The following is a 102,351-nucleotide window of genomic DNA, read 5'->3' as shown; positions in this document are numbered from 1 at the left end:
TGTAATAAAGAACTATTAACCCATAAGAAACCAGACCATTTTTTCTTTAAGGGAAAATTATGCTGGTTATCACACAGACTGAATGGATAGAACACATTTCTGATGTTATTTTGTGGAAACAACTCCTAAATCAAAATAACTTCTTAATAAGGCTAAGCAACAAAAAAATCCAGGCATTCATGCTCCTTTACCTGCTTTTGACACAGATTTGTCGGACTACACTGCATTCAATTTGTTGTACAGCTTGCCTAAGGCCAAGAGATATCAGGTTAGGCTTATCTGAAAGTTTGGAAAGAGTAGATCCCAAACCAAATGTAAGATGTTTGTATCACATGTGTTACACTGGGTTTTTGGGTGAAAAACTAGACATGCCAGGACCCACAGAGGTGTGATCAGTCCCTGGAGGGCAATGTAGATTATTTCTTGTTTGTTAGGCAGACAAAAATTAGTAGATTCCATAACAAAAACAGTAAGTGTCTATCACGTTCTGCTCTGGAGTAATGGGCACAAGAAAAATACAAAATATGTACAGCGGGTGGTGTACGAACTCATGACCAAATGTCAACTCAATGTTACTCTGCCCACATGGGGCCTCGGGACTTGGGAGAGGGCTCATTTTAAAGCACCGGCTGAGCTCTTTCCAGTGCAAACCCTCCCAGGTCTCTATCACTTCAGTTTGTGATTTAGTGCCCCATGAGGCCTACAAAGTTGGGAGAGATCTCATTTTACAGCTCTGACCCTGCTCTTTGCTATGAAAAAACAAAACAAAACAAAACAAAACAACAAAAAAACAAGTCTCTATCACTCTGGGTTTTGATTTTTTGCCGGGACGTTGTCACGACCCCTTCCTCTAAAGTCATTTGTGACCTCACTGATCCACAAAAGACATTGTTTTGTGCTTTCAAATGAACCACAGAAGAAAACATTAATGAAAAATAACTAATTGAGCTTCATTATTTTATCAACTCACTGTATTTTTCTTATTGTCTTATAGGTGTCACATGACATTTTCTGTAACACTTTTTGGCCTTTGTTTACACTTTTTATTTCATTTGTGTCGATGAATGTGCTCAGAACAGTTTAAAGTGATGTTTGACATGTTATTTAATGATCACCATTGTTTTGTAGGTTTAACATACTATTGTAGTAAGTAAAACAAAAAAGAGCTTTGTGAAATGAGCTAGTTTGCTAGGACTCATTTGGCAAAACACCATTTTGCAAGTGATGTTATGGGGACAAGAATTCGCTTGCGGTCATGACTTCTCCAATATGTTAAGTGGATCACTTAGGCTACTAGGACTTCAATGGTTCAATTGAAGATTAATGTTCTATTAGGAACTTTCCAGAGTATTTAGCTTGTGCGTAACACCTGCGTCACCGTGGGTCCTTATGGGTTTTAAACCAGATACTTTTTCATTCATTGGATAGGCTACTTTTGTTGATTACTTTTATCCAGTAGGTTTAGTAGATGCGCTAAAGCTCGAATTCACTCCCTCACTTTATTCTAAATGTTTGGCACAAATTTGGTCGAAGTGTTATGACCACGCACCCATAAAATTACACTCCTCTGAGTCACGGCAGAAAAGCGCGTCCTCCTCCCTCTCTGTTTGTCTCTCACTCCCAAACTCCACAACAACCATAAAAGCAGAGCGTGCGTGGCTCCGCTCAGACTGACAGCGCGGTTTGGACCAATAACATCCCGAGGGAAAGCTCCGGGGGACGGCCTCTTCAGTTTGCCCCGGTGATCCGAGAGTGGACGGGACCTCTTGTCAGCAGCAGCGGAATCACTGCGCCAACAACTCCACCATGACCGCTCCGGTTTGGGCTTTCGTCTGCTCCACCGCCGTGACTCTGGTTTGCCTCGGATCTGCGTCTAGCGGTAAATACAGTGATTTAATTTAACCCTGCGAGGAGATTTGCTTTCTTGACAAATTTGGCCCAAAGCCAAATCAACTAGTTTTAGCCTACTTGTATCTGAGGTTTTTTGTAACCTAGATTAGACAGATTTGAAGTCTATGTCTCATTTATAGGCTCTGAAAAGAATTACTAGACTTTTTCATACTTTTCAGGTTCATACTGTCTTAGTTTAAACTATTGAAGGTTGTTCTTTTAGTAAGACAGTGTTACCTTTAATATATTAGGCTACACCTCATGGTCCTATAGAGTGGACTCTTCCATTATTTCTTCTGTATGCGTACTTGTGTTTATCTACTACACTTCAAGTACATTTAAAGGACTACATTTACCTAATATCAACCTTTTTGTTAGTGTTATGTATTGTCTACCACAGCCTCAGCAAGGTTAGTGTATGTCCATAAAAAAAAAGACGTGTATTACATGTTGGAGTGTTTTTGTTATGGATGATTCTGAACTTCTTCCTTCACTCCATGCATTTCTGATTTGTAAGGCTGAAAAAGTGCACGGTTATATAACCATGTTCATGTTTTCCTCTGCCTCTCTCCTGTGCACATTTTTCCAGATGATCGCATTGTTGAACAGCGTGAAGTCACCTTTGACATCGGCCACATCATGCAAGGTGCATGTCTGGGAAACACATAAGCCATTATGCGCGTACATCCGTGCGGAACTGTTTGTGTTAATATCTTATCCTTTGTCTGATAGACTTGCAAACAGATTCACACTTCATGCAAAAAGAGAAGGACGTATCAGATCTCTTAGCTTTTTTTAAAGGTGAGTTATTGCACTTATTAGCATGTAGAAGCTGATGGACAGAATTTGGCATCCACACAGCAGTGGCTTGACGTCAGAGGTCAAGCCACAATTAATCAGCCATCAGTACAATTGATTCCAATCAAATTGTTTAAAATGTACCACTTATCTGTTGTTATCTGCCTATTAACAATCACACAGTGTCGAAGTGGCTAACACTCTCTTATCACTGCTGGATTGTCCCAGGATTAACTTCCAGCCCAGGGTCTCTCTGTGTATGAATGTGTTTCTTCCGGGCGGTCTGGTTTCACCAATCAACCTACAACGATTTAAGCAGATTAAAATCTTAGGCAGTTGTGACCAAATCCTAGTTTAAGATTAAGACACAGTTTGAAGAAGTGTACTTTAACATAAACAGGATTAATATATTTATTATAATGGGCTTTTCAATGTTTCTCGTTACTTACCAGAACAACCCAGTCCAGGATTTTCCCCGAGAGCCAGTGAGTACTAGTGAGTTTCTTCTCTGTTATCTTCTTTATACTCTGAAATCATTTTCCATGTAAACCTGTTTCTGCAGGTCGCCCCCGTTCCTCTGTCCCTGTGGCCTATGTGGAAAGGTATTCTGTGCAGTTCCCTCTCGCTCGTCCCTCTTCTGAAAACATGCAGGCCATCTGTCTCCATGGGAACCGTCGTCCGCGGTATCCTGCGTCTTATTTCCCTGCCTCTGGTTACGGGGTGAACAAACGAGAGGCCGATGCTGTGAACACACTCGAGGCCTGGTTTGGAAACTGCTGCAGAAGCAATCAGACGGAGGAAGTGACTCTTTGCTGCGCCACACAGGCTGTAAGTAAAATAACTAATCATGCAACAACCGCAAACTTACACTTAGTACTTTTTACAGTTCTGTTGTCCCTTTTTACAACAAAGAGCTCTAAATTCAATTACTGCAATATAGTATATAGTAAGTATAGAGTAAAAAGGTTTACTGACGCCTGAAATACCCATCTTTTCACCTCGTTATTAAAGAATATCTGCTGAGCTGTCGGTGAAACATTGGTGGTGTTAGCCAATACATACTGGGCTTGATCATGTTTTTGGGCCAGATTAAAGGATTTTGTGGGACATTTTTGGTCCCCGGGCCTTAATTTGTCCTCCTCTGACATTTACAGAATATTTCTCCCCACTCTTTACCTTATGCTGTAGTAGTCTACTGAAAATACATATTTTCTGTGTGAAAGGTATAAGGTATATTGGTTTATAAAAAAGGTTAAAAAAACAACAACATTTAGACACTGGCAAATTAGATGCAAATTATTTCCTGTACATAAAGGCTTGGGGCTTTTTTGTTGTTGTTACAAATTCTGTATAATTCCCAGTAAATTAACTATTTACAGGGTTTACATGCTGTACATTTTTTTTCTTTATGCAAGCCGACAACACGATAAGAGAGTCCACACCACATTCTTCACATTGCAGAGATGATGGCGCTCACATATTTGAATGCTTTGGAGCGTGTTTTCTCGATAAGCCCATTATAAACAGAGCAGGCAGACATAACAGACAGGCCTTGGCTGGAGCCTCGTTTACCTGCCCTGGGGCATGAACCGTCCCAAAAGATAAAATCTTTACCAAAAAAGGATGGATATTTCGGTTTAATGTAATGCCATGTTATTTTTTTTTTCTGCAGTGGGAAAAGTCTGTCAGTCATTTCTGTAAAGTGGGCTCTAGTATCAAGGCTCCTTATTTTCACTGCTGTAAGATTAGCGGCAGTGAGAGACTTTCATGCTTTGACAACTCGGCAAAAAACCCAAGCTACAACCCTACTGAAGAGGAGCCGGTGCAGCCTGTGCCCCCTAAAGCCAAGTTCAGCTTTGACCCTCAATCCTGCCCCGGGTAAGAGGAAACAAAACATTTGCTGCCAATCTCACACACCACATTAACACTGATAATTAGGAGGAAGTTGAGCTCAGATCAAACTTTCTGTAATTGGGGATCCTAATCTTTTGTTAGCACCTTTTTTAGAAACTTAATACATGTTTACTCTCTAGAGTATTTACCATAGGACTTAGTACCGTTCAAATTTTCCCCGATATCGGTACTTTAAAGGGATACGGATTTTAAAAATGTTTAAGCTATGTATTTTCAACCCCCTACATGTTCCAGCCATGTCCTAATATGTAGAATGAGCACCACAACTGCCTCTAAAATCCCGCACTCAAAAAGTTGTTACTTCGGGTCCGAAGTGCCGTCATGCACCAGCTTAATATAGAAGGTGCAGTTACACGTATGACCTGAGGTGGCAGTAGTGAGTATAAAATGGCCAACTTGAATCTAGTCCCTTTAATGATACTTGGTTTACGATACTGATACCTGAATACCTGAAACATAACAATAATGGGATATATTCAAATTTACATCATCATTTCCAATGTCGATAAAGTGGGGAATAATTTGGAAAAAGGTTGAGGTAAACTGTGGCAAAAAGCAAGAAAAAAATGTGTAAAATAAAGAAAAAGAAAAATGGGGTAAACATAGAGAAAATACTGATGAAAAATTGGCAAAAATTAGGAAAAAATTGGGACAAAAATATGGAAACATTTTTTTTTGGGGGGGGGGGGGGGGCAAAAAATGTGGGGGAGATTGGGGGAAAAAAATGAAGAATAAAGTGGGCCAAAAATAAGGAAAAAATAGGGAGGGGGGGGGGGGCAAAAAATCATTTATTTGAGCTGAGACGTCATTTGTCATTTCCGTTAATGCCTGTCCCTGGACCAACAGCATCAAAACTGTATTTTTCGACAGTTTATTTTTTAGATGCCTGTAGTAACTCAACTTTTTTTTCCGATAACATACTGTACATAGCTCTAACCATACAGCACCACTGAAAACACTTGACCTTTTGCTGATACGAGTTGACCATCACAAATGCCTCATTTTAACAGGGCAGCGATGATTCCTCACAACATCAGAGGAAAAAGCAGACAGAAGGAAGCAAAAACCCCAACTACATCCCTAGAAGTCAACCTGACCTTCCCTCCCGCTCCACCTATACATTCCAATATTGAATCTATTTGTCGCAATCAGAGGCTGCGGCCGCTTTACAACATCAAGTGTCTGGCAGGTTTGGGCTACGACCTCGTGGCTCGTCAGGCAAAGACCACAAACCGCCTGGAAAAAGCCTTCAAACGGTGCTGCAAAAACAAACAAAATGCTCTTCCCTGTGCACAGAAATCAGTAGGTTATGTATTCCTATAATACAGTGGATTCATAACATTGTCATAACCCTCCAGTATTACATAGTTTGTGACTATTTTAATGTTTTTCATGACAGTGGGAGGAGCAGATGAAAAAGTTCTGCGTCGGCTCCAAGGGCAAACCGATTGATTTCCCGTGCTGTGATGTAGAAGCTCTGCCTCTGTGCTTCAGAAACATTTCAACAGATCCTGAATACACGAAGACTGTCCTCACTGAGAGCCTGTCACTGGACAATTTATGTGACACCCACAAAGTCATCATGAAGAAGTACATTATTATCACTCCATTTGAATACTGTATAGTTTATGTAAGACTCACTAAAGGAAAACTGTTCTTTTACAGATTCCCAGTTGGATTTTCTCTCAAGAGCGTAGTGAACAAATGCTGTCACCAGTCGGCAACAGAGAGAAGCACTTGTGTTCCTCAAGCGGTGAGAACAACATGTATTTATTATTTGAAATGGACAGCGCACATTAATAAAGAGGGCATGATATTTTAAACCTATATTCAACTGCTGATCGATCAAACATACATACTGTTCACTGACACAGACCATAGGAGGGACAAGTTAATTGTTTATAGGCCACTCCGGCTAGTCCTTTTAAAACAGCTATTCAATATTGATATATGGTACAAAAAAAATGACACAAGTAGGATCCTATTGAAAATCTAATCTTCAGACCCAACTTCCCTTTTTTGTCACTTTAATAAAGCAAACATATTCATATTTTCACAGCTGAAGGAGGAGTTTGAATCTATATGTTATATCCAATAACGTGGCCAGAATCTATGCATCCCTTAGAATATGTTCCATGTGGTTGGTTTTTATTGTTAATTCTTTGTCTTTTCTTTTTTTATGACTTGATCTTTATTAATAAACAAAAAAAACAAAACAAAATACAATAGATATAAAAGTGTGCCTGCAAAGCTGTGACAATTTCAAGTGGAAACGCCAGCATTGCAGTCATTTCAAAAAGTCAAGCTGATTACGTGAGCTGGAGATGCCATTGAATGTGCGTTTCCGATGACATCACACATAGTCCCGGTGGCCATTTTGAGTCCCGAGGTAGCATTATGCAGTACTACAACCATAGAAATATATACACTACAACCTGTAACAATATCTCTACTCAGGATGAAAATGAAAGACAACTGATTGACAGTGGCATTTTTATGTACTCGTAATCATTGCTCAAGAAGATAACAGTCAAAACACAACCCCAGAGAGCGCACCTTTATGTGATATAAGCAGCAAATGTGGCACAGACGTAGCAGCTCTGTCTGTTGAGCTACAGCAGGATTTACTAAAGATCTGCTTCACTCTGAAGACAAATTAACACATCAAAGAGGAAACAGAAAACCTTTCTCTATGATTTTTACAGTTTGTCATGTCAACAGAGTCTCAGTGTGAGTCAGTGTTTAAGATGCTCAAGACGTTAGCATGCTACCGGTTAGCAACTGTCATCAAGCAACTGTCAATGACTTCAACACGAACATCTATGAACCCTGAGGAAATACTACAGTAACAGCTCAGCTCTGACCTCTGTCACATGTTATATCCAAGGTTAGATGTTTGGAGTGTGGTTTCCAGGCTTTCTCTTGGAGAGGTTGGAGCTGAACTGTTGAAGCTAAATGCTAACACTGACTCACTGTTTTCTTCATGTAAATGTGTGCCTCTGGGGCTGTGTTTTTACTCTTTTCTTCTTGAGCAATGATTATGAGTACATAAAAATGTCACTGTCAATCAATTGTCTTTCTTTTATATCCTGAGTAGAGATATTGTTACATGTTGTAGTACTGCATAAATCTACTCTGATATTCAAAATGGCCGCCATAACAACAAAAGTCACATGACTGAAAAGCATGTGTATATGAGAAGTTCTGTTACAATCATCTACCCTATTTAACAATCTATAAGATAATCTAACTGTTGACTCAGAGAGCGATGCCAATGAGTAAGAGAAGGAACAGATGGACCCTTCCACTCCTTTATTAGTAACTTCCTCCCCATCATGATAGAGGCCACTGTGGGAGGGAGGAGGACAAGTTGCTCCGTATTGAAGGGTCCCCAAGAGCATACAGCCTGCTACTGAAGGGTATATTCTGACCTTTGGACCTTTTTGGTTATTTCTATTTTACTTTATGGGGATTTTTAGATGATGACAAAACTGCAGTTAAAACAGGTGTAGGACCTATGCATCAAATCCCTCTGGTGAAAGTGTTTAGTGAGAGTAAAAGTGTTACTTGACAAGAGAGGTATGTTCCATAATTGGGTTTGCTGGCTAAAAAAGCAAAATTAGACTGATTTTCATGGGTATGCAGTCCCTTTTCCAGAGTGCATACTGATATACGGTACTAAACATTGACACATGTAGGATTTCATTGGACTGGATCCAACTTCACTTTGTTGTCATTTTAATAAAACATACATATTCATATTTTCACAGCTGAAGGAGGAGTTTGAAGCGATATGTTCATCAAGAAAGGCTGCACGTCCGTCTATGCGCCGCTGCTGCCGTGATTCCTCTGAACAGTGTTTCAATGAAATTATCATGGAGGCCATCACTAAGGCAACTGGCTTTTCTCTCCAGAGGAAGAAAAGATGCCCCGTCTCTTAAACTTTTGTACGACCCTTTGCGGACCCTACTGGCTGGGGCCTTTTAAATGAATTACTAAAATGTGATGATACTGCAAAACGTTTATCTTTTATTGAGAAGGTATATGACATAAAAATGTGTTACCTGTCTGCATGACTCTACCACTGTTTTATTTTATCATGTCAGTGATTATCCAATGCCTTTTTCTCAGATCAGATTTGTTTTTTCCTTGTTTTGTATTAAATGTTTGTAAAGAAATAAAATATTGATTTGGTATTGGATTTTGTTTATAATGATATATGATACTAGAGCGGGTCGTCTCATGATTGGAAGGTCGGGGCTTTGAATCCCATCTCCCACAGGTGCGCACTGTCGTTGTGTCCTTGGGCAACACACTTCACCCACCTTGCCTCCAGTGTCTGTGTACATTGGTGTAGTGAAGTGCTTTGAAGCAATGGTGCCCAAAACCGTAGCAGTAATTTTATACAATGTTGCTTTAAAAAATGTGATCGGTTTAAAAAGGTAATCAGGCCAATATTTAAGTTTGATTATCCAGGCCTAAAAATATGCATGAATTCATTTTGACTTATAAAATAGTCATATTTGATATTTGACACCAGTGTTAATTTCGTTGACTAAAATATTTAGTCTTAATTTTTGTCAAAGTGATATTTTTGACGACTAAAATTGGACTAAAACTAAATTAAAAGTTTAAAACTATGACTAAAATGTCTATATATTTTAGTCGACAATAAAAAGACTAAATAAAAATATAAAGGAGAGACTAAAATCATCTAAACTTCTATTGACAGTCTGAAAGAGCCTCATATCATGTAAATTCACTGCCAAAGGAGCAGCTCTGAGCTTTGTTCATGTGGGAGCAGCTCCATGAAGCAGAGGACCAGGATTAAATATGATTATAATGAGTATTATAAATGCAAAGTCGATTAAATTTACATGCAATTTTAGTCGACTAAAGTAGACAAAACATTTTTCATTGTTTTTTAACTAAATCTCGACTCTAATTGAATTACATTTGTTCATTACATCAAAATTAACACTGTTTGACACCAATCTCAAATTAAAATAAAATGTTGAGAAAACAGACGTATTCGAATGTTGGCCTAGACGTATGCTGTGTGCATGTACCATAGATATAATGTACTTTATTAAAACTTTAAAGTCTCAAGTTTGCCAAGTCGTGAACATTTTGCGGTGCAGTCCCAGCCTCTCCCTCCAGAGGCCGCTGTGGAGCCTTGAGCATCGGGAGCTAGCGCCGTTGATGTGAGCAGATCATAATGGCGACTGCTGGGACAGACTCGGGATCAACAGCCCCAGGTATTTAATCAAAACATCCCATCTTGTCGCATTTTCTTGTATTTTATCGGTCTGAAGATCATAGTCCGTTGAAGAGGCTCGTTTATATGTTGCGGTCGCGGCTTGGTCAGATCCGTCGGAGCCGGGTGGCTAGCGCGAGTAGCTAGCAGCGTAGCTTCTATCACAAATAAAGGAAATAATCAAAGCCTTAACTTTAACAAGGAGGGGAAAGGACATCACAGTGAATTAAACAGTGTTTTTCCGATCAGATACAAGTATTTAGCTATGTTTCCTTTCGACCGATATTGTGTTACAAGAAAAAAACCTCCAAACTAACGGTAACATGGATATAACTGTTCCCTGACCACGTTGAATAAAGCGATGAATCATAATTTGTGATATTTTAGGACACAGATGTAACACTGGGAGTTTATTTGGCATGGGATCGTTTTGAGGCTGATTGTAATTAGGCCCTCTAACCTAACCCAATTTCAGATAGCGGTCCGCAGTTATCTTTTCTCCCTCATGTGGTTACACCCCCACCGCTTCTGTGTCCTATAAGTTTGCCTACGACACAACACATCTCACATTATTGCATTCAGCTACTAAATCAGCAGTTTGTTAGCATCAACATACACACTGGTACAGTTTGTACATCTACAGACAGAACATAAATCTGGTCATTCAACAGTACACGGAATATGCACACACTGGCCTGTATTAGTTGCTCCAGAGATGGATTTTACGGAGTTTTACAGACATAGATGGACAGATGGTTTGCCTATTGTTTTGCTATGACAAGCTAATTGGGTTAATCCAATTCCTTGTAGAATCTGCTTTACTGTAGGTTCCAAGCCAAATCCTGATTATAGTTTGCTCATGTCTGTACCTCACACATTTGAGTTGTTGTTTTTTTATTACCATGTGATATCCACCAATATGCAAACACGGGACTTAATACTTTGCTGCGTGTGTACTGCTGTGTGCAGTGCTCATTTATTTGGTCACATGTCCACAGATATTAGGACTCAGTTCTGGAGGAGAGCTTTGCAGCGAGGTACTGGCATGGGCGTGTGTTTCTGTGTGTGATCAGAAACTGCATGAGACGATTACAGTCTTGCTTTATACAATTTTATGTATTTGGACATTTTACAATTCTAATAGAGTGAATGTGCATAAATCCTTGGCCATTGTGCCTTGCAGGCCACCGTTTGTCCTGATAATGACGTGCATGGCATTCCAAGATTCAGCCCATGTATTAATTCCCATAAGTCTTTTAACAGAACTTAAAAGTTCAGTCACTGTTCCAGCCGCAGTGCTGCTAAAGTTGACATTGCCTGTCAGGTGTTGGGCTGATGTTCGCCTGCGACTTTGACATAGGCTTGTTTTTATTACACCATAATAACTGTCAGTCACAAAGTAGGTTGATCAAACTGGAGTGTGTTTTTGAAGTGCTTGTGGCAGGGCCATATCTGCTGGGAGCCTGTGAATCTGGAACATCCAGCGCACAACCCATATTTATTCTGGGCCTCAAAGTAATCGGCCAGAGCTGGAAATAACCTCCAAAATGAAATAGTATATTTCTTGACTGTCTTTAACAAATATTGTTAAGGCAAGGCCATCAAATATATTTTACTCATTCTGTTTTACTGTTCCGCTGTTTTCAGGCACCAGCAGTTTTAGAAAAATGGCTCCTTCAGAGGTAAGAAATGTGCACCATGTTGTGAATCAACAAAACAAATTTAATTAAATGGTCATGACATAAGTTAACAAGTTCATCTCTGACATGACAGATGCCTGGCTCTTCAGGCACAACTCAGAGCATGAAGAAGACCATTGGTCATCGAGGGGTCGAGACCACCACAGGAGAGACCACTTATAAAAAGGTTTGGCTTTGACCTGTATTTTAAGTGTACCTCATTTAAGAAACACTATGTTAGGACAGTGTCATTTACAATGTGTCAGAATATGCTTTTTTCCCCAGACTACATCTTCAGCCCTTAAAGGAGCGATTCAGCTGGGCATCACTCACACAGTTGGCAGCTTAAGTCAAAAGGCTGAAAGAGACGTACTTATGCAGGACTTCGTGGTTGTAGAAAGCATTTTCTTTCCCGGGTTTGTCACTCTTTAGAGTTGACATAACGCTGTTGTTTTTCTTTATTTTACTGAATGTCTTTGTCTTTGGTTACAGCGAAGGCAGTAACCTGACGCCTGCTCATCACTACAGTGACTTTCGCTTCAAGACCTATGCTCCTATCGCCTTTCGATACTTCAGAGAACTGTTTGGAATTCGACCAGACGATTACCTGGTTAGTGCTTTTGGAAGCAGTTTTACTGCTGCTCAGTGCCTAATTTTTGTCTTTTTTATTTTATTTTTAAGTATTCCCTCTGCAATGAGCCACTTATTGAGCTGTCTAACCCTGGGGCTAGTGGATCACTCTTCTATGTTTCGAGTGACGATGAGTTCATTATTAAAACAGTTCAACACAAAGAGGCAGAGTTCCTTCAGAAGCTGCTGCCTGGATACTTCATGGTGAGAAATGTTGAGTATATGTTTGTGAGTTGAAGGACTGAAGAGACATCGCTTTTGTTAATGTTATTGTCTCTTTCAGAATATAAATCAAAACAAGCGCACCCTGCTTCCAAAGTTCTATGGGCTGTACTGCGTTCAGGCTGGAGGGAAGAACATTCGCATCGTGGTAATGAACAACCTGCTGCCTCGGATCATCCCCATGCACCTTAAGTACGACCTCAAGGGTTCCACCTACAAGAGACGAGCGTCCCCAAAAGAGCGAGAGAAGGCTGTTCCCATTTACAAAGATCTGGACTTTATTCAGGACTTGCCCGATGGGCTTCTTTTGGAGGCAGACAACTACAATGCTCTGAGCAAAACTATACAGAGAGACTGCTTGGTAAGATTTCTCTTTGTACTTACGTAGTGGCTTTACAAAGAAGAGAAGAGCTTTTTAATACAAACCAAGACTGTTCTTTAAACAAAGAGAGCACAAACTCAAATATGCTAAGAATTTATTGTGCAGAAACTCTTTTGCTGTAGTGCTGTAAAAAACACTGAAGAGTAACAATTATGAGACATTCAGCATCAACAAAAGATTTCTCTGCTCACCGCTGAGACATTGTTACGTGAACTGTGCTGTTGAGAAGGTGTCAGTTTCACCAGCGTGATTTGTTGTTCGCACTATTTGATTGACATGTCTGTGTGTAACTTAGCTCTTGCAGAGTTTTAAGATCATGGACTACAGTCTCCTGATGGGGATTCACAACATGGACCAGGCCAATCGGGAGAGAGACCGCGGAAACTCGGGAGACAGCGGTGGGTCAGAGGGAGCCGTGACCCCAGACCAGCGAAGACCCCAGGCCCAGAGGAGCCTCTACTGCACAGCCATGGAGTCCATCCAGGGAGAGGCCCGTGGGAAAGGGGCCCTAGACTCTGAAGACCAGTGAGTCCTGTCGTTTCTTATTGCTGTCACAAGGGCTTTTTATGACCTGATGAATTTGTAATCGATCAACTTTTGTAGTGTGCATTATTGGCAACGATCAACAAGGCAAATCACATACAGAAAAACATCAAGACATGGGAAATACACAGTACATGAGGTGCCTGTCGACTGGAGGACGGGGGCTGGGAGTTGAGAAAAAGTCATGAACGCAGACGCAGAAGGATTGCTCCGTGAAATGAATGTGTTTATAATGTAGTCGCACAGCCTTAGTCCTTATCCTTATCTTAGCTCCGTGACTTGGTATGAATGGGGAAAGTTGACTGCGTAGGAGAGATGGAGGTACAGCTGCTTGAAACCTCCTAGTTCATAAATGTATAATTGATTATATTAGCTTTTACTTGGTCTCAGAATTGGTTCAGTTCTCCAGAGCAGGTAGTTCCCTCCACAGTTCATCCCATTTTCCTGCCAAGATATAGTCCACCTTCATTTGTCCGTCTCCACAGCGAGCTGCCAGGTTGCATAACAGCTCATCGCTGTGCATTGCTTTCCGGTGTAAAATCCGTCACTCGGTCCAAAGTACTCTTTAATTTCAACCGGCAGCAGCGGGGTCTCTTTGCAAGCTGTCGACTTCCCAACTTTCCGATAAACCAGGGCAGCCCCTAATCCAATAAGCAAGTACCTTGTTATCAAGAGTCCAAATCAGTAAATATCTTTGCAGGACCGATAGGCAAATGCATCCATGGCAAACCCAGCAGTGAAAGTCCCGTCAGGGCAAACAACCTCCTCCATGGCCCCACTTATTTGTGAAAAACCCTTTGCGCTGAGAGACCAGTTAATCAGGTCCATTAAAAACAGCTCTTTTATTGTATAATGTTGGAGTGACATCAAGCTGGAGGTTCGCAGTTGTTTGTCAAAGCTAGCACTGAATCACTTAAAGAACTGTACAGACTGTCCACCCCTGCAGCTCACACATCACGTGTTTACCAGTGCTCAGGGCCTGCTTTGAGTGTGCAATAACAGTCGAATGATACAGAGTGCTGTCGCTCTGGACTTGTCTTTCCAGCATGGGGGGTATTCCTTCTCGTAACTCGAAAGGAGAGAGGCTGCTCATCTACATTGGCATCATTGACATCTTACAGTCCTACAGGTTAGTGACAAATGCTCCGTTTCCTGCCATTGGGCTCAAGGTCTGATTATGTCCTATTTAAGTGCGTTTTGTTTGATAGATTTATCAAGAAGCTGGAGCACTCCTGGAAAGCACTAGTTCACGATGGGGTAAGAGTACTTGTTTTCTTGGATGTTGTTTGAATGCAATTTTTGGTCAAAGGGTTTCTGCGGGTCATTGAAAGTCATAAAAAAAAAAGGCCTTAAATTGGATTCAAACTGGCTTTAAATATTGACATTTGTTAAACATTTTTTACTGAACAAGTTCATAAAAAATAACAAATTGTATGGTCTAAAACAAGTGGCAGTTTTGGCTGATATTGACCGCTTTTTTTGTTAAAATGTTGCCTGTTTTCTCCTCTGTCTGGTGAAATGTCTGCAAATCTTTTTCTGCGTTTGTGGCATTACAATATAGTATTTCAGCATTAAGAAGTACTACATTTGACTTGCCTCTGTCTGTAAACCCTGTGATAGTACCTCCTCTCTAGCTCTGCACACACATAATCTTGAGTGAAATTTGTGTAATGTCCTGGCGAAACACAATCTGTAAACCTATTGTAAGTATTAGATGAAACTAATCATTTGGAGACCCAAATTTGGAGATATATAGATGTATAGAATCTAGCTCACTTAACATGCTGAACATTTGGTGTAATTTTTAGATGAAGGTTTTTGAGTCATCATCTGTACTCTATAAGAAGTGTGGGACGTTTCGCCTCTCATCCAAGAGGCGGATGAATGAGAGGCAGAACATCCTACACTTCAACTACAGAGTACAGAAGATGACTCAAGAACCTTAATCAAAGATCGACTCCTCCTGTACGACTGAGAGCCTACACAGACATTTGGTGTAATTGTGTTAAAAATGTAACCACTTAATATTGATGCTATTGGTGTTTGTTTTGTTTTTCTTTGCAGGACACCGTGTCGGTCCACAGACCTGGCTTCTATGCTGAGCGGTTTCAACAGTTCATGTGCAATACAGCCTTTAGGAAAATACCTTGTAAGCACAATTTAAGCACTTTCGTCTTAAAAGTAATGATGATATTTGAGGTTGTTTTTGATGTTTGTTTCCAGTAAAAGCATCCCCGTCCAAGAAGAGTCGCGGTGGAGGACAGGGCGGGCTCAGGAGGGCTCAAACACTCGGGGGTCCCACTCCTCTTTCTCACACAGCCGGACAGCTGTCTATCGACTCCAGAATAGTCTACCACCCTAATTTCAAGAGCACTGAGTCTGAAGGGGATGCTGGTGAGTGCTACACATAGGTTTGTTATCGCAACCAAATTCAAAATGTTGCAATAACATTATTTGGAAGGTTATTTGGAGGCTGTACATTACTGTATGAAGGGGCAGTGAATGGAATTATGGAATTCATCACTGACCTTTTATGCTGGTTCAAAAACAGCACAGGAGAGCAAGGAATTGGCTGTTTTGGCTCTGAATACCAATTTCATACTTTCACATTTACCTTTACTATGTCTAATTGTAATGTTTTAATGAAGAAAAAAAGTGGCCAGTAGATCTCAGCCTGAATCATAGATTGTGATTACAAAGCTCGTTGTTTTGACCCTTGTGCTGCTCTTAAGCAGGAAATGGTGACTACAGACCTAATAATTAATACTAATAGGTTTTTAATTGTTGTAGTAGATTAACTATAACACTATAATGTCAAGCATAAGTTAGTCCTAAAGAAAAATAGCTTTAAATAGTTGAAATCTACACAAGGCCTAGTGAAGGTAGATCTTGCCCTCGGACTGAGCTGATGATGGTGCTGAAAAAGGCCGGTGACCGTGAAAACATGGAAGGGAAAGAGCATTGATTAGGGAAGGGAATCCCATATGTTTACTCTCACCGTTAGGGTTATGATTAATCATATGATCATGAAACCAGTGTGTGTCATGTTTCTACTTGAATACAAATGTCATGTTATTACACTTTCATACTGTGCTTTTGGACCTTTGTGCCATGTGATTACTGTGTTGTAAACAGTGTTGGTGGGATTTACTCCCAAAAAGTAATCCGATCACTGTTTACTCACTGTTGCTTCCTTGATTACTTTGTTTCAAACTAGGTCGTTTAGTTTAGTTGTTCTGGGTAAAAGTTTAAGCTACTATTTAAATATATATATACAAATAATTAAAATGTATTTGAAAAGTTCTTGAAGACACTGCGTACCTGTAAATAAGTGGTGATATCCTTCTGTTTTAGCTGTACAGTCTGGCCGGCCAGATCTGCTGCCCAGAACTCCTCCCCCGACCGACAACCCTGCTGACGCTGATGCCAATCTCTCCATGTCGTCAGTCGGCAGCACGGGAGTCACTGCCTCGTCTCCTCGGCTCCGGTATCTCACGCCGACCATAAACCTGGAACTTAGCGCATGATTTATTGTATGGTAATTTACTTTTGTTTTCTTTTAGATCTGTAGGGGTGGAAGTGCACAAATCTGATAACACAGAACAGGAACACGTTGGTTTCCACAGGTAAAGCTGCCACAAATTTAATGATGATTTTAATTGATCTAACGTCCACGTATTGATGTTCCAGTTTCGGCGTCGACGGGGCTGCAAATGTAACGGGCAACTCGTCAGGGAATGAGGATATAGTTTCACTTTCTGATATTCTCCCCGAGACGAACTGTTAATCCATTTCGTAAGTCAAAAAAAACACTTTTGAGCTCTGTATTTGTATGAAGTCCAATATAACATTTGTGATTATGTCTGTAGTAAAGACTAATGCAGTGCCATGCGACAACGGTCTTCGTCACGATGTGGTGGATGTGTGAAAGAAAAGACATTGTAAGCCACCTCTCCTTCCACTTGGATTTCATGTTTGATGCTGAGTGATGAGGCACAGTGCAAGAGATCGTTACAGTGAGCCGTTTCTGGACCTGATGGTGAAGACGCGTGGCAGGATTCCTCAGCCTTCACTCTCACTGTGCAAAACTCAAACAGCGCTCTCACAGATCTGAAGAGGCAGCTTTATAGTATTAACGAAATGAAGGTTTTTCTCTCACTTTGATGAAAATGGTTCATTCGACATTTCTGTGAAGGGAGGAGGGTAGAAGGAAGAAGAAATTGGCTCCTATTTAAGTCAGACTCAGTCCTCAGTGGACAGGCAGGCTGAGCAGAGGTGAACATATGAAGTAGGTTGACCTCATGAGCTGGAACAAATCCATTCAGTTTAAAGATGATTATCACGTATTCTCTGCTTTAGTGTTTAGAATAAGTTTGTAGTTATTCCGCTGAAGGGCATCCTTTTCCACTGCTGAATGTACATCAACTATGTATTCTTGAAGTACCTTATACACTTGGAAAGCTACTTTTTCTTTTTACAATAACTGTGTGTGCTGTAAACCGTGCTGGAGAGTAGCTCTTAAAGACACAGGTCACCAACTGGATATTCGTTGGTGTTTAATTGGCGCTGAATCCTGCCTTATCACTATTCACCGCGGCCAAACTCTTCAAAACTGCCATTTGTGTGAAGACCAATGGGTCATCAGAGTTAAAGAAAGTGGTTGTATGCAAGGAAGTTCGATTAATCTTGGCTACAATACAACATATTTGAATGTGTACTCGGGATGCACTGGTTATAGGAGTAATTTCTGCTGGTAACAGAAATAGTGCCCTGCCCATCCATTCTCGGACCAATATGACTGACTGCGTGGAACTAGTTTTTGTAATAATGTCGTCTTGTGCTGCTTGTGTCAGGTTGTTTTCTGTTTTAGACACTAAGAAAGATCTTTTTTTTTAGTTTGACTGTTACCCTTCACATTTCATGAAAAAAAGATGTGGTTCCAGGAAAATTGTTCTTCCAAGTCATCGCAACTAATTATATTGTTGTACTAAACGGATTGGGGCAATGTGAGGTGTGGATATAGGAGAGAAAGTCTTTGTGAAAAGCACAATGGAGGACATAGGACTGAGATGTTGAGGCACCAAAGATATAAGTCATGGTCACAGCACTAAGGGGAAGTACTGGGAACACTGGGAGAGACCTGTGTTTGGAGATTTACCCTCCAGGAAATCTTTTGTCAGATAATATTTATATCTGTAGAGGCCTGGCATTTTAAACTGAAGTATATATATGCTCTGGCTACTCACTTTGTAGATTAGTTTGCTATACTTGAACTGACTGAGTAGTGCTTACCTTTGATTCATTTGATTTACACAGCCACCAAAGATAAAACACTCCCGAGAATTACAGATAAAAAAATAATCTCATCTAAAGGTTCTGAAGTAATACAATCTCATGCTGTATTTTGTCTAAAGGGTTTGTCCTGTGTACAGTGGAAGTGCTGTATGAATTGCATGTACATAAATGCTCCGACAAGTCAGGTTTGATATCAGAAGTGTGATATTGTGTGCCAGATGTTCTTGACTTGGACTCTACAATGCATTTAAATGAACGCAATATAAAAACAATCCGTGACATTTTCAGAAGAGTACATTTATTAGAGACTGCTGTGGCTGAGGAGGTTTTGTATTCTGTTCCTTCAATGATTGTACGATTACTGTAAACTGACAGAAGGAGTTTTGAAACTTTATAGCATGTGCTGCCTATGAAGGGGAGGTTTTATAAATTCATTTTTATATTTCGTGTTTCGATATGATGTGAAATGGCTATATTCTTTCCATAACGATTGTGGGTTGTTAATCTCCCATGCTTTTTACATGAATGTTCACGTGGCTGCATTGCCAGTGTTGCTGGTTGTCTTCTATGCTTCGATTACTATATTTTTATTGTGTGTAAATTGTGCATATGTACATAAAAGTCACGGAAATGCCTTCTCATTCATGTGCTGTCTGTCATTCTGCCATGTTTTATTTATGTGGTGGTGACATGATTTTAAAGGATTAAACATATTTTCTAAAGTTGTTTTTTCTCTCTCTATTGATGTGATGTATTGATAGATTTATTTCTGATCTAACTACAACACTGCTGAGCTGGATGTGTCACAACATCACAATTATTAAATACTGCAGGGTGGCAAAGTTTGGCTATACACATACACATGGCGTGAGTTTGAGAGAGACACAACCAACCACAGTGGATGACTCTAACCCAATCTGCTATTAAACTTTTAATGTTTTTAAGTAATCAGGTAGTTTTTGCGGAAACACTTTATTTTACAGTACTCTTGATACATTGTACCTAAAACTGAATTTAGTACAATGTGATGTGCACTGTAACAATGTGTAATAACTTGTACCTAAGGGTTGGTTAGATACACAATGGAATAATATGTATTAGTAGGTTGTAGGTACTGTACTGTACATAATGTAATAAGACATAACTCAAACCCTAACCTTAAAGGTCCTATACCTGATATTTTGATATTGGTCCAAACTCATTCGTAACTTTCCTAATATCTTTGTAGCATCCAAATTCTCTACGGGGACAAATTTCATAACTTGCAGGGCCACTTTTCTGGATCACGTTCACAAAAATGCTAGAAAAATAGCCTGAAAGTTCATGAAATTGATACATATGTTTATTTCTTGCACACTGTTTTCCCTACAAGCATTTGAGTTAATATACTAAAGGAGGATAAAATAATTAGCTAGAAGTAAAATCAGCTTTAAGCCCTAACCGTAAGGGTCTCTTGTCCTATTATATTATGTACTTACAAAGTACTATAATCCTTACTTATTCCATTGTTTATGTAACCCATAGGTACAAGTTAGTACAGATTGTTACAGAGCACATTACATTGTACTAAATTTTAATGAGTTTCAATGTAACAAGTTATAATCAAATAAAGTGATGCCGTTTTTGCTTATGTCAGCTGTAAAATAAATACGAAAAAACAAAACATTAACTTATGAAACAAATTACGAAAGTATTTTAATAGGTTAATACACACAAGTTAATATATAAGTAAAAGTAGCTTGATCCAATTCACATTTTCAAAACACTGCATAAACCTATACAATAAAATACAGCTTGGCTTCTAGCAAGATAAATGAAACGTACAATAAACAAGCAGAAATAACAATAAACAAGCAGAAATGAGCTTCAGTTTTACTTGCAGGAACGTGCAGTTATTTTGAAATACATTACCCATAATCCCCGGTGATGACGCAGAGTTGAAAGGTGAAGCCGTCAAGATGGTGCTCGAAAGCACTATGGTCTGGTAAGAAATATATAAAAATAACATTTTATACCACACATTGTGATAAGTCAGTGTGTTTGTGCGTTTTCTAGTTTCTTTATCCGTTTATCCGTTGAGTGGGTTTGTGTGAGTGAATCTGTAAAGGCTCGTTGTTTAGCTGTAATGTATTCCCTGAGTCACTGTTAGCAAAGCAGCATTTGTGTTTTAACAGGCAAACAATCAGCTACATAAAGAGTAACGTACTAAAACCTCAGAGAATGGAGCCTGCATCTGTCCATCATCCACATCAATCAGATTATAAAGAACCTAAGATGGGTTAGTTGCCTAAATAAGTAAAGAAAACTTCACCAATAATAGTAAGCGTTTCGTTTTTGTCCAATAAAAACACACGGATGATGGCAAAACATTTTGGTTGACCTACCAAAACTATAATGTACGCATTTATTATTATTTTTTCAACTGTTTTGTGATATCCTTGTTAATTAATCGCCTTTTTATGTTTTCATTAAGTGTGGACAACAGCGAGTACATGCGTAATGGAGACTTTCTGCCCACAAGGCTCCAAGCTCAGCAGGATGCAGTAAATATTGTGTGTCATTCCAAGACTCGCACTAATCCGGAGAACAATGTGGGGCTTATCACCATGGCAAAGTAAGACATGACACATTAGGCAGATGTATTTTTTTCCCCCTATTTATATGCTCATTTGTATCTGGTTTTAATTGCAGCAACTGTGAGGTGTTGACAACTCTCACTCCAGACACTGGGAGGATACTGTCCAAACTGCATGCTGTTCAGCCCATAGGAAACATCAGCTTCTGCACAGGCATCAGGGTGGCACATGTCAGTTCAGAAGCACTTGTTATGTCTTGTCCTCTGTTATTGTCTGTAATTTATGTTAAAAAGTGCTTTTGGGTTGTTTTCCGTAGCTGGCGCTGAAGCACAGGCAAGGCAAAAACCACAAGATGCGCATCATTGCTTTTGTTGGCAGCCCTGTGGAGGACAATGAAAAGGATGTACGTTTTTGTTGTGTTTACATCCCTACGAGACTTTTCTTTATTGATAGATTATTTTCAGCAACAGTAACATATGTATTTTTTTTTCAGCTGGTGAAGATGGCAAAGCGTTTAAAGAAAGAGAAAGTCAATGTTGATATTATTAACTTTGGTGAAGAGGTATGTCGATGCATCAAAACATTAATTATTATAATCAAAGAAAAACAACCTGTGTGACTGCTTTTGTAATTTTGCTTTTCTGCATAGGAGCTTAACACAGAGAAGTTGACAGCCTTCATCAATACATTAAATGGAAAAGAAGGAGCAGGTTCTCACTTGGTGACAGTGCCACCAGGACCAAGTCTGGCTGATGCCCTTTTGTCTTCCCCGATCCTGGCTGGAGAAGGAGGTGCAGTGTTGGGTCTGGGTGCCAGTGACTTTGAATTTGGAGTTGACCCCAGTGCTGATCCAGAACTAGCTTTGGTAAGATATAACTGCTTTGATTCACATCTAAATTGTAAAGTTAGGCATACATTTTACATAAATGTTTCAAGTTTTTCCATCTACTTCTTTAGGCTTTGAGGGTGTCTATGGAAGAGCAGAGACAACGCCAAGAAGATGAAGCACGGAGAGCAGCTGTGACTTCAGCTGCTGAGGCGGGCATTTCTTCCCCTGTGGCAGATGGTGGGGGACTTTCCAGATTTCATGTAACAAGAAAGCCCTTTTTTTCATCCATACATTTATTTTATACTTTATTTTTTGGCAGAATCTGAGGCAACTCTTTTGAAGATGTCAGTCCCACAGTCAGACAGTGGAACAACTGCTCTACCGGACTTCAGCCGCATGACGGAGGATGAGCAGATTGCTTATGCTCTTCAAATGTCCATGCAGGGAGCAGACGGTATACAAACATTATACACTAAAACAGAACAAATAATTGTTAATATTAGAATAATGCTAACGCTCAACATCCCCAGCTGTTGTAATATTCTGCTGGACAAAATACACTTCTACTGCCTGGCATAAACAGTCACACATTAATAATTCTGCGTGAAAAAAAGCACATGACCATCCATCACTTTAGATTCCAATCTTTATGCTCTAATCTCTCCAATTGAAGCCTTTTTTCTTTCTTTTAGCTATTTGCAAACTTAATTCCAGGTTGTGACTTTGTCTGGCCAGGCAGTGTATTATATAACAAACTTAATATTCTGAACCTTTAGACTCGTATTCAGTTTTTGATGTTCTCCTCTAGAGTTTGGTGCCGAGAGCATGGACACCGGAGATCCCTTGGACTCCACTGAAACAAAGGTACTCTCCCATACCTACTGTAACAATTCAGTAACGTTTGTTTTAGCTCTTAGTTCTCCAGCAATATAGTAGAGATTTTTTGGGCTAATCCTCACGGTCGGACAATTCCATGGCCATGACCAACTTGGCAACGAAGGGGCAAACAAACTACGTCACGCTTTGAATTGATCAATTTATTGGTTGAAATTTGGCGCAAGGTGCGGCGGTCGCACATGTGTCAATCAATTCAACTCCATTGTTTGCCCCTTTGACTGCCGTTGCTAAGGCAGTGGCTTCAACCGTGAGGATGTTGAGGTGTTTCGCTTCATCTTCAGAAGCTTTTTCTCGTTGTTGACGTCATATGTAAGACTAAGGCCTATTTAAAGTACATTACATTGACTGCAAGAGCGAGAAGAAGCCTCTGTAGATGGAGGTGAATTATTTTCAACACAATCAATTGATTCATCATTTGAAAATCATTTGAAAATCCCTACTGCAGTAACGACTGTAAATGATAATTGGGTGCTCCCTGTTATTCAGGAAGAGGAAGACTATGATGTCATGCAAGACCCTGAGTTTCTGCAGAGTGTCCTGGAAAGCCTCCCTGGTGTTGACCCCAGTAATGAGGCCATTCGAAATGCAATGGGATCTTTGGCTTCGCAGACGCCGAAACCTGACCCCAAAAAGGATGAAGAGAAAAAGAAATAAACATTCCCTGAAATTACTGTCATGAATGAGACTGCAAGCTGTTATACATATGTTTTGAATTAGCAATGTTTGTGGCATTTTGTCTGCTTTCCTCACCTCTTCGTTTTTGTTTTGTACGAATTAAACATACAAATACTTTAATAAATTGGGTTTTGCTACAAATCATTATCATTGAAATGGCTGTTTCATTATGTCACTTGTGTTAATACAGAATAAGAGTATGTCATATTAAATACTAATCGTTTAGACCGAATTGAACATGGATAAATAAAAACTTGCCAGCTCAAAACAGACAGGTTGCTGTGTCGCTTAATCTGATGACGTAGTACGAGTGCGCCAGTAGCGATAGTCCGCAATCTCCATCGCAAAGTTGCAGGTATTTGGATGCAGAATTTATTGTATTTCGAGTCGTCAAAGTTGGTTTATCGCGGTGTAGGGCTGTGCAGCGATAAGATTAATGTCGTTTTAAAGTCTTGTAGAGTCCTGTCAAAGTCGCCAGAGCGCGTTTACTTCATGCGATTCTCATGCTAATGGCTAACCTAGCCGTTAGCATGAGCGCCCACTTGTTGTACACAGCTCCTATAAACTCCCCAAACTTTGAAAAAATTACGCTTTGAAACACGGTTTACGGTTGATCGAACTATAATTGTGAAGTTGAATGTCAGGCAAACCAACTGCACTCAAACCGTGCCTTTTTGTTTAATAAAACGTAAATGACGTGCATGTGCCTCGATGCAAGACAACATCCTGTCTCTGGAGCGGTGATCTTTCAGTGTATTTGAATGAATGGCAAGGTTCAAATTTGTGACTGCTATCTTTGGATATTTGCACTATTGAGGGTATGCACGTGCTGCCACGACACTGTTGAGTGAGGATATTTGTTATTTGATTGCCTCTCTTTATGAAATGTTGAGGCTTGTTTTTAGAAGGAAAATAACACATACAAACTATCTCTATTTAGCTATAGACACAGACAGGGACATCATCTGATTCTAAAATCCTGTAACAACAACTAGTGTATATTTCTTTCCCATTACATCATTATTTCTTCCATTTATATGAAATCACTGTGTTTTTATTAGGGCTCGACTGCTGCCCTGGAAATGGGAGACATGAAGACCCCAGACTTTGACGACTTACTGGCAGCTTTTGATATCCCTGACATTGAGGCCATTGAGTCGAGTCCCGAGGAGGAGCAAAGTGAGGCTGCGAGCCACGAAGAGAAGAGTGATGCTCCTGCCGTCAGCGTTATTGTGAAGAACACAGTGGGGGTCGACAAAGAAAGGCGTGTTCACAGTGATTTCAAAACGCCCGACAGTGATTGCCATGTTACAGCCCCACAGCTTTGCAATATTGAAGATTTATCAAGTGTGGCCAATGGACCGACAGCAACTGACACAAACCAGATGTCCAATACACGACCAAAACCACAGGCAACCTCTTTGAAACATGAAGGTAAAGGGAGTGACGGGAATCTGCCGCCCCAAAGCTCACAAGAGACCGAAGACTGTTTAAAACCACTTGTTCAATTATCATCAAGTGGGAGCGTCACTAATCAGCACCGCACTTGTCCGCCCTTAACTCGCTTAGTGAGTCCAGCCCTTCAGTCCTCCATGGGCAACAGCACAAAGACAACTGACCTACCTGTGCCATCCCTCAATTTCAAAACTAAAATGAATAATTTTGACCAATCCGATGAGGAAGATTCTGACTTAGAGGGGTCCTTGGTGATTCAAGAGAGTCCAGAGCCTCCAGAGCCAAAATCAAGGCACAAATTAGATGTTGATTTGGATTTAGGCGAATCCACTGACAAAACATCTGTGCCCAATGCTTCTCAGGCATCAAATTCTCCTGGTTTTAACAACAACAAGCAACAGAGTAATGAGGAAGTGCAGTCAGATACCCCAGGTTCCCTCGCTACTCAACTGCTCACCCTCCCCTCGTCGGGTAAAGATGAAAAGTACCCAGAGCATGTTATTGATGAGCGAGATTCCCCTGAAAGCCCACCCCCCAGTGAGACGGGGATGATGGTTCGCCAGAAAACCCCAAGTCCCGAGCCGCCACATGCCGACTCTGAATGTACGGAGCAGCCAAGAGGTAGAGAAGAGAGCAAAGCATGTAAAAGTGGGGTAACGGAGGACTTAAACTGTGAGGTTGAGGAAAAAATAACAAATGCTTCTGAGAATATCACGTCCCAGAGTGGAGTAACAGAGTCATCCTCATTGGGTCCAATCAAGGTTAAAATGAAAAGGCCCGCTGCTCGTGCTGCAACTAAAAAAGGCAGAAGAGCCAAGACAGAAGCTGTGAGAACTTTATCTGAGGGTGACACAAGGCCCCGAAGGAAAACGATAAAGCAGTCCAAAGCATCGCAAAACACGGTTAAAGGAACTAAGCTAAAAATGCCCTCCGTATCCAACAGCAGCTCTAAACCTACAGCTAAAGTTACTCCTGCTGGGATCACTTTGCGCAGCTTGGGACAGAAACCTGTCTCTAGGGGTGTGACCCTGCCTTTACCGTCCTCCTCACTGCTGCCTCCTCTAACCAGCAGCAGACCAGCATCGATAGTCAATCACACTGGAGCCGTCATATCGAAAAATCAGACCAATCTGGTGGAGGCTTTTAATAGGATTTTAAATAACAAAAACCTGCTGCCCAGTTATAAACCAGACTTGAACTCCTCTCGCCTGGCGGAGTGGGGCCTCTCTTTGCCTGCTCAGGTAAATGTTGATCTTATCATTTTTATATAGTGTATAATCAATTTACAATGTCTATAAAGATTTTTTTTCTAAATCTGGTTATAGTGTAAGAATGTTCTGGGTTTCCACAGGGATACAGATGTCTGGAGTGCGGTGACTCCTTTGCTCTGGAGCAGAGCTTATCGCGACACTACGACCGGCGCTCGCTGAGGATCGAAGTGACCTGTAATCATTGTGCCAAACGCCTGGCTTTCTTTAACAAATGCAGTCTGCTTTTACATGCCCGGGAGCATAAAGAGAAGGGCCTGATCATGCAGTGCTCACACTTGGTAATGAAGCCTGTTCCAGTTGAGCAGATGATCGGCCAGCAGGAGCAGACAGTTACTGGTCTGTCTTTAATACATTTCTCAAAATCATGTTTCATATTTGATTGGTTATGTCTCATCTATGGAACTTTTTTCTGCAGCACCATCGTCTCTTTTATGCCACAGCAACGTAAACACATCAACTCTCAAGAAAAGTGAGGAAGTGCAGTACAGCAATAATAAATGTCCTGAGTGTCAGACACAGTTCAGCAAACCTGAGGAGGTGGCTAAGCATTTTCAAGAAGTCATAACGTCACAGACAACTGTGAGTTTATAACTGTAAAATGATAAATTACAGTGTTTATCTTCATGAATCACAGCCAGTGTTCTTGTTTTCACTTTGCCAGTCCTGCACAGAGTGTTCTCCTCCGATGCTGTTATCAAACAGCTGCTTTGCAGCGGCTCATCTGCGCATCCACCAGAACAGTGCTCCTCATGTCTGTCCTGAGTGTGGAGGCAGCGCCAAGGCCCCTGTGTTCAAAACCCACCTGGATGAAACCTGCATCCACTTCGCACGACGTGTCGGATACAGGTGACCCCCTTGTGCTGCTGCTGATGCTTTGCTTGTGTATATTTATTTTCTTATCAGTCACATCTGGTCTGTGCAGATGTTCCAGTTGCCTGGTGGTGTTTGGGAGCCTAAACTCTGTGAAGTCACACATTCAGCAGGCTCATTGTGACGTGTTCCACAAATGCCCTGTTTGTCCAATGGCCTTTAAATCTGCCCCCAGCATTCAGACCCACATCAGTGCACAACACCCCACAATGAAGGAGAACCAGACTGTGTATGACTGCGTCTAAATACTTTTTACATTTCCTGTATTGTTTGTGTGGTAACTAAAGTTATGTTTGCAGATTGATCTACAAGTGTGTCATGTGTGACACTGTTTTTACCCACAAATCCTTGCTTTATATCCACTTTGACACGCATTTAGTAAACCAGAAAGTGCATGTGTTCAAATGCCCAGATTGCTCCAGACAGTTTTCTCAGAGATCCTCATTAATGGACCATTTAAAGGTACGTTTCTCAAAATATACAATATAAAAAATTGACCCATTTCATCTTCTGTTCCTTATTCATGATTATTTTATTTTTTTAGAGTCATCAAGCCAAAGTTAAACAAGAGTCATCTCTTCCTATCACCTTGTCCCATCCACAACCTTCTGTGAAGGTGGAAAGCTCTGAAGGGGAAGAATGGGCCACAAACACAACTAAAAAGGCAAGCAGTCAGAAATCATTGACATACACAGGTCATAATGGGAATCTGGATGATGTGACTCGTGCCTTACGTTTATACACAGGCATCGAAGCATTTTCCATGTAACAAATGTGAAAGTTCTTTTTCCACAACCTCCAACTTGAGACGACACATCAGAGACAAACACAAACCGGTCACTCGGAGTTTCCGCTGCCAGTGAGTGTTTTTTTTTTCTTTTTTCCCTATTATTGAACCGAGTGCTTAAAAAAGTGTGAACCTGGTATAAAAGTGGACTGCAATATATAAAACTTCAAATCAAGACTAAAAGATATCGATAATATTCAGCCTGCAGGCCAAAGTGACCCAGTTCTGATTTCTTTGACCATTTGTGATCTGCCTCTGGATATTTTCATGACATTGTGAACAATATTTTTTTTACAATTGGGACCCAAGCCACTTCCTTTTGCTCCAGAATTCAATACGTGTCCAATCTGCTTCAGTCGATGAACAGACCAGGTCTCAATTGGACTGAAACATATTTCTAAACATAATTTAACTCAAAAGTAGATCAAACATAAAAAAATTAAAATAAAAGACTCTCTTTAATTGGCCTCTTAGTGCCACCAGAATGAGCGAAGTGAAGCACCAGACATGCCAAAACCACTGGGATAATAAGTAGTAATTGAGCCAACTAAAGTATAGGTCTAAAATAGATATATGTGAGCACCACCAGGGGGCGTTACATATTACACTTTCAGAGGTGTTGATGTGTAGTTTTCTCTGTCGTTTTGTTACATGTCTCACATTAGAACTGAGCAAAACACAATATATTAACTGCAATATTAAACAACCTGCACACAATGCTCAGTTGATTTATCAAAGTGAAGTAATTCTGTCTGTGACAATGTCAGACCAACCAGAATGAATCTTTGTGCAGATGCTCCTGCTGATACTGTGAAAGTTTGTGTTTCAAAGATGTTTCTGATAAGGAAGCCATTTCATTTTTTTAATAAAGCCAAGTGGTCTAAAGCGACTAACTGCATGTTGTGTTTTCAGGTACTGTACTGACGTGAAGAAGACCTTCAGCAGCCGGGCGATGTTGGAGAAGCACATTCAGCTTCGACACAGCCTCGATGTTGGGGACCAGGATTTCATCACGGTGGGTCATCAGCTTTTGTCTGTTTGTTTCATAAGTCTGCCTCAAAACCTTTACATAACAAAACAACAACACAACATTTTGCACACAACATCCTGCTGCCAGCAATACAGAACAAGCTCTTAATGACCAGCTCGACCAGGGATTAGGGCTGAGCGAAAGTCATATCCCAATATATTTAGGCTGAATATCGTCATCGATGTATATCCTAATATTTTCTCCGCAAAGTGAGAGCTGTGAAATGAAATGTTAACGTCAAAGCCAAATAACTCACTACAAAGAGGAAACATGAACACTGTATGACAAAGCTCCGGAAGGTGCACATTTAAATAGAAGAATAGGGACTATATGGGGTTTAAAAATGTTAAAATGATCAATCCGTCCTGGCTTGGCTCCCAAATATCCAGAAATTAAAATTAAAGCCTTGGAATGCGCAAGGAGTGCCCCCAAGAGCATCGCTGAGAGCTGCTTCACTCACTCGGGCGCATTACATACGTCACGACCAAACGCCAATGTCAAGACACAAGTTGGGGAAAAAAGGGGGAGAAATAAATAAATTAAATTAGGCAATAATTAGGAAAAATTTGGTTAAATATGGGGCAAAAATGTGGAAAAATTGGGAGGAAATTGGGTAAAAGCACGGGGGGGGGAATAGAGAAAATATGAATAATAAAAAATAAAAAAAAAATGGCAAGAAAATCATTTATTTGAGCTGAAACAACCAAGTAATTTCCTTAAATGCTGTCCCTGGACCTCCCGCATCAAAACCTGGATCGCATTTAAGCAGGTTATTTAGGGGTTGTATTTATTTTTTAGAAGTATATTTTGCTTCTAGTATCACTTTTTTGGTTCGTTTTGTCAGACACTAAGGTTAGAGATGTTAAAGATCTTTTACCTTTACATGTCTGACAAAACGAACCAAAAAAGTGATACTAGAACACAAGTAGACACAATGAACGTTACGAAGTTTATATTTTGCTTCTTTGCATTCTCCTACATTTTAACTTATTTTCGTGGGCCTAACTGTGTAACTAAACCAGTTTGACAGTAAAATAGTTCTTGGCTTTAACGTCGTGTTCGTCCCTAAGCAAAGTGTCTGTGCCGCTAAAGTAAAGTGTGATTGATTTCGATTCATGTTTTTAATTACACTTTTGTCATGTTTTCGTTGCTTTTTCGTCACTTTTTTGTCATTTTTCTTTGATCACTCTTTTGTGGAGTTTCTGTTTTTTCATCAGATTTGGGTAATGCCGAACTGGAGATAATGTGCCTGGTTCATGCGGGGCCCTAGTTCATCTTGACTACCATAACCTCTCCAGGGTGAACTCCTCTTATGTTGCTTAGTTACGCAATAATCTTTGGGGGGGGGAAAAGTTAGCACCTAGGCTATTTTTGCGTTGGATAATCGTGAATGGCTTTGGATGAGGACCTGACCTATTTAATATCTCATTTGGCTACCTTTAATCAGCATCTCCATGGAGACGAAGAGACATGCTCCCAGTAAAGTCTCGCGTCACGTCTTGGCAGCGGTGGTTACACATGTAAATATGCCAGATTATGACCTCAGGCTAATTTCCATCTGCAGAACCCCCGCATTAAACACAAGACGCCATGTATACGGAGTAACACAGGGAATGTATAAAGTTGTATAAAGTTACTGTCTCTTTCATAATAATAATAACAATATTAATAACACATTTTAGTTGCTTTTCAAGACACTCAAAGATGCTTCACAGAAAAAACAATAAAAAAAAAAAATTAGCACATTAAAAATATTTAAAAATGAGGTTACTATGTAAACAGTTTATTTTGAATAAGGAATGGAATGAATTGAATGGATTTCACAAATAGGGTATTTTACACAAAAAACTATACAAAAACAGTTGTATTTATCTTTTTGTTTCATCTTGAAATTATCTGGGGACCCCCACTCAAGGCCCCACGACCCCTATTGCACAGTCCCACTTTACATTCAATCTTAACCTCCAAACCTCTGACTAAACCAAGTGCATTTTGTACAGTTTGGCTCTACCCAAATCTAAAAGCTTCTCGATGATATAGGCCAGTGTAGCGCCTCATTTGAAAACCTGGTCGGAACGTTTTTGTAAAGTTGTCGCTGCGTTTTTTATCACCACCAACCACTCACTCACTCACTCACTCACTCACTCAATTCATTGATTCTCACCTATTGTACATGTTTTTAGTGTTAGGGGAAACCGCAGTACCTGAGAACAGGCTAACTCTTTTGTGGCTTTTACATTGCTTTTTCATCTCCCTTTAGTCTTGTTTTTTTTTTTTCTCTTTTGCCACTTTTTTGGCATTTTTTAGTTGCATTATCATCCTCGTTTTTCTCTTTATTTTGTCGCAAGAAGCCCTTTAGATTTGAGTAAAGCCAAACTGAAGAAAATAACCTTGGTTCAGGCAGGGCTTAAGAGGGTAAAGGACCTTTTACCTCAGTGCCCTAATCTCTATTGCACTCTATTTGTGTGTTAAATTATCCAGATTTACATTTTGCCATATTCTTAAAGGGGCTAGATGCAAGTTGGCCATTTTATACTCACTACTGCCACTTCAGGTCATACGTGTAACTGCACCTTCTATATTAAGCTTGTGCATGACGGCACTTCAGGCAGTTGTGGTCAATAGGTCTGAGCTCATTCTACATATTAGGACATTGCTGGAACATCTAGGGGGAGGAAATACATATTTTTAACATTTTTAAACTCCGTATAGTCCCCTCTGGACACTGAGAATGACATTACAAATAAAACAGGCCAACACATACTTAATATAATAATGAATATATTGGTTCTGAACTGCAGGAAGGGGGCGACGAGGCGGACAGCTCTTCAGAACAAGATGGCAGCTCTGGTTTTCGGAGCAGACGGAGAGCAGCGGTAAAATCAGAGCAGGGGGAGGAGACGGTCAGCGGGGCGAGTCCGGTAAAGAAGTGGCGCACGCCCTCTGCTCCCACATCTGAAACGGAGAAAGGGTTCCGCTGCGCCCCCTGCGGTTTCACCAGCGAGGACCAGGCCGCGTTTCTCGAGCACATTAGCGTCCACCGCAAAGAAGCAAGAGGCAGCACTCAGCAATGTCTACAGTGTGGGGTCTGCTTCACCTCAAACCACTCCTTGTCCCGCCACCGCTTTATCGTCCACAAAGTGAGAGATTCGGAAAACCAGGAGGTGCCCAAATTGTGTCCGGCGCCCTCAACAGACGAAAACCACGAGGATAAAAGCGCTCTCGGCTGTTCCGCACTGGAGGCCCCCGACGGAGAGGGTGCGCTGGCTTGTAAGGTGTGCGGAAAGCATTTTGAGAAGTCGGCTGATCTCAACACACACTTCAGGACTCACGGTATGGCTTTCATTAACGCAAGAAACACAGGGAAAACGGCCTGATTGGTCACGTGAGCAGTGACAATCGCTTAAGTGCCTTAATTTAAAGTGCATATGACAGGTTTGAATCATTTTTCATCAGAGCTTTGTGAACAGACTTTGCTAACAGATGTGTTTTTTTTCCCCTCTTTCTGAGCACAAGATCTGACTCAAGGTGAATTTCTATTTCTCTTTCCAAGCAAGAAAACTGTATCAACAGGCCGTAAACGATAGTGAACGAAAATATAAATGCTTTTTTTTTTTGCTTCCATTTTTCAAGAGCTGTACCTGAATCCCTCTCAAATATTGTTCACAAATCTGTTTAAATCTGTGTTAGTGCACACGTCTCCTGCTGACTAGACTGCATGAGTATTGCTCAGTTGTCCCTTAGGCTGTCTGCAATAAAAGTCCACTCTGAAATGTTTAGTTCTGCACACAGCACAATACCACAGATGTCACAAGTTTTGAGGGAGCTTCCAGCCAGCCTGCAGACTGCACTAATGTCCACTAGAGCTGTTGCCTGTGATTTGAATGTTTATTTCTCTACCATAAGTCGCCCCCCAAAAGGTTTGTCCAGAAAACCCAATTGCAGCTTTCCTGCCTCTGGGTCGGAGTCACCAATACACACTAATGGAATCACGAAGAAGAAGCTAACAGGCTAACGGGCAAAGCTAACTGTGGGCTTGCACCACTTGAACAGTATTTACAGCCAAGTTTGAGTGAAAAAAATGATCTCCATTGTGTAATTTGATGTACAATATCCCTCTCTCCCTTGTATTTTCTGTCAGCTTAGTATTTACTCTCACGGACAATTAATGAGTAAAAAGTAAAACACGCAACATGCAACTTTACCTTCAGTGGTGCTAATGGACTCTCTGGGCATAAGTTACTTTGTTCTTCTTTAAATCTAAAAAGAAATGGAATCTCAAATGAATGGGCAAATTAAAGATTAAAACAAGAATAACATTGCAGACATAGCCATAGAAGTCATAGCAATGCCTTTAGCTCTCTGAGCTTGTTCCTACAAATAACATTTTTTTGGCGGCTCGCGGACCAGATTTAAATAGGATGTTCCATGTCCATATAAATGAATAGGTCATTTAAATAATTTCTGTGATTTCTACATCAGTAACATATTATAGGATGATGTTTAGTGGCCATTGGATGTTTGTCCAACTCCAAAATAACTAGAAACTTAACTTGAATTAGCATTTAGCTCAGAGTGGACACTTTAATACGCTAATTTGTATCTAAAGTAAAATTTCAAAAGGTCTGTACCTTCTTTGATGATTTCTAACCAGCCTTTTACCTACTTGTGGTCGATGGTTTAACAATAACTGCAAACATCTGGACCTTTCAGAATTTCCAACGTCTGTTGGCTAGTGCTAACGGCTATAGGGATACATTACATACAATACACTGATCGGGCTAACGGACTCTCTCTGTCTACATACGTTAGGATCGAACGCCGCGTCTGCTTTTTATTGCTAAAGACAGAGCAGCTCAATTTCTTGCTATATTATGACATCACACACATGAGCTCTATAAAGCAAAACTGAACATTTCAGAGTGGCCTTTTATTGTGGCCAGCCTACGACATGTGGCACGTGCAATGTTCACGCTGTTCTGCCTTTATGTCTGTTGAAAATGTTTCATGTCCTTTGAAATTAAACTCTCTACTAATATTTTATAGAACATACAGAATGAAATATTTCTTTTAACTTTTTTAACATACAGAATCTAAAAGTCTGATTCCAGTGACATCACCCCCTGAGAAAAACACGAGAGCCCGTAATATGCACTGATCTTTTAGCACATGTGCACTATCTTCAACAAACCAAAAACAACTGGATGTGATTTTAAGATACTGCCTTACTGAGGAATAAACTTGGATGTTTTTTTACGATCTCACACATGCTATTATAACCCCTTTGAGTTGAATTATGACTTGTTTCATGTTTCACTTTCAACTCTGGTGTGTGCTTGGCGTGTTTTGATCTGATAGACTTTGACACAGGTGTTAAGTTTTGTTTCGTAGCATTACCACAACCTGCTACTAATCTGAAAAATCATTGTCTTTTATACTTGCAGTGGGTTCAGGAAGTATTCATAGCTCTCCTCCTCTACTAGCTCCTGTTTATATGTTGAATGATGACTGCGAAAGGTCATGTTATTATTTGTATTGTATATTATTTAATTCTTGAAAAAAAAACTACACTCAGGCTCAATTAGAAGCTTTTCTTTATTTTTTATATTCTATTTTATTCCGATTTTTATTGTACGATAATCAGTGTAGAGTCAGAGGCTTGAAAACTTCATAAACCCACTGAATACTAGTTTCTATTCACCGTTTTTCCATACTGAGCTATGTTCTTACCTGAGCTTAGACGAGTTGATGTGTACCTGTCTGGTTTTTGTGCGTGCCCTCAGTCACGCAAAAAGACCAAAGATGTTGTTAGCATTTAGCCTCTCCTCCTCTCCTCTATGGGGCCAAACAGGGTGAAGTTAGAAGTGACCAAGCATATGGTTATGTGAGTAGTTACACGATCCAAGTTTAGTCACACAGAGTTAAACATGTCGATTTTCTAAGCGGATAAAAAGGGGAACTATATTGTGAGGCGTAATTACACCTTAGGAGCACTTCGCCCGCCGCGCAGTAATATCTTCACTTTACTGTGCGGACGCAGTAAAGTGAACCCAGAGCATGCAAAATGATCTAAGCTCAGTATGGTAAAACGGTGGCCTGTTCCTTAAGCTGTCATCTGTTCTTGGTAGTTGAGTGTTGTGGAAATTTCGCCCCCCCATCCACGAAGCTTCATCAGCTAGTAGTTGTAGTAGTTAGGCCTGTCACAATAACAAATTTGAAGTTCGATATATTGAGGCAGGGAAGTATCGCGATAAACGATATTGTCGACTCTAATGATACTAGATACGGTCAACTCTCAAGCATGAAAATGACATGTCATCCTTTGTTCTAAAAGTACATCATCATATCCTAAAATACCACACAAGCTCAAATACATTTGAAATATAATGAAACTCAATTTGCTTCAGTTCAAAATCATAGTTTTGCAAAGAAAAAATATGGAGGGGAATGCTGATAAATGTACAGACGATAAATATCGAGCCCAAAAATGTATCGTTTATCTGTTTTTATTAAACGACAAGTCGATATAGTAATTATTGTGACAGCCCTAATAGTAGTAGTAGCAGCAGCAGCAGTAGTAGTAGTAGTAGAGGCCTTTAATCTCATTAAAAAGCATTAAATTGGGTTGATGCTGGCATTATATCAGAATTTATCGGAAAATTATGACATTGCTCAACAATTTTTACTGTACAAGTTGCTGGTAATCGAAAAATGTTATGATCTAAAACATATTCAGCTGCTGTCAAGTTGCAGGTTTTCAGTTTTCTTTCCTCTGCTTAAGAAATGAAATATGCACCGATTCTTTCTGCATTCGTGCCATTAAAATTTAGTATTTGGGCATTAAATTGGCATTAAAATGGACTTGCTTAAGTAGGTGATGACATCCACAACACTTAAAGACCAAACAGCTCATGTCCCTGTAGACTTTGTGTGTGGTACTAGACGACTGATTCCTTTATTTTCTATAAAGAGTTTGTGTTTTGATATTTAACATGTGTGCGCTCAATGCCAAGCTGCAGAGAGCTATAGAGGGTGTGGTCGTTTTCATTCAGTGTCAAAATGCACACTGGACTCTCATTTGGCTTCTGTTGCCATGCTGTTGCTATGCTGTGACATCACTTGCATTCCCTCAGTTTGTCAAGATGTTTGTGATGAAAATAATATATAGCATATTACGTTAAAATGAGTTGAATTGTTTATAGTTATCGTATACACTGTTTTTTATCTTTACAGCACATTTCTAACAAAAATGTGAATAAAAATTACACACAGATTTAGTCTTTTTTTTATTGCTCTTACACACGACTAAATAAATAATAATAATAATAAATAACAGTTACATTTGTGTCGTCATTACACAGCACTGAATGGTTCTACCAAAATAAATGTTCATAGAAATATAGATATATGAGTATTTGCCTTTTAAATACACCCTTCTACATTTATCTTTAAATACATCTTTGGAAAGTCACTACCCATTACATTTAGTGCAAATAGATCAGCAGAGATACAGGAGCTTAAAGTTAGGGAGTTGCTCTTTACTCAACATTTCACAGCAACACGAGCCCCAGCATGATGCAAGACACAAGAAACTTTATGTTTGTGCCCATCACTTCAGCCGCCCGAGATGAACCTCCTGATGAACCTCCTGATGAACCTGATCCTGCAGAGGAGAAAAACAAAAGCTTTGTAAGTGCTCCCAGAGGAAATGGAACAACATTTGATATAGTGAAAATATACAGCATTTAAAGGTTGGAAGACGATCTTTTGGGTAAAAGCCAGTGCTTAATTTGATCCCCCAATTCAATTTTTTTCAGGGTAAAGGATCCGGGAAATATTTAGGAGGATTCGGCAAAAAAATTATCTGATATAATGGTGTCTGATGAGAGTGTTCCGGCAAATGTTTTGGCCTGTTCCCCCAATCCATCACATCAGACCAAAAGTGTTCCTGAAAATACTAATTTACAAATTAAGCACTGGTAAAAGCTTATGCCACAATATACATTATACTTCTAGAACTGCGGTAGGAAGGCACTTTCTCTAGAGCCACATGTAGCTTTAAGTCTCTGGTGCAGCTCTTTTTATTTTTAAGGAGAAAATAATTTTTGAGAGCTGAGTTCCTGTAAATATGAACTATATTTGTTTCAGAATGAAGACGGTGACAAATGATTTGTTCAGATTTTCTAATAAAAGTAATATTTCAACACTTATTCAATGTCTCACTTGTTGTCTTACAGTTTTCCTTTATTCAATGCAGTCTTTCGCCCAGTGGCTTTCATCTGTAGCTTGGTCAGCCATACATAAGCAAAGAAGAAATCTCCAGTTTAGAATAATTAGAGAATATTATGGCATTGAATAAAGGAACACTGGTGTAAAACAGTGTGCGAGAAACTGTTCCACGTTTGGCCTGTATGTGCCTTCTCCTACGCACCTGTTCCAAACCGTTTTTAACACTTATTAAATTAGTATTTTTAATTAATTTATTGTAATTGCACGTTTTGTTGTTTGTGGATTTGGTCATTTGGTTTGAAACAGGACAACGTGGCTCTTTTGATGTTGAAAGTTGCAGACCTCGGCTCTAGAGCTTCCTCTACAAACAACCTAGAGTATTAACTATATGTGCATGCAGAGAACATGTAAACTCCATCGAGAAATATCCCACTGAACTGAACTGAACTGAACCTGAAGGAGAAACATATTTACCGGAATTGCCACCCTCTGTACGAGACCCTTCAGCCCGTATTAGGGCTGCCTTCTGGTCTTCATTCAAGCCGTCTCTCTGGTCACCGGTCAATAGGGCTGCGTTGTCAGGGCCAAAAGCCTCTATCTGGGCGGCACTGAGAGCCTTGAAAAACAAACAGTTACAGAAACAAAGCAGAGACTGGTCCATCTCAAGTGAAATGAATGCTACTTACAGCAATGTTTGCAGGGGGAATGAGAGGGATGCTCTCTGGGCTAATGTATGAAAAAACAGAGGCATCCAAAGAGGACAATTCAGCTGCATCCAGGCCCACTGAAATACAAAAAGAAAGACTTAAATATCAAGCAACATCCATCGTTATTCAGAGACAAGATTAGGCAAATACGTTTAACTTCAGCCTAACCTTTTGGTCACTGTTCACAAATTATAAGGGCTTATTGTGTCTTGTATTTGAATAGACTACTTCTACTACTAATAACCCTCCTGCGTTACTCCCGCTGGCCAAGAACCTCGCCAAATAACTGGACATGAGGCGAGGGAGGTGCATCATGGCTGCCCACTGACAGGTTGATCCAGTAGAACTGAAGGATGTGTCAAATGCAGACAACTTTCCTTATGAAGAACTCACCAACAAAGGTGCCCAGCTCCGAAACGTCTTCTTCAGTCCAGGAACTTGGGGATCCATAAGCTTCCACTGTGAGGGCTTTGAAATGCTGTAACACTTCTGCAGAACACCCCACTTTATTGATAGAGGCCACAGCGTCCCTGTAACAAGCATGGAATGGATGTTTTTGTTTTTGTTATTTTATATCAAGCAGAACTGTATATAATTTAAGACAGATCTGTGTGATCCCTAAATTACCCAGGCATGGGTAAGAGTAGTAACAGTTTGTGCGTACGTGAAAGCAGTTGTGTTGAGCTGTTGGATCTCATTCGACTTAAGGCCACATATGAAGCGGGTCAAAGCTATCATGTCTGATGTGTCGAGACTCTCTGCAGTCAGATTGTTGTATTGGGACGCTCCCTTCCACACAGCTGATATCTGCGCAAACAAGGCACGGCAATATGTCAGAAGAGTTCAGTGTTTTGATGAAATGACATAATAAACACCTGTCCTGCACCCAAAGCGGAACAGGAGAATTTATGTATTCTCAATAGGCTAATGTAACCAATCAAAATAGCAACCTATGAGCATCTGATAAGGATTGGTATCAAATGCTGAATATGAATAACATTTAAAGATTACCTGTGTATAATTCCAGCCACATGAAGCAATGTCTGCCAGTGAGCTTAGGGGGAAATCCATCATCTTCAGCTCGTTAGCAGTGAAGCCCTGAGCTATACATCCCAACTGAGTGACCACACTCTCATTCATGCTCTGAGGGTCACCCCAAGCCTGCACAAGCACAAAAACTTCAGGAGTCTCTTGTTACATCAGGGTTTCTCAAACTATGATCCAAGCACCACTCAACAACCACAGTGTCTTTATCAGCTTTTGTCGATCTTGTTTAATGAAGGTATAATGTTTATTCATTTTACTTGGGCCTGGTACAGTCCTGATTTAGTCCAAGTTTAGTACGTTTGAGATATAGCTCAGTCCTTGTTTAGAACTTATTGAGGATTTAATGCTAATAATCTGTTACACTGGTCAAATCTGGTAAAAATGTTTTTTTTTTTGGTAGTCATTCCTCCATATTTGTTATTCAGCAGATGATAATGATCCATTCAAATCAAATTGTATTTGAAACAAACATACAGCCTCTGCCCCTTTGAGTAGATGGCACATCATCGGATTCCAGGAATCTCAATTGGATTGATTTAGTGGTGATGTAGTCCTGATTTAGTCCTAGTTTAGTGCTGATTTAGTCCTAGTTTAGTGCTGATTTAGTCCTAGTTTAGTGCTGATTTAGTCCTAGTTTAGTGCTGATTTAGTCCTGTTTTAGTCCTGGTTTAGTCGTGGAGGGTGCCTGGTGTAACAGGTTTATAGTACAACACTTAATAACTACAAATGGCTTGTGGCTGTGCTTCAGATGTCAGAATACCTCTACGGCCTTTTCACTAAGTATGTCCAGCTGCTGTGGGCTGTAGCCGGTCACGCCTCCGAGGATCTCCACCGTCTCAGTGAAGGTGTTGATGCTCATGTTGTCCAGTTCTTCAGGCGTCCAGTTTTCATTCAGCTTCCCCAGCTGATTAATCATCTCTGGAGTCGGCTCCACAAGTTTGGAGCTAGTGCTGTTAGTGCTAGTGCTATTGTCTGGCTTATTGTTGCCTCTACCGTTTGAATCTTCTGAAAAAAAAATAGTAAACCAATGATAACTCAATCAAGTGTTCATATCAACGCAAGAACAATAAGAACAATGTATTCATGAAGATGTCACTAATTGGGGCGAGACACCAACCTGCTCTCTTTCTACGAGATACAGTCTGTGAACTGTCAGACTCATCCTTGGAGGTGATGAGTTTGAACAGCAGCTTGTTGAGAAAATCTATGGGTTTTTGTAAGCGCTTAAGAAGAAAGCGGAGGACGTCTTTCAACCATGGCTAAAAAAAACAAAATGAAGTAAGTTTACAAAGAAACTTCAGCTGTGTCTGTAGATCAGGGTCCCCATCTTTACTCCAGACCCTAAAAATGTCCTGTCTCTCAATGTACAAACTGATTTACTGATCAGCTCTGCTTATTAAATAAACAAACACTATGTTCTGACCCCGGTTGGAGCAAAAGGAAACGTTCGTGGACAGTAACAAACAATATAAACAAAATATTAATATATTTGCAGTTTTAATTTTGACTTCAGGTCGCTATGCCAGTACCAATAAGTCTCATTTACAGTTTGATGATTTTCTAATGTAACCCATGACTGATGAGACAAAGGTAAAAAGAGTCAAGCCTAATAAGGTCAGCATTGATTGAGTTGTATTACCCTTTGAGGCAGATTTGGCTCAGCATTTTCATCCAAAAAGAGGAGAGGGCCCATCTCTTCCAAGGTTTCCTCATCCCAAGTGGACGAGTTCCTGAAGTGGACATAACAGTTCAGGCTCGAACTTTTCTTTGTGATTATAAACAGAACATTTTTTATTCCTACCCAAAAGTGTCCAAGACCAGCTGAACTACGCCCTCCCTGTTCTTTTTGGGAATGTAGTCACATGAAGCCAGTTTCTGGAGGCTGGCACTGAGCACTTCAGGCTTCAGGAGACTCAGCTTTGAGGACGGCACTTCACACAACACCTGATCAAGCTGCATCTGCTCACTGCTGACTGTGGACAGATCTGAGCCCTGCAAACACATGTCAGGCTTCAACACAATTTAAGTTCTATGTTGCACTGAACTAAAACAGATAACTTCATTGCTTTACAACTGTAATTAAACAGAATGAGAATACTTTTCATAGACTTCAAGTGCATATGCCAGGTTAGAGTGAGACTCAGCAATTCACCAGAGCACAGTTAACACAAAACAACTTGGCTTTCCCTGGTTTCTTAGTGTTGTTTACTTTTTTACCTCCTTCAGAGCTCCTGAGTGTGAGCATTGTGTGCATGTGCTCCTACAATTTGACCCGGTCACAAGCCTGAATATTTTCCAGGGTTGTACCTGTGCGACCAGTTGGATCCTCATCATATTGATAGTATTGCCCTGTAGGGCATTTGACCCATTTCACGGCAGCTGGGGCAACTTGTTAGGAGCAGCAGGTGACCCATCTCCAGATGTGGAGCCAGGCTAATGATCAGAATCACCTGGCAGGAGAAAACCCACAGACATGAGGAGAACATGCAAACTCCCCACATAAAGGCTGTAGAGCCAGAGTGCTGACTACTGCAACAGAAATTCTTCCTCTCCCTGTTGCTCATGGTTTAGCTTGAAACTCTCGGTCCTTTTCCAAGTAGCTCCTCAAAGTTTGATGAGTCCAAAGTGATAACTGTTAAATGCATCAAGTCACAATAAAGGCATGTTTTCTTTGTGCACCAAATGAGTGAGTTGTTCAGGTAAACACATTGTAGTACAGTAGATTATCCCGTCATAACTAAGTCATTATTGGAAATATGGTAATGTTCCCCTGTTGGCTCATTCAGGACTGCTATGATTAAATGATGGATTGACATTATTAATCCAGTAACTTCATCCAAAGTCATAAAGACTGCTACATTAAATATCATGTTTTTCATAAAAAAAACTAAAGATTCCAGCTAGTTTTAAAATAAAATAATTAAATTAAATGAACATTCAACATTCATTTACTTTAAATGATTTCCATGTCCCGTATATTGATTGTACACCACTGTAAGAGCCGTTCTTTTCGTTTTCCGTGTATTGATCATTCTCTATATACAATACTAACCAGACATTTCAGAGTTCTGTTCATGAGAGCAGTCCGCGATGGAGACTCCACAGGAAGTGTTCTGAGATCAGTCACTAGCATCCTGTTGACACACACTGAATCTGGCAAGCTCTTGATCTTTTCTGGTCTGAAAGGTTAAAAAAAGTGGGGAGATAATTAATGACACAAAACAAAAAGGAGAAACAACGGTGTGTTGCTTACGGAAGGTGAATGAGAAAGACTGCTGGTATGTCACTCAGCTCCTCCGCGGTTATGGTTTTAAAGTAGTCTGATCTTTTTTCTTCCAGAACTTTAAAAAGCTTATTTGCAATGCATTCGGCCTAAAACCAAAAGACAAAAAATCAAGAAATTGTAACGACACTATGCAGATTTTCCTCACTTGTTCTATCGTTAGTGTAAAGTTTGGAGTACCAGGACTTTGGAGAGCATTTCAGGAGCGTCGGCAAAGCTTTGAGCCATTTCTTGGACCTTCTCGGCTTCAATGTTAATCATTTTACAGGTGACGCCCTGGATGAGTGACCCAAGGTTTCTGTCAAAATGATTGAAATAGATGATTTCCTTAAACTAGAACATAATCCGGTTATAACATTTTCATCTTACCGGTACCAGTTCTTCTGCTCTGTCATTTTCTTAGTAAAAAACAAGGCCTAATCCATAAATAATGGCACATTAAATACAAAATGAGTAAACAAACTTCTCTCATATAGTTATTTACAAACAAGAAACTGTAGGTTTGACTTGACCTGTTGAATGCTCCATTCCTTCCTTGTGATGTCATCCCAGGAAGATACTGTCAGTTTTTTCAGAAAGTTCAAAGAAAACGCTTTGAGCACGTTCTCTGATATCTTATTGATCCACTCAGAGAGATTTTGCTTCGTGACTAACTAATAAAAACAGGTCATTATCACCTTGTCATTTACAAAACAAAAATGCAATGTTATATTTTGAACTTACTTCTTTGACGAGGTCTACAGCTTGAGACAATGTCATGTTTTGGGACATGCTGAGATTCATTTTGAGCATCTTTCTCAGAACACAGGTAGGCAGTGCCTTTGCTACTGGTAGCAGTTCGTTCAGCTCCTTCTCTGAGAGCTCCCTGCACTGATTAAGACAAGTCCATAATACATTTGCGTCATGATTTAGGATTTTGAGTATATAAGAATAAAACATTTAGATTAGCACTGCTTACCATTCTCTCCCCCAGATAGATCTTGATCAGTACACGCATCTGTCCCTTTGTTAAGTTAATGTCAGTGTTTTTGAGCACAGAGGCCACACCATCTTTACTCAGCAGGGCCAGTTGTTTCTTTGAGAGCAGCCGGGCGGCACAGCCCAGCTTTTCAACGATATCATCCACATTGTTTTGAGTGATGGACAGCTTGAGACTCTTCTTTTGCTTTGGATAAATGGAAACAGTATTTGAACAAATGCTTTTTCACCAAACTGACACATGTTCAAACCAGGGATACAAGAAAGAAATACCTTTGCCAATCGAGGGCACTGGCACATTTTGGATATCACTGTCAAGCTTTGATCCCGTGTCAGCCCTTTTGGGGGGTCGTAGTAACAAACTAGTGAACCCAATCTGTAATTTGAGATAAAAACCTTGTTAAATTAGTCATTCAATAACTTTGCATTTATTTATGATTAATATATCAATAACACGAATAACACTAAAACTGTTTTATCCAGTTTTGTTAAATGTGTCCATAACTAATAAAGGAAGTGTTGACATACCTGTCCAAATAGCTCATAAAATCTGAGCAGCCTTTAATTTTGCGTAGAAATTTTTTGCCCCAGCTGGGATTAAGTTTGCTGTCCACAATTTTGAACGTCTCCGACTCTAAAACATCACACGACTAAAAAATAATTCACATTTTAGAGTCATTTCTGCAGTTAAGATACGTCATTAAAGAGCTTAAGAACATCGTATTACGGCTTTCTCTGGGACGAGCTCAATATCAGCTGCTGACAGGCTGGAAGCAAATGGGCCAAGCATCTTCATGACTTGTGCTGTTAACCACTTGTCACACTTTCCTGAAACAAACAAAAACAAAAAACACAGTCAAGGTGAAAACTGATGTGTTTGAACGCTGGTGCTTGTTTAAAAGATAGATTTGTTTCCTAAGTTTACAGTTTGCATCATAATTTGCGTGACTCTCTGGATGGAAGTCGTCTTTAAGACATTCAAATACTGTTCCTGTCATTTGAATGCTCAGTGAAGGTTGAATATGCAGGATTACGAGACTCAAACACGAAACTACACGAGACCCCGGGGTTGTTTTTTATAAAAGAATAATAAAACATGGTACGTATGTGATTGCAGAATCTTTTCATTTCATTTTTCATTGTCTATTGCAATGGTTTCCATTTTTTTTTGTCTTACTTTGTATTATACTCTGAGTGTCCTCGAACAGTAGTACACAGTTATTATTATACTATATACAAACAATTAAAAAATACAAAGATCAACAATCAAATAGTCGACCTTCCCATGTAATCTTTCAAGTGCCACTGGCAAAGTGCCTGTTAGGACGCAGTGAAGCTCTCATCTACTGAGGGCAGTGAACACACCTGAGTCTGACTGGGCTGTGCAGTTTGACAGGATTTTCTTTTTGACCCATTTCCCGACTTTATTCCTCTGCTGCTCTGACATGGATTGGTATTTCTTTATCAGCATTTCCATCCTAAAGGAGAGAGTTAAAAATTCAATTTTAGTTCTACAACACATTCCCAAATCTCAATACAGGTCCTCGTCACATCATTAGAATATCATGAAAAAGTATATTCACTTCTGTTATTCAACTTAAACTGTGAAACTAATATATGATGTATAGCCTTTATTTGTTATCTTTTTGACTATTATGGCGCACCTTGTAAAAAAAACTCAAATAAAAAATCTCATAAATTAGAATATTTTGAAATTTATGACATTTTTTAAGCCATAATCATCAAAATTATTACAAATAAAGGCTTGACATATGTCACTTTGCATGTAATGAGTCTATATCATGTATTAGTTTCACATTTTAAGTTGAATTACAGAAATAGATTTTCATGATATTCTAATTATATGACGAGCACCTGTAGATATCGCTAGACGTCATCTGTCTTTTACACTCTCGTTAATTGGAAAAAACAAACAAACAAAAGAGAAACTTAGTTTGAGGAGAATTACACTGAAAAAAATAATAATAATAAACAAAACATTGGGGTATTCTGTAGAAATCAACCACTTCTTCTTGGCTGTCTGAGCTGCTCTTGAAATAAACTGACCCGTTCCACGTCACATCTATTGCTCAAGATGTGACAATGCTCCACAGTATTTACTACTTACCCTCTGTGGAGAAGAAAGTGCTAAAAGCTGTGTGTTAGCCACAAAAGTGCTTAACTCCTATTTGTCATTAGCGGCTGCACTCCTCTCAATACCCAGGATTGTATTAGTGAACCCCAAATCCAGAACACTGTCAAAACCTAAACACTGCCATAACCGGGATGAGACTAAAATGCATGTAAGCACTGAAATAAGCCAAATCAAACAAAGGTAAAACAAAAACTCACAAGGTCTTCAAATTCACCATGCTGATGTTTTCAGGGAGTTTGGTAGGAACTTCCATCCCTTGTTCGGCAGCCCACGTATACGACTCAAATTCGTCAGAGTCCTTATCGTCAGCCTTCATGCTGATGAGGTCATCCCAGGCTATTTGAGCTATAATCGAACCCAAGAAACATCTAGAGGCCTCCTGAATCATAGCAGACAAGGTTTACATCATTAGACAAGCAGGTAATATAATAATATAATGATAATATAATGATAAGCTGTGTCCAAAATGTCTTCATGAAAGAAACCATTACATTTGTTTCTATATATTGAAATGTGTTTACTCCACATTATAGTTAAAATGTTCTATACATATTTATCAAAATAGTACTAGAAAATGAAAGTTAATAATATTTATTGTGTTGTATTGTTACATTGTGATGATTAGTGTATCTTTTCACCAAATTACTGACCGAGACAGTTTTCATCTTCCGGATCATTCTTGTAAAGGTAGTAGAGTTGAATTGTATGGGACCCTTAAACATAAGTATAAAGTGAGTAAAATCTTGATTCAGATCAATATGAACACAATATAATTGTTTGTGTTATTGTAATATAACATTTTTCATAACCAACTATTTAAATTGAGTTAATGGACTGTTTACAATGCTATTCAATGGTTTATCATTAATATCACAGAAAATCAAAGTATTATATTCATTATGAAGGAAAAACAGTGTTGTAAAGAATATGAGGCAGAAGATTGATTCAAAGCACAAGAAAGATGAGACAACATCATCATGATTGTGAATCCAACCTACTTACATCCAGACTTTTCTGTCCTGTTTTCTCAGAAGAGCGGAGCTGTTTGGAAGCAGAGCTGTCGATGGAGGCAGATTCCAAGACATCAGCAAACATGGACAGGAGCGTGGAGGTGGAACTGTCGGAGTCTCTCTCTACAGGAACATCGCTGGCAAAGAGATGAACCAATACGATTACCATAGTGATTATGACTCTATCAACATGGCCTCTTTGCCAATAACCAAGCAAAGAATGGCACTGTTGAATCAAAGTACCTGCCCATCACAGAGACCAGCTCATCTACGTCAGGCTTGTATCCTGTGACAGAACAGACAAACACAAATTAAATCAACAACATGACAGGTTGAATAATAAAGATTATGTCCTGTAATGGAGGTTGGTCTCACCCATCTCCATGCACTTTTTCATCTGGATAAAGAAAATGAGATGCTGTATTATATCAACTTCAACTTTAACAACTCTGAAATGTTTGTTTTACGTACCTGTTTTCTAGCAGGGTCTCGGATCTTGGACTTGCCTTTAATTTTCACAGATGCTGCTGTATGTAGCATTGTTATTTAGTTTTACTTTACTTAAGAAGTTACATCAACTTGCTAAGTTGCTAAGGAGGCAGGAGTCTCAACTAGGTTCAATATATGATGTAAATGAAGATAAATGGGCTCGAATGTCAAGGCAGGTGCTAAATAGCAAGTGCAAGCTGAATAATAAAATATGCAGTTTTGGTGCAATTACATTAAATATCCTGTATTACAGAACAAAAACAAAACTAAGACAATGCTGCGACATTTAAGAAATTGCAGACGTTACTCTGCTGCTGATCCACTTTTGCATTTGGAAACTGGTTTTGCAAGTGGGGAAAATGCTTTGTAAATTACCCCTAGGTTTTCTTCTTACATGACGATTTAAATCAAACTTTTTCAGTCTTACAGAAAAAAAGAACAGTTATATGAAACGGAGAACAATCCTACTTGTAGTTTAAATACTTACCGAGGACAGCGCAGCACACAAGGAGAAGGAAAACAGTTCCTCCTTTTCGATCCATGTTCAAAATATGAACATAGGCTTATCTGCAAACAAGAAATTGTATCTACATTAAAATCACAGACACTTCATAATGTTGGTTGTTATGGAGTTGTCCTGTAACTTCTTCCTCTGAGGTTTGAAGGTCCCTAGGGGCCGCTCCTGACAAATGCTGGGAAAAACAGACTCATTAAATTGGACATTATGTTCTGCAGCTAATCCTCTTTCCATCCAAGGCAACTTCTACATTTGCATTCTGTATTTTGTCATGTAATTTGTTTGCGACTATTTGACTTCCTATTTAAATACACGCACAGGGCATTCAAAGCAGAGGAAACTTTTTAGTGTAATGGTAAAATAAGATTGATCATCGAAACGATCTATCCTCAATGTTTTTGACTCAGTCTCAGAAAATATAATAAAAATGTAGAATTTACTATCATTCGGCTTCTGTTGTCATGCAGTTACTCTGCTGTGACATCACTTGCACATCCTCTATACATATATACTAATAATCTTATATAATAATGTTTAAGATCTAAAACTTGAAGTCATTATCCAATAGTACCATAATCTAGCCAAAGAACTACGAACCATGATAAAAAAAAAATCAAGAAAATGTCAACTTTGTGACTAACTTGACATTATTTAAACATTCGTATTTTCTTCAATCAATAAAACTATTAGATACACATTTAACTTACCTTGTATTTGTCCCTTCGTTAAGTAGAGAAATGTTGTCTGTTGTTCGAGGATGTGCTCCAAAGAGGCAAGTGCTGTTCCTCTGCGTGTGTGGAAGAGCAGGTGCATCCCACTGTTTAAACCTGCCCCCATGGCTTTACGCACTGATTTACAGACCGCCTTTTATTCAAATCTATTTTGTGCATTTGTGTTTGGGATTAGAGTGGACATTTTAGACTCCAGGACAATTTGAAAGAAGTCTGAACTATGAATTGAAAAACAAATAATATCAGAATCACATCCATTTCAGAACATGTTTGTCGAGTATTTGACTTTGTAGTGACCCAGCGGCTGTATGAGTGGGCGCCTTTACTTTCCATCACAGTGGCCTCTACAATGCTCCAGGATCAACTGTTGTGTTGGTTGTCTGAGTAGAGGGTCCGTCAGTAGTGAAAACCTTTCAAACAACTGATCCTAGAGCGTCTTAGATCACTACAAGGTCAAGTACACACAGATACAGTATCAACTTTTTTCCTATTTTTAAAGAACATATCTCAGTATGTAAAAACGGTGGCCTATTCCTTTAAAGGAAAGAATGTTAAAACAATCAAAGCTACTTAATAATATAGATAGTACGAGTCTGACTGCACAACAGGACATTACTAGCTGAGTTTAGGTTTCAGGAGGGATTGAGTGAATGTTAAAATCTCAAGCATATATCGGATGTAAAGACAGGGCAGCTGGTTGTTGTTATAGTTCCACTATAGTAATAGGTGCATTGGAAAGATGGAAGTCTTTATTTTTATGGCCAAGAGACAACATTTTGACCATACCAGGTCATAGGTCACAGTAAGTGTTGTACATTATATCAAAGGACATAGACTGACACAAATAGACAGTGTCTCATTCATATTATTCGTCTTGTTGCTACCACTAGGGTTGTAAATGTGGCTTATTCTTTTATCATATCATCAGTCTTGTCCATTGTAGAGACAGTGTCACTCTGCAGTTTAGGGTCGGTGAAATGCTCTGAAACACATGAGGCTAGGAGTTAAAATAAATGATGCTCTCACAAAACACTGTCTAATATTTGTTTTGTCTGATTTCTTCTATAGCAAGCATAAAATGATAACCAGAACAATTCCTTTGTGAATCAGAAGGCAAAAATCCTTCTGCTCACTGATGCAGATACTAATGTGACTGATATCCACTTGGCTTCAGAAAGTATTCAGACTCCCTTTAATTCTTTTAATTTTATGAATTGAAAGAATGAGGTCCTGTTACCAAGGACCTCCTCCCCTGTTGACTCTTTTTGGTGTGATAGCCGGCTCTTGGTTGTTTCAAGTTTGGGCCAAGGGGACTCAAGGCTCTCATTATATGTTTCAAATGGGCTCTAAAGAAGCTTCTGCGCAAATTCAACCTGAAAGACCTCCCTGCAGCACTCATTCATGGCCTCATCGCCTCACCAATAAACCAATCATTTGCAACCATCAATCAAATCATCAATTTGCGACAGCCAATCACCAAAGCTGCACATTCCTGCTTCAGCCATTCATCCCTTTTTTAAGCTTCCTCGTCCATCGCTCGACCGTTTCCCAGCTATGCTGCGACCCTCCTCTTCCAGGGGGAAGAATCATTAAATCATTCATCATTGCAGTGTATTCATAACATTAATTCTGTCTTCCGTCGGGGTCTGAGCCCCAATCATGATTCATGTCCAGTAAAACTCTCCTAACGCCACACTGAGTGAAAAAAAGGTACAGAACATCACAACCATTATTGACAGGATCAGGAAGGATCTGCAGACAAGATCTTTGTGTACGGTAGGTCTGAACTCAGAGCACATATTACAAATCGTAGCTTTTGTCAAATTGTCACAAAACCTCCTAAAAATCTGTTTATAACTTTCAAAGGTAGAACAATCAGTGTTAAATATGAGGAAAGAAACTTAAGAAACTGACAAACAAAGAGAAGGGTCCTGCGTGGGTCTGTGCTTAAGAATGTAGGTCAGCAGCAGCTTCATCATGTGACTAAAATACAGCTCTTTCTTTTTGGTTTAAAGGTGTATGACAAAGATTATGTGTAATCTGTCAGATGTTACTGTTTTTGAATTTACTCAGATTTAGTACACAGCTGTACCATAATAAAAGAGGACTTAACAGGGGTCTGAAAACTTCCTGAAGCCACTGTATCTTTAAACTGATTGAAGGACCCCTGGAACAGTCGGTCATTTAGCAACATCTAAAGTGGATCCAAATACTTAAATAAAAATAAGGAGGAGGAAATGACCAATTACTGTACTGTCTATTTTTGTGAGTAACCCACCTGCAGCAAATTCACGGATGTCACCGGGTCTTTTCAGTAGCACATTTCTGAAAAGGAAATTACCATTATCATCAATTCATAACAAACAATTGTCCTAAAATATTTCGTAAACAAACTACTGTGCTTGGAGCTCAGGAAGGGATTTGCCTGTCAAAACCTACATTTGCATCAATTTAAGTAAGTTTAGATTTAGCTTTGACCTGTTTGTGCAAGGTTTAGTCCTTTAGTCTGATGAAGACAGTCTAATTTATTATTATTAGATGCAATTTCTTAGTTTTATTGTTATTATTTATTAAAATGCAAGCCCATGCAATAATATATGAGCCAAGAAATGTGTATTACCTTAGAAAGTCACCTACAAGGAGCTCTACTTCAGGATGTGATCTGAGGTAGTTCTCGTTGTCAATCCTTGTTTTTATCTGCAGATAAATAAACCCATCAGCACATGGCTTCGTGCTAGTTTAAAGCTAACGCCAGAACCAGCAGGGATCATACTTACTTTGAACAGTCTCAGATTTTCTTGCTGCTCAGCGCTTAAAACACCATGTTCAAGTTTCACCGCGTTACTTTTCCCCGTCATATTTACCAGCTTTTTCTTTCTTACTTTAGTAAATGTCTGTGGCGCCTGTTGTTTGTGACAACGGCGCTTGGAGGAGTCACACAGTTTCCATGGAAACCACAGCCACATAGACAGTACCGCCCAAATCGACTAGGGGGCAGTGTGCTAGCTTTTAATTTCTATGGCATTTTGGTTTGGCCTTTATTAATCAATTCCAGATTTTTCAATAGAAATGGTAAACATACAGAGGTTCGAGACACTCAGTCATGCATGTGTTTCTATGTGTTGATACAAAAAAGATGAAGGAAGGGCAAACAAAGGAAAAGAAGAGGGAAAAGAAAAGAATAAAAATTATAAAATAAAATAGAATGAAAGAAATAATAAAAATAATAATTAATAATAGTAATAATAATAATAATAATCATCATGATAATGATAATAATAATAATAATAATAATAATAATAATGATTGTTGTTGTTATATATATATATATTTTTTTTAAATTCTATTTAGAAAGATATATGTGTAGGTACGTATGTACATATATATATATATATATATATATATATATATATATATATATATATATATATATATATATATATATATAATTTAATTTATTTATTTATTTATATTTAATATATATATATATATTAAAGGGAAGGGAAAGAAGGTTAAGGTATGATTAAATGATAAAATGAATTCTTACATTTTTGTTTTGTTTAGTTCATTTCACAGTTTCACATACAATCAGTAAATACAACTTATAAAGCATCATGTGATGCCAGATTGTGAAAAATGGACATCCAAACAGCTTCAAGCTTATCAACAGAGGTCCGTTGCTTATAAAAAGAAAGAGGACTGAGGTATGGTTTACAAGGCAGCACCGAGAGTGGTGCCCTGATGGCAGCCTCACATTCATGTCCTCGTTTACATCCCGCTGCCTTGTGTTCTTCCTTAAGCTTTATACGCTCTCACAGGTCAAACTAAAAACTTTATTAACCCCATCGTGAACTAAACGATGTTCGTGTCCTGAGAGAAAGAGATGTCGCCTACAGCCGGTGCTGCTGTGGTGCTGGTCGGCACTCGCTCTTCCGTAAATGCACTAACACGACCAAAACAAAAGCACATGTTCACCCCTCTCTCCCCCTGTGGAGTCTGGTTAGATGAAAAGGCTGTTGTGCATAACATCAGCATAACATTAGAAGCACAAGATCGGGCCCTAAATGTTACACAGTGTGGCTTTAAGCGAAGCTGTTCATAATAAACAAACATGTTCATAATAAAAGGCACTTTTCAAAGGTATATTCTCAACTGTAAATGAGACCCCTTTTCTCGTTCCACCCCGAGGCTCACAAATCCTACATGGCGTGACACAAACTACTTTTCAGAGGTAGACAGTGTCGGAAAATAATATCAGCTTATTTTAATTACAGCAGTTCAATGACAGGATTTTCCCAAACAATGCTTCCAGTTAGACATTTTTCGGAACCAAAAAATAGCTTGTGTTGTCAAAGTCTGCTTCTTTAATCCTCTCTCCACTTCTCATTTCCTGTTCGCTTCTCTCTTTCACTTCACTCGGAGCGGGAGCCTTGTTGAGTAGAGTGTGCCTTTCTGTCTCAGTCGGGGCAATATCAGCGGGGGCGGGGGCAGGGGCAGGGGCGGGTTGTGGATGCACCGAGTCACTGCACTGAGCAAACACACCCAAATTTTGCAATTTGGACATGCATTTATCCTTGTATCTGGGTAAACAAAATAGGCAGATTAAACTAAGTTCCAAAAACGATTACTATTTTACTTTACACCACTTTCCTACAACTTCTATAACATTGATATACTCAGTTCCTCAAAGCTTTATATATTGTAGCTTTCATTTGACATAAAGATAGGCTACTGTTTATAATCAATTAATTAATCCCAAAATGTCACTTAAGCATAATTACCTTATTATGTACACGACAAGAATGGTTAAGCAGAGGCCAATAGCAATTGTGATTATTATCCACAGATAAAGATGTGAGTGAACTTGTGGAGGAGCCGTGGACACTGAATAATCTGTAAAGAAAATGAAAGCAACATATGACAAAACATAATAATATAAAGGTAAAAAAAAAGAAAAAAAGTTAGTTGTTGTGTGCAGTGGTGTGTGTGATAGGTTTCTTGGGCCATACTTCCTGTTTCATCTCTCTTGTTCAATATTATGAAGACATGACTTCCTGTTAAGGCCCAGTGGGACAGAAGGGACTTCACCACCAACTACAATAAACGGCCGACAGTTCAGGAGCGTGGTACTGGGCCAAAAGATTAATTGTAGTTTAATACGAGCGAACGCTGGATGTTTAGGTGAATAATCGGCAACAGCTGATGCGTCCAGGCATCTGAAGCTGTTTTAGAAAATTACTGATTTGTCTACAGTGCAAGGGAAGCAATGCACTGTTTGTGAACATTGCTTTTGCCTTCCATTGAAATATTATTACCACAGCCCCCGAACGTGACGACAACGCAATCGCTCGTATCAAAATCAAAATTTAGGTTACAATGATCCCAATAATATAAAGTCCTCTCCCGAGAACATTAAAACTTGCCTCTGTAAAAGCTGTTAATCCTGTATAGTGTGAACCAATTCAACTAAATGGAGTTAATATTTATTGGCTAGGCTCAGGAGCAGGACTACACCTCAACCTATCACTCTTTAGGCCTCTGCTCAGGACTTTTTATGACTCTGTGGTGGCCTCTGCTCTCCGCTACACTGCTTTGTGCTGGGCCCGGGCAGCACACAGCGGGACAAGAACAGACTGAACAAGCTGGTCAGGAGGGCCAGCTCAGTCCTGGGCTGCCCCCTGGACTCTGTGGAGGAGGTGAGGGACAGGAGGGTATTAGCCAAGCTCACCTCCATCATGGACAACACCTCTCACCCACTGCACGGGAATGTAGGGGAGCTGAGCAGCTCTTTCAGTGGCAGACTGAGACACCCTCAGTGCAAGAAGGAGCAGGTCCTTCATCCCGACTGCTGTCAGACTGTACAACAATACTGTAAAGTAACAAGTGCAAAAAGCCAAAACTACGTGCAATAATCTCTGTATCAGCATCACTTATTGACTGCACTAGGACTGCAAACTTTGCACCTCGAAGTTAATAGAATCTGTTCTCATTTTTATCGTATTTTTATTTATTCTTATTTCCTTATTGTTATTTTTCTGCCCCTTGAGATTTTTGCTTTTACTTATTGCACATAAAAGACCTCTTTTTTCTACCATTCTACCATTTAACTGTTTGCACATTTCCTGTCTGTTTTGCACAACCTGGGTGGATCTTATTGAATGCCAAATGTAACAAGTACATTTCTCCATTGTGAGATCAATGAAGGATTATCTTATCTTTACATACCAACCACACTTTCATTCACCAATCCATGCCTCTAATTATCCATGAGCCATATATACCAAGCCAAGCCTCGTCATTTCAGTTTGTTTGAAACTGTCGACCCCAATGTCCCTCCCTCCCTCCATGTCTGTTTTATTTTTCAGCACTGATTCTTCTGCTTCGAAGGGGGTGTCCCGAAGAGCTGGGTTGATCTGAGACGGGAGCCCCCACCCACAGTTTCGCCCAGTCTCACTCCACACTATAACCTCATGAATAAGTCTTAATTGCACTTTGTTGCGGCGTTGTCTTCGCTTTTGAATGTTTTATTCCCTACGACCTCCTCAACCTCTGTGTCCTCTCTAGACCTCTACACTCCTGAGACGGAGCAATGCTGGTCGTCTCAATGGGCCATGTACTAAAGGGCCTGAGCGTTCTTATGCTCCCAGCCCCCCGATCACATGTCTTTTTTTTTTTACATTATTATTTTTTGGTGAGAAGAGTGTATACAATGTTGTCATTTTAATTAGATTGTTTAACCATAGCCTAGTACAAGCTGTCTTACCGTCATTGGTGTCCTTGATCCCTGAGCCCTCACTGTCCCAGTATGAAAACTGTGAATGGACAAAATATGTAAATAAGTATGGGGCAGTAATATAAAATGACATAACATAAAACAAAGACTTACAGTTGTCGTTGAGGGATCTTCTTTTGATACTTCTACAAAACATATAAATGATAAAATAAAGTTAATCACATTGCAATTGTCATGTGTTCCCCAAACCTGACGGTGGTAAACTCGATACTCGATAGACTGCCCTGGGGCGGACTGAAACAATAGCGTTTTGTTTGTAAAAGCAATAACCCATTTTATTATCAAAGAGCACCTGACTTGGTTCTTTACAAACAACACAAAAAATCCACAAAGTGTTTACGAAAAGGGAAGAAAATAAAAATATCGGCTGGATTGACCTGTCCAGCTGCGTTCGTACTGCGGAGGACTCCAGTCACTCCACTGCTCTTCATACTCAGACTTGGCTCGGACTTGGACCTCATAGTCCAGTCCCGCCTCTGCATCTGTGATGGTGTATCGTCTGGGTTTGTAGTGATTGATGGCAATGGTCTGCAAGATTCAACATAAAGGCTCAGAAATACAGGCACACATTCGATCCATCTGCAACAACAAGGACTGAAACGTACTTGATAATTGCTTGATTTTAAGGGTTTGTAGCGTATTTCGTAAACAAGGTGATAGAATTCGTCTTTAGACTTCCACGTGACGGGAGGTTTCCATGTGACCATCAGTTGCCCGTTCAGTCTCGGCCGAGGCTGGACAGACACGTTGCATGGAGGGTCTGGTTTTACTACAGTGTGAGGACAAAATTGTTAATAGTTCAATTTAATTCTGTCACTTACGATTAAGATGCTTTCCACAGCAGCATGATAAAAGTTAAACCTTCCTTCCTTCAGTTTCAGCCTCTGTTTGCACTTTGCACTAGTATTGTTTATGCATAGAGCTTAAAGTGATAGTCTGGAAGTCTAAATGTTTTACACATTTCATAAAATAGGCACACTTGACCACTTAGTCTTACATTATGATGTAAAGTAAGTCATAATATGTATATAGATATATTTTTTTTTAAGTCCATCCTTCCCGGATCTCAGCAACTAATCAGAGTATAGTATCCTCCCGTGTTGGCCAATGAGACAAGCTTTTCCAGTCAACCAGCCTGTCAGGTCCAAGGGGAGGAGGAGCTTGATTGTTTATTTTTAAAAACTCTGTTCCGGCTCTCCTCATTTTGCAAACTAAGAAGGGCTTTCTGGTTAAAGAGGAGAGGAATTGTATTGTTTATTTTGAAATTTCAATCTACCTCTCCTCACTTTGCAAACTTACAGACTATCACTTTAAAGTCCCATTTTATTTGTTTTTAGACGGATCAGACAAAGAAATTACTTTCTTTAGAACACTCAATACTTGGATTTCTTGTCATGTCGAAATATCTGAACACAAATGCTTTTAACTCTTTAACCCCCACCATAACCGAGCACATTTCCTCCAGTTATACTCAAATCTAAAAGCTTCTTGACTGCAGAGTTTACAGCCTACAGGCCAGAATAACGGCTCATTTGAAAGCCAAGACTTACAAAACCCATCTAAGCTTCTTCCTTGTTTTTGTTATCACATTTTAGTTGATTTTGTTGCGTTTTTTTATTATGTTTTTATTGCTTTGCCAGGGGCTTTCGTCACGTTTTTATCACTTTTTTTGTCATATTTGTTGCCACATTTCTTCCATGTTTTCGTTGCCTTATTGTTGCATTTTTATCACATTTCTGCCACATTTTTGTCACGTTTTAATTACTATTTTGTCACTCTTTTGCCATATTTGTCACATTTTTGTCACGTTTTTGTCACGTTTAACTTCTTTCTTGTAGCTTTTTGACCGCATTTTTTTTTTTTTTTGTGTAACGTAACTGTGATCAAGCCACAAAAATGTGACCAAAGCATGTACAAAAAATAAACGAAAAACGCGATAAAAACAAAAAGGACGGAGACATGACAATCATAACGAGGAAGAAGCTTAGACTAGTTTTGTAGGTCTTAGCTTTCAAATGAGGCGTAACACTGCAATGCTCAACCGGGGTTACAGCTATTTTCTACTAAATCCAACCCATCTCCATCATTAAACCAAAAAGATCATTGTTTAACATTTATCATCATGTATAATGCAGTTCACAGAAGATTAATCAAGTATACAGCTATAAATAACAGCCCTTGACGACTCTTATCGCTGTAAACACTGATCAGAATGTGCACACTCTAAGGATTTACTCAGATTTTTAGATCACTACAACTATGAAGTAAGTATCAGCCTCAGAACGAAGCTCAGGCTGAAACGGACTGTCCACACTTTATATGATCTGGGCCCCCAATTTTTGTGGAGTTTTCAATATGTCTGTGGAAGATGAATTGATTGAGCAAATTGCTAGATATTCAATATGGTTAAGTATTGGCATTTTTTTTCTTGTGTCTCTGGCATTTGAGTGATAGATGTTCATCAATAAAAAATGTTGAACCTTGTGATCTCAGATTCAGCTGCAACAGATGAACGTTCTGAGTTTCCATAAAGCAGATTCTAAAGTCCATCCCAGACTTATTTTAGTCACGTGGCTGTCCCTCAGAGGTACTCTGAATGTCGGGGAAAGGTGGAAGCCCAACTCCTCCAGAAGAAGGCGCTATCCACATAAAAACTTTTTTTTTTAAAGAAGATATTGCTCTAATGTGGGGCAGTTTGAGCATGAAAATGTTGTTTGAAAGTCTAAAAGTAACATAAGTTCCTTCACTCATCATTTTAGAAGTTTATGCATTTAAATCACAATACTATATGTCAGGAGAAAAAAAATCGCAATCAGGGTTTTTTTGTCCAAATCGTGCAGCCCTACCTGACTGTACCCATCGCAAAAGACGTTTTTCAGGAGCAACCAACATCCAAACATGAAAGTCTATTAAAACATGCAGGAGCGCTGCTTGGATATCCTTGTTTTGTTGTGGTGCTCTTTCAGTGCAGGGAACAGCAATAGACTTTAAAAAGATACAAAACTGAGGCACTCAAAGAAAAAGTGTAGGCCTTCGTCAGGGCCTATACGGCTGAAACACGTAGGCAATGTTTTAATCTAATGGCCATGCTGCAATAAAGGCCTTTTACCAGCACTTTTTCTTCGAGTGCCTCAGTTTTGTATCTTTTTAAAATAAGAGTCTATTTAACACATTAAATAGACTTGAATACAGTCATGGGACTTACCAATATCCAAGGGTTTGAAGATGAAGAGTTCACTGGTGGCGTTGGTGACGAAGCTGGAGGCACAGAGGATGACCTTGTGCACAACCCTCTTTTCGTATTCGTTATGATCGAGAGCGCACCAAAATCGAGAGCGCCGTGTGGAGTATGAGCAGGGCGCGCTCTGGAACCCGTCTGTCCGCCTGCGAGGAGCAACAAAGATTTTTAACAATACATGCATTCAAACAAATTGAACTACTGTATTTGATGCTATGTGTTTTATTATTGTGTGTCATTAGTGTTTTTTGTTTGTGTAAGGAGTTATCCATCTTAGATAAAGGTTCTTGAGCCATCATCTACTCCGGGTGGTACAAGGTAAACTTTATATGCCTGCTGCCAGAAGCTAAATCTTTTTTATAAAAATGGCAACAAAATTGTGTTCAGGTGTTAGTCCTGAGCCGCTATAACAGAGCTGCGCCGACACTGTGGGTAACCTGACCAGCATGTTTTTGAAGGCAGGGGAAACGGCAGCACCCGAAGAAAACCTGCCTGGCTGCCTCCAGTCTCCTTAGATCCTCTGAAATGGTGCCTCCTTGGTTTGTCTCTGTTTTAGAGTGTGGTGTCCTGCACTGGTCAGTTCCTCCAACTCCTTCCTCTTCCTCCTGCACAGCTTCCTCTGCTCCACAACAGTCTTTCACCATCTTCCGGGAAGAGCGTAGAAGTTAATCGGTTTTATTCTCCAATGAACGTCCATTAGCCAGAACACTATAGGAACAGAAGGCAGGTGTGGCTTAGCTGTGAGTCTTGCCCGGATGCCTCCTCGCTTGTCCCTTCCCTGTTTCCTGTTGCGCCTCTTGTGACGCCTCCACTGTGCTGCAGTTGCATGCTGCAGTTGTGGGTTCTTGGTGCCTCTTCAGTGTTTCAGAAGAAGAAATTTGTGGGTCTCAAATGTCTTTAGCACATGAGCTGTTTTTTTTAAATAGTTGCTTCAGGTCAATTATGGACTCTCTAAAAATAATAAAATCTGCCGAACCCCACAAAAACACGGCAAAGATGTACGAAAGCATCCAGCAAAACAATGTGGAGCACAGAAACCACAAATGCAGTTCGCAGAAAAAGGAACGAAAAAAACGCGGCTGTACCAAGAAAGAGGGAGTTGTTGTCACTGACGAAGCTGTTTGGATAATAAATAACACGTCCAACACTTAAACAACAGAGTACAGATGACGGCTTGAGAACGAGGATTAGCATTATTGTTCTAAATTTGGTTTCCATTGATCTACTCTCAGGTATGACTGTGGGATCTTGTACTTTCCAAATAACACATACTGTACATGTATTTGAATGATGTTTGATGATTTCTGACCCTTTGCGAATCAACAGGGAGCAGCTGGTGCCTTGATGGACAGATGTCTTTGGAATCCACTCACAGCGGATCTTGCTGCTCGGAGACTTTTTGTAACAGGACAAATGAGGAGTCTCTGGAGCCCCTGGTGAAAGCATTACAATCATGTTATCATCCTTTAGTGGCAATTGCACGCAAATTATTACATTACAAAACATGAATAAAAAACACAAAACTTTTTTTTTTTTTCACTCATGGTCAGTGATGTTGTAAAGCCATTTATTGTGAAAAAAAATCACCTTAACAAAATAAAATACCAAAATGACCCTGTTGAAAAGGTTACACACCCCAGTTCCCAATACCGTGCATTGCCCCCTTTAGCACCAATGACAGTTTGGAGTCTTTTGCGGTAAAACGTCCCATTCCTCTTGGCAAAAAGCCTCCAGTTCCTGTAAATTCCTGGGCATCATAGGTCTTGTTGTCAACGAGGCCTATGATGAAAGTCCTATGATGAAAAGTGCACCATGGAGGTGATTCGCTGATGCCACTGACCTCAATATCATTAAACCACTGTGAGTAGAGTTCATGCAAAACAGCCCAGGAACTTACAGAAACTGGAGGCTTTTTGCCAAGAGGAATGGGCCACTTTACCATTAGATTATCTACAGAGAGCAATACACGTTATTGGGAACTGGGGTGTGTAACCTTTTCAACAGGGTAATGTTGGTATTTCATTTTGTTATCGTGATTTGAAATGAGCTCACACATTTAAGTTTTTGTCTTTTCATTCACGTTCTTTGACAAATGCCACCCCCCCAAAAAAAAGTAAAAATCCACCAGGCTGTGTAAACGTGTTGGCACAACTCTAAGTAAACTTTGTAATCTTATCATGCCCCTTTTCTCACATATGATTCCATTTAAATAAGGTAATTTAACACATAGGCCTACCTGCCACTATTACTTTGGTAGAAAACATCTCTGCGCCCCCGTGAAGGCAGCTGTAGCGTCCAGAGTTGCTCATTCTCACACGGAACAGGGACAGTGAGGACCCCTGTGTGTCCCCCTTCACGCCTTTGTTGTTGAATTTCCACTGAAATTTAAACTTTGCAGCCCTCTCTCCTTTCTCTTCATCATCAAACTCATCCTCAAACACATCCGTGCGTCCACCGTCCCAGTCAGACTTGGCCCTGTGTGACACGCTCACACTCGAGGAGGAAGATGTCGGAATCACAGGACCATCACTCTCGCTGTTCACAGAAGTGTGCTGTTTCTGGAGCACTGCATTGTGGGTAGTGGAGTTTACAGTGGAGTGACGGACAGCAGCAGGAAAACTGCGGGAGCTGGACACAACTTTTACTCCATCTACAAACACGTGACCGCTGCAGGTCAGGACCAGCTCGCTGCCCAGGGACACGACGACCACACCAGGCGGGGGCTCTGAAAACACACACAGAGAAGTGACAAAATATTTACTCAAGGGAAAATAACATTTAAGATGATTTGACTCAAGCGGAAGTTCCTGGCAGAATCACTTCTGAAGCCCTGAGAACCACTTTGTGCATTACACTTTTTTTCAGTAGTGAAGTGAAAAACTAAAATAAGACATTGTGAAACTTCTGATATTTCTAATGAATATAAAACTAACATAAAGTAAATCATTTTTACTAAAAACACAAAAAGTGCACTTTTTTTTCCTTTTCTTTATGTCAATGAAGCTTTTGAAACAAAAAGATTTACTTTTTCTCAAGTAATAGCCTATATTAAACCAAACTTTTTACTGTGTCAGAGTATTACATCATTATTTGATTTAAAGGCACAGAACATTCTGGACGATACCGTTGCCATCAGTACAAAACATGCTCCTAATGACCAGCTCAACACAGAAAACTGCTATTACTGCTGTGGGTGATCAAAGAATGGATTTAGATGGGAACCTAACGTGTTTAAATCTGTAATCCCGGTAAAGTTACAGTCATGTCTTAGGGTTAGAGTTAGCCTCACAGCAAAGGCTCATGTTTGTTTGTAAATTAATGAAGTATTTTTTAATGATGAACAAATATTAAATAAATGCTTGTATTTCAATATCATTTATTGGGTAAAATTCTACAGGTGTGCCTTAAATAGAAGTTAAATCCTTGTTTGATTACTCAGGTCAGTTTACAAAACTATTTGGTGAAAACACCTGCTTATAATAGAACATAAATACAGAAAGTCCAATCAAAGTTTGTTTGTAAAGGCTCTCACTCATCCAGGGAGTCTCCCTCATAGAAAAGGTTAAATCACCGACTGGACTGGGTTTTGGTAAAGTTGCGGATGCTTTGCTTCTCGTCACAGAATCTTATTCTTCGATATTTCAGTCAGAAAAGACACTTTTACCCAAATTACACAATTAAAGTTCTCGCTCACTAAATACATTGTAAAAAGTGGCAATCCTGACGCCTCCAATCGATGCTTTAAAAACAATGATTTTCAAGATCAGGAACATAAACAGAAACTATTTCATGAAGTTTGCGTGACTTATATTCACTCACGGTGAGTGTTTTGTCAGAGTTACTTCCACGTAATATTGCTCAACAACAAAAGGTGCAGCAACAATACTCACAATTTACTTCACGTTAAGGCAAATGTTACTGGTCGACCTGCTGTTCATGGGTAATATTTCTATTTACCTTTAATTAAATGCATTTGGCCTGAATGAGAAAGATATTCTAAATGTGTTAATATTAAACCTCAACAATGGCAGTGGTCATAAAGTTGGTAAATTGTCATCTAGAAAACAGTTCCTAAAGTGCCTTATTTAGAGTCAATTCCACTTCGACGTGGACAGCGACTAATAAACAAAAGCCTGTTTTCAGAGGGCCGTTTCTCCACTGAACAACATCTGGATAAATAGGCTAAATAAGTCAAGTCACTAAACCGTCACAGTCGATACAAGTTAAAACCAGTCCATTTAACACACAGAAGAAAGCGGTGATTTGTTTCTCTCCTTGTCCTATAGTTTTGACTCATGAAACCGTGGCTTCTCACCTTTTCTTGGACAGACGCCATCAAACATGCAGAGGATCGGCGTGACCCACAGGACGCACAGCGCGCAGAGAAACGTCCACATGCTCTGGTTTTCAGCTCAAGTTCCCGGTTTGAGCGCTCACTCCATCACTTACTGTTTATGCCTGTCTGCCTGTCAGTGTCTCTCTAAATATGAGAACATGTAAAGGCGGGATCTGTTGTGTTGTGCGTAAAGACCCGTTATTGTGAAATCCCTGACTCTTCCCCCTCGAGCACAGAGGAAATCCTCCTTCAGCTCCACAAAGGGTTATTTATTAATGTAGGATCTTCATGTCTATTTCTGTGTGAAAGTCGTTTACTGGTCTTTATAACTGACAAACATTAGGCCCGCATGTTTATTTAGGCTTCACGGCCCTTCAGGGACACGGAGCCAGTCCAAGGGCAGAGTTCAGAGGTCGGAGATTCTCAACAAATAAGCACAATAAGCAAGACAATAACGACATTTGGTTTAAGGCATTATTTCTTCATTAGACTGGAAATAAAACTGAAGAAATACAAAAACAATAAGAGTCAGGCTACTGATGTCCTTCAGATTAATCACATCAATTTGACACTTAAAATAAATGATCTGTATTGTTAATAAATAAAATCACAGTCATAAGGTGCAGTTGGTGCGAGCCATAATCGTTACATCAATATGATGCAAAAGGCTAAAGAAAATAAAGTGAAGGGGAGAAAGAAAGCAAGTTTTGTTCTCACTGAGAATAGTCAATATAACACAGATTATATGGTTTACAAGTTACAGTTTTGTATAGAATGTACTACTCTTAAACTCTAATACTGTTTTATATCTCAAATATAACATTATACGTATCAGAATTCCAAAGGTTTCACAAGAGATTATTCATTATTCTCCATTTCATTTGTAAAACCCATAATAATACAGTTTATAACAGCTGTTACAATAATCATCCATCCATAAACCAATTTGAAGGAACTAAGCATAAATTTGATGCTCTCTCCTTTCTGTTTTGTCCTTTGATGATTTCACTCTGAAAGTCACTCTGGGTCACAACTGGCTGCATTTCTCCATCCAAATATGGCCTCCTGAAGAGAAGCACAAACACAAGGAAATGCAGCATTAAGGACTTTAAAGTAAAGCGGAAAACGTAAGTTGGTAAATGTCAACAGAACATAAGGGTTACCTGCACAGTGCCCAGACTGAGGGACCAGCCAGGGTCTGCTGCTTGGCTCCTGGCTGTGTCTGAAACACTGTTTTGGGGAGGCCCCTCGGGTGCAGACCCATTGGTCTCAGTGGATGAAGACGCTGCAGCACTTTGAGCTGTAATTGTGTCTGGTTCTTCCTCAATGGGAGTGTCCTGGGATCCGCCCATCATGGAGGAAGAGTTGGATAATGGCGGCACAGTGGCAGAGATGCAGCTTGGCGCTGGGCTGCACTCTCCTGAGGTGCTGGGAGGAGTGTGCTTTTTCCGCCGCAGTGTGTCTATCCAGCTGGAGCTGTGCTTAGACCCGAAGGAGCCCAAAACCAAAGACGAGAGGCGCATGTTCTTCCCTGAGGTGATGAGCTCTCCAAACCCCTCCTGATGTGCAAAGGCATACCCTGACCTTCGGGAGCCACTGCGGGCCCCGAGACGCCCCTCGGACATGGTACTGGCCCCGCGCCAATGTCCCCCTGCACTGCGACCTGCCAACTTCCTCTTCTTCTGATGGACCAGCTGAGTGTAGCGCACCTAATGCAAAAGACAACTGACTATTATTAAACGTACTTTAATATCAAATATCTCACTGACTGCATTTTACACTGAGAACCTGATATTTGTGGCATGACGTTACATTTAGGGACTAAACAGGCCATTAGTGCATGATGAGTAAGTCAATATTGACAGTGAGTTCAGAGTGCATTTGGAGATTTAAGGTAAGCATCATTCCACAGGTTAATTATTAGCCAGATTTAGAGTGACGTGTTGAGCATCAGGAAACTGTGCTGTTCTTACCGTGTCTGAGAGCTGAGGTTTGAGGTCCAACTTAAGGAAGCGGAAAGTCAAAACTGGAACCATGCAGATCGCAGTGGCCAGTGCAATCGTTAACCACACGACCGGCTGCAATAGGGTGCTCTGGGCACTACCTGGAATAACATATAACATATATGTAACAACATAATAACAATAAACAAAAACTTAATGTCGACCAAGACTCCCTTATACAGATGTTTACATACACTTTATAAAACGACACATTTCAACTTTTTGGAAATGTAGGTAAACTTTAGGTTTTGTATAAAGTAAAATAAAATTGTGTCGAAAATTCTATCTCTCATTCTTCGGTCATTTAGCAAATAGAATTTTCTATAGAATATTCTAATTGACCCAAAAAAGTAAACTTTAATTCTGGTTTCATGTCAGACAGACAAAAAAATGTAAATGTGTCTTTTTATAAAGTGTATGGAAACAGCCGGTTCCCACTGTAAATACAAGTAATGGCTCTTAAAAATGCACTCCAACTACGACTGAACTTTGGTTGCCTTTAATCAATGTAAATTAATATATATTAATATAAAAGATAAAAAATAATGCATAAGTCTCACATAACGCTTTTCCAGATGCTCAAAGTCACTTTACACATTCAGGGGCAATCTATGTCAAAAAGCTGGTAGTAATCAATACATTTAGCATGATTTACCAAGAATAACACTTACTGATTCTCGGCTTTTATTGTTTGTAAATTATAATCGTTTGTGTGACAAGGAACTGACCTACAAAGTGGAAGTGGTTGGGAAAGATCTTGAAGAGTGTCTGGCTGTGCAGAGCAAACATGATGCTGAAGTAGAGGCCTAGCGACCCCCAGACAAACACGTGGTTAATGACCGTCCAGTAACCAGTGTCAAGAGCAATCTGTGCAGCCACACAAACAGCAGAAGGTTACAGGACAGGGCGGCCTGCTGATGGAGCGTTATGAATGATTGTGGACAGCTGGCCTTTTACCTGCACGCTGACCACGATGACCAGAGTGGTTGCTGTGGTGACGGCAAATGTCTGGTAGTCAGCGAGAGGCTCCCCGGTGCTTTGAGTGGCATCGGATAACACGACGTAAGGGACGAAAAACAGCACCACCGAAGTGTAGATGCCCTGTGCGATGCAGATGAAGAACTCCTTCTTGTTGAACAGCAGATTGAGCTGGCCAGGTTCGTACAGTTTAGGGTACTCCAGGCTCCTGTGGTCCGGGACGTCCTGTAAAAACATCGTAACTTGACTTGGAATTGAAGGATCCACAACTATAGAATAATCATGGTTATAAAGATATAAAGACTACATATTACATGCTATTAAAGTGATCGCCTGCAAGTTTAAATGTAGATTGTGTATAATTGACCACAAGTAATATTAAATGATTATATATGTTTTCTATAGTCCCGCCTCCTCAGCAACTAATAAGAATCCCCATTGCTTTGACCAATGAGACGAGCTTTTCTATGAACTGAGCTGTCAATTACGTGCACAGGAAATGAGAAGAGGCTTTCAGGTCCAATTAAGAGGGAAGCGGGAGGGAGATTGATTTTATTTATTTTTTTCAAATGGTAGCAAACCATTCACTCCTCATTTTGCAATATCGCAAACTATCACTTTAAGTTTTACTTTAATTCATTAAGCAATTTAATTTATTTATCCTTTTTTTGAGGAAGGTCTAACATTACATGGGTGAGAAGGGTCATTGTCATATAGTTCATGCTCCTTTACAAATATTACAACTAAATAGAATAGACGACAAAGCAACAGTGATCCATTCAACTATCTCAATATTTCCAAATTAGTTATTTTTTCATTTTAAGTTTGAAGTTGCATCTCCTGGAATGTCTTCTTTAATTGATCTATTGTTTTAGTACAGTTCAAAGTTTTCTCGTCAGACTTCCACAATCTCACCCCAGTGATCAGGAAGCCCGTCTGTCTTAATGTGGCTGTGATAAAAGCAAATTTGTAAAAGTAAAAGTCTGCCTCATACCTGATCAAAAATTCCCATTGCCAACACAGGGAGTGATGTGTACACAATGTTGTAGAGCGTGATGAAGTACTGATCATAAACCGTCTGTAGAGAAAAAAAAAGAGATTCTATTGACACAGTAATAAGAGTAAATATGTAATCATTTGCTTTGAAGTCGGGTTTGCCCACAGACCTGAGCAGAGAAACCACAGAAGAAGCCGAACCAGAAGTGCACCATGGTGAAGGCAAAGTTCTTGTAGAAAAAGTAGCAGAGGAAGCGGCACATCCGCAGATAGGACCAGCGGCCGTGCACCAGCAGCAACCTCTGGAGAAACCGGAACTGAGAGAAGGAGTAGTCACTGGCCAGAGCCGCCTGGCTGCCCTCCTGCCCCGAGATACCCACGCCAATGTGGGCACCTGGAAGGAGATATGGCAAATAAACACTATGCTCTTCTAAACTGTGCTGATCTATTTGGATTTAGGTAAAAAAAAACACTGCAGTAAAGGTCGCATAAAGAACTTTGATTACTGTGTTTGTGTTTTAGTTTGTTCAGGAGATGACACAAACTGAAACTGAAGATGCATCTAATTATTGATGGGTTTCAGATGACATCGCAACATTAGTCAGTGGACTTTGAGTATTTTTTTTTTTAGCTAAAATGATTTAGTGGTGTGACTTCATAAATATTGGTCACTAATAGTAATCATCAGGTTTTAATCTCTTTTTATGAATATAGTATTCTATAGAAACGTTTGGTAACAGCATAAAGGGAGCAAATACATTGCCAACAACCTCCTTTCAGAAGGTGCGTCAACAACTAAACAACAACGTAACATAATTGCGTAATGAACTGCAGGTTGACAAAACAAGGGTTGTGTAGAAACATCACTTTGGCAATAAGTGCTTTCAAAATGGACACCACAAAGCAATTTGTTGACAGACTTCTTTCTCTGTCTCTTTCTGTCTCTGCTCACTCTTAATCATGCTGATGTCGTTTGCCCCGTCTCCCACAGCCAGAGTGACGGCCTTCTTGTGCTTCTTAATCAGCTCCACGACTTGGGCCTTTTGCAGCGGCGTCATTCTGCAGCAAATCACAGCTTTACACGCACAGGCTGTGGACACAAACTCTGCCTCCATGTCTGCTTCTAAGGCATGGGCCTGACAGGGAAGAGAAGATTTTGTAAAGAATAATTCCCTCACAGTTTATGCATTGATAAGATGAGGCGTACCAGACTGTGGCCAGTGATTACGAGCCCAAACTCCCCTGAGATGTTGTCCATGAGGAGGAACTGTGGAGCAGGAGACACTGGGGATTTGGGTGGTGGCTTATCTTTCTCTGAAGTTTCCCCTTGTCCCTCTGTCACCTCAGGGCTCATGAAACAGGCTTCAGCCAAGAGCTCCTTCCCCTCATCTCTGTTTTGGGACAGCTCTATCATCCTTTGCCTCGCTGCTCTGAAGAGACAGGGAAAGACTCATCGTGTCAAGACTTTGTTATAAACCCATAGAAAGTCCTCACAGACTGACCTGAGCTCCTGCCGCACACACTGGACTGTGTTCCCACTGATGATAAACACCTCCGACATGTCGTCTGTCAGCATCTTACAGGAGTAACCGATGTTCACCGCAGTTTCTGTGTGAAAATAATCAATGTAGTAATTAAGTGATCACAATGAAAAACTGGTTATTGTAATAACTGCATCCATTCACTTCATACAGAGTGAATATGGGCCTCACCCTGTTTGTCCCCAGTCAGAACCCAGACCTTGATATTGGCCAGGGACAGAAGAGCAATGGTCTCCTGGACGCCTTCCTGCAACTTGTCTTCAATTGCTGTGGCACCTAAGAGCTGGACACACAAGCTTTACTTGTATAATATAATTTCCAGGGCAACATTGACTGAAAATACTATATACAGTACACACTGTATCTAGTGAGAACTCTGCACTCCTGCTTTCCTCATTTGCATTCACTTCATTTAGAAAGAGGAAGAGAAAATCCCTTCTCTCACGTATCTGCATAATGGCTCAAAATATCGACAACTTCCTATTTTGTGGTCCCATAATTTTTAAATTGCGACAGTCTGTGTGCACCAAGTGCAAGACGTGTACTTTCAGTTTTGAATCATGTACATTATCACAGGGGTTCCCAAACTTTTTTGACGGGCACCCTAAAAATTGTTGCATACATAACTCGGGACCCTCATTGTGCCTCTTTAGGGCAGAAAAACATCTTAAAATCAAGTTAAGATACCTCTTAACCCTCGCCTACACATTTTCTCCGGGTCGGCTTTTTCCTCATGTTGTGGCTGTTGTTAACTTCTTAATTTCTTGTGGCATTTTTGTTGTGTTCTCATGCTTGTTTTCACCCCTATTTTCCCCACTTTTTTGTTTATTATATTATGTTTGTCACCTTTTCATCGCTTTTGTTGGTTTTTGTTGCAATTTCATTTTTGTTTTCATCTCGTTTTTGATGCTATTTTGACACTTTTTTCAAGACGTTTTTATTTGGGTAATGCCAAACTGGATAAAATCTGCTCTGTTTAGACGGGAGTTAAGAGGTTAAACGGTTTATTTAGAATAATAGAATAATTATAGGCTGTTTTACACAAATAATATACTAACTTGGGCCCCCCACCCAAGGCTTTGCAACCCCCTCAAGGGATCCCGACCCCCACTTTGGGAACCACTGAATTATCAGACACTGAACCTGGAGTCCTGACCATCATGTCCTGCTCGATCTCCTCGTACACTGCGGCCAGTCGCTCCTCCCTGCAGGTGGGGGCCCTCTCTGCGCTGCGCTGGCTCTCGGACCAAGACTCCCACTCCTCCTCAGACAGGTCCCGATAGGCCAGGGCCAGGGTACGCAGCCCGTCTGCAGCATATTCCTGCAAACAGAGCAGTAATTATATGACAATGCGATCTGTCAACACTAGAGGGCAGTAAAGACAGCAGTTCTTACATTCAGGTGGTCAGAGGTGATGTTCATGAGGTCTTGGTTACAGGGGTGCAGCCTCTCCAGCAGCATGGTGTCTGCGCCTTTGCAGTACAGGCGGATCCTGCCCTCAGGGTTACGCACTGAGGAAACACATCAGACATTCACTTTCAATTTCACACTGTACAACTTTGTTCAAATTAGATAAATAAAAGCTTTTGTTGTATTTTGCTGCATGAGAAAATATATTATGCACATTACAAATTGAAATAGTCACTTCTGGAATACTTGTTTGCTGAAGCTCGAACTCCCGAATAGTTTTGTTATAGATTGAGAACATTTTTAGAGCGTGATTAGAATATTAATTCACAGAGCAGACATCCTGGCTCTTGGGGAAACAAAATAACACAACACTGTAACATGATGAAGATAGCAGAGCGTACCAATGACAGACATCCTCTTTCGTATATTGTTGAAGTCCAGTATGGCGAGCAGCGAGTATGTTACGGGACGTCCCATCTCAGTGGTGCTGATGGTCCCAGGCGTGCGGGATCGAAACGTAAAGCCAAAGTTTCGAGCTGCAGTCACAAGAGCAGCTTCATCTGGAGACTGCGCTTTATACACAAGCTCTCCTGTATGAGACATAAAAACATCTTTTATCTTATTTCAGACACACGTAGGATTGGATGATATGGTAAAACATGGATTCAGATTTTTTTTGACCATATATGTTTTTTCTTCACTTTTTCTTTGGAGAACTGAAAGGCTGTTGGATTGAAGTGTCCCTGGTGCTGACGATGTTTGTAATGAGAGGAAGTGGGAAAACCCCCGATCCAAATCAAGTGTGCAGAATTATTATGCAGCTATTTTTTATCACTCAAAATGGGACGGAAAAAACAGCTGAAAAACTCTGAGGGATGCAGCTTTCTTGAACGGGACGTGACCCCAGAACCTTCAAGCATTTTGTTGTCAATAGCCAACAGGGTCGCAAGAAGTGAGATGACAAGAAAAGACCAAAGAAAAATCAAGCGTGGAGCCACCAGGAATCCATTATCTACCAGAGCAATCATTTTCAGCAGCTGTAACTGCCCAGAAGTGTCCAGAAGTACAAGGTGTTCAGTGCTGCAAGACACTGTTAAAGAGACTGGTCATTTTATACTCACTACTGCCACCTCAGGTCTTATGAGTAACTGCAGTCTCTATATTAAGCTCGTGCATGACGGCTTCTCAGACCCGAAGTAACAACTGTTAGGTCTGGGCTCATTCTACACATTAGGACATGGCTGGAACATGTAGGGGGAGAAAAATACTTAGTTTTGACATTTGTAATCTCTGTATAGTCCCTTTAATGTGAGTAAAGGGACAACATAATCACAAAACACATCAGCTGGATCAATACTGGACATAATACTCTACTCTGACTTTGGTGCCCTTAACCCCCACCTCTTAATCTTAAATCCAAAAGCTTTTTGACTGGAGAGCTTACAGCCTATATGCCAGTGTAACACCTGATTTGAAAGCTAAGGCCTACAAAAGTGATCAAAGATTTTTCCTTGTGTTGTTGCTGTGTTGTCGTCACTTTATCCTTACATTTTTGAAAGTTGTCTGTTGTTTTTGTCATGTTTTTGTTGCTTTTTTGTCACGTTTTTGAAGATTTGGGTAAAGCTGAACTGGAGAAAATGTGCTCAGTTCAGGTGGGGGTTAAGAGGTTAAGATGAAGCGGGGGCACTAGGTGGTAAAGCATCATTAAAGATGAGTTTGTTTCAAGCTGAAAGTGGAAATGAAAGAGGATGCTTCCTCAAGTACCGGGCACAGTTCACCTAGACTCACTCTGAACTCATCAGTCCGTAAAACCATTGAAAGATCTGTCTGTTAGATCTCTAGTGGTTGGATATTCAGGATGTTCAGGTCGTCAGCTGATCCCAGTATGAACCCAGACCTGACCATCTGCAGCAACCGCAGATCACAACGGTTATTTCAATCCAAGTGGCGACTTTATTTTTGGTCAGGCAATGTATATAAATAAATAAACACAATCTTATATCATAGACGGTACGTACCCTCGCTCTTCTCCTCACTCATGACCGTGTGACAAAGGGAGAGGAGGCGGAAAAAGTCGTGAGTGAGAGAGTCGCCCACTTTGACTGACTCCAGCAGCGTGTCGTCATAGAAACAGAAGTTCGGATCCGCAAGAGAGTTGAAGGGGGCGAAGTCCAGTTTCTAAAAACAAACATATTCAGATTAAATGCAAAAAATAAATAAATACATAACCCGTATTGTGTGTAGGGATTGTTTACTTTTGGCTGAGGCCCCAGTGGATCAGACGCTTCCCCTGGAAAACCATGAAGATATTATTAAAGGTTCACTGTGTAACATTTTGAACAATACTGTTTCCGGCAAAACAAAATATGCACCTAATGACCAACTAAACACAGAAAATGCTATTACTGCCGTGGGATGGATTTGGATGAGGACCTAACCTGTTTAAATTTCAAATTCTACTGATTTTTGTCACATCTCCATGGAAACGAGCTGGAGACGTACCCACTCCCGGTAAAGTTTACAGTCATATAAATATTTGTTTGTACATTTATGAGGTATTTTTCAATGATGAAAATATCTGTCAAAAAATAAATGTTTGCATTTCAATTATATTTATTGGGTAAAATTCTACGCGGTGTAGCTTTAAGAATATGCAACATTTGACTACTCTAAACAGAAGTAGGCCAAACAAAGTACTAACAAGATTAAACGTGAGAAAAACAGAAAGAAATCCACACTATGACCAAAACTAACCAAAGATTCCAGGACTAACAAGGCCTTGCCTAGGCAAAAAGCAAGTCTAAATTCAGAGGTGATGAATTCTCTTATTTACTGAACTTAAGTAGAGTTTTAGAGCAGTGCTTCCCACCCAGGAGTACGGGGAACCCTGGGGGTACTTGAGCACTTGGCAGGGGGTACTTGGAATGACTGAGTAGAATTTTAAAATGACTAAAAATCCCCAAAAAAGGTTGGAACCACTGTTTTAGAGCAGATCAAAGTGGCCTGTACCAAGAAATCTAAAAGCAACAGTGTAACGCCTCATTTGAAAACTAAGACCTACAAAGGTGATCATAACTTTTCTGTCATGTTGCCATAGTTTTTGTCGCTTTTTGACTCTTTTTTGTTGATTTTTGTTCCCTTTTGTTGCTTTGTGGTTGCTTTTTTCGTGGTTTATGTTTTTCAATTTTTGTTGCTTTTTCATCACTTTTTTCATAGCTTTTTTTGTCACATTTTTGTCACTTTTTGTTGCCTTTTCATCCTCGTTTTTCATCTCTATTTTGATGCTTTTTTGTTGTTGAAGCTTTTAGATTTGGGTCACGCCAAACTGGAGAAAATGTGCTCGGTTCAGATAAGAGGTTAATATGTATTTAAACTGTTTATTTTGAATATTTTAATGGATTTCACAAAGTATATGCTGTTTTGCACTCAAATATATACTCAAATCAGTAGCATTATTCATTTGATCTCATCATGAACAGTAGGTGGCACTGTGCAGATGGAACTGTCAAACGAGGAAGATTTGTCCCTGTCCTGTTTCCATACAGAGGCTGAATTCAGGGGAAATATTCTTGTTATTTTTCCTAATACTTATTTAAACTGATTTGTATTTTCTATGAAGGACTTCTGTTGGAGCTGACGAATAGTATCTGTACTTTTACTCAAGAAATGAAAAACTCCAAATGGTCTTCCTCTTTGTGTCATGCTTGAACTGCAGAAAACTCCTGAGTAACAACAGCAGCACCTCTGTCGCAGCTTTTGTGATCTTTGTTTACCATAAGCCTGTCCATTGATGGAGCACTTGTTGAAGGTCATGATGTTCTGAGTGAGAGTCCCAGTCTTGTCGCTAAAGATGTACTCCACCTGAACACATACAAACCCCCATTTTAGTGTTAAACCAAAAAGCATGAGGGGCATTACAAGGATGGGGACCTCTATCCACAAAAAAACATTTAGAAGTTATAAAAACCCTGCAAAAAAGCAACTCAGAAATAATTTGAAAAGGTGGTTCTAAGTGAGCTTTAAAGGCAGATTTATCAGGATGTCACTGTCTTTAGTTTTCTGCACTTTCTCGGCATCATGGAAACCCACCTGCCCGAGCTCCTCATTCAGGGTGGTGGTTCTGGCCTCTGCTGCTGTGTTACACTGTGAACAAAACATCTGCCGGTCCCAGTTTATGAAGTAGCTGTGTCCCAGTCTGATCACCTCCACACTGAGAGGACAGAGAAAGAGAAAACCCATAAAAATACACTCAAATGTCACTAGGGCTGCTCAAGTTAAAGATAATTTTAAAGCCACATTGTGTAACATTTTGCCCAATAACTAGCAGTTATTTTATTACAGATGTTTATATGCTCTCCTAAGACTGGTCTGTAACTTAACAGAGAGCAGGGTAAAGCCGAACTGGACAAAATGTGCTTGGTAAAGACGGGGGTTAAGAGATTAAATTCTTGGATGTACTTTTGAGATCTATTTACACGCAAAGCCCACATTCTGATAAGCCTCTTGATTTGTTATGAGCAGCCTGCAGTGTTAAGGTGCATCGTAGGTATGATTGGCCTACCTCACATAGAGAGATATAGGCACTACAGTGTTGAGGATGATGACGTAAGACCAGAAGGAGAAGAAGGCAGAGAAGATGAAGTTGTCTACAGGAGGATCCCAGGGCAGGTAACTCTGAAAGAGAGAGCCCACCTCCCGTTCCCACACCGCATTCCCGACTGCCAGGATGACACCCATGACCACCAGGAAGCAAAAGATCTGAAAACGCAAAACAGAAGAAGCTCAACACTGCGATAAAACCTGGTGGAGGAATTGTAATTCTGCCATGAGGTTGAGGCCAGTCAACATCATTAAAGGGATATTTCAAGATTTTTGACATATGGCCTCATTTCCTAGTTATCCAGAGAGTTGTTGATTTCTGGAGATTTTTTCTTTTATTATTCATGCAGTCCTTATATTGGAAGAGTTTAGTGATGCTAGGCTAGTGCTAGGCTAGTGCATGTCTATGGTAACTTGTAGCCTGCATTAAAACAGTCTGACCCGAGCACAGTGCACCTGAGGCAAATCCCTTATAACACCAGATTACCCATATAAATGTCTGTGTTGACTGATTCATTTTTGAAATATAACCATTTTGCATTTAAAATAACTTATATTTGAGCAGGATCGGCTTCCTGGTTGTAAGCTACGCAGCGGCGGAGTGATCTGCTATGTTACTGGATCTACAGTAGTTTGTTTACCTGCGGCCGACATTACCACACGTGGAATTCACAAAGGAGCTTTCTACAAATAAGATGTGGCAACGTTTGGAGGACGACCTCATGATTTTGAAGAGGTTTTTAATGCAGGCTACTAGGTACCATAGACATGCGCTAGCCTAGCATTAACCTAGCACCACTAAACTCTTCAAATATAAGGACTGCATGAATTAAAAAACACTCTGGATAACTAGGAAATGAGGCCCTATGTCAAAAATCCTGAAATATCCCTTTAACATCATATTTCTGTGGTATGAATAAGGCATTTTCAGGCTGATGATCTAAAGTCCTTAAAGTAAAAAGTTTACCCAGAGGACAAGAGTGTTCATGAGGCGGTCGATGCTCGTGCGCTTAAACTTGGTGCGGCCGCTGTTCTGCATCAGCTTCGTGTCGGGTCCTGGTCCAAAACAGACATGAAAAAGAACACTTTAGGACTATTAGGTTAGCAGCGATAACAGTCAATCTGTGCTCATTTGATTTCATGTGGCATTAGTAAATTGGTAAAAATAAATCCTAAATCTCTAAACTAACCCGCAAAGATGACGAGGCCGTAGCAGAACTCGGTGTTGCGCAGCACACATCCGCGCAGCAGCATGTTCTGATTGGTCAAAGGGTATTTCTTCTCCTTCCAGTGAAGTGTCCCACAGAAACGGTCCAGCTTGTTGTTGGGGGGCTCACACACGACTTCACCTAAAATAAGAATACACTTCATGAACATCTTAACCTCCCCCTGAACCGAGCACATTTTCTCACAGTTTGGCATTACCCAAATCAAAATAGTGACAAGTGACACAAGAGCAAGAAAAAGCAACAAAGTGCAACTAAAAAGTGACAAAAACTCAACAGAAAAGTGGCAAAAAATATGACAAAAATACAATTAAAAGCCACACAAAAGCAACAGGAGAGCGACAAAAATACATACTGTACTTAAAGTCGCTCTCTGACATTTTTATTTTAGAAAATCAACAAACTGTGTAGAGATCCCTGGCTTGTAGTGTAGCTTGGCTGGCATTCTGTAATCAGATATCCAGAAAATGCATCTGAATGTGCGCAGTAATGTGCTGGTGTTTGTGGGGGCTGTTTATGCTGACGTTCAGCTCGAGCGAGTGGTGGTGGGCGGAAGCTGATCGGCTTAAACTTGATGCTGGCAGATGAGGGCACAATGTGTGAGCGTTTATGTTGTCACGTTTATTGGCAGTTTGATCTTGATTATTAATTAATTATTACTGCTACTACTGCTACTGTATCTATAAAGTTTATTGTACAGGCCTATGTAATAATGCGCACTGATCAGAGGGAACATTTTAAGAATTATAAAAAAAAACAAATGAGAAAAAGCTAAAGAAGCAAACAGTAAGATTTTGTTATCAGCAGAGACAGGAAATAGAGAGTGCATGATAGATAGTGCTCAAAACAATATCTGCTTGCTATTATTAAAGCTGTACTGTACTAAGTACTTGTTCACCTTAATAAATCCTTTTCATAGTCCCTCTGGGGGTAATGCAAGTATTGATGGTATGATGGGGGGGACTTTCATCTCCCCCCGGTGTCTCTGACCAGAAAACCACACTTCAGTCAATGGAAATTTATGCAAACAGCTGCAAAGATGGCGGATCTCCATGGTAATTGAAGAATTTCCTGAACTCTGCAACTTTCCCTGAACTGGGTTGGAGACCCCAATACACACTAATGGAATCACAAAGAAGAAGCTAGCAGGCTAACGGGCAAAGCTAACTGCAGGCTAGCACCACTTAAACAGAGGCCGCCTCTAGGGGCATGAGTAAATACTACGCTGACAGAAAAGACAAAGGGAGAGAGGGATATTGTAAACATTTCTCTCTCAGACTGTAAATCATGCTGTAAAGTGGCACTAGTTAGCTTTGCCCGTTAGCCTGTTAGCCTCTTCTCCGTGATTCCATTAGTGTGTATTGGGACCTCCAACCCAGTGCAGGGAAAGTTGCAATTGTGGTTTTCTGGCCAGAGACACCAGGGGGAGATGAAAGACCCCAATTTGGTTTATTCCACATGCAAACATGTCTGTTTTGGTAAGGATTAACATTGTAACAAGGTGAAAATCTCCATCATACAACAGACCCTGATTGGTGGTAATGCTTTGAACGTATCTCACCATTGAATGTGGCCAGGTTATTTGTGTCTCCGAGTTCACACGTCACCGAGACGGACTGCCGCACTTTCATATTGGTCTCTCTGCAAGATAACCCAATACACAGCACTTTACTGAGCTGTCGTAGTGCAGTATACTGTAGCCTGTGCTCATGGTGAAGTGTGTGCGTGGATGGTCTGACCCGTCCAGCTCAGCGGTCTCGATGTAACACAGTCCGTGAGGCTCAGTGCTGGACAACAGGAGCAGGTCGGCCTGAAAACAGATACAGGGGCTAAGAGCGAGCATCCTTCACTGTAACAGAGTTAGCCCTGATTAAGCCTTGATGGTATCTACAGAGTAACTAATCACATCTGCAGACAATACAGGGGACAATCACAGGATTAGGCAACTGCAAACTTGTTTAGCAGGTTAAAATTAGAAACATTGTGGAACAAAACTTCAAATGGGACGGATCAATACTTACAGCCACAAACTGGTTATTCTCCAATTTGATAATATCCCCCACTCGAACATTCATCCATTTCTCTTTTTGTATCCTGATGAGAGCAGAAAAAGATAATTAACATGGAAAGTGTATCTTGATAACATAACAGCTGAAAACCACCAGACTTACGAGCCGCGTATGAGGACCTGAGACTGGCGATTGTTGACCTGGTTGTCGCTTTTGTGTCGAAACTACGGAGTTACAAGAGACCTCTGTGAGTGCATGTTATTTAGCCCTACACCTTGCACTGTATTTTACTGTAAAGCGATCCCCCCAAGTGTAGGAGTGAGAGTGCAGAGGTGCATCAAACACTTACATAGTCATCTGAGGCATCCTTTATGGCCGTGATGCTCAGCACCAGAGCGAGAGGCACAATGGTGGTAAACCAGGAGAGGGAGGAGATCTGAGGTATCAGCTGAACATAACCAGACAAAAACATGGGACTGTGTCATTTACATATCAAATGTCTATCACTAAAAGAAAACCCATCATAAATTAGAATAATGATTTCTTAAATAAGCTGATGGTGAGAATCTAAAGAAAACAAGTTTGGCAGATCCATTTACTAAATGAGTTTGCTGCTAACACTCATTTCACCTGTAAATACACTCAGGCTGTTGTTCTATGTTAAATTGTTGTTGTTTTTATCATAGTTTAAATTCAATCTTCTTACGCATGCCCTTATAGTCGTATAGTTTAAAGTCTTTATAGTTTATTATTTATCTAAAGCAGGGGTGGATCTTAAGGGGTGGCACGGGCCAGCTGCCACCCCTAGTAAAGGTCTTGCCACCCCAGCTGCCACCCCATTGATGTCAGCCAGGTTTTGTCCTTGTCTGGAACTGTCTAAATTCTAGTGTCGTCATTAACCTGGCACTTTATAAATGCATTGTTTCAATAAATGCATTCAGTTGCAATCCAGATCTTCAAAGCCTGATCAAGCAAAACTTGGACACCCACCTATAAACATTCGACATTGTAAAATCTGTTGCCACCCCAGAAATGATCCCGGATCCTGCTTGCCACACCGTATTTTTTAGATCCACCCCTGATCTAAAGTTATATGTTTTGTGTTTTATGTTTCTCGTTGCACAATCTAGACTATTGAGACTTTGAGAGCCAAACAAGTTTCATTTATGCTCTTGTGTAATGACAAATAAAGCAGTGTGAACCTGTTCATAACCATGGCAAATAAAACCAATTCTGATTCTGATTCGAGCCTACTATATTCCAACATCTCCTTTCAGTGACATCAGCATGATTTTTTGTTCAAGTTGGTATTTCTGAACATTTACACAGCCAGACCAAAAAGGAAGAGTTGCCACCTGGATTTAACTAACTGTTCTGATCAGGGTTTGCTGCAGTTGGTCAGGTCTAGGTTCAGCAACACTATGAGCCCAAAGAATGAGATCAGCTGAACATCCCGAGTGACATTATGAAAGAGTGGTTTGGGGAGCATGAGGCATCATTTTCACACAGAGTCCAGATCTTAACCCCAATGAGAATCTTTAGGATGTGCTGGAGAACTCTTTGCGCAGTGATCAATACAAGATCATGGTGAAAAATGAATGCAACACTTGATCTGTTGACATTGCAGAAGCTTATTGAAACAATGCCACAGCGAATGTGTGCTGTAATCAAAGCTAAAGGCGGGCCAATGAAATATTAAAGAGTGTGACCATTGTTTTTTCAGACAGTATCATTTCTTTAACCTTAAGTAACTAAATTTTGGAACAATTGGAAGTCATGGCTCCAGAGGTGAACCTCCTGTACATAGTTTTAGAGTGTTATCATAACAATAAGGAAGAGGAAGAAGAAGAAGGAGAGGAAGAAGAAAAGGAGGAGGAGGAGGAGGAGAAGAAGAAGAAGAAGCAGAAGAAGAAGGAGGAGGAGAGGAAGCAGAAGAAGTAGCAGAAGGAGGAGGAGAGGGAGAAGAAGAAGAAGAAGAAGAAGGAGAAGCAGAAGGAGTAGGAGGAGAAGCAGGATGAGGAGAAGAAGAAGCAGAAGAAGCAGAAGAAGTAGAAGAAGGAGGAGAAGGAGAAGAAGCAGAAGAACAGGGAGGAGGAGGAGAAGAAGCAGAAGGAGTAGGAGGAGAAGAAGTAGGAGGAGTAGAAGCAGAAGGAGGAGAAGAAGCAGAAGAAGCAGAAGAAGCAGAAGAAGGAGGAGAAGAAGCAGAAGGAGTAGGAGAAGCAGGATGAGGAGGAGAAGAAGCAGAAGGAGTAGGAGGAGAAGAAGTAGGAGGAGTAGAAGCAGAAGGAGGAGAAGAAGCAGAAGAAGCAGAAGAAGCAGAAGAAGGAGGAGAAGAAGCAGAAGGAGTAGGAGAAGCAGGATGAGGAGGAGAAGAAGAAGAAGGAGGAGGAGGAGGAGAAGCAGAAGGAGGAGAAGAAGAAGCAGAAGAAGGAGGAGGAGAAGAAGTAGGAGGAGAAGAAGCAGGAGGAGGAGAAGTAGAAGCAGAAGAAGCAGGAGGAGGAGAAGGAGAAGAAGAAGAAGAAGAACAACAACAACAACAACAACAACAACAAACAAAAGAAAATAGGCAAAACTATAGTTGAATATGTGTTGTTAGATGATGCCATTTCAGTCTTGTAGCACATGTTGCGTTCAGAGTCCTTTTATAATTCCTCACCTGCAGAATGAGCAGGAACAGAAAGTAGGTATTGGCCACTTCCTGAAACTGCTCGAACAAGTTGACAGGCAGAAAAGTGACAACGTTGTACTTTGATGTTGTGATGCAGTTACTCTAAATCCCAAAGAAAAGAATGCATCCATTACAAGTACAGAAGACACACAAGCTGCACGAGTATTTGAAAAGAGCATCTTACGGCATACTGAAACTTCTCATTGTACTCTCTGTCATTGGCTCTGACCCGTCTCTCCTCCTCTGCAGAAACACAAGACAGAAATGAGTCAGACGTAATGACAACAGAGACAAAACAAGACTCCATCAGCCCGAAGCAGCAAAGAGGGATAAACAGAAAGAAACAATTATTTGAATTTGAATATACTGTATACGATTTCTTTGGGTAAAACATGTAGTCAGGATAATCTAGTAGCTTTCTGTAACTCTATCTCAGTAGGATCCACCATTGAAGCTTAGTACAAATGTACTGCTTCAGTTTTTGCTATCACACTGGATCATTTTAACTGTGCTGTAAGTGGCAATTAAATGCGCTACTGGAAATGGTAAGAAACTGAAACTGCAAACGCCTGCGTGCATTAGACTGAGATCCGCTGAAGGGACATCATTTTACTGAAGCCAAATGGCCTCTAAACATAAACAGAGACGATGTGGTTTCCTGTGTTTTTGCTCCTCTCTCAAAGTGCCTCGTGTCATCTGTCTTTGATCTTTCTTTGCACATCGAGCGTCTAAACCTCCAAGCAACTTCAATCGTTCATTTATTAAAGATTTATTGTCTGTTTATCGGTCTATTAAAACTGTCTTATCGCGGCTGATCTCCATGTTAACGCAGGACAGCATCATATTGGAGGATAACAGCTTTCCATGGATTTAAAGTGGGCACTGTTGTCTCTCTGGGTATATGAGCAGTTAGTAGCTTTGAGGTTCAGTTTAACATGATCCAATATGGCCGCTGGTGGAGTTTTTTCTCACGTCTCTCACAAAATAACGACTATCACACTTCGTTGTTTATTAGCTCATGTATTCAAACTAATTCTCTGGAGCCCGTGTAAAGCTGTCAGATACTGTACTGTACTTATTCTTCTTTCAGAGGCATATTACCCTCGGGAGATCCAGTGTAAAGGTCGTCGGTCTCCTGGCCAAGTGCTCACATAAAGCTGCCTGTCAGCTGGAGTCAGAATGCTGTTACACTGAAGGGGCCAGACGGTGTTGCCAGGTAAGCACACACAGGTTTGTCTATGAGCATCTTTAACATACTGCCCATTAAGTGTTTAAAGTTGGTCTGCGTCAAGGGCATCAGGCGTCCGGACGATGTTAGACAGCAGGTTCACAGAAATCCATAAAAGCCCATTATTCAGAAACTTTCAGGCACGGACATACAGTACTACTCAGCTAGGGTTTCTAAAAACAGCTAAGACACCGCTCTGAGTATGAACAGACACATTGATTTGATCTAAAAGAGTCGCAGACAGGTCCACATCTGTTAAGTGCAGTTCATTTTTCCTTCTGTCATTTCCTGACCTGCTGTGTCATCATGTTGAACTTCTTAAGCATTTTACATCACACTAACCTGCAGTCGCTCAATAGGAATCGGTACAGTAAGTCAGTGTTTCCCAACCAGGGGTACTTGAGCACTTAGCAGGGGGTACTTGGAATTATTTCAGATTAAAAAAGTAGGTGAAACTGAATAGAATTTCAATATGAATTTCAAAGGAAAGTTAGTTTTAATTATGTTTTTCAGTAAATGGTTTGATTTTGAGAGTATTTTAGCTTCATTTTGAACACAACACACTGTTAAATACTGTATAATATTAATTTAGTTGGACGCTTTGTAATAATATTGGCAAAATCCTCAAGGTAGGGGGTACTCGAGGCAAAAAAAAAGGTTGGAAACCACTGCAGTAAGTGATTAGAATATCTATTAGTACAAACGAGAAGCCAATGACTCTACGGGATTTTATTACATGGACCTATGATAGGGCGGTCGTCTGCCGTCGTAAAATGATGTAATTATCTGGTCTCCATAGTGAACGCCTGCTGGGCTGCAGGCTAAATGAAAGTCCAGATTACGCACGATTTGAGGTAATCAACAAACAATAAGGGAAAGGGATGATGCCGTGACAGAGCAGGGTGGCGCCGTGAGGATTGATACACATCTACGGCAAAAGGATGTCAACCACTATGAAAAAAATAAACACCATACCAATAATCAGATTTAAAAAGTTGGTGTAATATAAAACCTATAAGTAATGTGAGAATGTACAGTATAGGTTCTACATAAACAAACTCTACCTGCTCAGAACAACAACAGATTACAAATAGGTTTGTTTTAGCCACCCGGCCAAATAAGCCTTGTTCCAGGCATTAGCCAAACGGCCACAGGTTTCAGGTACATTTAGTAATTGCCACGGCTCTTTGTGCTGCTCGGTAGGTAAATCAATACATTACAACGTCAAGTGCAAAGTCAGCATCTCTACAAAGGCTTTTTCGAGCATCACCCTTTCCGCGTTGTGTAACCGTGGCCGGGAGGTTGCCTAAGGTTGCCATGGGAACTGTTTCAGCAAGATTCAACAACAGACAGATAATGATAATAAAAAAAAAACAAGTTTAGGTCTCAAACTATTACTAAGAAGAAAACAGGGAAGGATTTTGTAAGTACTGTGATTGTAAAGGCAGAAAGATGTCTGTACTGTGTGAAATAAAATGCTCTTATCGGTTAATTTGACAAAAAGGCCACCAGCGGCCATACTGGATAATGTTTTAAATGTCAAACTGAACCTCAAAGCAGCTCATCTATCCTGCCTTTGTCAATTATAATACATGATTAGCAAGTGTGATTAGCTTACAGGTCGAACATTATGCAATATCAAAAGTCTTCTGGGCGGCTGAAAGATGTTGTGCTGCTAAACCAAAGGCAATTTCAAACTTTTAGAGATAGATATTGATCCGTTTCTGCCTACTTTAAGTCCTTTGAAAGCTGTCTGTTATCCGTATCACCATCTCAGTAAAGCAGTCTCAACCCGTGGTACTTTTCGAAGACATATTACATGGATTAGAAGAGACAAAGGTGGGATTCTAACCTGGAGGAGGTCTGCTTCTGAACATCTCCACTCTGCTGGTCTCCTTCTGGTGTGGCCCATGGGACTGTCTGCTCAGGGTGAGGCACGAGAGACCAGGGCAAAAAAACAAAACCAAACATTCATTTACTCTAGCGCAGCAGCCTTTATGGTGTGCAGTAATGAGGAAAGGACACTGAGCAGAGTGCAGTGAGTGTCATTGTGCAGTGTGTCTAGGGAGCAGTGTCCAGATCCACTGTCAGCCCTCTCCAATGAAAGGGAGAGAGGACACAGGGAGTGGAGGAGCTGGTGGAGATTCAGGTTCTAGTTTAGTCCTGGTCTGACCTCTAGGACCTCAGCCCCCACCTCTTGCACAATCTGGATTTGGGATAACTGGTTCGCACTCTCCTGTACTTCATCGTGACATTCCCTGCATGTTCCAGCTGTGAGCGTAGAGCGGATGAAAGATACAGGACTTAGCCTTTGCCTCTCAGTCTTAGTTTGGTGGCGCACACGATGGAATACAAACAGTGACATCGAGCCTTAAATCAATGATGCTCAGCCTCATGTTGGCTGTCCCGATCAGCTTTCACCTACAGTCTCCAGTCTGCAATATCCTTGGAAATATCACACACATACACAGGTCTTACTATGTACTTTCACTTCACACAGAAATATGTGTCACTCTGGCTGCTCTTTGAAGGGTGCAAGGAATATACAGAGTAAACAGATTACAAACAGGCCTACTTATTCTCAAATAGTGAAAAAGATAAATAAATAAAGAAGAAATAATACCTTTAATTTTCTGTATTTATAATTTGTAGGTATCTTCCAAATAATGATGTTGATCATTATCAATTAAAAAAAATGTTTGTATTTTAAGCAAACTTATTTCAATATAGAACATTATAAACACATAAGTTTTTCGTTTGTGTTTCAGTGATCTGTGCGCCTGAACCTTACCTTTGATGGGGCTCACGCGGAGGTGTGGAGGGGACACTGCGGAGCTCCGGCACGAGGCATACCGAGGTTTAGGAGGTTTACGGTCGAGCTGCTTAAGGCCACTGAGGTGGAGGTGATGAAAAAAGGAGAAGCTCCTGGGACAGGTCTGGAGACACTGAGTCGAGGTGAGGTGATAGCTGCCGGGAGGAGAGTCTGCCCGGGCACGAGGAGGAGGGGCTCCCGCCCACCCCCATCTATTAAGACTGAACCTGCTGGTGATGGGCAATATTGGAGAATTTAGGCCATGTTATACACTAAATGTGCTTTGTACAAATACAAATACAATTAATATTGTTATAATTATAATTATAATATATCTATCTATATATTTTTATACCTATATAAAAATGTAACGTTTTGAGACCATTCTCTCACCGTAAGCTCTGTGCAATAGCGCCATCTGCTGCATCGTCCCAGTCCTCGTCCACCGCGAGCCTTCTCGCATTCAAAATAGGCACGTTTTTATGAGTCAGTGTTCATTCTGTTGCATAATATTTAATTAGCGCACCCTAATGTAACAATAAGGTAGTGTAAAGTGTTTTATAATTTGTCATTATTTAAATAGCAATAACAATAACACAATAGCAAATTCAATGAATAAATAAAAATCACTCACACTGATGCTAAATGAGAAAAAGTCTTTCTTAATCAATATCATACATTTCAATGGTATAGGCTACTGATATAATTCAAGAGGAATTCAATATTTAGAAACACTGAAAACAATATAAACAGTAATTGTGTATCTATATATGTACAAATTGTATTTGAAGTTTTGTATTCACATGATGTCATGTCCATATTTTAAAATTGAGATGAAGGACATGTATTTATATGAAATCAAGTAATGTAGGTATAATCTTGTGGAGCCAATCATTTACAACAACAAAAAAAGTCTCATTTTGGCCCCTTCCATATTGTAAAATATGAACAAGGCTTATAGAATAGGATCTTTATTGTTAAAGAAGTTTGTTTCCACAGGTTGTCTCGTCAAGTTGATATTTCACACCGTGACATAATGTATAAAAAGCCAACACAGTAAACGATCATAAAAAAGTGCATGATAGACGACAAAGCAACATTACACAATGTAGAGCAGATAAATCAGTGAGGTAAGTTGTTGCGAATGGTGAAGAGCTAATGGAACAAAACTGCTGTGAAAATGGGCCCCTGTATATTGAGAGCCTGAGTCTACGACGTCCAGAGGAGAAGCTGGAAGAGTTTATGGAGAGAGTCTTCAGTGTCCGAAACTATCGTAACCCTTTATAAAAAAGTGTGCATACAACAGCAGAGGAATATTTAATTTCAGGACACATAGGTGACACTGCAAATGAAATTACCTTCATACACTGAACAAAATAAAAGTCACAGTAACTCTCAGAAATGCGCTTCCTTCAGCTCCTCCTTCCTCTCACAAGTGGAACAAGGTCCGACAGTGTGGGGGGCATTAGAGTCGGGAAGGTCAGGCAGCTGCCATTCAATAAACACCAGATAAGTCAATGTGCCAAGAACTCCTCCAACAAGAGGGGCGACCAAAGGTACCCAGAACCAGTAGTTGTAACAGCTGTAAGAAAGAAAAACAGCTGTGTAAGTGTATCAGACACATAACATACCCAAAACCATGCTTTTGTCCGTTACACAAAGATACAAACACATGATAAGGTCTAAGAACATCCGCAGATAGCGACTTATGTAACAGGAGATAAGGCACTCACGTGAAGACCTCAGTGCCCCATCCCGCGGTCAAAGAAAAGAGACGCGGCCCCAGGTCCCGCGCTGGGTTTATGGCTGCTCCACAGTTCCCCGACATCGACATGGAAATGCCCAAAACAATCACGGCCACGATGGCGGGGATGAGCTGCACGGGGGCAGGAGTGTTCCTCCTCTCACCCAGACACAAGATGCACAGCAGCAGCATGGCAGTGCCCACCACCTAATCACATACAATGTTCATATGAATGACGAGTGACAAAAATGTCAATTATATTGAATTTAATAATTAGGAACATTAGTTTGGTATTGGAACCTATACCAGAAAGAACTACAGTGTAAACTTGTGATTAATCTCAAATTATCACCTTCAAAAGTAAGATTAATGACGTAGTAATTCTTTTTAGATATACTTCGTCCTATCAAGTGTTCTGTTTCTTTTGGTTCATTCTACAAACATCTGTAACAAATGTACCAAGCTGCTGTATTATAAATGTAATGCTCTGTCTGAAGCTTAAAACTGATGATTGTATAGTTAATATTCTGTATCTGTTCAGCTCAGGAAGGACTTGCTTTTATCAAAAGTCAATGTAATCTACACCTTATCATTTATTATGTTATGTAAATGTATATTGAATTGAACATGGGGGAAGGCACTTGTAAGCTTATTGCTTCAGCCTACTCTATTTTGAGCATCCACACTGTATGAATTTTGGAAGATAAATTAAATGTAAAATTGAAAAAAAAAAAACATGTTAACATTTCATCCATGACAGAAAGCTGACCTGGTCCAAGAAGCTTCTACTCAGACTGAGGAACTCTGTCGGATAAGTGGCAAATATAGAGGCCGTCTCATTTGGACCATAGACCGTCAGCACTCCTCCGCTGAAGTCCATGATTGCATCTAAAATGAAATATTTAGCCTTTTGTTAGTATTTCAGTAACTAAAGATAAGATAAGATACAACTTTATTGATCTCACAATTCACAAATGCAATAAAAAAGATAACAGGATAATGTGCAAACAGGTTATAGTAAATGGAGGTGTCTTATGTACAATAAATGATTAAAACATCGATAGTCACATGCGCAGGCTGCATGCAGGGTTATGTTTTGGGCAAACAAACCATAGTAGACCAGGTAGACCAGTGCCGAGGCCACATACGCTCCGAGGATTTGTGACAGAGAGTAGGGTAGTAGGCGTCCCCAGTGCACTTGTCCCACTACACAGAAACTCAGACTTACAGCGGGGTTCAGATGAGCCCCTGCAGCAGACACAAAGGCACATTATTACATTACATTATATCATATTATAAATAACATCAACATCTCTGGACACTGTGCTCTGACCTGAGATGCCCTTTGTGAGGTACATGGCGGACATGACGCCCACAGAGAAGGCCATGTTGATGGAGAGGAACTGTCCTTTTGTCTCTCGACTGGTCTTCACCTGAGCTGCAGCCGAGCAGCCAAACAGCTGCAGACAGTCACATGTAACTGAATATTATTACAATTACTATTATCAACGTCAGAAGATGTTCATCTGGACATCTTTGTCCAACTGCATCAAATGATTTATTGCTTTGTTTCTGTTGACTTTTCATTTAGATGAGTAAATATTAGTTACTACAGATTAGTAGCTACAGATGTTTTAAACATTAGCAAATATTTGAACAATCAAACTATCAAAACATAAAAGTATTCTGCAAAGGACTTACCAGCAGAACAAATGTTCCCAAGAATTCGGCCATGCATTCTCGCACCAGAGCACTCCTGACTCTCATGAAGCGCGGCTGGATCATGCTGTGATCAGTGGGAGGATTAAAGATTCTATGGACGACAGTCACCACGCGTCGGCTTCAAAAGCTGTTGACAGTGTTTCCTCTCTTTGTCATATTGTCACTTAAAGATATTGGCAGAGGCCGAGGGCGGCTTGGAAAATGGACATTGGAGGCTGGGGCCATAAGGGCCATAAAGATTGAGATTATGATACGATCATGTTTGTTCATAATAACAGGCATCATTATTATAGGCAGGAAGTACAGCATTTTGTACAAAATGATATGAAGAATATCTGTGAAAAAGATATGAAAAAGATTAACTTCATGATAAGCGTAATACGTTTGTAAATGGGTTCTAAATCGGTGCATTATGCATCTCTATTACCAACAATTGAAAAATTGGGTCACTGGCTACGTTTACATGCGATTTCTCGCATCCTCATATTATTGAAGTAGCATGTAAAAATTCTTTAAAAATTCTTAACTGCACTGACACATGAAGAACCCGGAGATCTTAGATGATCAGGTTTCCGTGGGAATATAAACACATCAGATCTGATTATTGGGTTATCTTTTATTTATTTTATTTTTATTTGACCTTCATTTATTTAACCATTTGATTACTCCAGTTATGTCACAAAAAAAATCGACATGACTGGATTAATGAATTTATTTGTCAAAGATTTAAAGCAAAAACCTATGATTTTTATCTCATATAATGGACACTTAAAGGAATGTTACGCCATCTTGAAGAAGAAAAAACTAAAGTGTTTTCATACAAATCATAAGTTTCTTTAATTTACACATATGTACAGCATCAGTATTGTTCACACAGAAAATGTCACATTAATGGTAAATAGTCAGATTTTGGGCAATATTTCCGTACAGGATTCAAGCTTGACATTTACAAGAGCTTCATCAGTGCATTCTCGTTTGTAAGGCTGAGTAACATTGAGGTAGTTAGTTTTTTGGCATTTTGATAATAAACGTTGTAAGTGCTTTATCGAACACCCCTAACGTGAGTGTTGTGATTAATGACATTTGTTTTACACAATGATTTACATGATGTTGAGTCCAGAGCAGAGTGAGGCACCTCCTCATGTTTTGTGCGTGGGGGGTTGTCGCCGTAGCACCACGCTGACTGGACCAGGGGGCAGTTTCCTGATCAGAGTCCAGGCCTCCAGACGCCTCATGCCCACCACACTCACACCATTCACCTCCAGAACCTCGTCGCCTGGAAGGATCTGATCCACTGGACCTCCTGTGGACATTTACAACAACAATAAATCACAAGAATGATTCAAGCTGATCTAGTTATGGGGCCAAAACAGCAAAGCAGGAAACAAAGACACAGAGACATTTGTCGTAAATATATTTGGCATCGCAATTCTAACCAATTTTGTGCCCAAAATTGTGCTACAAAGTTAATTCACATAGATATTTCAAAGAGGAGAAACAAGACTGAGGCAGTCTTTTTTATTAAGGTCTCCTGACTCCCACAGGTGCAGACTGTCAATGTGTCCTTGAGCAAGACACTTCACCCACTGCCTGTGCTTTAGTCTACCTCAAGGCAGCTACAAGAGTAACTTTTACACAACAAAAACCTCAGAAAGCTACTTCAAACTTCATGCTTCAAACAAATTTGTGCAAAATGCGACTTGGGTGCAGTTCACCCATGAGATTTAGTAACACAATGATTGTTTGATTACTTGAATTTAGTCCTTATACTTCAGCATGTTCAGAACAAATAGAAAATGCATCTAAAATTTGAGTCATCAAGCATAATTATGTAGAGAAACCAGAAAAGCTGGTGAGCTACTTGTAGCTCCTGAGCTTCCTGGGATAGAGTGTGCCACTTTGAGAAACTCGTAGCTTGAAGCTTGTGCATTAAAAGTGTTACCCATTATTTCTGTTCTAATTATAGAGACACTGTCTTCTACTTCAGCGATCTGGAAATCTCTGCTTGAATAGCCTATGACCAGTTGAATCTCAGGCTCACCTTGGAAGATCTTTTGAACACTCAGAGGCTTATTGCCCAGACTGGAGCCAACACCGCCCTCCAGACTGAAGCCCAGGTCTCGGTCACTCTTTTCCAAATTCACACTGATACACTGACCTGTGATGAGACAGAAATGTATCAGACAAGATTAGAACTGAAAATGTCTATTAGAATGCATTAATCAGGCCTTTGAACAACTTAATTTGGACATGAATAACCACTCCATGATGTCATGAGTGTTGTGTGTTTGGAAGGGGGCGTAAATTTACTGGAACATGTTTTTTCTGTTTGCATGCTGCACTGTACTCACTTTTTTCACTGGCCTGAGGTGGAGTCGGCACGTGGTTATGGGCTAATGCTCTTCCCTTCGACACTGCTCTGGTATCTGGCTTCTTAAGCACCACCACTCCCATCTCACGCCCCTTAGAGCGCCTCAGCACCCTCAGCGCCTCCCAGTGGGCAAACCCACTCAGTGCAGTGCCATTTATGGACAACACCTGGTCCCCCTCCTTTACGGAGCCTTCCTGAGCTGCAACACCGGAGTGAAACACCTTGTGCACCTGAGAACAAAATAAACAGAGCAAAACGGAATTAACATGGAACAGGCTGACGCGGAGTTGGTAAGTTTGATTAGAATCACGTGCTTACAGTAACAGGTTTGTTCTGATCCACTCCTCCAGCCAAACTGAAGCCTAGTCCCACGCCGATATCTTTATGTAGGACAACCACATGCACATCCTCAAAGTCCTGTGAGAAGTAGAGATATCAGTGAGATAAGATAACAACACTTGTATTCATCCTATTATGAGGAAACTGCGTAACAGCGCAGTGTTTAAAGTCCATAAATGGGAAAAACGTGAAAAAGGAAATTAGAAAACACTCAAAATACAATGTTAATTGTCCCTTTTGAGTACCTCATAGGTTTTGCGAAATGCAAATATTATGTTAGAGTAGTCTTCCTTCGGTTGCACAAGTTCATTGAATTACTCATTTGTTTACAACATACCGGCACTTTAACCCTTTATAGGGCATTCATTGAAATACATTGAAGTAAATAATTTCAACTAAGAGTGTTATTGGGGGACAAAACACTCTGTTTATTCAAAATGTTTCATTATCATACAGGAAATCAATGTGAGCGAAGTTAACATATTTAGTTCATTGCCCTTTAAGTGGTAAAAAAAAAAAATACGGTTTATATAAAAAATATACAAAAAGTACTTTCAGGTCTCGGGCTGGTGCTCAGGGGACGTTATGTTTTGTGATATTGAGGTTTGAATGATCACACCGGTCACAGGTGAGAGCTTTTGTAATGTTGATTGTGCTTTACGTGCAGTGGGCCTGGTCAGTCACCTCCAATATTGTTTGCCTAAAAACTTTACTAAAAACAACCTTTGGCAATATAAAAACATAGTTCTAGGATTTATTGGTTCTTTTGTCAAGAACATACTGCAAGTATGAATAATAGGTGCAACGCGCATGTCCAAATATGGACAAAACTGATTTACTTTAGGTTTCAGGTATGATCAAATATGGTGCCTGCCTTTTTCATGCTGTAATTTCACTACTTCACTACTTCACCAATAACATGTGTGAGTTTCATCAACTTACCATGGTTAGTTTTCAAGTTATGAAAAGAAATGTACCATGAATTTAGCCAGACTCGGGTCTTTTTCAGACTTCAGAGAAAACAGGAAGTTGAGAGATTGGCTGAGTGAGGACTACATGCTTCTTTACCTTATACTGATGTGCAGCAGGGAGGCCATATGTAAAGTGTGCAGAAATGACCAAAAATAGTCACTTGCCCTACGTTTCTAGCGCTTTTCAGTTCAAAACAAAAAAACATCCACTAGGTGAGCTCCTCATGATATGTGCACATGTTTCTGACTGTTTAGTTTTGTTGTACGTGTGTCGTTGTGCTACCTCAAGGTTTTTGTCCCCGATGCTCTTGACATCTTCTATCAGTTTGTCCAGCTCCTCAGTGGGCATCACAGACACGTAGGAAAACGCAGACATGTCCGAGCTCAGAGAGGCCGATCGACGCCCGGGGGCCTGCCACTCATCGCTGTCATTGTCTGAGTCATAATCCACCCCGGCAAAGTTACACAAATCTGCAAGACTGTAAAAACAACACACAGGGTAACTATTTACGAGGTGGACAAACATATACCGTTTTATTCACCCTTTAGTGAAAAAGTACTTTGGCAGATATTTTAACAATACTTTTTACTGGAATAATAATATTTTGAATTACTTCCAAGTATTTTAGGGCAGACTCTCACTATTCTTAGATATTGATGTATTTTTCTTATTTTCATTGTTTGGAAAATCAGAGTTTGCACATCATGTCCTGTTAATCTGCTCATGTAAAAACTAAAACCTAAATCCACTGAGTAACTCAATAAGACAGCAGGACTGCCTATTAATTCTTAATGTGCATATTTTTGACCCTGTAGTGACCCCCGTGGTTAGCATGGTGCCTTTACTTTAAGTCACAGTGGCTTCTATGGTGCTCCAGGATCAATTGTTTTTTACAGTTTCTGGTAGGTTTTCATTGCTGCCAGAGCCTCTCACCAGAAGACCTGCAAAACAACTGACTCCGGAGTGTTGTAGAGGACACCATGATGAAAATTAAAGGCGCCATGCTGACCATCCATACAGCCATTGGGCCACAAAAAGGTCAATTACGCACAAATGTGATAATTCAAGCTTTTAATATATACTAATACTATAAGACTACTTACTTTACTTCTATTTATGTAAAATTACTGAGACACACCAATGTTTACTTTCAAGCCACACACCTGACAGAGAAGCTCTTGTTGCTCACGACACTGGTGACGGTGACCGACGACTCCCCCGAATCCGAATCGTAGGTGGAATCGTCGTCCCTCTGTGTGCTGTCATCGTCGTCCTCTTCGTCATTGTCCCAGACCGTGACCTGCGGGTTCAACCCATCTAACCAAGCGTTTAGGTCCAGCACTCGCTTTTTCCCGTTCAGATTATCCCGGGAGATGAGATCGGGTAAGTTGGTGACGAGGGGAGGCGAGGGCTCTTTTGCGGGTGTGCTCACTGGGGCGAATTGAGGGGTTTTGTGTGGGAGTGTGACAGGGGACGGGAGAGGGGATCTGTCCGGGGTGTTTGTGGGAGTTATGTCGTTGTCGCTTGTCGGAGTGGAAATCTCAGAACTGCTGCTGCTGCTGCTGCTGGTGCGGACGTCTTTCTCTGGCCTTGCAATTTTAGGGAAATCAGTTTCATCTATACTGATCACGGTTGTTGCTGTTGGCTGAGGGTCTTTGATAAGTGGAAGCTCCAGTCTTGTCTTAAATGGGGAAGTCTTTTCAAGGACCTCATCAGACTTTGTGTTTTGGACTTCTTTTTCAAGCCTGTTTTGAGACTCATCCACAGAAAAGCCCGTCGGGTTTATCTCCTCCTTTGTTGTCTTGTCCTGGGGCAGTTTCTTCTCTCTTTCAAATGAAAATGTCTGGTTTTCCGTGACTCCCCTTTGTCCACTCTCCTCTCTTATCCCTCCCCAACTAAATGTCCCGATGACTTTGGCCGAGCTGCTCCTCTGAACTCCGTCACTCGTTTTGGTTTTGCTCACGTGTTCTGGCACTGAAAACGCCCTCCGAGGAGAAGTGGCCTGAGCTCGCTGAGACAAAGCTTCAAACTGGCTGATTTTATTCCTTACACCTGCCGTCAACGGAGCAAGGCGTTTGTCGTTCATGGGTTTCTTTTCAAAAGCCTTGAGTTTTTCTGAATTCGCAAACACGTCGTCACTCGGGCTTTCTCTTTTTGTCCACGTTTGTTTTTCTTCCGCCTGGTCCTTAATCACTTCTGTTTTCACCGGGTTTCTTTCCTTTATAGTCGTCCTGCTCCAGTTTCTACGGTCCACATTTGTCTCACGCTTGTCTGTCGATGAGCTCACCTCAGATATGCCTTTTAAGGGAGTGTCCGGCTGCACTGACCCGTCCATTTCATCTGCAGCTCTGGAGGCTCTGATCCTGGCTGCTAGAGTGGACCTGCTCCTTGCCCGGTCCAGAGACCTTGTCCCGTTATCTAAAAACCCGCTGCTTTGGAATGTTGTCCCTTCAAATTGCCTTGCATTGGCTTGGTTCTTCCACTGTCCTGGTGTTCTTGTCCTGGTTATCCCTTGAGAATTCAACATGGAACCATCTTTAGAGGCCGTCCACGTGAGAGATTGTCCGCCTAGACTGGAGCTCTGTCCGTGTTCTCCTGATGAGAAGCGTCTGGGAAAGGTGCCGCCAAAGCAGTCTTTATAATACGTCTGAGGATCTGTGGTTTTGTAATCTCCAGTGTTACCCAACTCTGAAGATCCGTACAGTTTCTCAATGCGCTCGAGAATGCTTTGACCTCCTTTCAGCCCGAGGGAGGCAGAGGCGAACTTGGATGGAAGCGACTGTCCTCTGGCTTTGCTCAGTGTCATGTCCTGGTTGTTGCTGCTGCGGACATTGTTATAAGCCTGTGCAGTAGACCTGAACTTGCTTCCGTCTGTTCCTATGAGGTCCCCTGTCCTTATCCAACTATCTGCTCTGTAACTTTGCATTCGCTCAGGACTTGAGGCCCCTGTTCTCCAGTCTAAACTTTGACTCCGGCTCGATAGATTGGCGTTCCTCCACTCCGTCCTGCCTCGTCTTTCAGAGTTTCTCACATACTCAGCACTTTTGACTTGTGTGCCATTTTGGTTCTGTCTTTCCAAACTTTGCCTTTTGTCAACGCTGTATGTTTTAGACTGATCATAGATCCCTGGTTCTGTTCCCCTTTGACGCATGTTTTTGCTCTCCTCCTCTTCACCATACCAGTTCCTGTAGTTTCTGAAGCTCCGATCAAGGCTGTAGGACAGAGAGTTGGCAGAGCGGACAGTGAAGTGCGGCCCTGTCCTTGTGTTGTACTCGCTCCCTGGTGCAGAGAGAAAATCCATGGTCCACAAGCGCAGTGAATATCCTCAGAAAATCGCCTTCATGACCTGAAAACATGAGAAAGTTTGTTAAAAATTACAAACAACACTAAAAATAAACATCTGCTTGTGTGGCGCTACTCTTCCAACACTCTGGCATCACAAATAAAAGATAAACATATACATATCAGGACTAATCAGGTCAAAAATATGCCTAAACTTGAACTGAACCAAGATCAGACTGCAGGATGGAAGCGTACATCTAATTGAAATGGTAAATAGTAAATGGTCATAACTTATATAGCCCTTTTCTACCTTCATCGGGCTCAAAGAGCTTTTCGGCAAGGAACCAGTCACCCATTCACACTCTCATTCATACACCATAGTACGCAAACACTGGGAGAAAGGTGGGTGAACTGTCTTGCCCAAGGACACAATGACAAGTGTGCAGCTGGGATTCAAACCCCTGACCTTCCGATCATGAGACGACCTGCTTTACCAACTGCGCCACTGTGGCAAAAGACTGTGTACACCCACAATAATTTATTCACCATTATATACTGTATATGTAGGGTGTGAGAATGTGCCCTCTGTATTTGACCCATCCTTCAACAGAGCCTCTACATGAAGAACCCTTATTCAGATATATCTTGGTTACGTTTATCTAGCTGGAGAATTATCAAGGTTTGGTGTTGATGAACCCACAGGAAACCCACCCCGACAGACTTGCAGAAAGGCCCCACAAGAGAATCGACACCTTCCTTCGAGGGCAAAACTCAATGTTGACACGGGTAGACAATAAACCCAGTCAGATGAGTAATTTAACTTTACTGCCGGAACATTCTCTGCATTTCCACTCAATGAATCCATTCACAGAACAGGTTCACTGAAAAATGCACCCATCCAGCATTTGTGTCATAACTGCTGTTTACACAAGCAACATACTCCACATGACCAGTCAGCGTCAGCAAAACCGGGAGCAAAAACTGGAAAAACTCCCCCGACGGCAATCCACTCAGCGTAAACATTGCTGTGAAACACTGAATTTTAAGAAGCCTTTAATGAGCTGAAGGTATATTATGATCTAAAAAAAAATAGCCCTTATAGAGTAGAGTGATTAGAAAACACTCGCAGATGATCAAGTGGAAAGAGACTCATCTGCTGAGGGTTGATAGCACTCCCTAAAGCAAAAATATATCAGACATTGTTAGTTTTCGGCTGAATATTTCACACTAGGCTGAGAAAACACTGGTGCGACAGTGGCTCAGTTGGTTAAGCATTCACACACAAAACAAAAGATCAGTGGTTTGAATCCCGGCTCTGACTGGACACTTAAGGGGTGATGGGTCTCGGCAGTGTTGCCCTTTGAGAAGCTTGTCAAGTTTGTATGAGCGCAATGCAAATGTAAGCCACCATTTTCATTAATCACATAAGCCATAACAACAAGCGTCATCTGGTTAGCTTAGAGCATTTCAAGGTTTAAGGTTTTGTAGAGCCTCCTGTTGTATCATTTTACAAACAACTGTTCACCAATCTGCATAATCTGGGTTGGGCAACTCCCCTCACTCCATAAACACGTATCGGTCGACAACAAATAGGAACTCAAACACACACACACAAACAAACACACGTAGCTTCCTCTTCATTATTTAGACGAATCTTACCTCAAAACTGGCCACTCCATGTTCGTATTGTATTTTTAAGCGAACTTCCTTGTGTAACAATATCAGCTGCCAACCAGACCTTTTCTTCTCATCAGCTCAACATGATGCACCGTGTACAGTGACGGCAACCTGCCCCACAGGTTTATCCTCTCTTTATGCTCCTGTCGTTTAGTCTGTCTCTCTCGCTCTCTCCTCCCACTTCTATTGTCATTCTCACCCTCTTTTCCTCTTCTCACAGCCTATAGCTTTCTTCTACTCCACAAAGTCTTTTACTGTGGATTGAAAACATCAGCTAACCCCGTGGACACCTCATGCTAATGTTTTCTTCACTGTTGATGACATGTGGCCGGAGCATTTCGTAGCTCAAGGCAGCAGGGGATGTATACAATAATAAAGAGGAATGCAAGAGGAATGGTGTTTCCTAATACTGGCTTATAGTGTCACCACACCTAAAGCAACCCAATTGTCACGGCTGTGCAGGTATCGAAATACATTAAACACGCAGACCTTTAATTAAGAGCAGAGAGTTTATGTAACCGAGAGACGTACCGACAGGGGTAAATATTGTTAAAAGCACCGCTGTGGGATGACATGTTACACAAAACACAATTCCAATAGGGACGTGCTTTGGGGGGACGGGGTCTACGGAGCTGATACAAGAGGTTATCCAGGTAAACACAATGTAAATAAATCTATGGTAAATCAGCGGGTCTACAGCAGTAACAGCAGAGGAGGTAGTAGTACTCAGTTACATTTACTCAACCTGAAGTAACTGTACTTATTAGAGTAGTTATATCATTCTACTTCTACTTGAGTGATATTGTAATGAATGGTAAATGGTCTCAACTTATATAGCGTATATTGTAATGAAGTACCTTTACTCTTACTTGAGTACAAAAATAGTTACTTGGGCCACAGTGAGAACATTATAAAGTTACAAAAGCTTCATGTCAACCTAAAATAGTTTGTGTTTCGTGCTCCTTTTTCTTCATAATTTATATTTCTAAATCAATTTTCAGTTTTAGGATGTAGGATGGGACTCTGTCTGCTCAGAGCAATAGACATGATCGTTTCCTCTCCATATACAGTAAGACGGAGTGTTTTTGGAGATCCTTCATCCCTGCTGCTGTTCGATTCCATAATGATTGCTGCTGATGTAAATGTAGGGGGGTTTAACTTCAGGCAAGTACTTTTTATTATATTTATATGTATTGTCTTTTTCATCCGTTGGTTGCTACTGATGGACAACTGAATTTGCCCTTGCGGGGATTAATAAAGTATCTACCTATCTGCCTATCTACCTTACTACCTATGTTTTGTTTCTCATAATTTAGGGCACAACTGAAACATAAATCTGACTTTTACGCCCTGTTACTCACAATACTTTTTTACTTTTTACTTGAGTATTTATTTGGGTCACTACATTTTACTTGTGCTTGAGTCAAATTATTTCAAAATAACATTGCTCATACTTGAGTAAATATTTAACAGCACATTGTTTTCAGTTTGGACTTTTATGAATGAATGTGTGTTAAACTTTTCTTTAAGCTGAGACTTATTTTGAAACATCTACCTCATGAACCATAAAAAAAACTATTGTGATTAATATTCAAAAAGTGAAAAGATTGACCACATGAGCCAAAAAGTGTTTTAACCCTATTGACCTAAAAAAAAAGCCACACACACAAAAACGTTTATCCAACTGTCATCAACAGAAAAGATTATTTCCTACCATCTCCATTACTTTCTGAAATAACCAAATATCCATCAATGTAAAATATTTTTCAAAAGTACTTATATAGTTGAGGTTAACAGAATGAAAGGAGTAAAAGCAGAGCAAAACCTAAAAACTAAACCCTGGCGTCATGTGGCCTGGGTAAGAAACTGACAATAAACAAGATTAAACTTAACTATTTCATTATTTATGGCAATACAATGCTGGCCAGAGCCGTGACAATTAACTGTGAATTCACTAGAAAAAAAACAATAAACGCAATAAGGCGTAAAAGGACACAATTACTTACAGTTAAGGACGTTGCCTATCTTTCTCAAGCTTTGCTCGCACCTGCTTCTTTGGTTGTGTCAAAGGAAGTTGTGGTTATCGCGCGCGCTCACTCAGTCTGGTGCCCTGGTTTATACAAAAGCAAAGTGAGAACTTAGAAGGTCAGACTTGTACGAATGCAGACAGGATTCCACAGATGCAAAGAGGGATTGTCCTCACACATGTGGTCAGCACAAAGATGAGTGGGAGAAATAGCTCCTGCACCCACAAAGTTTCGTTGGATAAAAACAAAAGGACACATTATTCCTGCAGGAGATATGCAAATTGCCAGATTCACTTCGATACAACAATTTACCTCATTGTTTTGGGTGTAGGATGCAGACGATGCAAAGTGACCACTCACAAATATCATGCGGAGTGAGAGAGGGGGGAAGATTCTTACAAACGAACACAAAGTTTACAGAACCGTGAAACGCTCTTTCTCATGCTGTATGAAGAGCACAGTTGACCACAGAGGCGCACAGCTGCAGGCCATGTACCCATGCACGCACCTTCAACAGCAGGTGGCAGAGCAGGCCACGAGCACGTCTCCCTGACGTCATACGCACTATTTGAAATCACGTGACTTAGGGCGGAAGTCAACAAACCAGAACTGGAGCTGCCGCCGCTGCCCTACAGCAAAATGCAGGAATGTACGAAGCACTTGTCTTCTGTTGTATTTTCTAGTTTTCTACGAAATGTTTTTTAGCTACTGACTAGGAATCAAGCCAGATGCCGCTAACAAGTCGACTTTTGAAAGCGCTGTGACTTGTTATCTTGTTACTTTGTTTACAAATGAAAGATTCGTAGTTTACAAAAGTTGGACACAGTTGGGCGATGGCGAGTGAGCCTCCTCTGTCGAGCGTGAACGTCGTTCTCGTTATGGCTTATGGAAGTCTGGTAAGTCTGCAAATTATTGGTCACTATTCTGTTCATCTTTGAATGGATTTGATTCACTTTGACATAGAAGGCTTTTTGTTCTAGGTGTTTGTATTGTTGTTTATCTTCATGAAAAGGCAAATCATGAGGTTTGCCATGAAGTCCAGAAGAGGGCCTCATGTTCTCATTGGACATAATGCTCCTAAGGTGATCAGGTCATTGATGATTACAACTATATCTATGCGTATGGCTTCAAAATGCTCAGACTGATGTTTGTGTATGATGTCAAGAGGTTTAGTTCATGATTAATTATCTTTGCTTTAGGAGCTGAAGCAACAAATAGAAGAGAAACTGTGCCAGGTTCAAAAAATCCACTTTGAGCCTCGTCTGCTTTCCCCAGATGATGACAGACTCACGTCTGGTAAGAAATGGCCTAAGTACAGCTGCATACACAGTGTTGCAGGTATTAGATAGTACTGTGTGTGCTTGACAGGGTCCTGTGACTACAAATACAGAATGAGAGCTTTAGACGCCATCAGAGACACAGGTAAGCACTGCTTACTTTAAAGTTTGAGTTTTTAGTTTATTATGACACTTGTTTTTCTGTCAGACTTCCCTTTTCGGGAGCTGGGTGGCGCCTCAACAGCTGTAACAGGAAAGAGGTTTCGTACATGGCTATTGCAGCTACGAACATCCCACTGCCTGTTTCAGAACCACCAAAGCTCCGTGATTGACACAGTATTAGAAGGCTACAATAAAGCCCGGCATGGTTCAGAGGTCACTGTTAGTTTTGTTATACAAAGCATGATATAAAAACATAAATGTTCACATAGTCTCATCTTGTTACAGGCTTTTGGAGAAGAGGAACTTCTAAAATACCAAGAAGCTCTGAATGAATTGGCCTCTATGTAAGTTTGCTTTTTTTCCCTCTGATCCTTGTGTGGAATGTGAATGTGTAAACAATCCCTTTTCTGTTTCAGTGTAAAATCTTACAGTAGCAGCAGTGCCACTGCGAGCCAGCACCAGACTGCAGCCAAAGACCTGACCAGCAGCACTGACCCGCCCGGACCCACCTCCCCCACTCACAGCACCTACCTCATGTCTGCTCAGCAGCGCAAGAGGCCCAGGCACTTTCTGGAACTGAAAAACTTCAAAGACAACTATAATACACTAGACAGTACACTTTAAAAGTACCTGCACCTTTCTCCTTGAGGAAACTATATCGATATAATGTTGTCGTAGTGCCTACAGAAGTCACTGCACTGCCTTTGCCTGGTTTACAGCCGACTACATATCCTACTACTGATGCAACGCTCTGAAACCTAAAAGTGTGTGTATACTGTTACTGCACGGCTATATTTACAGGAAAAAACGGCCATTGACCAAAATGTATTGGAGCATTAGACAATCTGTATTTATTGGGCAATATGCATCTATGCAGCAGTGTTACTCTAACTCCGCATGTTCACATCGTGTGTTTGTGGCATGAGCTCTTGGTCAAGGGTCATGGACAACAATGCCGTCATTGTACCATTTGTGTTTATGTACTGTGCCTTTATCGTTTTACTCAAGCCATACTTAATTTAAGTATAATGCATTACTCATTACCATATTACTGCCAATAGAACAATGCAAAATATATATTTATTTTACAATATGTCACTATGGTGTCTACATATCTATGCCTTACCCTTTTCTCCAATAAATGTAAAGAACTACAGTATTTCAAGTCTGTCGTGTCAATAGTGTCCAACAGAGGGCGGTCTTTAGTTTCCTATGAAGCTCAGTCACAGAAAGTTTTTTTTTTTTTTGCTTTATCTTTATTAGAAGTGTCAAACACAAAACAAACTTCAAAGTACTTCATATAAAATATATCAAACAGTCTGACAAGAGCTTTAGTTAATAAATAAATATACAGAAGCTGACAGAAGGTGTTACAATTATAAACCTTAACAGGAGATTTTCACACACACAGAGTAACAAAAAACTGAAATGTTTTACAAGAGGAAAATGAAGAACTGTCCAAATCTACAGACACTAATGAATGCCATCATTAGAAGATGCCATTTTGTCTTTGAAACACACAAAGTCACTCATTGAAAACATCCCTTAAAATCTACACTTAGAGTCTTTGACTGTTAATGTCAATTACAGCCTGATTCTACATTGATTATGTACATTTCAAAGTAAATTCACCTTTACAGGGGATCGTCATGTTAGTAGGACAAGTGTTAGATCTTTTACTGTGCGATAGCTATGAAGATGCTACATGATGTGCCGTATATCGGCTTCTATGCACTTCGCACAGCAAGTCTGTTTTAATACAACAATGTCGACACTCATAAACTCAAAGGTCAAAGAAGTCGTCCCACATAGAAGGATAAAGTGTAGAAGGAAGAGTACACACGCTGAGTCAGTACACGGATCTAGTTATATCTGTTGAAAACTATTTCTTTCAGTGGTGAGGGTGTTGTTGACAGAGCTGCAGCGCAAGCTTTCGTCCCAAAAAAAAATTCACAGATTGAGGTTGAGGAGAGTTTTTTTGTCTTCATGTTTATCTTCACGACTTGATTTCAATGACTTTGATGAACGGGAGAGGTTTGCTGGACGTGGTTGACGGCTTGAGTGGTTTACTGCAAAGAAGGAAAAATAGTTTACGGTTAGTTAACATTACCACAAAAACTCGCAGGTGGAGAGAGAAATCAACAAGGCTTAGTGGCGCAGCAGTTAGGCCATGTAGGACAAAGAGCTAAATAAATAAAACATTTACTCAAGTAAGAGAAGCATTACTCTACAGTTTTTACAGAAATAAGTAGAAGTACAAAGTTGTGACTTAACTAATTGCTCAAGTAAAGTGAGAGTGCTTGAAAATTCTGGGTATCGCTTTCTATTAAGGTGTGCTCGTTAAGTATTAATAAAGTATTAATAAGCATTGGTAATCTTCTTAAAGTTAGGGTAAGCATATTATTCATGGCCTATTAGTATGTTAATAGATAATAGAATAATAAGCAGCGGTAACACTTTATTTTACTGTAACAATGTGTAATAACTTGTACCTATGGGTTAGATACACAATGATTATGTCTTATTACATTATGTACCTACAAAGTACTAATACAAGTTATTCCATTGTGTATCTAACCCATAGGTACAAGTTATTACACATTGTTACAGAGCACATTACATTGTACTAAATTTAGTTAGGTACAATGTATCAGGGCACTGTAAATTAAAGTGATACCTAAGCAGCTTATTAGCATCTATACAAGCATAATTATTCATGGCCTATTAATTATATATGCAATCAATACTTAATGATAACACCTTAATATAAAGCGTTCACAAATTCTGATTTACAT

General features: G+C 40.3%; 12 protein-coding genes across 15 annotated transcripts in view; 5 read left to right on the top strand and 7 right to left on the bottom strand.

Moving 5' to 3' along the window:
• The first annotated feature begins 2,638 nt into the window (after nucleotides 1–2,638).
• LOC306966247 (extracellular matrix protein 1-like) lies at nucleotides 2,639–8,733 on the top strand. Its single transcript, XM_079560942.1, has 8 exons — nucleotides 2,639–2,691; nucleotides 3,141–3,173; nucleotides 3,251–3,516; nucleotides 4,361–4,566; nucleotides 5,613–5,904; nucleotides 6,002–6,192; nucleotides 6,268–6,355; nucleotides 8,373–8,733. The coding sequence occupies exons 1-8, from the start codon at nucleotides 2,646–2,648 to the stop codon at nucleotides 8,541–8,543; spliced, it is 1,293 nt and encodes a 430-aa protein (XP_079417068.1). The 5' UTR covers nucleotides 2,639–2,645; the 3' UTR covers nucleotides 8,544–8,733.
• A 1,003-nt stretch (nucleotides 8,734–9,736) lies between these two features.
• On the top strand, nucleotides 9,737–18,513 carry LOC306966453 (phosphatidylinositol 4-phosphate 5-kinase type-1 alpha-like). The gene is made up of 16 exons (XM_079561219.1): nucleotides 9,737–9,860; nucleotides 11,507–11,541; nucleotides 11,633–11,725; nucleotides 11,824–11,954; nucleotides 12,031–12,148; nucleotides 12,220–12,372; nucleotides 12,452–12,751; nucleotides 13,068–13,297; nucleotides 14,361–14,444; nucleotides 14,524–14,572; nucleotides 15,380–15,464; nucleotides 15,539–15,709; nucleotides 16,670–16,802; nucleotides 16,879–16,941; nucleotides 17,006–17,110; nucleotides 17,185–18,513. The coding sequence occupies exons 1-15, from the start codon at nucleotides 9,821–9,823 to the stop codon at nucleotides 17,100–17,102; spliced, it is 1,782 nt and encodes a 593-aa protein (XP_079417345.1). The 5' UTR covers nucleotides 9,737–9,820; the 3' UTR covers nucleotides 17,103–17,110; nucleotides 17,185–18,513.
• A 2,023-nt stretch (nucleotides 18,514–20,536) lies between these two features.
• On the top strand, nucleotides 20,537–23,737 carry LOC306966106 (26S proteasome non-ATPase regulatory subunit 4-like). The gene is made up of 10 exons (XM_079560747.1): nucleotides 20,537–20,594; nucleotides 21,084–21,224; nucleotides 21,302–21,416; nucleotides 21,503–21,589; nucleotides 21,680–21,748; nucleotides 21,836–22,051; nucleotides 22,144–22,252; nucleotides 22,335–22,469; nucleotides 22,824–22,879; nucleotides 23,399–23,737. Exons 1-10 carry the CDS (start codon nucleotides 20,569–20,571, stop codon nucleotides 23,564–23,566), a joined length of 1,122 nt encoding a protein of 373 aa, XP_079416873.1. The 5' UTR covers nucleotides 20,537–20,568; the 3' UTR covers nucleotides 23,567–23,737.
• A 138-nt stretch (nucleotides 23,738–23,875) lies between these two features.
• Nucleotides 23,876–32,655, top strand: znf687a (zinc finger protein 687a). The gene is given in 11 exon segments (XM_079560748.1): nucleotides 23,876–23,942; nucleotides 24,649–26,283; nucleotides 26,394–26,690; nucleotides 26,692–26,892; nucleotides 26,975–27,159; nucleotides 27,236–27,412; nucleotides 27,483–27,645; nucleotides 27,728–27,862; nucleotides 27,930–28,042; nucleotides 28,883–28,985; nucleotides 31,802–32,655. Coding segments are annotated over 10 exon segments (3,564 nt in total). The 5' UTR covers nucleotides 23,876–23,942; nucleotides 24,649–24,669; the 3' UTR covers nucleotides 32,378–32,655.
• A 3,698-nt stretch (nucleotides 32,656–36,353) lies between these two features.
• On the bottom strand, nucleotides 36,354–42,661 carry otoa (otoancorin; the record flags this gene model as incomplete). The annotated part of the gene is made up of 14 exons (XM_079561653.1): nucleotides 36,354–36,648; nucleotides 37,704–37,845; nucleotides 37,916–38,013; nucleotides 38,330–38,466; nucleotides 38,601–38,743; nucleotides 38,948–39,097; nucleotides 39,744–39,988; nucleotides 40,101–40,242; nucleotides 40,623–40,713; nucleotides 40,785–40,975; nucleotides 42,036–42,162; nucleotides 42,237–42,355; nucleotides 42,447–42,564; nucleotides 42,636–42,661. 14 exons carry the CDS (start codon nucleotides 42,659–42,661, stop codon nucleotides 36,551–36,553), a joined length of 1,827 nt encoding a protein of 608 aa, XP_079417779.1. The 3' UTR covers nucleotides 36,354–36,550.
• A 6,221-nt stretch (nucleotides 42,662–48,882) lies between these two features.
• On the bottom strand, nucleotides 48,883–51,085 carry riiad1 (regulatory subunit of type II PKA R-subunit domain containing 1). The gene is made up of 4 exons (XM_079562045.1): nucleotides 50,924–51,085; nucleotides 50,767–50,843; nucleotides 50,425–50,471; nucleotides 48,883–49,128 (listed from the first exon to the last, which is right to left on the bottom strand). The coding sequence occupies exons 1-4, from the start codon at nucleotides 51,002–51,004 to the stop codon at nucleotides 49,052–49,054; spliced, it is 282 nt and encodes a 93-aa protein (XP_079418171.1). The 5' UTR covers nucleotides 51,005–51,085; the 3' UTR covers nucleotides 48,883–49,051.
• A 1,106-nt stretch (nucleotides 51,086–52,191) lies between these two features.
• Nucleotides 52,192–62,731, bottom strand: il6r (interleukin 6 receptor). Its single transcript, XM_079560957.1, is given in 10 exon segments — nucleotides 52,192–52,726; nucleotides 52,928–53,039; nucleotides 54,910–54,958; nucleotides 55,033–55,064; nucleotides 55,317–55,437; nucleotides 55,440–55,708; nucleotides 58,145–58,323; nucleotides 59,487–59,610; nucleotides 60,414–60,902; nucleotides 62,493–62,731. Coding segments are annotated over 10 exon segments (1,725 nt in total). The 5' UTR covers nucleotides 62,575–62,731; the 3' UTR covers nucleotides 52,192–52,458.
• Nucleotides 62,732–62,874: 143 nt separating this feature from the next.
• atp8b2 (ATPase phospholipid transporting 8B2) lies at nucleotides 62,875–84,152 on the bottom strand. Of its 3 annotated transcripts, none has more exons than XM_079560923.1 (30): nucleotides 83,958–84,152; nucleotides 83,024–83,087; nucleotides 80,128–80,186; nucleotides 79,932–80,045; nucleotides 77,625–77,723; nucleotides 77,438–77,499; nucleotides 77,288–77,360; nucleotides 77,006–77,076; nucleotides 76,828–76,907; nucleotides 75,231–75,389; nucleotides 75,008–75,096; nucleotides 74,003–74,199; nucleotides 73,531–73,651; nucleotides 73,215–73,302; nucleotides 71,697–71,731; nucleotides 71,460–71,619; nucleotides 69,843–70,031; nucleotides 69,427–69,542; nucleotides 69,188–69,352; nucleotides 68,203–68,314; nucleotides 67,993–68,098; nucleotides 67,698–67,920; nucleotides 67,443–67,626; nucleotides 66,661–66,884; nucleotides 66,489–66,572; nucleotides 65,474–65,719; nucleotides 65,245–65,383; nucleotides 64,487–64,617; nucleotides 63,677–64,222; nucleotides 62,875–63,578 (listed from the first exon to the last, which is right to left on the bottom strand). In XM_079560923.1, the coding sequence occupies exons 2-30, from the start codon at nucleotides 83,046–83,048 to the stop codon at nucleotides 63,531–63,533; spliced, it is 3,945 nt and encodes a 1,314-aa protein (XP_079417049.1). In that variant the 5' UTR covers nucleotides 83,049–83,087; nucleotides 83,958–84,152; the 3' UTR covers nucleotides 62,875–63,530. The 3 variants fall into 3 exon arrangements, with proteins under 3 accessions (XP_079417049.1, XP_079417050.1, XP_079417051.1); XM_079560924.1 differs by having other exon boundaries at nucleotides 83,024–83,091; nucleotides 83,963–84,152; XM_079560925.1 differs by lacking the exons at nucleotides 62,875–63,578; nucleotides 63,677–64,222 and having other exon boundaries at nucleotides 64,485–64,617; nucleotides 65,245–65,322.
• Nucleotides 84,153–85,367: 1,215 nt separating this feature from the next.
• Nucleotides 85,368–87,512, bottom strand: aqp10a (aquaporin 10a; the record flags this gene model as incomplete). The annotated part of the gene is made up of 6 exons (XM_079561854.1): nucleotides 85,368–85,565; nucleotides 85,717–85,934; nucleotides 86,497–86,615; nucleotides 86,838–86,975; nucleotides 87,061–87,187; nucleotides 87,429–87,512. The coding sequence occupies 6 exons, from the start codon at nucleotides 87,510–87,512 to the stop codon at nucleotides 85,379–85,381; spliced, it is 873 nt and encodes a 290-aa protein (XP_079417980.1). The 3' UTR covers nucleotides 85,368–85,378.
• An 844-nt stretch (nucleotides 87,513–88,356) lies between these two features.
• On the bottom strand, nucleotides 88,357–98,336 carry LOC306966932 (uncharacterized protein). Its single transcript, XM_079561790.1, has 7 exons — nucleotides 98,097–98,336; nucleotides 92,295–94,477; nucleotides 91,414–91,609; nucleotides 90,139–90,237; nucleotides 89,801–90,050; nucleotides 89,491–89,607; nucleotides 88,357–88,752 (listed from the first exon to the last, which is right to left on the bottom strand). Exons 2-7 carry the CDS (start codon nucleotides 94,430–94,432, stop codon nucleotides 88,589–88,591), a joined length of 2,964 nt encoding a protein of 987 aa, XP_079417916.1. The 5' UTR covers nucleotides 94,433–94,477; nucleotides 98,097–98,336; the 3' UTR covers nucleotides 88,357–88,588.
• Nucleotides 98,337–98,719: 383 nt separating this feature from the next.
• ltap1 (lipid transport auxiliary protein 1) lies at nucleotides 98,720–100,670 on the top strand. Of its 2 annotated transcripts, XM_079560750.1 has the most exons (7): nucleotides 98,720–99,013; nucleotides 99,098–99,199; nucleotides 99,317–99,413; nucleotides 99,486–99,539; nucleotides 99,603–99,769; nucleotides 99,842–99,900; nucleotides 99,973–100,669. In XM_079560750.1, the coding sequence occupies exons 1-7, from the start codon at nucleotides 98,951–98,953 to the stop codon at nucleotides 100,178–100,180; spliced, it is 750 nt and encodes a 249-aa protein (XP_079416876.1). In that variant the 5' UTR covers nucleotides 98,720–98,950; the 3' UTR covers nucleotides 100,181–100,669. The 2 variants fall into 2 exon arrangements, with proteins under 2 accessions (XP_079416876.1, XP_079416877.1); XM_079560751.1 differs by lacking the exon at nucleotides 99,098–99,199 and having other exon boundaries at nucleotides 99,973–100,670.
• A 173-nt stretch (nucleotides 100,671–100,843) lies between these two features.
• tuft1a (tuftelin 1a) overlaps nucleotides 100,844–102,351 on the bottom strand; it is a 12,955-nt gene continuing 11,447 nt past the window's right edge. Inside the window, exon 12 of the mRNA XM_079560749.1 lies at nucleotides 100,844–101,625. Coding sequence (XP_079416875.1) covers nucleotides 101,553–101,625 — 73 coding nt within the window. The 3' untranslated portion in view covers nucleotides 100,844–101,552. The remainder of the gene's footprint in view (nucleotides 101,626–102,351) is intronic.

The sequence above is a fragment of the Gobius niger genome (genome assembly GCF_951799975.1).
Source record: "Gobius niger genome assembly, chromosome: 8".
Classification (NCBI taxonomy): Eukaryota; Metazoa; Chordata; class Actinopteri; order Gobiiformes; family Gobiidae; genus Gobius; species Gobius niger.
This window is presented reverse-complemented; position numbering and strand designations above follow the sequence as displayed.

Bases quoted from the DNA above. Each gene is read 5' to 3' on its own strand.
- riiad1 (XM_079562045.1), bottom strand. From the start codon at position 51,004: ATGACGGGGAAAAGTAACGCGGTGAAACTTGAACATGGTGTTTTAAGC. The intron at 50,844-50,923 runs GTAAGTATGATC...ATTTATCTGCAG, and splicing joins AAAATCTGAGACTGTTCAAA to ATAAAAACAAGGATTGACAA. The intron at 50,472-50,766 runs GTAATACACATT...TTTCCTTTTCAG, and splicing joins CTTGTAGGTGACTTTCTAAG to AAATGTGCTACTGAAAAGAC.
- LOC306966932 (XM_079561790.1), bottom strand. From the start codon at position 94,432: ATGGATTTTCTCTCTGCACCAGGGAGCGAGTACAACACAAGGACAGGG. The intron at 91,610-92,294 runs GTGTGTGGCTTG...TTGTTTTTACAG, and splicing joins AACAAGAGCTTCTCTGTCAG to TCTTGCAGATTTGTGTAACT. The intron at 90,238-91,413 runs GTAGCACAACGA...TACTTCTCACAG, and splicing joins TCGGGGACAAAAACCTTGAG to GACTTTGAGGATGTGCATGT.
- LOC306966247 (XM_079560942.1), top strand. From the start codon at position 2,646: ATGCAAAAAGAGAAGGACGTATCAGATCTCTTAGCTTTTTTTAAAG. The intron at 6,193-6,267 runs GTACATTATTAT...GTTCTTTTACAG, and splicing joins CACAAAGTCATCATGAAGAA to ATTCCCAGTTGGATTTTCTC. The intron at 6,356-8,372 runs GTGAGAACAACA...ATATTTTCACAG, and splicing joins GCACTTGTGTTCCTCAAGCG to CTGAAGGAGGAGTTTGAAGC.
- ltap1 (XM_079560750.1), top strand. From the start codon at position 98,951: ATGGCGAGTGAGCCTCCTCTGTCGAGCGTGAACGTCGTTCTCGTTATG. The intron at 99,414-99,485 runs GTAAGAAATGGC...TGTGCTTGACAG, and splicing joins TGATGACAGACTCACGTCTG to GGTCCTGTGACTACAAATAC. The intron at 99,770-99,841 runs GTCACTGTTAGT...ATCTTGTTACAG, and splicing joins AAGCCCGGCATGGTTCAGAG to GCTTTTGGAGAAGAGGAACT.
- atp8b2 (XM_079560923.1), bottom strand. From the start codon at position 83,048: ATGTTCAGAAGCAGACCTCCTCCAG. The intron at 67,627-67,697 runs GTACGCCTCATC...CTTCCCTGTCAG, and splicing joins TAATCACTGGCCACAGTCTG to GCCCATGCCTTAGAAGCAGA. The intron at 63,579-63,676 runs GTAACCCTTATG...GCTTCTCTTCAG, and splicing joins TCAGTCTGGGCACTGTGCAG to GAGGCCATATTTGGATGGAG.
- LOC306966453 (XM_079561219.1), top strand. From the start codon at position 9,821: ATGGCGACTGCTGGGACAGACTCGGGATCAACAGCCCCAG. The intron at 12,373-12,451 runs GTGAGAAATGTT...TGTCTCTTTCAG, and splicing joins TGCTGCCTGGATACTTCATG to AATATAAATCAAAACAAGCG. The intron at 16,803-16,878 runs GTATCTCACGCC...GTTTTCTTTTAG, and splicing joins GCCTCGTCTCCTCGGCTCCG to ATCTGTAGGGGTGGAAGTGC.
- LOC306966106 (XM_079560747.1), top strand. From the start codon at position 20,569: ATGGTGCTCGAAAGCACTATGGTCTG. The intron at 21,225-21,301 runs GTAAGACATGAC...TTTTAATTGCAG, and splicing joins GGGCTTATCACCATGGCAAA to CAACTGTGAGGTGTTGACAA. The intron at 22,253-22,334 runs GTGGGGGACTTT...ATTTTTTGGCAG, and splicing joins TTCTTCCCCTGTGGCAGATG to AATCTGAGGCAACTCTTTTG.